Source organism: the organism of the source record quoted next, unplaced genomic scaffold (genome assembly GCF_019419815.1).
Source record: "Pyrus x bretschneideri cultivar Hongxiangsu unplaced genomic scaffold, Pyrus_bretschneideri_v1 Contig19, whole genome shotgun sequence".
NCBI classification, from domain to species: Eukaryota; Viridiplantae; Streptophyta; class Magnoliopsida; order Rosales; family Rosaceae; genus Pyrus; species Pyrus x bretschneideri.
In genome coordinates, this window is record NW_025999490.1 from 1588925 (window position 1) to 1726821 (window position 137897).

Sequence of the window (137897 nt, forward strand, 5' to 3'; positions counted from 1 at the left end):
AAGGCCTGGCATAAGAAGCCTGGGCAGTCCGACGGGCACGGTGAGCAACTTTTTTTCTAAATTCAGGCCTGAAACCAAGTGGTAGAGAATGGAGTCGGCGCTGGCTGAAGCAGCGGCAAAAGAAAGAGAAGCAGTAGGAGGAGGTATTGAGCCCAGAACGGAGCCTTTGGGAGCGGAGAAAGGGATGACGAATAGGAAGGAGAAGAGGAAAGCGATGAAGAAGATGAAGAGAAAGCAGACGAGGAAGGAGATGGCGCTGAAAGAGCGAGAGGAACATGACGCCATTCTCAACGATCCTCTAGAGCTTGCGAAGATTACGATGATCGAGCAAGAGGAGGCCGAGCGGTCGGAAAGAGAAGGGAAGATTTTCGAGGAGCGAGAGACGGCGTGGATCGAAGCCATGGAGGTTAAGAGGAAGAAACAAATCGAAGAAGAAGAGGAGGAAGAACGAACAAGAATCAAGACGAATTGTCTCGGAATCAACAGGTTGTTTTGTTTATCAACCTTTATTCTTTGGACTGCAATTTTCGAATTTCGATTACGGAAATTAGCAGCATAGTTTTGTAGTTCATTGATCTATTTGTTCAGTTGGTGTTTGAGAATGTGCTCGAAATACGATAAACAGAGATACTTGGTTGATTTAGTGATGCAATGTAGCTCAGGAAGAATAGGATTGCTGAATATATAAATTATCCTCTTGCTGAATATATTAGTTGTCATTGGCTTTCTGGATTCTAATTATGCTATTCGTACCGGTGCTTTAACTGCATTCTGTTACATGTACGATTTCCTTTTGTTTTTTTTTTGGTTAAGTTGTTTAGTGAAGGTAGCATCATTTGTACGCCCGTTTTGTGGAGTAGTGATCCTTCTATATGGGTTGCAAGATGCTTCTGTTGTCAGGTGATATGATAGCTTCATGCCTGTGGTAAGAGGCATGGTCTTGATTTGGAAACAAAAATATAGTGTTTGTGAAATGAACGTTGTTAATGTTTGGTCAGCGCTTCAGCTATATTTGACGGGTAAGGCATAAACATTGTCTGCTTGAAGTAGGATAGTTTAAAATGCTATTTATAGGGCATATCAACTCCTTCTTAGCATTATGGTTCTAATTTATTTTGGTTTGGAAATAGTTTGGGAGGAAATATACATTTTGCCTTAAAAATGGGTTTTCATTATTGCTTGCGGTATGTATGGCAGGTCGAAAATGAAAATGACGGTAATGAGGTTGATGAGTGGGACTATGAAGAAGGACCTGCTGAAATTATCTGGCAAGGAAATGAGATAATTCTCAAGAAGAAAGGGTCAAGATTCCTAAGAAAACCACGGACCAAGAAAGTAGAAAGGTGTGCAACATGAATCTGGAACTTTGTTTAGATATATTGTAGGATAGATTATCGTACAGATAAGTTTCATGTTTGGTTTAACCAATGAGTTTAAATTGTGGAGGTTGTCATTTGTTTTGACAGGATTCTGATAGGCCTACGTCAAATCCTCTCCCTCCACAATCTGAAGCTTTTTCTGATTATAAAAGTTCATCAATGTCAGCACAGCAGCTGATTGAGAGTGTTGCTGAACAAGTACCCCATTTTGGAACTGAACAGGTGTTCCTTTGTCATCTCATGATTGCCCTTATTACCCATTTGTGTGTTGGGAACTCTTTAGTCTTTATATCTCTGATAATACTTTTTATATTTCACGAGCTGACTGCCATTTTGATCAGCAGTGAATGATCTATAATCTTTAAGTTGTGTACTTTATATCTGACAGGATAAAGCTCATTGCCCTTTCCATTTGAAAACTGGAGCTTGTCGGTTTGGTCAGCGTTGTAGCAGAGTGCATTTCTGTCCTGATAAATCTTCCACACTGCTTATCAAGAACATGTACAATGGTCCCGGCCTTGCTTGGGAGCAGGATGAGGGGCTCGAGGTCTGTTAATGCTGCCATGCCTTCCCGTGATTCTTGTATCCTAATTCTAACTTTTGGGGTTTTCATATCTTTCCCAAATCTGTGAAACCTTTGGTTTATTGTTTCTAATCCTACTATGTTAAGTAGGCATATGCATCAAATGAACCTTTATTTTTTCTTTGTTGTTTGTGGTTGTTTTCTACCATCATAGACTGTTGTATCATTTTTGTTTTGAGCTGTTATTTGTTGTGTCCTAGTTCAGGGATGTGGCTTAGTTCATTTTATAATCTGTTCATTTGTGAAATGGTACGCTTCTTCTTTGACTTGATTGATCAGAGATTCATTTGTGAGATCCACTTTGGTGGGGGTTCAAGCTTTCCGCGTTGGTTCTTGGAATCAAAGATACCCCAATAGTGTATCCTTCCTTGCTGGCAATAGTAACGTGTTACCACATAATGTATCCCTTGTTTTCTTAATCTTATTACCTTTATGTCATAAGGTTTCTACCCTATTTATTTCTTCTTTACACCTATATTAACCTATTGTGTGTTGACATGTCTCTCAACACTTGTGGTCTCATGCTTTGGAAGTAACCTTTATTTTAATCACAAACATAACATTTTATCAATTAAAAGAAAGCTGAGTTACAAGAAAATATGTATTTTTTAAGGGATGTTATAGTCGTGTTTGGTCATGATGTTTCTTTTATTTTATGCCAGTGAGAGATATCATGCTTCTGTGTCCATATTGAGATTTTTTTTTTTTTTTCTTCTATGTGTTCAATTGTTTCATAAGTTCATGAGTTTACTGTAGTAATCTACAAGTTTTCTTCCTTAACGACTCATAGTTTGTTGGGCAATATATCTGTCGTGGGAGGTGTTAAAGCTGTCTGATATCACATCTTACATCCCACAGTTTGTGATGGTTGGCTACAACTTTTAGAAGTATCTGAATGCAGTTAACTCTACTTTCACTCTAAACATGTCAAAGGAAAATGAAATGAAAAGAACAAAGAATCTATTATGAAGGTGAATTGCTTATTTTTTCCATAATCAGAATCTGAAGAATGTAAATAATTCATTTGGACTTTGTATTATAGGATCTTTATTAGTAAGCATTATAATGAACTGGCAATCATAGTTTTCTATGTGGTTGCCGTACATCTTTGTTAATTCCGTTTTGTTTATGGCTGCCGGTGTGCTTCTTGTTCACTGATTGTACAGTTTTGTTTTATTAAATTTCTTTCTTTTCATTGAGAAAAAAATAGGTAGAAATCATATAGTTAGCTTTTTTATGCAGAATGTTTGGTTAGAAATGGAAAACTTTTCTTGTTTCGATGATAGTGTTACCGATTTTCCGTTTACAGTTTTGCTCTAAGATTCTGTTGTATTGGGTTGATCTTTGAGTGTCACCATGTTGTGTTATGTTTTCCTTCATTTATTTTCAGGTATTTCTTTGCATGTACGATGTTTTTTTTTTTTTTTTTAGTTGACATATGCTATAAGTTAGAACCTGAAAACAAATTAAGGCAACCCTAGTTTTGTCCCTGTAATTCTTTTAAAATAACTATTTAGGGTATCAGATGGATTTTGTTTCTATTATATTTGGTGGAGACATGTGCTTTAGTGAGTGAATCTGAACTCATCTTCGTTGATATTCAAGTCAAGTACACGTTTTTATAATGCAAAGTTGCAATATTGTTCATTTTTTAAAACAGTCATTCTTAGTATCTTTAAACAGTTGCCATTACCTTTCTGAACACACTGGTGTTTCCGTGTTTTGGCGGAGGATGTGTGGCTCACCTGTTTTGTATCTTGACAAAATTTAATATTGGGATAGGCCAGTTGCCTCTTTCTATTTTAGTATATGCTGATGAGTATAATTTTTCTGGTTTCATATTGCTTCCCTCTTTTCAGTATACTGATGAGGAGGTTGAGCGCTGCTATGAAGAATTTTATGAGGATGTGCATACGGAATTCTTGAAGTTTGGAGAAATTATAAATTTTAAGGTTTCTGACAGCTTCTTTGTGATACCAAAATACTTCATCTGTTTTCAAAAGTATAAGGGCAATGGGCTGAAATTCTAGACTTCTTCGTGTTACTTTCCTATTCGCGCCATACAAATTTTCGGTTGGTAATCTGACAGTGACACATGGAGTATCTGTGTCAGGTTTGCAGAAATGGTGCATTCCACTTGCGGGGAAATGTGTATATACACTACAAATCAACGGATTCAGCTGTTGTTGCTTATCAATCTGTCAATGGCCGCTACTTTGCTGGGAAACAGGTATTGCACTTTCTTTGTATTTGAATAAGTGGCTTATGGGGTGTGATGAGAAAAAAATTCCATTTTTCTACCTCTATTATTTGTTTGCATGTTGGGTGGTTTCATGCAAAAGCACCTCTGTCATATCTTTGCCTACCTTGAAGTTTAATTTAATTGATATCTGTACGAGTTTTATATTTGCTTCTAATTGTAGCTGGCTATCAGTTTAACTAACTTCCCTGCTTGCTATTTGACTAAACGTTTTTGGGATATCCCTTTCTTTCTTGAATCTCCTTATTATATTTCGCTTCCCCATAAATGCTAATTCCCTGCATTCTTGACATATTTCAGAACTGCCATCTTGAGGGGTGGTTTGTTGACCTAGTTGTTGTTTCTGGCAGATAAGTTGTGAATTTATTAATGTGACCAGATGGAAGGTTGCCATATGCGGGGAATATATGAAGTCGAGGTACAAGGTATTGGCAGTTCCTTCATTTCCCGTTATCTTTTTGAGCCACTCTTTCTTGGCAGTTCCTTCATTTCCCGTTGTCTTTTTTTGGTTGTACTTTTCAGATTGATAAGATTTTACAGAATTTTGTTTTGGAGTAATAAAATAAGTTTTGGCTTTAATATGTCAATTCTAACCTTGAAGTCTGAGGATTCTCTTATTGATAATCATTCTTGTTTAATGTTGCAGACATGTTCCCGTGGTACAGCTTGCAATTTTATCCACTGTTTCCGCAATCCTGGTGGAGACTATGAATGGGCTGATAGTGATAGACCACCCCCAAAATTTTGGGCGAGAAAAATGGTTGCTTTATTTGGTTATTCTGATGCAGATGATAAACCAATGGTACAAGAAAATTTTGGACAGCGGAGGAACTCTAGCAAGAAGTCATTGGGAGATTCTGAGAGGTATGCTTTACTTTAAGCAGCAGCTGTTGAATGTGTTGTATAAATTACTTGTGAGATGTATGTTAATGTAGCTGTTGGAATATAAAACAATAGTTGGCATGCATCCTACCGGGATAAATTATCATGGTATTAGATTGGGTGATTTTTCATTCAATCCCTACAACTGCAACCTTCCAATTTATGTCAAATTCCATGCAAAGGGGCTAGAAAGAGAGAGAGCAACATGCATGTGAGAGTTTGCATTGTAGTAATTTTGTCTTGTTTTCATGCCCGGGATTATATAGCACATAAAAATACCATAAGATATATATCATGTTCCAATATATGCAATTATACATCTGAGGCAAGTAAATAATTTTGGTAGGAAGCAGCAGGTGATGGTAACGTGACACTACAACTGCCCACATTCAGGAATTAATTTGTTGTGCTAAATTTTTCCAGGTGCTTGAAGTGCCCATCGTTTAATTTGGGATAAGTTTGTATAATCTATCATCTCCTGATTTAATTATTTTATGTATTATGATTTTCTATGAGGGCGTAGTTTACTGTTAGGTGTTAGATTTAGTGCTTATTTTTGTTGGTCTGATGGACAGTACAATAATTTGTAGAACTTCTTGGTCTGTGTCTTCCAACTCTTCTATATTAGCTTGCATTTTTCTTCTGTTTTAGTTTATAGATAGGTTCTCATAGTTTCCAGATTCATGGCAGGTACGGCTTACAAAGATCTAGGTCTAGAGGGAGGGACAGTGATTCTGGTAGAAGATATGACAATGAAAATTATGTTCTAGAGGGAACATGCCGTCAGAAGCGTACAGGTGATGAGGATCTATGTGAAGAGAGCAAGAACTTAAGAGACTACAACCCTAGGAGGAGCAGAAAGTGGGATACTGAATCTGATGGAGAATTGGTGGAGAGGGAAATAGATAGAGATGGACACCGTGGACATACTAGGCGTAGCTCAAGACAGCAAAACAGGGACCATAAGAACAAAACCTATGAAACTGAATCTGATGGGGATTTGTCGCAACGGAACAGAATAGCACATCATGGTACCAGGAAAAGCTCAAGCCAACAGCAGAAAGTAGAATCCCCGGATGAATATAGGGATCAGGAGAACAAAAAATCATGAAGTGAATTGGGACTGGTCAGATAGGGACAGAGACAAAGTTGCTGCACACCATGACAATGGTAGACATTCTGGGCAAAAGAGGAAAGTGAGATGTCGGGGTGATCATAAGGACATCAAGAACAGAGCTCGTGACACTGATGCAGAGCGATCAGACAGCAACATGAAAGGTGATGAACATCACAGTAGGAGGAAAAGCATGGGACCCTCGTCACACTCCAGCAAAGCTTGTAAATTCTCAAATCACAGGGAAAGAACCACCAGGTCCTGTAGTACTGACTTAAGTGATGATCTGTTAGAAAACGATGCAGAAAGGCCCCCTAGTCATGCTGGGAAACGATCAAAACGCTTGGATGAAGTGTCATATATTTCAGATGATGATAAAGTCCCAACACTAGATTTGAAACATAGGCGTGATAATTTGAGCGTAGAGATGAGGGAAGCTGATTCTCTAGTTGAAAATTTGAAATCACGTGGAAGCCATGAGTCCAGCAGTGTGGGTCTAGATGATATAAGATGCAACTCTGATGTACTCACGGAGAAAGAGGATCGCTGGGAACCCGAAAATAGTTCTGTTGAGAATGAGATATGCCATACTTGTAAAAGAAAGGCTGGAAGTTGAGAGAGTGGCGATTCTGGCAGGCCAGGTCCATCTAAAGGAAGAGATGAATCAAGTGATTTTGATTCGGAACTCTACTACTACAGGGTAACTCATTCCGAACATGGAAAATCTAGAAACAAGGATGGCAAGCTTAACAGTGATAACAGACCACAGGCAGGGTAGCAGCCAATCAAGCCACAGGAGACACTCGAGTGGCTTGCATGATGCCACAGATTCATCCGATGGTGACAAAGAATCTGGAAGGAAACACAAGAGGCACTATGCAGGTCATAGATCTCGTGATCACAAACGATGTCATTGGACGAAGTAATCATAAAAGCAATAGGTTAGCCCCTTGAGATTCATCTCTAAAAGTTGTTAGAAGTCTGTTCACAAGGAAGAATGTAACTTATTACAAATTTAGCCTGTTTGCATATATGTAGGCTGTGAAACCGTGTTCTCGTTATCAGTCAGTTGTGAAACCCTCTTCTTATTATATTGTGAGGATATGTGCATTAAAATTAGACAACTTTTTCTTACAAGAAAGAACGAGTTTACTAATATGGTGTTTCGTTCAATAATACATTCTAGGTGGAAGAACTTATCCACTAACGTGGTAGTGCGTTATTAGACAAGGACGTATGCATAGAGCAAGTGAACCTGTCTGTATAAGTTGCTCTAACTTTCGACCTAGTTTATATGAAACAAAGGCACCAAGACTATTACTTGTGATTATTTAGATTTACTTTTCCACGTATAGACGTGTGAACTAATGTGAAGTATAAAGAAGCCACTCCAAGTCTCCAAGGAAGAAAATACGATGGAGCCAAAAAAAAAAAAAAAATTAAGAAAATAAGATCAATAAAAAAAGAAAAATAAAACTACAGGGTGTATTTAATTAGGAATTTGAGAGATTTTAATGGATTTTTATGGAGTTTAATTGATTTGTGGAGATTCTAGGTAAAATTTTGATTCAACTCCTTCGAAATCTCATGGGAAGAGGTGAGATTTGTGAATGCTTAAAATACACTGCGAAATCTCTCAAATTCCCTCTTATTCCTCATCTTTTTCAAATTCTTTAAAATCAAATTCTAATTGAATACAACTAGAATGTTATAAACTTCTTTAAAATTCTTACCTCTTCACCATCATCAAAAACTTTCTTATTTACCGATAAGCTCTTTTATTTTTTATGTTTCCCTTTATATATTGTGTTACTCAAATGAAAATTGTGCGAGTTGACACAACTCTCAACAAGTTTAAGTAAATTTAAAATCTGTTAGACAAGAGACCAGTTGAATTCCTATTGAAACACTTATAGCCTCTGTCACTAGAAGCAAACCAAGTAAACTTCAACCCCTATGGGGTGGTAGCCCTCTCTGGCTAAGGTTGCGTCCGAAACAATGGCTTCACACATTCCCAACAGAACCGACAGCTTTATTGATGTTTTTAGTTATAATGTACATTTATTACTATGGTTGGATTTTATAATCAAATTATTGTGCCAACCGAATTACTAACTATACCATACCGATTTTGTGTCAATTAATAATGGCTCGGTATTGTATCGAACCAAAATTTTATGGTACGATTTTGGTATTCAATATCCTTACCACGGCATTACCGAAATGTACTGTATATATATATTGTAATATTATTTATAATATTTGTTTGGCTTGATCGCCACTTGACCTAACTCATGAATGAAAAAAGGGAGAGAAAAGAAAACTCTTTAGTAACTCAGGTTCTCTCTTTGACACTTTCTTATTCCGCTGTCAACTCCACACTCATCCATCTTTGTTAATTGAGTTTGTAATTGGTTTTGTTTTATAGTTTAATTGGGTTTATGAACCTTCTTGTAATATGGAAGAAGTAGGTGTGATATAGATGTTGTAAGTAAAAACTAATTGGGTTCACCATTGCCATGCGCCATAAACATGTCTTCAAATTAACAAGACGATGTTGTCATTTACCATTCCATAATTATGTTTAACATGCTATAAATATATATGTTTAACAAAATGACAATTACCATTACCATATCATGTCAACTGAACTATTTGGCATACTGAAAGTTTGGCATGGTAATGATAGCGGATTTTACCAAACCAAAAATTTTGTACAGTAATCAATACAAAGTTTGGCACAACAACCATACCAAACCCATCCCTACTTATTACCTTTCGGGAGCTTAATGTTTGGTGGCTTACACTCCATCAAGACAAGATGGGCAGCTTCCACATTACTAATAAGTGCTTAACTAGAATCTCAACTAGGCAGATCCACAAGGCTACCGGACCTTAGCTTTATTGACTCAAATTGAAAATGTGTTTCCTCACACTTGTATGTTTAAGGTCACGGGACCTCCAACAAACCAGTTTAAATTCGGGGAAAAAAAAAAACATGAAAAACATATAGGTTATAAGGTCATTGATTCCACATGTTTAGCAGTTCAATGCCACATACATTTTTGTGTACTGAGTTCGAGCTTTGAAAAATATAAAATAAAGAAACTTGTGATGCAAGAAACATGTTTTTTTAATATTCCTCATTAACTAGAAAAGGAATCCCACCACCTGGTTCAATCCTAACCATCCAAATTCAATTCCAGACACCAAACTAACCCAATGTCTTTCACACAACAAAGAATCCCTTAAATTATACGAGTTATTCAACCCGGTTCAGTCATAACCAACCAAATTCAATCCTAGGAATCAAACTAGCCCAATATCTTTCACACAACAAAGAATCACTTAAATTATATGATTTATTCAAACTCTCACCTTAGCACCGGATCCTTTTCCTAGGGATTCCGTGATCATGTTCATTCATCGTACATTGTGCAATAAAAAATTATTTGAAATTTAAAATTTAAAATTAAATATAAATAATACTTAACGAAAATTGACCGCACAATATACGATGAACGGCCATGATCACGATATACGATAAACGGATCCCCAGAAAAGGAGTCCGGCGATGATCCTTTTCCGGCATTCTAATTCCCTCGAAATGAAAATTAATTTATCTATACCTCTACACATACCTTAAATTACATGATTTATCCAAAATTAGTTGATTATGACCATGCAATGCAACTAACTGTCTACTTTATTGCATAATTGATTTCATAAATTTTCTATGTGATTTTATAACAGTTAACTTTTTTTTTTTTTTTTTTGCTACTTAGTACTACGGTCTAGTGAGAGGTCTTATGTCCGATTCTCGTCAAAGCGAATTTAAACCATATTAGTGCTAGCACATTATGAGGCTAAACTCACCCCCTACCCTTAATGTAGATAATATCAATTGTTCAAAAAAAATATAATAATAATTTTTCAACATGCCATATGTGTGGCATACAGGATTGATCTTGCGAAATTTTAACATGATATTTTAACATGATACATGATTTCATCGATTGATTGTGATAGTAACTTATGTATATGTATATGTATATGTATATATATGTACACTAATTGTTTCTGTAACAATATTGAAAGATCAATATTAATATATAGTAACAAAGAAATGACGGTGGGGGAGTGGAATAAGGAAATCCTACTTGAAAAAGGAATTAGGACCGACCTAAATACTAATACGAAAAGGAAAGAAAAATTTGTTTATTTATTTTTCATGTTTTTTTAATTTTCATAATTCTTTTACGTATTTAAAAAAATAAAAAATTAACGCAAATCGGTGGCCGGAGGCAAAGTTGGAGTTGGAGCTGATGCCACATGAAACGTTGACTGGATTGGCAGCCATTTGTCCCCATCTTCACATTTATCTCCCTCTCCCTTTCGCTCCATCCCAATGGATGCTTTTCCATAGAAGGGGATGAAAATTGGAGGATGGATAACAAAAAAACTTTATATTTATACAGATTTTATTTAGCCGACATAAGCAAAAATATAAATAAGAGTGTGTAAATAAAAAAAATAGATGTGAGGAAATCATTTCTCACACATATATAAGTGGAATTCTTTAAATTTATCGTCAGATTCACACGTAATGCTACTACTTGATATGAGCTCGCTTATTAGGAGCATCCCTTGACATGATGAACTTGGTTGGTCGGTTTGATCATAAATTTCATTAAAAATAAAACATAGATAAACGATTGAGTTGATATATCATTGACTTAAGGTATACAATTCAATAAAATAGGTATGTGCATTATATGCATTTGTAATATCACATAACGGTGACCGTCATGCTAAAATTTACTTCACATTTGAGCCTATTCTCCCCTTCTTTAGGCGTCAACTTCCTCTTCTTTTTTGGTCCTTCTAATGATAAGTTGACATTTATATAACTCAAATGGTTATACTCAAGGTCTAAGTTCAATTTGCACCGTCATAAACCATCATATATCTTTCAAAGGGTTTTGGATTAGAAGCAAGGTATAGGAGCGCATACAAAAAGAAGGGGAGAGAATCCAAGTTTTGTAAACTTTAATAAAACCTAGGGTTAATGCTACAAGGTTTTGGCGACATGCACACGTGGTATTTTTATGAACCGGTGTTAGTAGTAGTTTAGGATTTTACCTGAAGAAGCCATTACACAGATTAAAGCCTCTTACTTTGATCTTGTACTCAATGGAAACCTTATGTTCTCTTCTAGTAATGGATCTAGATTTTAGCTCAGAAAATGGAACCAACTTTCCTTGAGCAGGGACCAAGTATATATAGACATCTACAGACATCTCATCATAACTGCCTCCTCCCATTAAGGATGGCAGTTTGATAACTGCAAGCATTACGCTTGTCTTTCGATCATGGGGTGTTTCTCTACTTCATCACGTAATCCTTATGGTCCTACATTATAGGAGATTCAACCAAGTCATTAACTCCTAACTGAACTCTAGTGTCTGATATGGATAATTAACCTTAATTATAATTAGTAAAATCCAAATAAGTTCCAACAAGTTTGAGTTTTAGAATACTCAATGGTCTAAGAGGGTTCTTACATAATTCATTTTAAAAGAGCCCTTTGAATTGTAGGATTTTTTTTTTCAAAGAGCGAGTCTTGAGTCAGAGCGTTTTTCTAGCTCATGTTTGTGTGAATTAACATTGTATTTGATTGTGACTATGCAACTAAGTGTCTACTTAATTGCATAATTGATTTCATAAATTTTCTATGAGATTTTGTAACAATTAGACCTAATTTTTCAATATTCAATATGTGTGGAGTCAGAGTGTCGAACGCTTACCTTAACTTAATTTTTAAAGTTTTCTAGCTCATGTTTGTGTGCATTAACATTGTATTTGATTGTGACTATGCAACTAACTGTCTACTTAATTGCATATTTGATTTCATAAATTTTCTATGAGATTTTGTAACAATTAGACCTAATTTTTCAACATGCAATATGTGTGGCATGCAGAGTGTTGCCACAAAATAAATAAATAAAAAATAACATGATATATGATTTCATTGATTGGTTGTGATAGTAACATGTGCCCACCAATTGTTTAAACAACAATCTTTAATGATCATACTCAACTCACAAATACACTTAAATACATGAGATATTGGTAGCAATTAAACATATTGGAGGAATGATCGATTTAAAGCTTTCACTTCTCAACATCATCAAAGAGTTTTCTTATTTATCAAAATTAGCCATGGTTTGATCTTTAGCTATCCAAATTATCCAAACCACGTCTAGGCACCATATATCCAAACCAATTCCGGCCTATGCAAATCAACGAAATTTGACATAACTATAGGCTTTATTCAATCTACACGGAAATCTTTCTTAAACCCAATCAAAGACTCCCAGACAACCCCAAACAATCCCATTTTCTCCACCAAACCTCAAATATTTCTAACCACTAACAACAAAATGGACTTGTTTGTGTATGTTATACAATTTAACTGTCTCTCCAGTCCCATATGCAATCTTTAAAACAAATCTTTGATGAACTTGTCATCGAGGAGTGGTCGCACAAAAAAATAGGAAAAAAAAAAAAAATTGGCACCAAGACTTAGGGTTTACGAACAAAGAAAATGGAGGATTGCCAAGCTTATTTTTTTTTCATAACGAAACCAGAGCATGAAATGAAGGGGTCATGAGTTTAGGACACTTTATATATGCATGTAGGTTTTTAGGACTTGAAATCAGTGTGGTCTCCAACCGATCTAGAATCTCTTTTAAAAGATGTGCAAATATTTATGATTAATTTAACTAGATACCACATTGACCACAAGTTTCAACAAGCCCCTATCTTGCCACACATAAGTCGCACTTCAGAAAGAACAAAAGATTTTGAGAAAGAGAACATCGTGTCCTTTTTTTTCTTCTATGAGGTACAAATAGGGGAACATCTTAATAATTAATTGATGGAGTGTCACATCTTCACAATACAATTATTTAATTATTTTTTATAAGAAAATTAATTGATAGTGATCACGGTCGCAACCAGTTCCAACACAATCAATGTGAAAGGCGTTTCTAGCCACAGACAACAGAGATCTATCTCAAACATGAAAATTGTTAAAATTAAATTCTGTATTAGTGATTGCAACTGCCAAGAAGTTCATTTCTCTGTAGACATGACTTCAAACAATAGTATCGAAAACAGATGACAACCAATTGATGTCTTCAATGATGTTTCTCAATCGCTAAGGAGTTGCGCAAAACCCTTTGATTGCATCAATCACGGGTTTTGAATCACTATCCACATAAACTTTCTTACCTTCTTCCTTTGGCCAACTAAAGGGTATTCCTCAAGGCCAAGACTTTCGCAATGAAGATGTTGTTCTCTCCAAGGCTCCGAGCTCCAACAAAATTGGCAAGCCATCCTCATTTCTGATTACAAAGCCAGCCGTTGCTTGGAATTAATGACCCCTCCATCAAAATTGAGAGAATATCCTCGTCCTTTTATGAGGATCCTGGAGATCCAATCACATCTATTCATTGTATATCGTGTAGTAAAAAATCATTGTAAATTTTTTTCTTTAAAATTAAATATAAACAGTACCGGATGAAAACTGACCACACAATATACAATGAACGGATATGATTGGAGGATCTTCAGGAGATCCTCTCTCATCAAAATTGATCTTCAGCTGCCCTCGTCGTGGGGTCCCCACCTAATTTTCCGCTTCTGATTACTAGCCAAACTTATTTTCATTGTTAGCTTGAAAGTACTCATTACCCAAGATTGAAGCTACGCTACTAGGAGAAGGTTTTCCATTCCTAAAAGCCACCATTTCTATACGTGGCAAATGACTCATATAATCAATATCCAACAAAATAAACTTATTAATTAACACGATATGTACACATCACTTGAAACATCAGATCGTAAACCAGGTACAAACATATGATCTTCCTAATATTTTCTTAGTCATATACATCATTTTTTACACCATGTGATATACTAATGTGGTACAAAAATATGGTCTCTAACATTATTCATAAAAATGAATTTGTATCCCGCATGTTTGCACTCTTACTTATTCGTAGGGCAAAACACCATTTTCTCTCATCGATCATAGAGGCATTTATAGCATAGTTCTCTGTACTTTACACAAAATCTCACTTCACCTCTTCCACTTTATTCTTTACATGTGTTCTGACTAAAATTGAAGCTCAAATGAATGGTTGAAATTTTTAACTTTTCACGAATAATCACATGTTTTTAAAATATGCATCTTAACTTTTATTAATAGCCAATCAGTCCCTTTGTAGTCATTCCTCGTTTTATGATATTCACTATACCCATGATATAGTGGACAAAATTATATTAGAATGTCTCACTGGGTCCATATGAGAAAGTGTTCGACACAATTGTGGTTCATTGGAGTCTTGTGATTTGGGGTGACTATTACAAGAATGTGGTCGTTGCATCCTAAGAGGTAAACGTTGATAACCAAGATCACTATAATGGGGCATAAAATTGTCTTAGAAACGCAATGTTGAACATTTTCCTTGAACCAATTTTCAAAAGGGACATTATATTCACACACCCAAAATTACTTATCCCACACTTTTTTAATTGTTTAATATTTTTCTATCAAGTATTAGTGGTGTGTAGAAAATATTAAAAAATTAAAAAAATGTGAGAAAAGTAATTTGATATGTGTGAATATAATCTCTCTTTTCAAAATTTTCTAATATTATGCTCTGTTCATTTAACATTGGTCGTTTAATATTCATGACACAAACCCGACCCATAAACCATAATTTCGACCCACTGGAGCCTTGGACCCTATTTTCTCACTCCTAGAGGGAAGCGGGACATTGGGCGATTAGAACCGAGCTGTCGATGTTACAACAGAACAAAAAAAAAAAAAGGTTGTCCGTTGAAAAGTATCTCTCCGGAATCCCATATATCCAAAATTCCAACCCATTATTTCCACATCGTCAATCAGCGATATCACAAACGCAAAGAATTTCAACATCGAACCAAACCTCTTCCACATTTCCTTTTCACATCCTCCCAAATTCCCAATCCACAAAGCCCGCGTCTTTCTTTCGACCCGATTCCGCGTTTTGCATCTCATTCCAAACAAAAACCCCAAAAGTTTCATTTTTTTGGTCTCAGATTTTACCTTTCCTCGACCCCGGTATTCATTTTATTTGGGTTTTTTTTGTTTTGTTTTTTGAATAAATTATTTCGTTGACTTGGATTGATTGAATATCTTTGTTTGGATTCAGCAATCCGATTACCGTCGAATTACAGCTCCAATTGCTCGAGGGGTCGTGGAATTTGAACTTTGTTAACGAAATCAGGTATCTTTTGATCCAATTTTACTTCTTTTATGGAAATAAATGTTAATTTGAATTTGGTGGTTGGTTTAAGAGGCTGCTTTTTTCTCAATTGCTTGCAAGCGTGTTAGGGATTTGCTGCTTATTTTCGTTTTTCAATGTATTTGTTATGGTTTAGTTCCTCTGTGTTTCGTATTGGGTCTCGGCATTAGGTTTGGGATTTTACCTGCCAGAACTTATTCAGGTTTTGATCTTGTTATATAGAACCCGCTTGTTCGTCAATGTTTGTGTTTATTTGGCTGAAGACTTGATATGCTTCTGCTTCAGTTTACGCGTAGATTGTAGGAGGCGGATTGTGCCTGAAACATATAGGAATATCTCTTTGAGTTCAGATGGGAACCCAATTTACCAGATGGATGATGAAACAGCCCCGCCAACATTTTTTGGCTGTCCGGTATAAAACAACCTCATCTGAGTATGTAGCATCAAGAGCCAGAGATGCCACGTTTGAGAAACTAATGGACAAGTACAAGAACCTTCTCAAAGTCATTGCTGTCCAAGATCTCATCCTTGCAAACCCCCACGACCCTGCAGTGTCCCTTGATTTCCTCTCCAAGCTCTCCCAAAAGCTCCATCTCAACCGTGGTGCAGTCGCCTTCCTCCGCAAATACCCTCACATTTTCCACATTTACCATGTTCCCATGAAGTCCCAGACCTTCTGCAGATTAACTGACAGAGCTGCTCAAATTTCTAAAGACGAAGCAGAGGCTATCAACGCCTCTTTGCCACTTGTTGTTGATCGATTGGTTCGGCTTCTATCAATGTCTACTTCCAAGATGTTGCCACTCCGTGCCATTTTTAAAGTTGGCAGGGAACTTGGGCTTCCCGATGATTTTGAGAACTCGGTAATAGATAAAAACCCCATCTTTTCCAACTTTGTGATGCTCATGAACCCAATACTCATAACTGAAACTGGTTAATGTAACTTCTGACAAGTTCACTGCAGCAGTTGAAAATTGGAGGGTAGAGGAATACTGCAAGGAGGGTAGCAGTGTTGATAGGGCTGAAATTCAGTTTAGTTTTAAACACGGATATCCTCCTGGGATGAAGTTAAGAAAGAATTTTAGAGCCAAGGTTAAGGAGTGGCAGAGGTTGCCATATGTGGGGCCATATGATGAGATGGCAGAGAAGAAGAGGTCGTCTAAGGCCGAAATGATGGCTGTGGAGAAACGGGCAGTTTCAATTGTTCATGAATTCTTGAATTTGACAGTTGAGAAGATAGTTGAAGTGGAGAAAATCAGCCATTTTAGGAAATGTTTTGGCTTTGATTTGAATATCAGAGATTTATTCTTGGATCACCCCGGGATGTTTTATTTGTCAACCAAGGGAAAGAGACACACTGTTTTCCTAAGAGAAGCTTATGAGAGGGGTTGTTTGATTCACCCAAATCTGGTTTATAATGCAAGGAGAAGGCTTCTGGATCTTGTCGTTTTGGGGCGTCATGGCCTGTTTAATGATGACTCTAAGCCAAGGAACCATGCCAGTAGCAAGGAGGCTGAGTCGCTGGAACAGCACAATGAAGAAACCTGTAGCTCTGATTAGTTAATACAGTTTTTCCCTTCCTGTGAACCTGATAAGTTTGAGACTTGAGTGGTCAGAAACTTATTCAATTTTGATCTTATATTGTGACCACGAAAGTTGATGATTCGTTTCATTTGGCTGAGCTTTTGTATAGATTTGATTTATGGTATTTCTTGTCTGTATTTCATGTTTACTCATTTTAACCTTGAGTTCAATTTAACTTAACCGACAGAAAACATATGAAACAAAAAACTATGACTTACTTAGGCAGTTAGCCTATATATCTATAAAGTAGGAGGAAGAGTCGCTGGTTATTCTGAAATCTTCTGAACCTATTGATGTTCCCTTTGTAGTTTAATGCAGTTAACTAGTTATATGCATTTGTCCTTTTATTTTCCTAATCAATCACAAAAGATAACTTGCTTTAAGAAATTTATCTTGCGTTATTGGTTAGGAAATGGTGGAAGCAATGTAACAAACAAGGTAGCAATCTCTTAAGATTTATTCAAAAATTACCAACCAGGAAATAAACTGCCTTTAACACATTAATTTTCGCATGTACAATAATGCTGGGATATTGGAGTCATGAAACACAAAGTAGTTTCTCCTTGATAGATATCCACACCAGTGGGTATGATTGTTTGCCTCAATAATTTTTGTCTTTATGCCATGTCTTGTGTCCATGAATGATGCAATTGCTTACTTCATTGCCTAGGCCCGACTTCTTTAGGTAATTGTCCTGCATCAAGTATGGGGACCTTATTCTGTATATAGGGGTTTCTATCATTTCTACAAGTAGAAGTGTTGGCATGTTTTTGAGTGTTAGGATTGACAATCTCTGTCTTTGAAGAACTGATGTTGTCAAGATTGGTTGGATGTTGGGAAGACCTGAAGGAGCTAGATTTCACAAAGAAAGTTAGTTCAGTCTTGTTGCCATGATGTGTTCTTCTAAAATGTATTATCTGGTTTTGAAAGTGAAGAAAAACTTACTTTGGGTACGCTTTAGGATTTGTCTTCATCATCTCTCTTACCTCTTTACCCATCGTTGCTAAAACAGTAATAGATATATTCAAGTTTACAGTTTCATGTTTCAAAAGTTTATTTAGAATTTGTTATGGCGTAGAACACTGTGTAGCATATTGGCCATATGGTAAAAGATTCAAGTTGTGCAGTGATATTGTCTGCTCTGGTCATACTTGATTCTGTTGGTAAAGCCTCATTGTGTTTGTATGTTTCTAAAAATTGCAGCTATGCAGAGCCAGCTTGTGTGTAGTGGGTGTAGGAGCATTCTTCTATATCCTAGAGGAGCTACAAATGTATGCTGTGCATTATGCAATACAATCACCCCAGTCCCTGCTCCTGGTAATGTCTCTTTACCTTATACTTTTTCTTAATGGTTATCATTATAGGATCAGAGACTGATAGACTTGTCTAACCTAATAAGCATTTCATTGTAGAGTCATAAGGTTAGGTTACAAAACGTTTGTGCAATGACCTCGCAGGGACGGAAATGGCTCAACTTATTTGTGGGGGTTGTAGGACGTTGCTAATGCATACGCGTGGGGCAACAAGTGTGAGGTGCTCCTGTTGTCACACAGTAAATCTTGCTCCAGGTACTATATAAGCTTACTTGAATAAAAAATGAAGTTTTATTTGTTAAGGCTTGTAATCTTCGCTCTTGTAATCTACCACATAGTGGAAGGTGATATGCATCCTAATGTTTCTCAAGGTAAACAATCTTAGGGTATGGACGTAATCCATGATACTGTAGAGGTTTTTCAGTTTATCACCTGTGTCCCATGCATGTGTGGATCTGTTCTGCAACGTATAGGCAACTCCCAAAAACTCATCTTTTTCATATGCTTCTTTTTGGAAGGTTCTAGATTATTTTTGGTTTACTAACTTAAAAGGACTTCACTCTTACAGTCTTACGTAATGGATAAAGAAAAACTCTAAGATTGTTATTTTGAAGGAAGTAGGTTTCACCTACTCTATGAGGATATTAAAAGTAGAGATTTCGAAACTTCATTGGTTTCATTATCATGTCTTTGTATTAATTGAAAGACCATAAGGAATTCTTCCCTGTACATAGTATTGCTGTTAATTTTTGTTCCTTTTAATAGTACACATGGCAGGAATATTTCCAGTAAATATCAGAGTTTGATATTTCTGTTCTTTTGGAAATTACTTACCGAAATGTGTGTCCAGTGGTATTCGGAAATATCTTAAAAATTTGACAGAACCAGCTTATATTGTAATTGCATATGTACAGCTTATTCTATGTTTGATAACTGTTTCACTTCCTCAGCTTCTTATTGACTTCTCCTCTCTTTTGGGTCTTATTTTTTGTGAAAAAAAGCATCCAGTCAGGTCGCCCACATCAACTGTGGAAACTGCCGGACAACGCTTATGTATCCATTTGGAGCTCCTTCGGTCAAATGTGCAGTCTGTCACTTTGTTACTAATGCTGGGGTAAGTATGGATGAAATTTTTGAACCTTGGCATGTCATTGTCACTCAATATTCTATGTTATTATAGCTTATGAATTCTGGGTGCATTAAATGTTCTAAATCATGCTTTAATTTTGGTGTTATAGACTCGCTAAATGTTAAGAATCTTCTTAATGACCGAGTGGTTGGATATAAATTGTTCTTTCATGTTGAAAACCATCCTCTTTGCAAATGAACTCACTAATTGAGTGTTGGTTTGAACATTATACAGATGGCCAATATGAGGGTTCCAATTCCAGCGCACAGACCTAATGGGACGGCCAATTCAGGAATGGTGCCCTCTACTTCAGCGGTAAGTTCTGAGAAGCATGCTATTTATATGTCCCGGATGAGACTGCCCTTGTGGTAGTAATGTATTATGCGTAGTGAATCTGTTGAATTTATTTCTCTTGTATTCTCAGAGCCAGACCGTTGTCGTTGAGAACCCTATGTCTGTTGATGAAAGTGGCAAATTGGTAAGCTTGTTAAATAATGCATCCGTTCATTGCCATTGTTTTCCATATTTTGAGCAATCAAAGACCTAGTGATGATAACACTGTTAATCTCACAGGTGAGCAATGTCGTTGTTGGTGTCACACGGGGAAAAACTAGCACAACGTGATTCTGAAATCTATTGCAGCTAGTTTTACTTCGCACGGAACAAATCAAATCCTTATTACAGATTACTTGGAAGATAGACACGATCGACATTGGTTGTATATTTTTATTGTGAGTCGTTCATAAACATGTGTGCGAGAAACATTTCAAATGTGAGGCGTCGGATAAATGTATTATCTACCAAATTATCTACCAAATAGACTTGACGCGGCGAGCGAGGGTATTGCTGTCATTCTTGTGATTGCTATCTCACCCGTGCCGTGTGTCCCAAGTTTAGTCGAGTCACTGCGCATAGAGTGTACGTTTTTGAACTACAAATCCAGTTATCACAAATTTGTAATGTATGTAAACAATCTATGTTTTTTCGTTTGATGATGATGGCCTGCTTCTGTGCAATTCTGAACGTAGTCGGTTGATCGTCGGTAGAAGTATTATTCCCTAGTGCTTGGCATTTGCCTTTCTGTTCAAGGTTGGCAGATTTTTGCCTCATATTTTCGTAGCTGGCGATTCCTCGTTCTCAGCATCCGGATAATCTGATACACACGACAAACCCACTAAACCCCTCAAAAACCTGAAAGTTGGTTTGTCAAATTTTTACACGACTCGTTAACTTGATATGAAATGATACGAAAATAGTAGGTTTTGGATCACTTTGTTAACGAGTCGGTTTGTTATCGGGTCACACGTTAAGAACCTAATGAGATACCGTTTGCCATATCTAGACATTAGGTATGACTACTTCTTGCATGACTCGTTAATCCGACACAAAATGATACGACTTGTTAACGAATTAGATCATTGTTGGGGGTCACTTGTTAAGAACTCATTCAGATAATGGATTTGACACGACAAATACGACTCGTTTGTCAGGCCTACCTAAAAGCATCAGGCTTTTCCTGATTCCAAATATGCGCGTCTTTTGATTAGATGTGAGTGTGTACGATCTGTTTACGTAGTTGGAAGAGGGGAAACCAGTATTCGAAGAAGTATGGATTTGTACAGTTAGAGCCCCACGTCTTCTTTCTTTTGATAATAATAAAAGCTAACGATGCAGAGAAGAATTGAGAGACAAGATTGTCAAAATTGCTGATGCGGTTGTGCAACGAAGAAAGAAAAAGATTAAAGCAAGGTAGCTCTACGTTTGTTGAGCCAATGTGTCTAGAAATTCTGGGTGACATAAGCAGGGGCAGATTAAACGATGCGTGTGGGGTTAAAAAGTTTATCCAAACTACCTAAACCCAACAAACCCTGAAGTTATTGGATTGTTAGTCTAATCAAAGAAAACTAATTACATGCTTCACTTACTCAGCAACTGGTTCTGCCGCTATAAGAAGCAACAAAGCACTCACTTTTGTATATCGCTCTCTCTCTCTCTCTAATTCAACCATGGCTCTAGAAAATGGACAGAAACCCGAGGATAAGGCGGAGTTAGCGGCGGTGACGAAGCCGACGGACTGGACTATTGTCGTACTGAGGGTGGTTGCGTTTTTTGCCACGGTGACTGCAACCGTTGTAATGGCAAGCAACAAAGAAACCAAGTCCTTGGTGGTTGCCCCACCAATAAGCGTCACTCTCACAGCCAAGTTTCAGCACAATCCTGCAAATGTGTAAGCCTCGGTACTCTCTTTTTCTTTCTACCTCCCATACAAACAGAAATTAGAGGACCCAAGCGACGGTTTTCGCGATTGATGATGATGCAGGTACTTTGTGATAGCTAATGGAATTGCAAGCCTTCATAACGTGTTCATGATAGTTGTGCACTTTTTCGGAGACAAGTTCAAGGACAAGGGCCTTCAACTTGTGATGGTAGCCGTTTTAGACATGGTAAGCAAACGATTATTTCTTTTAGTACAAGCGATATTCGAGGTCGGGAAGAATCGAACGCAGGGTAACTATGTCAACTAAACTGTATATTTTTGGTTGTGGAATGCAGATGATTGTGGCCCTAGTATCTTCGGGCGATGGTGCAGCAACCTTCATGGCAGAGCTAGGGAAGAAGGGAAACTCGCACGCAAGGTGGAACAAAATCTGTGACAAGTTCGAGAAGTACTGCGACCGTGGCGGCGGTGCCATCATCTCTTCCTACATCGGACTCCTCTTTTTGCTGGTTATAACAGTGCTGTCCATCATCAAACTACTCAAAAGAAATTAGAACTGCATTGATAATATAGTCCCTTTTACTGTGTCAAAATGTATTGCTTGTGTGTGCCGTGAAATCATCATGTATTTGAATTTGAATGATTCTTCTGCATCAACTTAATAAGTGATTCGTGTATTGTAAACTCCAATCAACCTAACCTTTATGTATACTGAAGTGAGAAACTTTTGTGTGCGACTGTCACACAGTCACAAAAGCATTTTAGTACTTACCCAATTCATTGACAAATCAATGCAATCATCCCAAATTTACTTTAAGATTGTGTACGTTGATGACGGAATAAGTGGCGAAATTTAAAGGTGAATCGTAATTGGTAATCTTACTAAAATTTTCATAGAAGGGGTACTACAACTTGCTGAGTTAAAGAAATCATGATTGATGCTTTGAATTTGAAAGAGAAATATAATGTATAGGAAGTACCCATAAATAAAAGAAAATTTGCTACTACAACGTCTCACGTTGAACTCTTGTAAATAATGAGTTTGATATTTAATTATGATTGATTCATAAATTGGGGATGTCAGTTGAAGAGATTTTGCAGTATATCCAAAATATCAGTACATGTCATAATACAAATAGAGGGACACTTAAAATCTCCACTAATATCATGACACATGATAAAAGAGCTTGTGTTCTTAGTACTTGGACAACTGAGAAAATTTTCGATGTGCGAGGAACACGACTCGGTATACAATGTGCTATACAAATGCTTGAATACTTTAAAAAAAGAAATTTCTAACTACTTAATTATGGAAAAGGATCCTCTCCGAATCCTTTTCCTAGGGATACCGTGATCTCACCCGTTCATCGTATATCGTGCGATAAGTTTTCGTTAAGTATTATTTATATTTAATTTTAAATTTTGAAATAATTTCTGACAGCACAATATATGATGAACGAGTAAGATCACGGGATCTCTAAAATTTCTAGAAAAAGAATTTTCCCTTAATTATAACACTTGTATATCAAACCATGTGTTCACGCATTGAAAAAGCCTCGGGAACAACAAGAGCGAAAGAGAGTTTTGGGTTGGCCCAAGATAGGAATTAAATCCATCATTGAAAATACATAAAACGTTATAATAATCGGCCCTCTATACCCTTCGTCCTCCACGCTTCTCTCTCAGATCTGCAACTGCAAAATACCAAATCGAAATCTCTCAACAATGGCAGCAGTGGCAGCAGGACCGGACCACCTCTTCAACCTCCGCAACAACTTCTACTTGGGTGCCTACCAGGCCGCCATTAACAACAGCGACCTCCCCAACCTCTCCCCTGACGACGCCGTCGAGCGCGACTGCCTCGTCTTCCGCTCTTACATCGCCCTCGGCAGCTACCAGCTCGTCATCACTGAGATCGACGCATCCGCCGCCACGCCTCTTCAGGCCGTCAAGCTCCTCGCCCTCTACCTCTCCGGCCCCGATTTCAAGGTACTGTCTTCAATTTTGAATTTCGATCCCGATATCACATACTGTTGAATCGAATCGGATTGAATTGGATTGGATGTGTGATGAATTGGAAGGCTTGGAATTGTGCAGGAATCGGCGATCTCGAATTTGAAGGAGTTGTTGGCGGATCCGGCCGTCGGAAACAACCCTACTCTGAGGCTGATTGCTGGGACGGTTTTCATGCATGAGCAGGACTACAATGAAGCTCTCAAATACACCAATTCCGGAGGCACTATGGAAATGTACGTCAATCTTTTCACTTTACCTGATCACTTGAGCATTTTCGTATTCTGATTTTACTTAAGATCATGTTCTGATTAAACGCTATGATCAAACTTGGTAACTTTACTGTTAGTTAGATTTTCTCTGAGGCTCTGCATTGTTGTTATCTTTCGAACGGGACACACCCGAAATGCTTCAGATTTTAGTGTCTTTAGCTTGATTAGTGATTATATCGATGTTCATTGGATTGAGCAAAGAAGTTAATTAGAGGGATCTATTAAGTAATGGAAAACCCATTAAAATGTTAAGAAAATAAATTTATAAATTGAAACAAACTCTAGGGTCGCTAATATGTGAAGTATAGAAACCAATTGCCCTTGCATGCTTGTAAATTCTAGATGGCTTATGCGAGCCTTCTGTTGGGTAGTGTCTTTATTGATGTCAAATTTAATCTTTGATGTAATTTATACCGAGGCTAATGATATTTAAGTGTGAAGCAGAAAGCTGAACCTGATGATGTGTTATTTTCTTAAGCCTGATACATGCTGCTTATGCTTTTGCAGGAATGCATTGAATATCCAGATATTCCTTAAAATGCATAGGTCAGATTACGCGGAGAGACAGCTGCGGCTCATGCAACAGGTTGACGAGGACCACACACTAACTCAACTTGCAATGGCATGGTTAAATCTGGCAGTGGTAATTAAATATTTGTCTTCCTTTCAGTTGCCCTTAAATACTAGATATCATAGTTCATGTATGTAATTTCACATTCTTCGAAATCAGGGTGGTTCCAAGATACAGGAGGCATATCTCATCTTCCAAGATTTCTCTGAGAAGTCTCAGGCTACGAGTTTGATCCTCAATGGAAAGGCTGTTTGCTGTATGCATATGGGAAACTTTGATGAAGCCGAAACACTACTTCTTGAAGCACTGCAAAAGGCAAGTACCAAGTAATATATTGGTGGCTTTTCTAGAGCTTTTAAGGTGTCTACAGTTTGTATCCCGTCAATTAGAAAAACTTCACAAAGTCGAAGGCTTACTAAACAATATTACATGATTACATCATTATGCATGCTCAACTCAAATCTGACTAAATCAAAATGACTATTTTTGCTGGAATTAATAAACAATGAGTTGTATACTTGTACGTTATTTGTTGCATTTTTCTGCTTTTCTTGTTTCCCTATATTTATCTCTCCATGTTCATCTACTTTCCCGTTTACTCAGAAATCTTGTATTGTTGTAATGGTCTATTAATACACATGAGCATTCTCATATTGCCAACCTATATGGAGCGGCATAGGATTACGCATATTTCTTTTAAGACATTTTTAGAGTAATAAAAGTGCCATTTTGTTCTGCCACAGGATGCAAAGGATCCAGAAACTCTAGCCAACCTTGTTGTATGCTGTCTTCACCTAGGAAAACCATCTTCTCGTTTCCTTAGGTAAATCTCAAAGGCTACTTCATACTGCCGTTGTGACACAATGTCTTTTTACGTCACCCATAAATTGTGTTATTTCATAATTTCATAACACTGGAATTATTTATATTTGCCCCATATCGTGTGCAACTGTAGAATATAATGGTCAGTGATTGAATGTTTTACTGTTTTTCAGCCAGTTGAAAATTGGGCACCCAAATCACTTGCTCGTCAAAAGGGCCGCGGAGGCAGAACAGAACATTAACCAGCTCTTCAAGCAGTTGGTTGAAACCTCAGAAGTGGTTTGTACACAAGAGCCGATTAGTGCTATTATATGCTCCTTACATCTTTCGCGACGGCTCATCTTTTGATTTGTAAACTGAGAAGATATAAATTCAACTGAAAAGATGTATTTAATAGACACAGGTCAAATCTTTGGGTTTGGTTGCTTGATATTTCAACGATATGGAGTCCAAGTTTGTGATTAATTGCACTTGCTTTCTGCTTTTTTTCCCAAGAGTGTGATTTTGTACATTACAGTAACCTTTTGGTTAGCATTCAAAAGATAAAACAGTAATCTTGCCATAAAATCCACATTTATGAGTTGATTATTGTTAAATAACAACCAAGTCTTATCTCATTAAGTGGGGTCGGTTATATGAATTCTAGAATGTCACTGTGTTTGGTTTTGTGCCAAGCCTTTCATTAGTGACTTGATTATTGTTTAACTATTAAGTATTAACAATTTCAAATATTTTTTTCATGGTAGAAACAATGTGCTACACATATAAACTATGTAAAAGAATAGTTTTAAAGTACAAATATTATATTTTCATGAGAAATTACGATCATGTTTGATTAGGGCAACTGTCATATTAAGTGAGACCAAAATACAAAGTGTCCTTTTTTTGTGAAAGATGCTCTATGAATGATGGCATCCGTATTTAGGTTTTGTAGAGCTACTTAATTAGAGAAACTATTACGGCGGGTTGGGACCAAACTACATAGCATCTCATCCTTTTATGTAAGGTGCCTATGAATGATGTGGTCGTAGGTTTTTTCACATCTTCACACACATACTTTGGCTATAAAATCCGAGAAAATAAACCAAGAGATCCAAAAAACGAAGGGAACGGGTGTAGTAAACCAAGAGAACCAAAAAACAAAGGGAACGGGTGTGGAAGTACAATTACGGAGAAAAATAAATAAAAACATCAAATCCAAATTAAACCTTTGGTTAATCGCTTGATATCACATATTGGAAAAACAAACATGAAGCACATAATCTTCTCTACTCAATCGTTTCTTTTTTTACGTACAATATTCTAAATTACTCTACTAATCTATAAAAAGGAAAATTTGAGTTTGAGCATTGTTAAACAGTCATGTTATTTGGATCAAGTGGCTTAACTCACGTCTGTTGCGATGCTCAAAACCATAACTAATATCCTCCCAACTACGACCAAGAGCAGGAGGGCCACGATAATCCAGAACGCAGGCACATTCCTCACCATCCAACCAATGAGCCACCCCATAAAATCCAGCCCTAAAAGCGTAGCATTGTAGAGCACAAACCTGATCACGTAAAACGCAGTTTTCAACACTGTTCGGATGATTAACGTTATCGGGTTCGACATTATGCAGCAAAAACGAACGCCAACGGTTGCAGCAACTCCGATATTCTTCTGAGACGGGAGGTGAAAGCCGTCTACTGACCCTCTCACAAGGTTTTCCGGCTCAAAAAGAATACGACAACCACGAACTGTATATTACAAAGACAGGCTTAAATACTCACCCTTAAGTCGCAGAAAAAGTAGGAAAAGAAAGTAGTAGGGATGTTTCTTTGAGAGCAAGGAAGACTAAAAAGGGAAATTAGACTCTTAAGTCGCAGAAAGAGTAGGAAAAGAAAGTAGTAGGGATGTTTCTTTGAGAGCAAGGAAGACTAAAAAGGGAATTAGACGCTCTTTCATCATTTATTGTAATAAAACTTGCTACAAATATAGTTAACTACTGTTCTGATAAAATATAAATAAAAAAAATAGCGATCTTTTTTATCAAATTTAAAAGAACAACTTACATGGCATCTGGTGACTGCTTCAATGAAATAAGGACATGTGAATAAAAATATACTCATGTTAATTATTATTTCATTGGCAAAGAACATTACTGTGACGTTGGACTCGTGTCATATTAGCAGTTCTCCAAATTCACAAACTTGACAAAAAGGTCAAAAATAATCATGAGCCGGACATTGACACAAATTGAAAATTCAAAAAAGGTGGAACATGACCTATAATTTACCGTGTTTTGCTATGGTACATGCTTTGGGTGAAATCTTTTGTGTCATGAGACACTTATATGGAGATATATTCTCGACTTTAAATTATAATTTCTCTTATAAAGTAGGAATTGAAACGGGTGTTGAAGTTTCAAAAATAAAAAACCTATAAGTAATAATTATGTGAAGTTAGCCACTTAGTACTACGATTTAGTGGTATTCTTCTTCATTTGTAAGTGCTAGGTTCGATTCTCGTCAAAGACGAATTTGAACCACAATATTCCTCCCATTATGAGGCTAAGTCAACATCATCCTTAGTGTATATAATATCATTTGTTCAAAAAAAATTACACATATGAAGTTGGATATCCAATAATATTTTATTTATATTTTTGGTCTGATATCCAGAATATCTTTGCTAAATTATATATACTAAAAGCCAGTTGAGCCCGTCACTGTTTAGCAATAGTAAAAGGGTGGAAATGCCCCTAATTTCTTCTCAACTTGCCATGCTGTTTTCACTTTTCTACAGTCAAAAGTCGGTTTTGCCCATTTGATCCGCACATTGATCATCGCTGGGTTCTCTCTTTCGACTAGGTTGCTTGCTTTACCTTCCACTTTCACCTTTCGTGTTCAGCATCTTTCATTTTCCATTTCCTCTTCTTTTCTCCTCTCTCTCCGCGTCTGTATTTGCCTTTTTCCATCTCTCTATCTCACTAAAAGCCAGTTGAGCCCGGCACTGTTCAGCAATAGTAAAAGGGCATAAATGCCCCTAATTTCTTCTCAACTTACCGTGCTGTTTTCACTTTTCTACATTCAAAAGTCGGTTTTGCCCATTTGATTCACGCGTTGATTATCGCTGGGTTCTCTCTTTCGACTGGGTTGCTTGCTTTACCTTCCACTTTCACTTTTCGTGTTCATCATCTTTCATTTTCCCTTTCCTCTTCTTTTCTCCTCTCTCTCCGCGTCTGTATTTGCCTTTTTCCATCTCTCTATCTCACTAAAAGCCAATTGAGCTTGGCACTGTTCAGCAATAGTAAAAGGATGGAGATGCCCCTGATTTCTTCTCTGCTTGTTGTGCTGTTTTCACTTTTCTACAGTCAAAAGTCGGTTTTGCCCATTTGATCCCCGCGTTGATCATCGCTGGGTTCTCTCTTTCGATTGGGTTGCTTGCTTTACCTTCCACTTTCACTTTTCGTGTTCAGTATCTTTCATTTTCCCTTTCCTCTTCTTTTCTCCTCTCTCCGTGTCTGTATTTGCCTTTTGCCATCTCTCTATCTCTTTTGTTTCAATTCCCATGATCAGTATTGGCAGTCGCAAGGATGCGGTGGATCTGCAGGTAAGAGTTCTATTCTGTACAATAGTTATGAACTATAGTTTGTGTTTGGATGGTCGTGATTCATGTTAAACGATCTTGGTGATTGGATTTTTGTGGTTTTGAATTTGTGGGTTTTTTAGGGATTTCTGGGTTTTTTTAGCTTTTGAGTGTTGGGGATTTCTGTCCCTTTCGAACTAGCCCTCCCTCGCTCTCAATTTCCTCCCCTTCACCGATCATTTGAAACCAATGATACTCAGAGTTCCCCATCACCAAACTCCATTCGAAAACCTTCTGGAGCGACTTCTCCTCACCAAGCAGCCACTGTGCTCCAAATCTTTCCAATTGAAATTCCTCTTCTTCACCCTTCCATGTTGAATTTCACATCAACATTGGATTCGAGTTTTCCGACGATAATCCAACGATTCCGGCGACGCCCACCATCAAGGTTAGTCTAAAAGGATTTCTTATCTTATAGTTGTATTGCATGTTTAAATCTGTTTCGAATTTGTGATTTAATAAAATTAGGCTTTAGAAAAAAATTCATGATTTTGTCTAATTGAATTTAAGGATTAAATTTTTTTTTTTCATTAATGTTCTGGGTTTGTTGGGGGGAGGGGGGTTTTGAATGTGATGTACAGAACTTGGTTGCATGGACTACACCCCAGAGATTAGCCACGGGTGCTGGTTGAATTGGCCAAACACGAGAAGACAAAGTCTGTTCATGATACTTTGAGCATCCAGTAGTTTTCTACTTTGATTAATTGGTCAAATTTTATTTAGGTCCTAGAAAGATTGGGAGGTTTATGAGATATGTATTCGTGCAGGATAAAGCTTTGGATGCTTTAGCAATTGAGGACAAGAAAAGGCAATATGCTGCTGTGGAGAACTATCTAGAAGATGTATTGCATTCAGCTCTAGCCACTTCAGAGTAATGTACCACTAGACTTTTGTTATATGATTGTGTCTGTAAAACTATGTAGTTTTGTTTGCATTATTAAAGAACTGGTAGATCAAACTCCAAAAGGGTATTAACAAGGCTTACTTGATTCAGCGAGTGTGAAAGTTTTGAGTTTTGAAGAAGCAGAAGAGGAAAGTTGTTTACCAAACAACATTATCCATGTATTAGGATGTTCATTCCTTTGTACCGAAAAAGAAATTACGAAAGTTGCTACTTCTCTCATAGTGATTGAGTTTGAGTTGGATGCTTAATTTTATGCTATTAGTGTGTTGGTTCTTCTATAATTGTATTTCCCGTGGTTGACTATCATTTATGTTTTATGGTTCTCCATCGGATGTTTTTGTGTCTAGAGTCTAGATTGTAAACACGATGGTGCCTCAATACAGTAAGTTTGGGTATTAAATATGGGGTGTGATATCCACATACCCCATTTTACTTCTCACACACCTTTCTAATTTTCGGCCGTCGAATCAGATGAATTAAAGAAGATCAATAGACATAAATTAACAAGGGATGTGTGAGAAGTAATTTGGGGTGTGTGGATAGCACACCCCTTAAATATAATTGTCAAAAGACGTATTGGAAAGTTCTTTGTCATTATAATGTCTTTCGTTTAATATAAAGTTATAAATCTATAGCCTTCATTATAATTTCTTTCGTTTAATATCAAATTCTGAGATAAGTGGAAAATGAATTTAAGGGTAGCAGTAGAGTATTCAGTGCATTTGATACATATATTATATGCATTGTTTATGTTGTAGGATTCAAGATAACTGCAGAAGTACATAGAACCATACTATGGTCGCATCTTTCTAACTTATGTCATTTTCTGTAGCTTTCTTCCTTGCTTTCAAAATTAGGACTTAACATCTGTGAAGCACATGTCTTCTCGACAACCAATGGCTACTCTTTAGATGTATTTGTGGTGGATGGATGAATGGTTTGTTGAGGTAGTTTTCTTTTACTATGTAACGTGTTTATCATCATTCACTGTGTATTGGGTTTTGTTTTCCAATTACAGGAGTTCTTTTATCTTTGTTATATCTTTTGTCAATAATTTTAGTTGTTTTCATACATTCCATGCTGTAATCATTAGTCAATGGATTTTACCTCTTTAATTTCTCTGATAATGGGGATGGTTTCGATGACATCTTTCGAGGATACCAATAAGCAAAGTCATTTAATTGATCAAATTGGGTGTGAAAAATCAAATTATGGCTGTGGTTGAGGTAAACATGAACAAAGAGTGACAGAACACACACATTCTCTTCTATGGACGTTTCCTGACTCCAAATGCTTTTATGCGTATTTTAGTCCTTGCTAATTAAGATTTGTGGTTTATCTTCCCTGCACTTTATATTTTTGTACTTTATATTTTAAAAAAAATCTAATGAAGCAACCAGAAAACCCAACTGTTCATACTTTCGAAATTCAATAATTAGTATAGAAAATAAGAAACAACTGACCTTTTTCTATATGAAACCTCAATAGCACGTTCATAGCATGTGAACCTCAATTTTTCTTGCAACTATTAGAAGGCTAAGAGTTAAAAGGAATTCAAGTTTCATATAAAACCATTAAGTCTCTCTATCTCTCTCTCTCTCTCTCTCTCTCTCTCTGCGTTGCTCTATTACGTCTGTCTACTTTGCTTATTACTTACCTTTTTCTTTTCCCTCATCAATAAAATTTTACTGATTGCAATTATTAAATGTTACCAGGGTGAGAAAGGGATCACCGATTTGAAATCAGCACTTCAAGTAAACATATGAAAGAGATTTTTTTTGCACAAAGTTGAAAAGGATTTAGCAGCTGCGACGGACTAATTTTTGGAAACGTAGACGAGCATATTCACCTAGGGTGAGTGAACTCTCCTGCTTTTGCTTTTTCTTTTGCTTCTCTTTTCATACCCATGTGATTTCGAATCTCCCTATGCCTATAGTTGGGATATTATGTCCAATGAGCTTATAATTCGAAAGTTCCCAATATTTGGTCTCTGGATAATTGAATCTGGAAGCATTATACATGTTTGTATTTGAATAAAATTGTAGCAATTGTGAGTGATATAATTCATGTCCTTGGAAGAGATCTTGTTATAGTTTTTACAAAGCTTTGGGACAGATTCACTTTTTCATATCATGTGGGGTATTTGGAAAACCTATATCACTTTCTCATATGCTTCTTTACTAATAAGAATCACTAGTGTAGGGTATTTCATAAGCATCACAATGTATTCATTTGACATCTAATCTCTCATCTTTTGTTTCTTATTGAACATAAATATGTAAATAAATTTTTGTATGGATGTAAATAGATTTTAATATATTTCACATGTTTAACACAATTTAAAAACCCGCGGCATCGTGCGGGCATCTATTTCTAGTAAAAGCTAAAATTTACCTTAAACAATATAATTTTTTTGGTTACAAAAATACTTTACACATTATATCATCAGCAGTGCTTGCTAGTACGTACTCCTCCTTTCAACCACGACGACGAGCAGAACCAACATGACTACCAGTCTATCATCGGAAACATCCCAAAAACATGTCTCGCCATCCGATTCCGATCGACGAACGAGTTCGTAATGCATGCCGCAACTGGCGTAACGCGTTCCAGCCCAATCACCACAATCCGGAGCCAACTTTTCCACCATATCCCGGCCTGTAGCATAAAACTTTCGAAGAGAAGCGCCGGAGGCAGCAGCAAGTGATCCGAAATTGTTCCGAGAAGAACAGAACGATCGCGACTGGAGGAAAAGTAGAGATCACTTGCGTAGCAAGAAACGCGATCGGTAAGTGATCCGAACGCTAGAGATAAGATCATGAGACACAGATCGGAAAGCACTCACGGCTCAAAGAGAGGAAGATCGACCGAAAACTAGTACAAAGCCAGGTTTAAATAGTATCCGAGACGTCCTTAGCAAAAATAGGAAGGCTAGAAGAAAATATATTAGTGTTGCTTGGGAATGTTTGGAAATCCAATTAGGATGAGGGATATTAAACTAAACATCTTATGCACTTCTAAATTTTAAAATTAGAATGTAACTACTATAGGGGCTGAAGAGCATCTTCAATGGGAGTCCCTAAATAGGGACTCCTATCACCAACTTTGAAGACTCATTTAGGGACTTTTAAGGAAATATTCAGGTCGGCGAAGAAATATTGTTTGCAATGGGAACTATTTATAGTATAATCCTAAATGTAGGGACTAAAATATTAAAAAATTATTGTTCTATTGGAGTATTGTGAACGTTGATATCCACCAAAAAGTTACCTCTACCGTTGGGAAAAAAGGGAAGTTACAAGAAAGGCTTCTAGCATTCATGTGGGTGAGTTTAAAAAACAAGAAACAAAACAAAAAAGAGAAGCTGTTGTGCAGCATTCACACGTGGATGAGATTTGTTTCCCATTCAAAATCAACAATGGGCCCACTTTTTGAGTCCCTATATCCAGTCCTCATATTTAAAGATTCATTTGAAGTATCCAGCAAGTCCCTATATATTAAGATACTTTGGGGACTCAATCGGAGGAGGAAAGGATTAGCGGAGGAGGTTGGTGTTACATCTGTTGAAGCAGACGGAATATACTAATTATCGATCACTTCATGCTGTTGTTTATATGGCTAGCAACAGATTAAGATAGGTCAAATGTTCAACTCTTCCAGATTAGCACTAGTATTGGACAAAGGACGAAAGAAAGGCACGACAATATGATGATAAAAGGCTATACTGCTGCTGAGCATCATTATTGAACTATATCATCATCCGAATACATCGACTGTAACACATAGCTGCTGCTCCTTTTTCCGGCCACCGGAGGATGGCCTGCTACTACTAAAGAATTATACCATAATAATACATAAAATATGCCCAAAAAAAAAAAATTAATATTGGTTCCCAAACATCTCGACTCTCTTTTTTATCCTTCTTGGTTAATGGGGATTCTGAAGTCCCCCATCTAACTGAGCTAAAGAAGCGTGGCTTGATTCGGCACTGCAATGGATACACTGTCGATCTTCATGCTATGCAATGCCGTGACCATTTCAAGAAGACGTCGCCAAAGGGTTTTGGTTCAAGAAGACATCACCAACGGGGTGGTTCCGTACCCATCGCGATGCGCTTTTTGCCATCTCCACGCAACCTGCAAACTCTCTTGAAGATTGGTGTGTTGAGCGCTCCAGTTCAGTTCACGGAGGATCTTAGATGGGTCACTGAAGACTTCAGCATAGTCACCAGGCCGGCGGGGAAGGAAATCAACCTTAATGTCCACACCAGTTGCCTTCTTACATGCCTCCACGAACTCCTTTACTGAACTACCTGGTAATCGACAGCCACACACAAAGCTTAAGATACAGTTCCTGAGCTATCCACTACAACAAATTTTAGCACAAAAAGAAATGCAATTAGTTGTATTGGTTTCGTTTATTTTACCTTTTCCAGTTCCAACATTGTAGATTCCCACTTTACTGGGCATGTGCATGCTCAAGAGCTTTAACGTGGGCATCAACCAGATCAGTGACATCTATATAATCTCTTATGCAAGTGCCATCAGATGTTTTGTAATCGGTACCTCGAACCTGCAAAGCACTTTCGTTCCTAAATTCCAACCACTCAAAAGAACAGTGGAAAAAGCTGAAACAAGGAGGCTAACTGAAATCGTCAAAATATACAGATATATGTTCTTTAAAACCCCAAACATCTGTTTCCTTATCTCTTATGGCAGGTGAGAATTGTTATGAAAATTTTCAATTGACTCATAAATACACAAGAATAATCATAACTCCAATAGTCAAACCTATACCTTGATCTTTACCACAGACATATCAGTTAATTATGCAACGACTTACCTTTAGCCCAGGAGTGATACCACGAGCTGCATCAAAACAAGCACCTGATATTCGTCCATGTTCACGAAGTTCAGGTCTGGGAGCTTCACCTAATCTACCCTCTGGGTCCGACCCAATCACATTGAAGTATCTGGAAGGTTTCCAAAAATAAAACAAGTTTTGAGACAACAGGACAATTTATTCATTCATCAAATTTGTTAAAAGTAAATTGTTCGGTGATGCCTTATTTCGTTGTACATCCTTTGTGGCCAATGACTCACAGCATAATACAAGTGTAGACATAAGTTATAACACGGACCATATGCAGGTCACAAAAGATGATAGTACTAATATTCAGTTGGACAACAAATGACCTTACAGAAAATATCACGTGGCCTTGTGGTTTTCTTGCGCTCATTAATTTTTAAATAGAAATGAGATGATGAACCCATTACTAATATAGATACCGGCTTATTAGTGAAAAAGGCAAGAAAAAAGCTTTGCGCAGAGAGCCAACTTGGAAAATGGAACAAAGGTTTTAAATTTTTAGAAAATCTCCATCCAAACCCTAACATTCATTGCCACTAAGCCAAAGCCCACATGGTGAGCTAAGGTTCCAAGTCCAAACACCACATAGTTTAGTAGAAAAGCAGAACTTAAGCTATGAAGAGTTGAAGGTGACCCAACAATATTGCCAAATGATTCATGTTTCACTTGCAAATTAACATAACTTAAACACATTAGTGAAAAAGTGGTTACGAAGCAAGGTTACTCATGGTTTATGTCAAAAACATTTCAAAAAACAACAAAGGGTTTAAAAAATTTAATGGGACACGAACCTCAGGATCATGACTGCCATGTCTGAATTCTTATGAAAATCCAAGATGATATCTTCTGCCATCTTCTTTGCTTTTCCATATGGATTAATTGGGAGCTGAAAGTGTTGCCAGAACATCAAAGTCAGCAACTAAACGAGTTTATTTATTGGAAGTAAAACAAAAACACAAGTATAGGACAACCCACCTGCAGAGTTTCTTCAGTAATAGGCATCTTCTCAGGTTCTCCGTATGTTGCACATGTACTAGAATATATCAAAGTCTTCACACCATGTGAAGCCATTGCCTCCAATACCCCTAAGGTATTTGATGTAATGTTGTGGTAATACCTGTGCAAAAGTTCAAAATTTTCATTAGTAAGATTATACGTACATGTTATATCAAAGTCTTCTCAGGCCTTGTCAACATCCAACATCAGCCCTAAGTTCCTAATACTAAGCTGAAATTCATGAATATCCACATCGCATCATTAAGGGAAAATTCTTAAACAAAGAAAGTTCAGGTAAAAATAAAAGCACATAAGCAAGACGAGCATATTTCAGTAATAGTAAATGGTCCAGATCTAGCTCATGGATAGTACTTACTTAAGTGGATCAAGTGTGCTTTCCCCAACATATGCAACAGCTGCAAAATGCATCACAGCATCAAATGCATTCTCCGAAAATATTTTGTTGACCTGGAATATTTAGTTAAGGCTACATTGACGATTAGCACTTTTAATTTGCACAAAATATTTTGAACAACACTCATAAAGAACATCACAAGGATACAGATTTTGGATCTCCCAAGTCAGCATAAATAAACTGAAGCCTCCCAGGTTCAGGAAATAACTCTTGGAGAACCTTGATGGCACCTATGTTCCCCCGTGAGAGGTTATCCTGTCAAAGGAAGAAAATTTTAATCATCTAGAGTAATTACCAAGTTAAGTATAAAAGAAGACGCCACCTTCATCCAAAAGAGACCTACCACAATAGTTACACGATATCGATCCCTTAGGAGTCGTAATGCAGCATGTGAACCAATAAATCCAGCACCTCCAGTTACTAGGACATGAGTTACCCCTGCTTCATGAATGGAGAACTGGACCAATAAAAATTGTACACGGTAAGAAAAGGTCCCAATTTTTTACATTTCATAGAACTTCTGATATTGTATGAAGACATTAAAACAAAATAGAACATTTTACTTCCACCAAACAAAAAAGAAAATACAACTAGCAAAATGTTACAGTACAACGGTGCAAAAACCTTGTATCCAAGTTTTCATATCTAAAGTATCAACAACAATCAAAATGCTGAGAATAGTTGACCAAAACAAAAGTCTATAACTCTGTCAAGCAGTAAGGAGATTGAAGAAGGCAATTATTGATCCAAGCAGGTATCGACAATATACAACAAGAAAATGCACTGGACCAGAGTTGATAACCCCAACCAGATGCAAGATGATATGATCACATAATGATTTTCTCCAATGAAAAGGACCAAATCAACATCAAACTGTGATCCCCGTTATGATTTCCTAGGGTAAGGCTATTAGGACCCCTTAGCCTCCTCTTCTCCCTGGTATCCCGCATTCCCTCACCTTGTCCTCCCTCCCTCAGAACAAAGGTGTATGCCTATTTTTGAGGCACCCATGGAGCTCAGCAGTGGTCAGTGGTCAGTTAATCATGCATCCAAGGGAAACAGCATATACAACTAAGATATTCTCAAATATGTCAAACCTCATTACTAAAATAATTATTGTCGGATAATGATCAAATGGCAAGAGAGGAAAAATGAGCTACTGATAATTATCTAATCAGAAAGGGATCATATTGCATGAAGCAAATTATCATTATTCAGAAAGCCATTCGAATACAATAATTGCATACTGAAGTATACCTTCAACCAAAGAAAATACGCAGGATGAAGGGATTACCGAGCTTGTGGTATTGAAGGATGGGGATTGTTTCAGCATAATAATACATAATGCTGTAAGGGTAGCAGCCAAAAGAATTTTTCCTACAAAGTTGTTCTTCCTCTTGGGATCTGGGTACTCCATGCCTACAAGCACAACAGGGTCCAAGATATAAGCTCAAAACTTCCACATAAGCACAAAATATCCGAATTGAAACAATGCAACATATTGAGCAGACTCTAATTTCACCTCCACCTCCTTCATCGATTCTCATAACGCCGGATGAACATAATAAATTTCACAGAAATAAAAAAAAAGAAAAAACATAATCAAGCGCAATCGAAAACTCACCTCCTAAAGACATGGATCTGTTGGTCCTTGACTGACTTCTGGTCCTGCCAAAATTAAGCATTGGGAGAATGTCTTCAATGCTTATAAATAGGAACCAAATGATATGCCTCAATCAAGTATAACCTATCCCTGAATATGCTTTTGGTGTAATGCACTGCAGTAAAAGCCAAACACAATCAGCCAGATAATTCAAAAAAATCACATCCAAAAATTACTGAGATTCAAAACCGGTGGGTATAACTGGGGCCCTATAACAAAACAGGAATCAAATTGAAAAAGTTAAAATCCCAAAGGGGGGAAATTTTTAGAAACCCTGGAAATTTAACCAGCCATCATAAAATTCCAAAACAGAAAAAGGGTTAGATTTAGAATCACAAGATCCAAAAACTCCCAGAAAAACAAACCCACATAAGTTTTGAAAAAAAAAATTCAAAAAAAAAAAAAAAACAATCCCAATAGTAACATTCCATAACATAAGGGAAGCAGATGGCTGTCATAGCATGTCTGCAAAAGAAAACGACGAACATTGAAGGACCATTGTGCAGAGGGGAGCCATTGTCAGAAATCTGAAATATTTGAGGGGAAAACAAACCCAAAACCCATGAAAGCTCGAAACTTCGATATCCACCGGCAAAACCCACTTCAAATTTTGGGTAAAAATTCAAATAAAATCAATTAAGAAACTGGGATTTTTGTATGATGATCAGAGATATTTATTATTGCAGACATTAGTACCTGAAAGCTGACGAAGCAAAACGGCAACCAAAAGCACTAACACACAGAAAATACAGAAGTGCAAGGACTCGGATGCAAAAACATACCAATGAGCACGAAAAGCTTACAAATTTAAAAGCACAGGTGCGTGAATCCAAACGAAAAAGTAGAGAATTGGTCGCAACTGTAAGAAAACCAGAAGAAATTGAAAAAAAAGGTACGAGAGAGAGAGAAAGGAGAGAGAAACGTATAAATGGGAGGAGGAAAGGGGGAGGGACAGAGAGTCACAACTCAAAACAGGGCAAAATGAGGTGTTGGTGTTGAATGTTGGGGGTGGCTTTTGGCTTTTGGCTTTTGGGGTTTGAAAATAAAGAGAGAGAGAAGAGGCAAGGGCTTATAATAGCCCGATATTTCTCAGCGTGTTCATGCTTGAGGAGTTGTTTTTGTGCACAGTAATAGAAAAAGAGGGGCACAAATAAATGAACAATGATTGGCTTCTACTAAAAAAATTCATGAATTATAGAGTTTTATGTTTATTATCAAACTCGTTTATATTATAAGTCATTTTGTAAATATTATTTTTACAATATATAATTAAAACTAAAGTCGTTTAGTCAATTTGTTGTGGTAAATACAAATTGTAGCAATGATCCCTCAACTTTAATCAAATTGGAGCAATGGTCCATCAACTAAAAATTCATTACCATGGGTCCCTCAAATCATCAAAACGTGTAGATATGATCATTTTCATCAACTTTGTCAAAATTTTGTCAAAATGAGTTATATTGGAATGACTACTGCTGCAATTGAGTTAAAGTTGAGAGACCATTACTCCAATTGGGTTAAAGTTGAGGAACCATTTTTCCAGTTGAATTAAATTTGAGGGACCATTGATACAATTTTTATTATTTGATTTTTCATATTTGCTCCTTGATTTAGCCTCACATGCATGGCACATGACTCATTTTGACGATAAGTTCTAACAAAGTTGACGAAAATGACCATAGCTGCACGTTTTAATGAGTTAAGGGCCAATGGTAATGAATTTTTAGTTGAGAGACCATTGGTACAATTTACTCTTTTACCAATTCAATTCATCTATTCGATGACAAAACGGCTTTAATTTTAAGTGATTTTTTACAGATGTGATTGTTATATAGTGATTTGTAATATAAAGAGTTATGATCATAAGCATAAATTGGTAATTGGTAATGAATACTTTCGAGTAAGAATTCTTACTCATCTGTTGAATAGCGAAACATTATTCCAAAGAAATTCCTACACTTCAAAATTTCTAAAAACACAAAAAAAAAAATTAATAATAATAATAATAATAAAAAAAAATAATTTTGCATAGTTTTTTTTTTTTTTTTGGTGAGTTTTGTTAAAATTAAAACTCATATATTTTTAAAAGACAATATATCATATCTATTAAAACTCAGTCTCCCCAAAACTGTTCATCACCAGTGTTTGGACGGTTTTACCTCGGTTTTTCATGTGCTGAGAGTGTTCTTCAGTTTTTATCCAGTAAAAAAAATATTTTGCCCTTTTTGGTCACGCATCTTTCATCTCCGGTCTCTGTATTTCGTCCGTTTCTTCTTTTCTGCTTTACTTTTGCTTCACCTCTGTTTTTGCCATCTTCCTTTCGCTCTGTGTGTTTCTCGAATTCTCTCTTGCTTTCAAATCTTCAGTCCCTATATTGATTGAAGAAATCCTGATCTTTGTTTTTGGGAGTTTTTTTTAGTGAAGCTGTGTTTGTTTGTGAAGTTAGTTGTAAAACTAGGGTTTGGGAGTTTTTCTAGGAAATGATAAAAGTTGTTTCTAGGTTCTTAAATTTGCAATTGGCAGGCCAAAACCTCATAGTGTTTCTTTATTTTGCCGTTTGGGATTCTGCCGTTGTCCTTCAATTTCTACCCAGTTTGTGGGTCTATGTGGGAACCGCCTGTCTTGTATTTTTACTAAAAGGTGGATGACTAATTAATCATGCTTAAAACGGTTTCAAATTTAAGTGCAAAATGGAGCACATTGCTATTATTAACTTGACTAAACTTATAATTTCAAAAATTTAGAGTCTTTTCAATTAACCAAACTGAAAAAAAAATATTAAAAATCAAACTTTAAAAAAAAAAAAAAAAAAAACACTTTACAGAAATTTTGTTCAGAATCTTCTCTTTGTATCCCCAATCATCTGCTTTCTACCAAGAGCTGTCTTTTCAGCTTTGAATACGGCTCGAGTTCTGTACACCTACGCCAATTACAGGCCTCCACCGAACCACCCTTTCTCCTTCTTTTTCGCTAATTTTGTGGGACCCACCACTGTGTGGGACCCATGTCTTGAGACGGAATTTTAACCTTTTCTTTTCTTTTTTCAGGATATATATATATATATATATATATATTTTAACTTTTATTTTTGATAAACAACATATTATTCTGACTACCATATCAAAATTAGTCAAATATGCTACCAAAAATATAGAAGGAAAAACAATAAAATTAGCGAGATTGAGATATGATGTGCCCACAATTATTAAGTTCCTATTATTTCTTTGTCAAATTATAATTATTGGGTTCGTGGAAATTCGAACTCAAGAAAAGAAATTGGACATGTTGAAAAATTTGTTGCTAAATTTTGTATCTTTATGGAGATTTTTCTTTGTTAAATTACCAAAGGTTTACTAAATGATTTTATCAAATATAATTTATTTATTTATTAGTTTGGTGTGAGAAAATGACTGGGGTTTTGCACTTTTGGACCGTACTTGAAAATTCAATGCAAATGGTCCCCTTTATCCTTTTTGGACGCGTGTAGTCAAATTATAGTCTCCAATGAAGTGATTTTTTAGTGTGGCTGGATCACGGACACATATATCTATAAGTGGAATGACACTTGAAATAAAAATTACCTTACCTTATATATTAACATATGACATATTGTACCGTACTTCAGACATATTGAAAAATCTTCGTCAAATTGAATGTTGTGCAACTAATTAGAACTATGTTTTAGTGATATTTTAAAAAGGAAAACTAATGAAAAATGCTTGAAAACTTTGAGTTTTAATGATAAGGACAAAATAAAGGGTAAAATGAATAGTACTAGGATTGATTTTTAGTGTAAAAATGTGATTTTTCATTAAAGTGAACAGTACCGTGAACTTTTTGTTAAAAACTCCTTTATTTAAAATTACTTGCAAATAAAAAATCTCAAGTCGATTTATATGAATAACAAAATCGTGTTATATATATTTGCGTCGAATTCATTATACACCTCGTTATTGGTTACAGTCAAGAGGTCAAGAGGCGTTTGGTCTGGTTGACGCACACTAATAACTCTGTATCCATTGATATATTACGTGGTCTAGCACAATACCTCACCGTACAAAGTAGAACATCTCTCACTTCTTTAAAGTAAAATATCAACGGTGGCCGACTACAAGTCGTAACGACTTCTTCCTCTCATGACCAAGAAACAGGCTTGGCCAATGCATTCACAGCGAAAGTTGTTTCTCGATTACCTATGGGGAAATATTACTTGTGTTTTGTCAAAGTGTAAGGATGTTGAGTTTTTAAGTCACACTCACATGCGAGCATGTGCAGGTTTACAAGGCACTGCAAACATATCTGACATATATACTTGGGACACTTGTAACTTGTTGTTTCAACTTTGCCTCGTTAGTTTTCTTAATACATTTTTTAAGATTATTTTTATTTATTTTTAAAGCACCCATTTTAGTTAAATGACTCTGGAAATGTTAAGCATATTTATCTCATTTCAAAAATTAATTAAAAAACATTACATATTCTTATAAAGAGTTAGACTACTATCGACGTTACCGTTAAACTCACGGTAAAGTCAACTTTCCATTGCCCTTTCATTTCCAAACACTCACCAAGTATTGACACTTTTTATTTCGGTATACCAAACCTTCCTACCGATCTCTGACATTAGCGGTGGCCCATTTGCTCACGAGTCGGGTCGATACATAATTGTATGTGGCACCCCCCCCCCATCCCCATGCATGAACGGTGATCGAAGTGCCACTTCAAATTTCAAACACACCGAACACAAATTTTAGCCCTTCTATGTTTGCATGCAGTAGGAGGAGAATCTCGCACTTGCCGACATTATATATCATGGATAATTTCCTCTAATTCGTGCATTTTTTGGTATATAAAGAATACGGTCTTTTGACGTTATTATCTTACTTAAATTATAATATTTGTAATTTTATTTTGATAACATATTTAAGTTATGATATATCAGCTTCATTAACTACCCATATTATAAAATTAGGAATAACGCCCATTGCGGCTTTTGTTTTTGGTACCTATAAAAATTTCTCTTCTAATTCTTCCAAGTCCACGAACATTAATTTATTTCTAGTACCATACTATAATTAAGGTCAGTTGTCTTAATCACCCTAGTTTCAAGAGAATCAGGTGCGTGGAGTGGAATATAATAATATGTGATTGGCTAGGTGTCCTATTTTTTAATGCTTAAGTTGTAGTTAATTAACCAATTTGATGTTTACTTCTGGTCTGTATACTTGTCAATCTTTATTAACATTAAACATATTTTAAGTATATATTCAAGAGAAGGCTATAGTTTTCCGGATGTTGTTACAAAAAGGGTGATACTATTCACACACATATTTGGCTTTTGACATAAATTCCTTAACTTTTGACTATCGGATCGAATAAATTAAAAACGATTAAAGGATAAAAATTAACAAAGAGTAAGTAAAAAATAAAAATAATTGTGTGGATAGCACCACTTTTTACAGAAATGTTGCTTCACGATTACTAATCCTTTATTAATCACAATTTGCGATTACTTTATGTAAAGTAATCCATGCGTGTAAATAATTGGATGTACGTGATGACACGCACAATTGCATGTGCCCAGTTCTTTTCTGTTTGCTTTTAAATTATAAACCCTCTGTAAACAGCAAGAACACAACGCAAAGTAATGTAATGCCATATTTATTGGCACGTTCACTTTAATTTAATTACAAATTTGGGGATTTGCCATTTATAAATTTGGAAACTTGAACAACATCAAATAGATTATCTTTATGATCATATGCATGTGTGAGAGTGTGAGTTGATGACTTAATTTATGGTAACGTTCTTTAATTAGTGTTTTTTTTGCTTTCATTTTATATCGTTTTATAACAAGTAGAAAGAATTTGAGATTTTTTTTCTAACGTTGAAAAAAATAAATGAATTAGAAAGTCAATAAATAGTTGGCAATGTCAGCTCCAAATTTAATTTCGAGTGTGGCATAACTGCTGTTTATACACGCTATTCTGTTTATTTGTTTTGAAATTTACTGGGGCTAGCTTAATGGTATAATGATCGGTATAGTGATGAGTAAGAGTATCCTTAATTCAAGATAGTACTTGTGACTTCATATTACGTATAAATAAATTTTTTTTAGAAGTAGGATATAAATATTCATTGACAAATAAATAATAATTTCACTTATTTTTTCAGTTTTTGGCTTAAATATTCTACTAAGAATACATTTGTTACTCAATAAATCATAAAACCACTTCCAAACACCTTAAAAAGTTTTCCTTAATGCTCACGGAAAATATTTACAAAAATAAAAAAAAATTATTTTTGAACCAAAAAATGTGGGTTGACACTCACAATTTTTAGTCGGTTTTACAAATTCGTACATAAATCAGCGTTCAAACTATTTGTACTCACCTTCGCCTCATCGTGAAATTTTGAAAATTAAGGTAAGACTTTTCGTTGAGATTCTTGAGGGTGGAACCTTATTTGACAATGGTTTGGTCCTCACTATTGTATTTTTCACTTATTTTTTCAGTTTTCGGTTTAAATATTCAATTAAGTATGCATTTGTTGCTCAATAAATCATAAAATCGCTTCCAAACACCTTATAAAGTTTTCCTTAATGCCCGCAGAAAATATTTCGTAAAAATAAAATTTTCCATTTTTGACCAAAAAATATGGGTTAACACTCACGACTAGGGCTGGAAAAAAATCCCAAACCAAACCGAAAAAATCCTGAGCCCAAACCAAAAAAATCCCAAACTAAAACTATCCCGAAGTAATCGGTATAGGGTTGGTTTCCAAATCCCATTTGTTCGGTATTCCCGAAATCCATGTTTTGTTTCTTTAGCTTTTGTTTTCGGTTCCCACTTCCCAACTCAAAAGCAGGAGCCTTTTGGCTCCCACTAACAGAAGGCACAGAGAGCAGCATTCTTGGGGCAGTGAACAACACTCTTCGTGTTGAGAAGCAGGGAGACGAAGAGAGAAGAATGAGCTACTGTCGAAAACTCTCTCAGATCTTCGAAGCTCGACCCATCTCTTTCTCTATCCTTTCTGAAGCTTTCTCTGAATTAGGGTTTGAATGAGGATTTATAAATTAGGGATTTACGATTTAGAGCCTTTGATTGTTTGGATTTGGATTTGGATTTCTTGATTAATTTTATGTGGATTTGGTTGATTTAGATTTCTGGATTTCCATGGTCGATTTTTGCTTTGCATGTTCGATTTCTTTTCTGCTTCGCATGCTCGATCTGCAGGTTTAAATTGAATTAACAAGAAGCCAAATTTTTATTGAATTGAAAACTTAAACCGTACTGAAATCTCAAAAATATTTCAGGAATACCGAAATTTTGGTTTAGGATTAGGATTTGGATTTTCATCCCAAAAATGATCGGTTTGGGTTTCGGGATCCCATTTTCAGGACGGGATCCCACACCGATCAAGCCCTACTCACGGCTTTTAGTCGGTTTTGCAAATTCGTATATAAATCATCAGTCAATCTATTTATTTTCACCTTCGCCTCAATGTGAAGTTTTGAAAATTAAGGTGAGACTTTCCATTGAGATTCTTGAGGGTGGAACCCCATTTGACAATGTTTTCATCCTCGCTATTGTATTTTTCACTCATTGTTTTCTTCAATTTTTGGCTTAAATATTCCACTAACTATACATTTGTTGCTCATTAAATCATAAAACCGCTTTCAAACACTTTATAAAGTTTACCTTAATGCTCACAGAAAATATTTTGCAAAAATAAAGATTTGCATTTTTGACCAAAAAAACATGGGTGAACGTTCATTTAGTCGGTTTATAAATTCGTACATAGATCATCATTCAAACTATTTGTTCTCACATTCACCTCATTGTGAAATTTTGAAAATTAAGGTAAGATTTTCCGTTGAGATTCTTGAGGGGGGAACCCCATTTGACAACTTTTTGGACCTCACCATTGTATTTTTCACTTATTTTTTAAGTTTTTTGCTTAAATATTCTACAAAGTATACATTTGTTGCTCAATAAATCATAAAACCGTTTCCAAACACCTTATAAAGTTTTGCTTAAATCTCGTGGAAAATATTTCACAAAAATAAAAAAAATTCATTTATGACAAAAAAATGTGGGTGTTAACACTCGGTTTTGCAAATTCGTACATAAATCACCGTTCAATCTATTCATTTTCACCTTCGCCTCAATGTTTTGAAAATTAAGGTGAGACTTTCTATTGAGATTCTTGAGGGTGGAACCCCATTTGACAATGTTTTGGTCCTCACTATTTTTCACATATTTTTTAAGTTTTCGGGTTAAATATTCTACTAAATATACATTTGTTGCTCAATAAATCATAAAACCGCTTCTAAACACCTTATAAAGTTTTCATTAATGCTCGTGGAATATATTTCGCAAAAATAAAAAATTTCATTTTTGACCAAAAAAACTTGGGTTAACACTCACGATTTTTAGTCGGTTTTTCAAATTCGTACATAAATCATCGTTCAAACTATTTGTTTTCACCTTCGCGTCATCGTGAAATTTTGAAAATTAAGGTAACCGTTGAGATTCTTGAGGGTGGTACCCCATTTGACAATGTTTTGGTCCTCACTATTGTATTTTTCACTTATTTTTTCAGTTTTCGGCTTAAATATTCTACTAATTATACATTTGTTGCTCAATAAATCATAAACTGCTTCCAAACTCCTTATAAAGTTTTCCTTAATGCTCGCAGAAAATATTTCGCAAAAATAAATATTTGCAATTTGACCAAAAAAACGTGGGTCTCACGATTTCTAGTCGGTTTTACAAATTTGTACATAAATCATCGTTCATATTATTTGTTCTCACCTTCGCCTCATCATGAAATTGTGAAAATTAAGGTAAGACTTTCCATTTTGATTCTCGAGGGTAGAACCTCATTTAAAAATGTTTTGGTCCTCACTATTGTATTTTGAAGTTTTTGGCTTAACTATTCTACTAAGTATACATTTGTTGGTTAATAAATCATAAAACCAATTCCAAACACCTTATAAAGTTTTCCTTAATGCTCGCGGAAAATATTTCGTAAAAATAAAAAATTTCATTTTTGACAAAAAAAACATGGGTTAACACTCACTGCTTTTAGTTGGTTTTGCAAATTTGCGCATAAATCACCGGTCAATCTATTTATTTTCACCTTCACCTCACCGTGAAGTTTGAAAATTAGTAATACTTTACATTATATTCTTGTGGGTGGAACGCAATTTTAACAATGTTTTGGGCCTCACTACTATATTTTCCCTTTATTTTTTTGTTTTCGAATTTAAATAGTCTACTAAATATACATTTGTTGCTCAATAAATCGTAAATCCGCTTCCAAATGCCTTATAAAGTTTTCTTAATGCTCGTAGAAAATATTTTTAGTTGGTTTTTGACAAAAAAAGTGGGTTACACACTAACAATTTTTAGTTGGTTTTTACAAATTTGTATATAAATCGCCGTTCGAACTATTTATTTTCATCTTCACCTCACCGTGAAATTTGAAAATTAAATTAATACTTTCCATTAATATTCTTGAGGGTGGAACCGTATTTTAACAATGTTTTCGGCCTCACTACTATAATTTTCACTTATTTTTTTAGTTTTCGATATAAATACTCTACTAAATATACATTTGTTGCTCAATAAATCGTAAATCTGCTTCCAAATGCCTTATAAAATTTTCCTTAATGGTCATTGAAAATATTTTGCGAAAATAAAAATATTGCAATTTTGACAAAAAACTGGTTTTAGTCAGTTTCTACAACTTCGTACATAAATCGTTATTAATTTTTCACCTTCGCCTCACCATGAAGTTTGAAGATTATAGTAATACTTTTTGTTATATTCTTGAGGGTGGAATGTCATTTTAACAATGTTTTGGGCCTCCCTACTATATTTTTCACTTATTTTTTTAGTTTTCGACTTAAATAGTCTACTAAATATATATTTGTTGCTCAATAAATCGTAAACTTGCTTCCAAATAAATAAGGGAAGTGTTATTGCAATCCAAAACTTTCATTCTACACTCCTCACAAGTGTATTTTTCTTTCTAAATATAGAAAGTTTGGAGTGTAGAATGAGAAATTTGGAGTGCCAATAACAATTCCCATAAATAAATGAAATAGAAAAGGATACGATCAGTACTTTTCTACCGATTTTATGTAAGAACTGTCGCTAGAATGTTAGCAACAATTCCCAAAATGAATCGCTAGCTTCATACCAAACCCCTCTTTTCAATTTTTTCTTTTTAGTTTTTTAGTTTTTGTTTTTTGCTTTTGTTCGTTTTAGTTCTCTTATCATAACAACAAACTATCAAACTCATATTCTTCAAAAAAAAATATTTCATGTAAAATCTATTATTGTATATATTTAAACACTTGTAATCAACGATTTAAAACTTAAATTTAAAGATATTTGAATTTAATAGTGGTTACTCAGATAAAATAATGTACGAAGAAAAAACTCAAAGGAATAAACAAAAAAGCAGAAAATAAATAAAGGTAAGACTTTCCGTTCAATCTATTTATTTTCACCTTTGCCTCACCGTGAAGTTTTGAAAATTAAGGTAAGACTTTCCGTTAAAATTCTTGAGGGTAGAACCCTATTTTTGGGTCTCACAACTATATTTTTCACTTATTTTTTTAGTTTTCAGCTTAAATATTCTACTAGATATACATTTGTTGCTGAATACATCGTAAATCCACTTCCACATGCCTTACAAAGTTTTCCATTATGCTCATGGAAAATGTTTCATGAAAATAAAAAATTTATATTTTTGACAGAAAATGTGGTTCACACTCACATTTTTAGTCCGTTTTGCAAATTCGTACATAAATCGTCGTCTAATCTATTCATTTTCACCGTTGCCTCATCGTGAAGTTTTGAAAATTAAGGTTAGACATTCCATTGATATACTTGAGGGTGGAACCCAATTTTAACAATGGTTTAGGCCTCACTACTATATTTTTCACTTATTTTTTTAGTTTTCGCCTTAAATAGTCTACTAAATATCCATTTGTTGATCAATAATCCGTACATCTGCTGCCAGCTAACTTACAAAATTTTCCTTAATGCTCACGGAAAATATTTCACAAAAATAAAATATTTGCATTTTTTTACAAAAAACGTGGGTTAACACTCACAGTTTTTAGTTGATTTTTACAAATTCGTACATAAATCGTCGTTCAAACTATTTATTTTCACCTTCGCTTACTCTTGAAGTTTGAAAATTACAGTAGTACTTCTTGTTATATTCTTCAGGGTGGAACCCCATTTTAACAATGTTTTAGGACTCACTACTATATTTTTCACTTATTTTTTTAGTTTTCGATTTAAATAGTCTACTAAATATCCATTTGTTGCTCAATAAATTGTAAATACGCTTTCAAATGCCTTGTAAAATTTTCCTTAATGCTCTTGGAAAATTTTCGAGAAAATAAAAAATTTGCTTTTTTGACAAAAAAAACGTGTGTTAACATTCGTTGTTTTTGGTCAGTTTTTACAAATTCGTACATAAATCGTCATTCAAACTATTTATTTTTACATTCACCTCACCGTGATGTTTAAAAATTATAGTAATTCTTTTTGTTGTATTCTTGAGGGTGGAACCCAATTTTAATAATGTTGTGGGCCTCACAACTATATTTTTCACTTATTTTTTTAGTTTTTGACATAAATAATTTACTAAATATACATTTGTTGCTCAATAAATTGTAAATCCACTTCCAAATGCCTTATAAATTTTCCTTAATGCTCATGGAAAATGTTTCGCTAAAATAAAAAATTTGCCTTTTTGACAAAAAACATGGGTGTTACACTCACCGTTTTTTGTCATTTTTTACAAATTTGTACATAAATCATTGTTCAAACTATTTATTTTCACCTTCGCCTCACCGTTAAGTTTGAAAATTAAAGTAATACTTTCTGTTAACATTCTTGAGGGTGGATCCTTATTTTAACAACGTTTTGGGCCTCACAACTATATTTTTCACTTATTTTTTAAGTTTTTGACTTAAATACTCGACTAAATATACATTTATTGCTCAATAAATCGTAAATCCGCTTCCAAATGCCTTATAACATTTTCCTTAATGCTCAAAGAAAATATTTAGCGAAAATAAAAAATTTGCATTTTAACAAAAAAACGTGGGTAAATACTGACTGGTTTTAGTTAGTTTTTACAAATTCGTACATAAATTGTCGTACATACTATTTATTTTTACCTTCACTGCACCGTGAAGTTTGAAAATTATAGTAATACTTTACATTATATTCTTGTGGGTGGAATGCAATTTTAACAATGTTTTGGGTCTCACTACTATATTTTTCCTTTATTTTTTTTGTTTTCGATTTAAATAGTCTACTAAACATACATTTGTTGCTCAATAAATCGTAAATCCGCTTCCAAATGCCTTATAAATTTTTCTTAATGCTCGCAGAAAATATTTCGCAAAAATAAAAAAAATTTGCATTTTTGACAAAAAACGTGGGTGTTGACAATTTTTAGTCGTTTTTTACAAATTCGTATATAAATTGATGTTCGAACTATTTATTTTCACCTTCACCTCACCGTGAAATTTAAAAATTAAATTAATACTTTCCGTTAATATTCTTGAGGGTGGAACCGTATTTTAACAATGTTTTCGGCCTCACTACTATAATTTTCACTTATTTTTTTAGTTTTCGACATAAATACTCTACTAAATATACATTTGTTGTTCAATAAATCGTAAATCCACTTCCAAATGCCTTATAAAATTTTCCTTAATGGTCATTGAAAATATTTTGCAAAAATAAAAATGTTGCAATTTTGACAAAAAACGGTTTTTGGTCAATTTCTACAAATTCGTACATAAATCGTTGTTAATTTTTCACAATCGTTGTTAATTTTTCACTTTCGCCTCACCATGAAGTTTGAAGATTATAGTAATACTTTTTGTTATATTCTTAAGGGTGGAACGCCATTTTAACAATGTTTTGGGCCTCCCTACTATATTTTCACTTATTTTTTTAGTTTTCAACTTAAATAGTCTACTAAATATACATTTGTTGCTCAATAAATTGTAAACTTGCTTCCAAATAAATAAATAAAATAAAAAATGATACGATCAGTACTTTGGTACCGATTGTTCACCATAACTGTCGCTAGCGTATTAGCAACAGTTCCACAAACGAATCGCTAGCTTCATACCAAACCCCTCTTTTCAATTTTTTCTTTTTAGTTTTTTAGTTTTGTTTTTTGCTTATGTTTTGTTTTAGTTCTTTTACCATAACAACAAACTATCAAACTCATATTCTTCAAAATATATTTTTTCATGCAAACTCTATTATCGTACATATTTAAACACTTGTAATCAATGATTTAAAACCTAAATTTAAAGATTTTTGAATTTAATAGTGGTTACTCAGATAAAGTAATGTATGAAGAAAAAACTCAAAGGAATAAACAAAAAAGCAGAAAATAAATAAATAAAAAATGGAATTGGGAAAGATCGGTACCACGCTACCGATCATCGCCCAGTCATATTTAAATCATCGTTAAATCTATTTATTTTCACCTTTGCCTCACCGTGAAGTTTTGAAAATTAAGGTAAGACTTTCCGTTAAAATTCTTGAGGGTAGAACCCTATTTTTGGGTCTCACAACTATATTTTTCACTTATTTTTTTAGTTTTCAACTTAAATATTCTACTAGATATACATTTGTTGCTGAATACATCGTAAATCCACTTCCACATGCCTTACAAAGTTTTCCATTATGCTCATGGAAAATGTTTCGCGAAAATAAAAAATTTACATTTTTGACAGAAAATGTGGGGTCACACTCACGTTTTAGGTCCGTTTTGCAAATTCGTACATAAATCATCATCCAATCTATTCATTTTCACCTTCGCCTCGTCGTGAAGTTTTGAAAATTAAGGTTAGACATTCCATTGATATTCTTGAGGGTGGAACCCAATTTTAACAATGTTTTGGGTGACACACCCCAACCCGAAATGTCCACCTGGACTCTGTATCGAGCTGTGCTAGCCGACACTAGTGTTAGAGTAAATGTAGAAATTTAGAGAATAATTCGAATGATGACTTTGAGGTAGGACTTGAATTGTTTCCTTAAAGTATTATTTGCCCTCACTCGAATGAGTTTGCTAAAGGGTTCTTGGCAAATCACTTACGAGATACAGGTCTCGTTTTAGCTCTGTCACAAAAAACCGTCTCCAACTGATGACCAAACATAATTTATTATTTAAATTTTAAAACTACAACAACTTAAATTCAAATCCAACAACAACTTAAATTTAAAAACTACAACGGTAACTGGCCCAAAAACCAAAAAAATTAGAACTTAAATTTAATAATGGTTTAGGTATTTATAGGGGAAAAAATTAGAATTTTTAAGAATTAAAAAAAAAAAAATACAACGGCTAGTCAACTAGCCATTGGATTCAAATTTTTGTTTAAGCATTCCTGTCGGTTATATCCGACATGATTGCTTTGATTTTCTGGCCAGCCCTTTGACCCTTTCAGATTTTGTGGGGCCCATGAGCCCTCTTACCTAGCTTTCGGTTGGAGATAGTTTTAGGGTTATTTTCGGCCCTCTCGCTCTCTGGACACTTCGGTTGGAGATGGCCTAATTTGTTATCATCAATCTCTCGTAATCTCATTCTCTTCAAAGAAATTGTATGCTTATATAGACGTGACTGGCGAATCATTGTACTATATTCTTAAATTTTAAACGATTTACCCATTATTGTTAATTTTTTTTTAACAACCCATTATCGTTATTAAATTCAACAATACATGTTCGTTTTAGATTTACGGATGATCCCACAATAATCTCTAGTTTCATCAAGCCCCTCGTATTCTTGATAGATTCCGTCTTGCCGCCCCACGTGAGTTGCATCTTGGAATGAACAAAGGTCTTTAGAGTCACACCCTTGCACACTAATTATTCTTGAAACAAATTATTCTAAACAAAGGACATGAATTTTTATTTTTTTTTTACTATAAATGTGGGATAAAATTTGCTAAATCATGTGAAAACACGAACGTTTGCCAATACTTAATAAATTAAGTATAAATTTTTAGTGTGATCAAATTGATGGAGTTATATTTCACATTATATGATATAGATGAACGGTATGCCAGATATTCTATTTTTTTTTCGGTGAAATGCTTGTTATTACAATATTTAGTGCTATAAATTAATTAATTAAGAACTTTCTCACTACATATAAATTCAAAAATCTAAGAGACGCTAGACATTAGTGAGGCGGCCGGCTAGAACCTAGCAGCTAGGCACTAGTTTGGCATGGATTATGGAGTTCCTCATGACCATCTATATGGTTTGGGCCTTGAAGTTGGAGACCGTTGTGATCTCAAATCCGCTTACACACTTTGGGCTTTTTCCAATTTTCACATTTTGGGCCCAACGTCATATATTTCACATTAGGGGTTTTATGATGCGTTTGTTGCACCGAACTAACTAGACTAAGCTGGACTAACTTAATAAAGCGTTTGGTGCAGTGTCGGACTAAGAAGCAGGATAATGAAAATAATACTATCACCAGTTTGGTGTTTGCTCGAACTGAGACTAAATTATTATTCTGATTTAATTTCTTTTTATTTAAAGATATTATCAAAATTAATAATATTAAATGAGAGTATGACTCAATAAAAAGTACAAAATCCAAATTTCTTGCCAACGAAAGAAACATACATGATTCAAGAGTAGTATTGCTCCAAACATCAATATAACAAAGGTGTTTTCCTAACAATTGATGGGGTTTATAATGCTTTTCTTAATTATTCACCTTTGGTTTGATTGCATTCAATCCTAAGACCACAATGATGCTTGAGCGCGCATTGGCAAATAGATAGCCGAGCCTTGATCATTGCTACATTTGGATTCAAGCACGTAAATTGCTTGCTCCAACTAGTTTGAAGAAAACCAATAACAATATGCAAAAGGAAGAGATTATGAATATACCTCAAGCAAAGTACACAACGTTTGGAGCAAAGGATTGTCAAAAGTGAAGCAACAAGTTTTAGCTGAGGGAACGTAAATTTAAATGTTGTGATACAGACAAAATTTTGCTATTCTAACTAATTTATTGACTAGACTAAAACACAAGCTTGTGTAGGCTACATGAATACGACAGTCCTCTTGCACTGCTGATCCTCTGAATTGACTCCTTACATGAACATATTGTTACAAACAATCAAAATCGATTGAATCAATACCACGCCTTTTGTTGCTCTAGCAAGCAAGTTGGTGCCTGCACATGTAACAACTTGCTGCATCAAAACTGCTATTTATGACTCTGCTACGATGGCTGAATCTAATCTCACTGAAGCAACTGTTGGAGCTTTATTACTTCTTGTTGCTGTTCCGGAGACAATGAACTCAGTTTTTCTGGTGTAAGGCTCAAAACTTGTTGTAGTAGAGCAGACTCCACCCCAGGTGGAAGCTCAGGTTGAGAAAGATTAACCATGATGTCAGATACTCAGATCAAAGGACTGCATGTTGTAAGCATCGTGTAGTAAATAGAACATAAATTGGTTAAAAATGGATAAAATGCAAATAATCCGCAACTACCTCAACCTTAAAGTCTCAACATTGCTGCAGACTGTAGTTGGTGGATATGTTTCACACACCATAGCTAAGTATATTAATCAGAGAACAAATTTGGCAACATCTCAAATACGGTGCTCTTAGAAATCAAGTGAAACTTTTATATCCATAACAAATTGATATAGATGCACATTTGTTTAGAAATCTCAATAATGTCTCTGTACCATAGTATCTAGAACATGATTATATGTGAAAACCTGAAAACTCAGCACGTTCAAATAAATGGAATCAAGCAATGCATGAACACAACCAAATATGAAAAACCAGAGAAAGAGGAATCCTCAGTCTGAGGAGGAGGAGGTCTATAGTTTACCCTCAATGCCCTGCCATCAAGTTCCTACCAAATGCAATGAAGTCTTTCTTATATACGATATAAGCCTTTCTTAGATACGATATACAAGGTTCTCATGAATGCAATACAACCAAATGACGGCAAGACTCAGCAAAATAAATACGGAACTCAACCAATCACTACACTAAAAAACCAACATCAAGAAATGCAACACAAAGCTACAAAACAAAATAACCTTTTCATAATGAAATAAACATCGACCAAGTTTCAAACGTCAATCAATAAAATTGTTTTCACGATAATGCCATGAAACTCTTGCTAACATAGTTATATACAACAAACAGGGTTTCTCAACTTGACCTGTAACCAATGACTTCAACTCAAAACAATCAACACGGTAATAAGTAATCGCAACCATAAAAAAAATACACACTGCAAAGGCCAGAGACTAAGCTCCATCAAACATTTCTTTAGTAAGACAAATCGAAAGCAAGTTTCGACAAATGAATGTTAATAAATACGATTACAAATAAAGTACCAATTCGCAAATCACAAACTTTCACATATATAAGAAAATATGAACAAATGGTTAGACTTAAATATGAAGACTTACATAGTCGTTTAGCTGGCGAGCAACATATTCAGCTTCTTGAACACTTGACATAGTCAGAAACCCAAATCCTCTGCTTATTTTGATCATCTTATCATATATCACCTGTTAAAAACCTTCCAAATTTAACCCACAAAGCACTAAACCACCAACTACCGATTTCACTTTTCACCCAAATTTCAAGTAAAATTTACAAAATTTTAAGTGAAAACAAGGAATTAACTTGACCAACCGGACATTTCTGGCATTCTCGAAGATACTAGCGAGTTGAGCGCTACCGACGTTGAAGGGAGGGTTACCCACGAAGAGTTTGTGGTCAGGGAATGCCTCTTTGTTGTCACTGAGAACTTCCTTGTCCTGCTCGAACTCAGACGAGACGGTGAAGTCATGAAGGAGATGGGAGATGGCGAATGTGCGAAGGAGAAAAAGATGGATGGATCAGCTGCGATAGAGGACGGGACTAGGAGTCTGCTCGAAATCGAGGGCTCTCGCTAAGAACGGCTAGCCAGGCGTTCAGTCGGAGCGAGTCCCCTTTAGTCTCATTAACTTTTATCCGTGTAAATAACAAACACCAGACTGGACTATCATTTAGTTTAGTCCAGTCCAATGAATGCTAGTGAAGGCAAACAAACATACCCTTCGAGAGTTTGGAACTTTGGAGGCTGTTCGCTTCAACTGCAATACACGTCTATCCTGAGCCTTATAAAAGCAAACACAAATTCTAGGGTTTTTGGGAACACCATTTCGCGCGGCCGCTAGTAGCAGAAAAATCACTCACCGGCGCCATGGGGAGGGTCATCCGAGCTCAGCGTAAGGGTGCGGGTTCCGTGTTCAAGTCTCACACCCACCACCGAAAGGGTCCGGCGCGCTTCCGTAGCCTCGACTTCGGCGAGCGCAACGGCTACCTCAAGGGTGTAGTCACCGAGATCATCCACGATCCCGGTCGCGGTGCCCCGTTGGCCCGCGTCAGCTTCCGCCATCCGTTTAGGTACAAGAAGCAGAACGAGCTCTTCGTCGCCGCCGAGGGAATCTACACCGGTCAGTTCATCTACTGTGGGAAGAAGGCCAATTTGGTGGTCGGAAATGTGTTGCCTCTCAGATCGATCCCGGAGGGAGCCGTCGTCTGTAACGTCGAGCACCATGTTGGGGACCGCGGAACCCTCGCTAGGGCGTCTGGTGATTACGCCGTTGTTATCAGCCACAATCCTGACAACGATACTTCCAGGTCTATATGCATCTCTCTCTGTTCATGTTATTTCCTTTAGATTCATGCTAAATTACTATTATATTTGTTAATTGGATTTCGATAATTGCAGTTCAAATGTACATTGTTATTGAGATACCAATTTCTCATATGATTGCAATTTGCATGTAGATATGTGATTTCTGATTCAAGCACAAAAATTGTATCTTCGTTCATTTGCTGAACTGGTTTGGGTTTAGTTGTAGGGTTTATCACGCGGTATGCTGTTGGGTCAGTATTCGAGAGATGAATGATTCTTTTGGAAGAAATTGGTTGCATTGATCTTATGATTCTGGAACTTATGAAACGAATCTCGGGTTTTATGATTGTTGTGTACAGTACTAATTAATCGAATGTGATTACCACATTCGACTTTTTGCTTTCATTGTGAACAATAGAGAATTTGCTTTTTAACAAGATATGCTTATTTGGTTGTATTGTTGTGAAGAATGTGAAATTAAGAAAGAGTAGTGTGAAATTGTTTCTTTATCTACTGCTTGTCATAAATTTTTTGAATGATTGACCCTTTGTGATTGTGAAATCTCATACGCTGAGTAATGATTACGTTTATCTGCTAGTTTATGGTATTTTTGAGGTGTGTTAACAATTGTGTTTCCACTGGTTCTAACAGGATCAAATTGCCATCTGGTGCCAAGAAGATTGTTCCCAGCGGATGCCGTGCGATGATTGGGCAGGTAGCAGGTGGAGGAAGAACAGAAAAGCCAATGCTCAAGGCTGGCAATGCTTACCACAAGTTCAGAGTGAAGAGGAACTGCTGGCCCAAGGTTCGTGGTGTGGCTATGAACCCGGTCGAGCATCCTCACGGAGGAGGTAATCACCAGCATATTGGACATGCTAGCACAGTCAGGCGTGACGCTCCTCCTGGGCAGAAGGTTGGTCTCATTGCCGCTAGGAGGACTGGTCGTCTCAGAGGACAAGCTGCTGCCAACATATCTAAGGCAGACAAGTGATGAGATTACATTTTGTTGTTTTATTTTATCCAAGACTAGTTTGGTGCATTTTGTGGAGGAAGTTTTGTTTGGTTGGATCATTTAATGTTTGTTGCTTAACATATTATGAGTTCAAAATGTTGGGTAAATGAGTTAATTATGATCCAAGCTCGATACCAAAGTTTGTTGCTGAATATATTGTCGGTTGAACAAGCGTTTGGTGCATTTTGGGATGTTTTGGTTTTTGTGTCTATTGAAGCTAAAACCCCTATTTATTCAATTAGTCATTTTATTCAAGAAAGGAACGGTTATTGGTATTTCAAAAATCTTATTTTGCATTCCTTATAAGTGTATTTTTATATGTGAAATATAGGAAGTTTGGAGTGAAAAATGAGAATTTTGAAGTACTAATAACAATTATCTTCAAGAAATATAGGGTAAACAAGTCAAATATGATCCAAGCTCGATATAAACTCCAATTGTATCTTGTCGATTGGAGGATAGTGTTGTTCACGCATTTTTTTTTTACCTTTCACAAGCCTATATATCTTTTTGGCATTTCTAGACCCTCTAATGTCTTTTGAGCATTGGATTAAGAAATTAAAAATAGTTCTTTATCTTTCGAGTGTCTTCTCAGCTCGATGAAAAAGGAGTTGCATCTTACGAACTCGTTGATAATGATTTTGACCTAGTTCGAGACCTAATGAAAGTAAATAGCCTTTCAACGAGTTACAAAAATAAATTACAGTTATTTTTGTGATGGTCAAATGACATTGTTTTTCCGCCGTTCGCTAATAACGGACATCACCCAGCAGAGCCATGGGAAGAGTCAACAGAGCTCATCATAAGGGTGCTGGCTCGTCTTCAAGTTCCACACTCGCTACCGTAAAAGTTCAACCTTCTTAACGGGTTTGGAGGGTGGTTATGGACAATGTACATAAATGTCTTTTACTTATGTTGTTTTTTCTTGATAAATAATAAGTTCTTTGACATGTCGATCTTTTATATGTTTAATTGCTTCAAGTATCTCACCTATTTATGCGTATTATGAGAATCATCTTTTAAGATTGATGGCGCATATGTTTACTTATATATATATATATATCACAATCAATCAATGAAACCATAAATCATGTTAATTTCATTGCAGAATCTTGCATGCCAGACCTATGGCATCGTGAAAAATTAGGACGTTAAATTCTATAAAATCAGGTAAAAAATCTTGAAATAAATCATGCAATTGTTGAAAAAAAGTCTAATTGCTATATTTAATAAATAAATAAAAGAAAAGAAATAATCGTGCAATAATTAAGTATACAATTTAATGCATGGACATGAACAACTAATTTTAAAAGAAGGATAAATTACATTTTACCTCTTCAGGTTTGGGGTTGATTGCAACCTCATACAACATCTTTTAAACATTTCACTTTCATACATTTACTTATCATTTTATTTCAATTTAATACCTTCTCCCTCTCCTACACTCTCTTCACCGCCCCTCCCTTCTCTCTTCCCAAGTCAACCAGCACCCAACCCTAATCCCCAAAATTTTATTGGCCCCAATTTTATCCCTAACTGATGACACGGTTCATTTAACACATTTGTCTTATGTTCTCAGGGAAGAACATTCAAGAACCAAAGAGTAGTAGTTATTGAAATTTTGAGACATGATGGAGCCTCCGAAAGGCAAAGGATTGGGTCAACAGATCTAACACAGCTGAGGAAAGAGCAGGCAAAGTCAGTGGTTGCATGACCGAAGATGACGAAGATTGAGATGAATGATGAAATTGATGATGTAATGATTAAATGATCATAAAACATTTAATTATCATTCCCCGAAAGAGAATTTTATACTAAAATTGGTGTCCATATGAGTATGACAGGCAACGACGTTAGTGAGAAATGTGGGCACAACTAAGAGGGATAATGTAAGAGTTTTGAATTTGAGAAATAAGAATAAAATATAGAAAAGTTGTTACTATTTATATACACACCAATGCGATAAGGCTTGTTTTTGTCACTATAGAGACTAAGGGTTTGCCACCAACGTTTGTGCTCAATCTTTGTAACAAAAACGAATGTAGTGCAATAATTAGGAGGGATATCACCACATCTTAATTAGGCTGATCTTCTCTTATGCAATTGTCGTATCACATGAGACAACATCAGACTTTTAACTCTCATATCAGACGATACGCTAATTGAAGGTTCCAAACCTTTGCTCGTTATACCAACCTCTTGACTTTGGGCTTTTTCCAATTTCCACATTTTGGGCCAATGTCATATTATTTCACGTTAGGGTTTTAGGGAGCTTGCAGGCTGTTCACTCACTGCCATACCTCTCCCAAGACCTATAAAAGCAAACACAAATCCTAGGGTTTTTGGAACACCATTTCGCGCGGCCGCTAGTAGCAGAAAATCACTCGCCGGAGCCATGGGGAGGGTTATCAGAGCTCAGCGTAAGGGTGCGGGTTCCGTTTTCAAGTCGCACACCCACCACCGCAAGGGTCCTGCCCGCTTCCGGAGCCTCGACTTCGGCGAGCGCAACGGGTACCTCAAGGGTGTCGTCACCGAGATCATCCACGATCCTGGTCGCGGTGCCCCGTTGGCCCGCGTCAGCTTCCGCCATCCGTTTAGGTACAAGAAGCAGAACGAGCTCTTCGTCGCCGCCGAGGGAATCTACACCGGTCAGTTCATCTACTGCGGGAAGAAGGCCAATTTGGTGGTCGGAAATGTGTTGCCTCTCAGATCGATCCCGGAGGGAGCCGTCGTCTGTAACGTCGAGCACCATGTTGGGGACCGCGGAACCCTCGCTAGGGCGTCTGGTGATTACGCTGTTGTTATCAGCCACAACCCTGACAACGATACCTCCAGGTCTATATACATCTCTCTCTGTTCATATTATTTCCTTTTCATTCTTGCTAAATTATTGGGTTATTATATTTGTTAATTGGATTTCGATAATTGGAGTTCAAATATTACATTGTTATTGAGATACCAATTTCTCATATGATTGCAATTTGCATGTAGATATGTGATGTCTGATTCAATCACAAAAAAATGTATCCCTTTAGGTAATAGTATGTTCGTTTGCTGAACTGGGTTGGCTTTAGTTTTAGGTTTTATTATGCGTATGCGGTTGGGTCAGTTTTCCAACACTTTTTCAATGTAGAACGATAGAGATGAATCGCAAAAATTGTATCCCTTTTGCGAGTAGTTTGTTCATTTGCTGAACTGGGTTGGCTTTAGTTTTGGGTTGTATTATGCGGCACGCAGTTGGGTCAGTTCTCGAACATTTTCTCAATTTGGAGCGAGAGAAACTAATGATTCTTCTGAATGAAAATGAATTAATTTTTGGTTGGATTGATGTTATGATTGTGAAACTTAAAAAGCAAATTCCCAGGTTTTAAAACTGTTGTTTAAAGAACTAATTAATCGAATTTCATTACCTCATTTTACTTTTTGCTTTCATTTAGGACAATAGAGAAATTGGTTTTTAACAAGATTTTTCCTATTTGGTTGTATTGTTAAGAAGACTGATGATTTCGGACTGCCCATTTTGTTGCTTCATTTACTGCTTGTCATCAATTTTTTTTTCTTTGGATTATTGACCCTTTTTTATTATAAAATCTTATATGCTGAGTAGATTTATACGCAGAGCATATGGTATTTTTGAGATTGTTTATCCGTGGAACCCTTGCATTTTGGCTGTTATTTTGTGATGGGTTTTCGGGTCATCCTTTGAACGTGTTTTTCAGTTAGTACTATATAGAAATTACTAATTTTCTAATAAAGGCCATTATTTGGTTGAATTATTTATATGATTGTCATTTTACGCAAAAACAAATCGCGTTTTAAGATTAGATTGCTGTTCACATTATTAAGTTATCGATTTGACATCCTTATTCTGTATTTTGCTTTCATTCAGAACCAGTTGGGAATTGGTAATTTTTTGGAGTCCTTACTTGGTTGCATCGTTTAGAAGAGTGTGAATCAACCACAAATCGTCTGATATCATGATTTCTGTTCATAACACTAGCTATTTAAAATATGATTTCTATTTCTATTGTTTTGGTTTATCTTCTGCTTGTCATCGACTCTTGTTGAAATATTTTGTCTTTGTGATTGTAAAAGCTTTATGTCTTGACATACTGTTTATTGTATGGGAGACACGTATAAACAAATTTTCTGTTTCCACTGGTTCTAACAGGATCAAGCTTCCGTCTGGAGCCAAGAAGATTGTTCCCAGCGGATGCCGTGCTATGATTGGGCAAGTTGCAGGTGGAGGAAGAACAGAAAAGCCAATGCTCAAGGCTGGTAATGCTTACCACAAGTTCAGAGTGAAGAGGAACTGCTGGCCCAAGGTTCGTGGTGTGGCTATGAACCCAGTCGAGCATCCTCACGGAGGAGGTAATCACCAGCATATTGGACATGCTAGCACAGTCAGGCGTGATGCTCCTCCTGGGCAGAAGGTTGGTCTCATTGCTGCTAGGAGGACTGGTCGTCTCAGAGGACAAGCTGCTGCGAACATATCTAAGGCAGACAAGTGAAGAGGCTTATGAGGGATTACGTTTTCGTTGTTACCTAAGTTTGCTGTTTTGGGACCGTTTTAATTTATATCGCAGTACTAGATTGGTGCATTTTTGTGCGGTTTGAACCTTTCATGCTTTGATCCATATCATGATATTAACAGCCAAAAGTTTTACTAGTTGTCATCTGGCTCTTGTTTTGTACTTGTTGATTCTTCTTTCAGTTGTACGTGTATGTGAGAGGAGAAATTACAGTGGGTGCCGGAGGTGATGGGGTCATTACATCGGGCCTCATTATCTTGAGCTTAAAGATTAGATAATCTTGACCACTCAAATTGAATCCAACGGTCTTCATCAACTTATTCAGCTGGCCCTTTTTCACAAACTAAGGTCTTTGATTTCTTTTTTACAAAAACAAAGGGCTCAAATTCCCGGGTCCTCGAGAACCGGGGAGGATCTGAATTATACGTTTAGAGTCCGCATAGACACGTGGTTCCGATGTTGGATCTTAAAATTTTCTTGTGAGAGGTTTGAGATTTAATTCTTCCCAAACGAATTTGTACCAAGTTTTCTCTCTGTCCCGGAGACCCTTATGTCATTCAGTTTCCCGTTTAACCCTACAAAATGCCCGATTGTTTTCGGTTCGGGTTGTTTCCATATCATCAATGGTCAGAAATTCAATGAACATTCTGTTTTCTGTTTTATTTTTCTTAGGCCGGAAAATACATCTTTGAATTGATAGCTGGTTCCGTTTGAGTTGTAGATACAGTTTCACGTGTAGAAACTGCAGCTCCCGTTAAACGGATTCTATCAACTTCTCCGCTAGCTGCCATAAGGTTTTGATATACAGGGTTCGACCTATCACTTCTGTTTACAAGAATGCTACCCTCGTCAACCAACCGTACAAAAGTGTCTTTCTGAAACCTTTCCGCGTTTTCCATAAACAACTTCAACCACGCTGCCTTCGAGAATGCCTGTGGCTCACCAAGATTTTGAGTGGTAATACAGGAGAGAGCAGCAGCATAGTCATTTTTCTCTAGCTTTGTGCAGAACCGTTCCTTCACGAGGGGAGGAGGTGGGATCCGTTCTGCCTCAGTCAAGTGCATCCAGGTTATGTCCAGCAGCTCCGCCTGAAAATCATGAATGCAGAAAACATTCAACTTCAGTTCGTAAACATTGGACATTTCCAGACAGGTGACGACTATATTCAAGAGGTGGAACAGAAGTATACAAGAAAGAAATGATACCTTTTCAGCTTTGCAAGCGTCCAATATCATCCGAAGATGGCGTTTAGCATTGAAGTGAAACCCATGGTGTAACATCCTTTTGTATACGTACTCGAAATCATCCCACCTCTTTTCTGCAACGCAGGCGTCTAACAAGGTGTTGAAAGTGTAGCTATCTGGTATTATCCGAACCTTATAATCGGATCTGCTCGTGATATTATTCCCATCATCTAACATCCTCAGGAACAGATCTATCGCTTTTTCAAACATTCCGTGGTCCAAGTAAGCTTTCAGCATTATGTTGCAAGTAACAAGATTCGGGGAGCAAATGTTCTCCATTTGTTTGAAAACATAGGCCGCATTTTCAACACTTCCGGCATCCAAACAAGCTTGAATTAGACCAGTGTAAGTCACTACTAGAGGCTTACTTGCAACCTTACATATCTTCTCAATCTGTGAAGAGAAGGAATAATGGAACAAGTGACCCAACTGTATAATGCATGCTAAAGTGCCAAGCCAAATAATACAAAAATGCAAAACTGGGAATGAATTTTCGCTGATGTAATGAAATAGACAGCTAAATTACCTGCATTAGTGCTTCCTGGCACCTTCCAGCACTACAAAGACATCGAGCAAAGTCATAATAGAGAGCCGCATAACCTACTATTCCTCGTCTTTCCATGTTGTGAATAACCGATACAGCCTCATCTACTTTACCTTCTCTCCAAAGAGTGTTCACAATAACTGCATTCATAAGGAACCATCAATATTACCCATCTACAACAAAACACGAGGTGAGACAATAGTCCAGTAAAATACCTCGGTAAGTTAAAGCATTTGGTATAGAAGATTTCTGCACTTTCTTGAAAAACTCATGAACCAAGTTGTACTTGCCACATGCTAGCATCACCTGATTCAGTGAAAACGGATTCAGGTATGCATAATTTGAAAGAGATATTCAGGGTGATTTAGCATCCTAGTACCAGGCTCATAAATCCTATAAAATCAAACAGATTGGCCCCAAATGTTAAATGATTCATGAATAAGCCTAGATTGGCCCAAAATGTTAAATGATTCATGAATAAGCCTAGATTGGCCCAAAAAGTTGCACGTAAGGAGCTCCAGAGCGAGGACAGGCAGAAAACTATATAAAAAGGAGTGAGGGGCTATACTTAAATTTACTTAATTCAACAAGGTTATACCCTGTTTCATTGAAAGCTGACAATCAAACAGAATATCTACATAAGTACGTAAAACAACCAGCACACACATGAAAAACTAAATTCATTAACACCGACGTCATGACAAAAGAAAATACTTGGGAACAACTAGTAAAGGTTAGGGAGATAGTCAATGGACAGGAAGAAAGAAACCAGGGTGACTTATACCTCCATAACAAGTCCATATGTTGTTGTGGCAGGCTGTAGGCCTTGTTGCTTCAACTGCTGCAAAACCCAAAATGCTCCTTCCCATTGTTTGCGCTGAACACAGGCATTTAATACCTGCACATACAATTCATTACACCCATATATATAGAACTGCACTCATGTTTGCATCAATTATCACCAACTACTACTTACCGCATGAAAGACAACAATATCTGGTTCCAGTCGAGGATCCCACTTCCCAAGTGCCCCGGTTTTGAACTTCTTCTTAGGAGGAGATCGCATAGTATCAATCACATCAAAAAGTTCCCTCATATGTCCTGCTTGTCCAAGAGTTACAGCAATAGAATGATAAGCTACCAAGTCGGGATACGAGGACATTTGTTCCTGGACAGAAAACAAAAAGAAAAGATAACATTGGTTGGTCAAAGTATTCTTCTTCCTTTAACTACAATCGTGTTTTATGAACACAAAGCATACTGCAGAAAATAACAATTTGCACGACTTACCAGCATTGCATGAAATACATTAAGTGCTTCCACAGGCCTCCTTGCCTTTCCAAGTACATCAAGTGCAGTTGTGAATATGTATCTGAATTTCAAAAAGGGGAAATGCTTCATATTGTTCTCAGATACAACGATTAGTGACAACAATCTTACATAGTTGTTCAACAAGATATTTAATAGTCATGTGAAGGCCAAGACAGTAACAAAGAAAGCAGTAACAACTAACAAGAACCATTTGATTTCTACTTTCTTCAAAAACTATTCTTTTGTACCCAGACATTGCAAGTGCAACACGTGAAAATTAGTCACTATGCATGATAGATGATTTGCACCACATATTAGAAATAGTTTTGGTAAGATCTACACTCCTTCAAGTTCCATCCACTAATCGTGACAATTTCTTAAGAGAAACTGTTGCAGCACTACAGATTCAAGCCCATTGAAATGCTGAAATGCTGAAAGGGAGTCTAAAGCCCCATGAGATTTGCCATACTTTCCTAAGCAGGAGTGTATGCCAAGCTTCAAACTTAATGCTCTAATATTTTCTTACGGAAAAATACCTGAGCTTGTGGGATTTGAAACGTTCACGCATTTGAAGCCACTCAATGACTTGTAGCACCCGTCTCCAGTTTCCTAGTTTTCCCAATAGCTGGATAACTCTCAATATTGAATGATCTGTGAATCTGATTTGTGCACTTCGCATCATCCTTGAAAACATCCACTCAGGCATGTCAATGTCTGCACCATTCAGCCTGTTAAAATAATTACTTAACATTAATGAGATCATGAGAATCCATAACTACAATATATTAACACTTCATATGAGATATTTAATTTGGCAAATCAAAAAAGGGAAATAGAGAAAAATACAGGAAATGACAAGCAAAACCTATCAAACTGTCAACGACGATCTTTTTTTTTTTAGGACATGACTGTCCCCTTCCCAATCCCAAGTAGTTCTAACGGGAAAGAAACACTGTATAAACTCACATGATAGTTCTGCAACCCAGATTACAGGCGGAATTAAGTATAGTCACCCCTAGACTATAACTACACAACTACCATGTTGCATAAACTCCTGCTTGGAAACAGCCTTATTAATTAGTTTTACCGAGAGGATTGATGAAGTAACAAACTACAGAAACTTTGCGGAAAACATAATACAATTGCTGTAAAAGGCCAAACTTAGCTTGGCTTGCATGATGCTCTATAAAACACATGATAATATAGCCAGCATACATACTGAACAACTCACTAATAGGCCATACCCCATACATTTAAACCATTTTGTCCGCTGAAGTACGAGAAATAGTAAACGCTGAAAATCAATAATGTCAGTCTTTTTTTTTTTTTCTTCTAAATATAAAAGAGTAACACTAATTTGTCATCAATTGTAAACTCAATTCATCAATCTAAAAGGTAATTCTTCCAATATAAGAAGAGGAAAAAGGCACAGAGCGCATACCACTTTGCTAGCTTCTGGATTCTCTGCTCCATTTCCATTTGTGAAACTCGTGGCTTGTCCATAATATCACCGAATTCATCAAAATTCCGAAATGCTGCTCTTTCCACCTCCAAGCTTTTTTCATTAAATCTTTTAGGGAAATCCCTACCACTCTTAGTTACACTTCTTGGAACAAAACCTCTATCAGTGGCTTTATCAGCATTGCTGTGGTTCCTTTCAACTCCATCTTCATTTCTAACACCAAACTTCCCTCTTTCAACGGCTTCATCCCTTGACTGGTAAACTCTTGGGCCATCTCTCGCATTTCGTGCCATTGAACTTTTACCTTTGAAGTCTACTTCCTGTTCTAGCCGACCAGGTAACTCCCGGGCCATCTTTTGCATTTCGTACTGTTGTACTTTTACCTTTGAAGTCCAATCCTGGTTCTACCCTACCAGTATATTTTGACCATCTTCCATCTCTTGTCTCTCCCCTTATCATCTTCTTATCCTTTTCATCTTGTTGTTCTGTCTGCTATCGTATTCATCCTTAAATCCCTTAACTCGTTGACGTTCATGCGTGCTTCCATTTCTATTTCCAAGCAACTCATACCGATTCTCAACTTTTGACGCCTTCTCTCGATTCAAATTCCCTTCAGGCTCCCCCAGTTTTGCTTCCTCTTCACTACCCTCAGACAACAGTCTCCTGGAAACACCTCTACTCCGCACACTATGCTTCGGATTCTCTTCTTTCGATCTCTGCTGCTTATCTCTATCACTTCTAAGCCTAACAGTCCCCATAACCTTCAAGTACTGATCAAATGACGGCTTAAATTCGAATTCCTTCTCTAAAATTTCAGACCCTTCCTTCGACACAGCACTAATAACAGTTCTGGAATTCACGAACTTAATACCGAAAACCCGATTCCTCTTCACATTCTTCTCATTTAATCCAATACCGAAAATGGGTCTCCGGAAAATCGAAAACCCAGATAAAGGTAGCGACTTTGGGCAACAATTCGTAGCAAAAACCCCATTCCTCTGAAAACTGGAGACACCCGGTTGAGCGTTGGCCATAACCATCACCTCCATTTCTCAATTCATCCAACAAATTTCACATAGCGTCGTTTAAAGTTTGAGACTTTCCTTCTCACGTGCTGAGCTACTGAGTGAAACAATATAGGAAATACAGAGAGAGAGAGAGGAATTAAATTACAGAGACGATGAACTACGAACTTAAAATTCAAGCAGCAGAAGAGCTCGAAGCAGAAATGGCTACCATGAAAGCAGTCCAAGTTTTTGGGGAAGAAGCTCTTCAATTGTTGTTCGAGATATATCCTTGAAAACCCGGGAATATCAACGAATATTGGAAGAAAAGAAGAATATTGGGCCGGGTATTGGCCCAAAAAGTTATACAGGCCCGCATTTGTATTTGTAGAAAGTGAATCACCCCCTAGAAGTGGGGTCTCCCGGCACAGAATACGACCGTTGGCACGTAGCTCTTGAACCCGGAGAGAGCATTCAAATTTCAAAAATTCAAAAGTTGGGACAAATAGAGAAAGAAAGCTGCCACTTTTCTCTCTCGCATAGCTCTCAGCTGGTCTTGGAATAGGAGCTTTCAACTGTTCAAGCTTTTATATCTTCCTTTTGGTCCCAAAGATTTGAATGTAATCATCACCCCATTTCATCACTTCAACTAGATTTAGGTTGTTTTTTTGGAGCATCCCATGTTTCAATTGAGTGCCAATTTTTAGACGTTTTCTGTAAAAATTGTGTTTTTTCACGATGAGAGAAGAGAACCCATCAGAAACCAGAGCAAGATCGATCAAATTTTCCGACCAAAACCAGATTCCGAAATGTTCGAATGTGAAGGGCAGCAGCAATTCTTCGAGATTGAGGTCTGCTTCCTCATGGGGTTCTCACATTGTGAAAGGGCTGGCAGGGGACAAGAAGGCCAAGGCGCAGCCCACAGTCACCAGCAAGAAACCACCACTAACAGGGTACGATTTAGCAAACCAGAAGATCCCTTTTGCGCCAGCTCAGCCACGCGTCAAGCGCTCGCTGATTGGCGATTTGGCGTGCTCTGTGAATGCTAATCAGGTTGGGAGATTTTGAAAAGTAGCTAATTTTAGAGTCATGAATTGAATTTTAGCCAAAGTTTCTAACTTCTTACGATTCTAACCAAAATCCCAGATAAAAAGTCTTAATTACCCTTAGCAATCCATATCCTTTCCGTTCGGAGTTGTAGGCGACAGTATTATTTAGCCTGATTTCTGTGTAGGCCACCCGGAAAACAGTCTTGGCTCCGACTTTGGCCTCTTAGCACTTTATCATCTTCGAAGTTGATAATTGGAGACTACTTAACTAAGCAGGCACATGTATGCCATTGAATAGAAAGAACATGAATGAATGGTACCCAGCACTACCTTTCGTGTTTGGTTTGCAAGAAAATTAAGAAATTTTGAAGGAGATTTCATAAGCCTCCATTATTTGGAATTTTATATGATCATGTCTGTATATGTGTGAGTGTGTTACTTGCAGTTTGGATTCAGGGTTTCCTTTTTTGAGTTTTGTGATGGGTTCTGCATTGTGAAGTGACAGGGAAGAGTGCCTTGTTTAAAATTGGACTTTATGTGTGTTCCTGTGACTTCTTGTTTGGATACAAGGTTTTCCTTTTCTGGGTTTTGTGTTGCTTGACTTGTTTGGATACAAGGTTTCCTTTTATGGGTTTTGTGTTGGGTTGTGTAATGTGAAGTGATAGAACAATGTTTTCTCTAAATTTGGGGAATTTCTATTATTACGGGTAACTAAGACCTTTTGCTTGAGTTTTTTGGTTAAAATTATAAGAAGTTAGTAAGTGTGGTTAAAATTCAATTCATGCCTCTAAAATTGTCTATTTTTCAAAATTTTCCAATCAGGTTCATCCTCAGATGCATCCGACCCACCGGAGGCAGTCGTCACGAGATTTGTTTATTGAGCTTGATCACTTGAGGAACTTGCTTCGGGAGTCTAAGGAAAGGGAGTTTCAGTTGCAAGCTGAGTTGTCGGAGTGTAAGCGAAACCCCAGGGTCTTGGAGCTTGAGAGGGAACTTGAGGTGAAAAGGCGGGAGCTTGATGGTCTGGCTCGGAAAGCTGAGCTGCTGGAAGAAGAGAAAACTAGTCTCTCCGATCAGTTGACATCAATTTTGGAGAGGAGTGAAGTGATTTTGAAAAGAGAAGATCATGAAACCTCAGTGGCATCAGCATCGGGGAGTGCGGAAATGGAGGTTTTAGAGTTGAGGCGCCTGAACAAGGAGTTGCAGCTTCAGAAGAGAAATCTTGCTAGCAAATTTTCTTCTGCAACATCCCAGTTGGCTTCTCTGGCAAAGGCTTCTGAGGTACAATCAACTTCCTTGGTTACTTAAATTTGGCATCGGAAGCTCAAAGCTGACCTTAAATTTGTCTTCTATGTTTGAGAATGCTTCTGGTTTATGTGACTTGGTTGTCCTGGTTTAGCTTTGTTTGCTTACTGAAACTTGTTATATTGGTTATCATCAGAGTGACATTGTTGAGAAGATTAAAGCTGAGGCGTCTGTGCTAAGGCATACAAACGAAGAATTGTGCAAACAAGTTGAAGGTTTACAAACGAGTAGGTTGAATGAGGTTGAGGAGCTAGCATACTTGAGGTGGGTGAATTCATGTTTACGAAACGAGTTGCAGCACTCATCCTCCACCACAAATTCTGATAACACATTAAGTCCCACTTCGATTGAGAGGAGTAGAAAATCTGATGGAGCACTTTCATTTAGAAGCAGCAAGTACTTAGAATACAGTGGTGGAAAGCGATTGAACCTTATGAAGAAACCAAAGAACTGGCCAATTGCTGATGAGGATTTGCCTAACTTAGAAAGCTCAGACGAGGAAGCAGGAAGTCCCAAAAGAAGACACTCAATAAGCGGATCAAGATTCTTTGCAGAAGACTTGGTGCAGACGAATAAGAGAAGGCAGTCTGATGGTTTTACGTGTGTCCAAGAAATGGAGAAGCATACAGAGACTGTAACCTCTCAAGAATATGATTTGGGAATCCTTCACGGATCACAGTTCTTTGGAAATTGTCACGAAATTAATAAACTTCCATCTTGCTTAGATGTTGAGAAAAGGGCCTTGAGAATTCCAAACCCCCCTCCAAGGCCTTCATCTTCCATTTCTAGTGCAACCAAAGTGGATCGTTCAGCACAAGTTCCACCACCGCCTCCACTTCCCCCACCGCCTCCTCCTAAGTTTGCAGCGAAGACTAGTCCCACAGGAGCTGTACAAAGAGCCCCACAAGTAGTTGAGTTTTATCATTCACTGATGAAGAGAGAGTCTAGGAAAGATTCTTCAAATGGAGGAGCTCCTGATGGCCCAGATGTTGCAAATGTTCGTAGTAGCATGATCGGAGAAATTGAGAACCGATCATCACATTTGCTTGCTGTAAGTGATCACTTGCCCCGTTATTTATAATTTGGCTGCTTGAAGTTCATTTCTTCTAAGTTATAGTTTCTTTTGAAGTCATAGGCTTTCTAGCAGACTAGACTACTGCAAATTCTTATTGAATGAAACCGCCATTTGCTTTGCAGATAAAGGCAGATGTGGAGACTCAAGGAGAATTCGTGAATTCGTTGATAAGAGAGGTGAACAATGCAGCTTATCAAAACATTGAAGATGTTGTGGCATTTGTGAAGTGGCTCGATGACGAACTTTCCTTTCTTGTAAGTTTGATCTTTCTAACGACCAGAAAAACCATGTTTATAATTTTGTGTGCAATATTTCAGTCTTCACCTACAGTGATGTAATGGTTGATTTGTTTCAAATGGAACTGGGAAGCCATGCCGATTTCTTACTGTTAAGCTTACTTTCTGTTGAAAGGTGGATGAGAGGGCAGTACTAAAGCACTTTGATTGGCCAGAAAAGAAAGCTGACACACTGCGCGAAGCAGCATTCAGCTACAGAGATCTCAAGAAACTGGAGTTTGAAGTGTCTTCTTACAAGGATGATAACAGACTGGCTTGTGACATTGCACTAAAGAAAATGGTTTCCTTGTCTGAGAAGTAAGAAATTACGTGGCTAATTTCTTAGAATGTTCAATCCTTTGCCTACTAGTTAAACTTACTTACCAAGGGTTTCCTTACCTCTCACAGGATGGAGCGTACAGTTTATAACCTTTTCCGGACAAGGGAGTCATTGATGCGTAATTGCAGGGACTTCAAAATCTCCACAGACTGGATGCTTGACAATGGAATTTTAAGCAAGGTAGACTTTGATATTCTTTATGAACGACTAGTGGTCAGCTTTGTGTATCGCATATCTAATTTGATGCTGATCTTGCAGATAAAGTTTGGCTCAGTCAAGTTGGCAAAGATGTACATGACGAGGGTGGCTATGGAACTTCAGTTGAAGGCAGCAGCGGAGAAAGATCCTGCAATGGATTACATGCTGCTTCAGGGAGTGAGATTTGCTTTCAGAGTTCATCAGGTTAGTAGAACAAAAAAGATGCGAAATTATTTGTGCTTTTTTGTCCATTCAAAATGCAGAAGATTGAGATATATTTCTTGCTTGATATGCAGTTTGCAGGGGGATTCGATGCAGACACAATGCACGCGTTTGAGGAACTTCGCTACCTTGCTCATCTTCTCAACAAAAAGTAACGAGGCAAAGGTGGAAGGCTATATGGAACATTTTTCGCTTACCATCTCAGTAAGCTTCATACAGGAAAATGTATACGTTCTGTAGTAAGCATTTCGGGCAAGACAGCACAATTCGGCTGTAGTTTATGTGAAAAAAAAAAAAATGTATACATTAGGTTCTTCTGCAACGACTTCTTGCAAGTTGTACGATAAGAATTATACAACTTCTTCAGAGTTTCATACTCATCTCTGAACAAAATCTTCCTCATGTGCTGGGAGTCCTTACTGTTATATCGAGATTGTGGGGAAGTTGGCTCAAGTGTGATGGTGGTGGATGTGACAAAACGGCTACATAGCGGTTGTATTGCAGCGGCCTCGGTGATAGAGAGACGTGCAATCTGCTGGATATCATCGGTGTGGTGACAGTGACAGGGTGAAGGTGTAGGTAGCAACTAAGACATTTGAGTAGTAGCAGTAGCAATGAGCTGAGGTCATCGATGAACCCGAGCAGAGCAGTAGAAACAGGGATGACAAAGAAGGAAGAAGCACAAGGTCTCATATCCATTGGAATGAAAGACAATAAAAACAGATGAAACCAATTGCAATTGCACCCTTCAAATCGCGCAAACATTTAATCAAGGACATCAAAACCTTTATGAATCGAGTAAAAAGTAAACTAATTTGCTTCGCCAGTACTCGGAGCTCATTTTCATTATAATTCTTGTAGTTCACATATCGGTTTTGCAGTATATTGTGACAAATTTGTAGATTCTCACACAAAAACAGTTCCTGCAACTGTAAAGTCTCAAGTAAATCAACATTTGAAGGCCTAGCCGTCATCCTATGGGATCCAAGTCCCTAATCGTCACGTCTGACATTCTCCACATTGTAGTTAGTTGTCAAATTGAACCAAAAACGAAGTGTACACTGCAGAAGCGAACAAGTCAAAGTTAAACATCTGTGATGCCACTCCAAATCCGTACTGTTTTCTCACAGCACAACAAGAAAAATCGACTTTCCTAATCAGAGTTTATCGGCAACAAAAGAATCACTGTTTGACCAGTATACATTGCTAACATTAGGAAATAGAACAATCACTGCACACTATTTTATCTGTTTTGACAAATAAAAGCAATGCCTAAAGGTTCGCTGGATGATACAGGCAAATTGGTTGAGTTACATCTTTCGTTACTTACTAACCATTTGAACTATTTAACTTTTGTCCCCCTTGTTCATTTTCTGTGCTACTTATGCATCATCTATGGTCAAAGCCGAAACAAAACAAGCCCAAAATTTCTGGCTTAATATAAGTCTAATGCCTCACAGGACTGCCTGGTATCGATACAAAAGACAGTTAAAGCACTAGGGATGGGGGCTATATGAACTCATAGACGGCCTAGTATCAAGGTTAGTGCAAATCGCATCATACTAGACACACGCATTAGGCATAGAAATCTAATGCCTCAAAGGACTGCCTGGTATCAGAACAAAATTATCCCGACCTTGACTGTTGGAGCACTAGGCACGCTTACGAACTCATAGACGCTCTAGTATCAGGGTAAATGCGATCACATCAAACTAGACACATGCAGTAAGGCAGAGAAGTCTAACGCCTTTGCTCACTCAGTCCTTCACTGATACAAATCGTAGGGATTGCAAACTGATAAGCCTTCAGTCAAGACACAACAACAGCAATGCAGCTCAAAAAGCTGCCCACATCCTCTTGTTTCCGTCAGTCACGACTAAAATTCCCCTGCTTCCCAACTCCCACACCTCACATCTGACCCCAGAAGCTCCTACACACATTTTCGCATCAATAGAAGGAAGGCCGAATACAGAGTGGTGCCAAATGATAGCCAAATTGTGTTCACGGTGAAAACAGTTTTCAAGAAAATTACAAATGAGTTTCCAACCATTATTCGCCACAGATTTTTCTTAGAAGACTACAATATGCTTTATCATTGGTTGAATCGTGTTGATATACTGGCAAGTAATGCTATATATTGACATATATATATATATATATAAAAACATTAGTGTTTGTGTCATTCAACAATTTCTAATCATCTTATCACATTTGTTTGTTAAATTACAAGATGTGGTGGGTCATGTGAAGGGAATGCAACGCTTAGAACCAAAACAGGTCAATGAAAAAGTTGTGCACAGATGTGACATCGTTGTTGAAAATCTGAGGTAATTTTTTTCATTTACTTTTCATTCTACCCACTGCATAAAAAATTAAAATACCATCTAATAATTGTATGTTGTTTGATAATTATATAATCATTTTAACAATGACTCCATATTTTGTTAGCCAAATTAAAAAAAAAAATCTTTAAATTGAGTGCTAAAATTCTTTTTCGAATTGCAGTTAGAAGAGGCAAAATTTACACTTTGGGGAAATGTTGCAAAGAACTTTTCTTCTCTGTCGCTAGAAGCTTTGTTGCTGCGGGTTAGTGCTGTTTTTACAAGTTTGGAAGTGAAGTTGTACCGGGGTATTTAATATCAAAAAATAATAATCAGTTTTACATCATTCTCTAATAAATTTATTATACAGTTTGTCTTAAATGTTGCCATTTAATTTAATTTGAATATTGTTATTCTTTCTATTTGGGTTAGTATTTGAATAGTGGGCTTGAATGAGGAGGAGCTCAAAGATGCCAGAATAAATAAAGATTTGCCCGAAGCCCAGCGTCGAGCCCAGAAACAAGCTGAAGCCTTCTCAGCCAAGACAAAAGCCATGTGTCCATAATGGAAGTGACAAGTGATGGAGACCAACCTACTATCAGCCAAAAGGGACTTTCTAGTGGCATTACAAGTAAAAAACTGATGACTCACTATCTTTCCAGTGCTTTCGGGTAAGAGCAAAAACTACAACAATCAGGCCAAATTGCCTATAAAAGGGAAGATAGGCCCCAGAGACAAGGACACTAAACCAATCAAACAAACAAACATACAAACTTTGCTCTCAAGCCAGTTCGTACCCTTCAAGCTGAAATCAACCAAGATTCAGTCCTTTTAGCAATAGTTCCCTTAGAAAAACTATCTTTTGTCTAGTATAAAAACTCTGCTACCATTCCCAATGTTGTAGTATCGATCCTCTTGTGTAAACTTGTTTACCATCCATCATTTTTAGTCTACAGCCTCTGTAAAATCAAAGAAAAGTGGCTGCAAGAAGTTCAACCTTGTCAGACAAGGTGAAATCTTGCCTGAGGCTCTTAGTTTGTCATCTAAATTAGTAGATCTATTGCTTAATGCATTTTTCAGTATATATTCAAGTCATTTCCACCTGTTTTCTATTTTAAGAGTCCCATTTGCATCTGGATCTGGTTAACTTAATGGATATATTTTCACTAAGAGCAACTTGGAACCAAACAAATGACTTAAAAGGCTCTGGACTCCCTCCATTCGAACATACAAGATTATGAACTAAAAGTCCTTGTTTACAAGGCAAGAAAAAGAACTTAATACAGACTTAGCTCATCCATGACAATCCTTTGATAACAAGAAGTTTGAGTAACTTGGAACGCAAGTAATCAACTTAAAACACGCTTGTTATACATGTGCTATACTGAGATAGCAGTGGCACGCCTAAGCATTTAGTTAGTTTTGATTGCGAGCCTCAAGGCCTACACCTAAGGCCCCACAAAGGCATATTTCAGAACTAACTTCAAGCTCTTATTGCAGCACACAAGACAAGCAAGAGCCCAACTACCAAACATATACATCCAAAGTGCCAATCTCTTGGAAGCTGTGCTAAGGTCCAGACACCTTCTTTAGAAAAATCTTTGCCTGCACACTTTCATTACATAGATACACATGCATTGTTAATTACAACATTTGCTTATACATTCATCTGTTATCATACGAACTAATAAATTATCATTGTGACATCCCACATCGTCCAGGGGAGTGATCCTTAAATGTATATTCCCATCCGTACCTAGCACGAGGCTTTTTGGGAGCTCACTAGCTTCGGGTTTCGTAGGAACTTTGAAGTTAAGCGAGAAGGGGGCTAGAGCAATCCCATGATGGGTGACCCACTGGGAAGTTGCTTGTGAGTTCCCAAAAACAAAACCGTGAGGGAATGGTAAGCTCAAAGCGGACAATATCGTGCTACGGTGGTGGAACGGGCTCGGGAAGTGATCCACCCTGGGCCGAGATGTGACAATATGGTATCAGAGCCAATCCCTGGCCGCGTGTGTGCCGACGAGGACGTTGGGCCCCTAAGGGGGGTGGATTGTGACATCCCACATCGCCCAGGCGAGTGATCCTTAAATGTATATTTCCATCTGTACCTAGCATAAGGCCTTTTTGGAGCTCACTGGCTTCGGGTTCCGTAGGAACTTCGAAGTTAAGCGAGAAGGGGGCTAGAGCAATCCCATGATGGGTGACCCACTGGGAAGTTGCTCGTGAGTTCCCAAAAACAAAACCATGAGGGAATAGTAAGCCCAAAGCGGACAATATCGTGCTACGGTGGAGTAGAGCTCAGGTTGTGGTGGGGCCCGGGATGTGACAATCATTCTCTTTTTGTGCTACTTTTTAAAAATTTGTAAAAACTAACTCAATTTGAAATACATTGAGGTACTTAAATTGTATTGATAAATTTTTATTTTTGTTAATTGTTGGTTTTCACTTTATTCATTGTTTTCTTCATAGGCAGACAATGTTATCTTAAACAACATTGGTTCCTCACTTTTCTTCATTGACCCAGACATTACAGAAATAAACTCATACAAATCAGTGTGAGCATATTTAATAATGTTAAAACAAATTGAATCTTTGTTTAATATTTTTGGAATGCAAAAATTTTTGTTTCTGCAATATCATCGAGATAAAATTGCATATTAAATGTTGCAGGTTTTCCAGTCGGCAGATTCTCTCAGAATATTGCCCTCATCTTCGAACCAAGCAAATGAAGCCGAAATCTTGCAGACCGCGAAAAAAATGACAATTGATCAGTTGGCTTTTTTGGATCCAGATTTACACAGGGTATACAAACTAATTACATGTTATTTTCTTTGGCTAAAATTTTGTCATTGGATTCTCGCATTTTTAACAAAACATATGTATCATGAACATTGCTGATGCAAATCTTGGTTAAAATATTTTCTAGGATGATACATTTTTGTGTGAAGCATCTGTGAAACGTTTTGACACAAGGCATGACTGGTGGTACAGTGCTTGCCCAACCTGTGTCAAGCAAATGCATAAGGATCCAACTGGACAGTTAACTTGTCACAAACACCCAAATCAAATTCCAACTCCTTGGTATTTTCCTTTTTGTCTTAAAATAATTATTTGGTTATTAATAGTTTTGCTAATCCCTCACCTCTGAACTATATGTATAGCAAATTTAGCACTTCACTTACTATGTAGAAAACATATATTTCCATTTAGCTCTATTTGTAATATCTTTTTGATTAAATAAATCTATTATGAATAACTGTTTTTGTTCATCAACTGCATTATCAATTTTTCTTGCCGTTGTAAACTGAATTACAACATCTAACTTTCATTTTTAAACATACGTACAAGGTACCCTTGGTTCTTCAGGATGAAACTAATGAAATCAGTGCTTTAATAACTAATCCCTCACCTGTGAAATATATATATATATATAGCAAATTTACCATTTCACTTACTATGTACAAAACATATATTTCCATTTAGCTCAATCAATGATATCTTTCTGATTAAATAAATCAACTATGAATAATGTTTATGTTCATCAACTGCATTATCAATTTTTCTTGCTGTTATAAATTGAATTACAGCAACTAACTTGCATTTATATACATAGGTACAAGGTAAACTTGGTTCTTCAGGATGAAACTGATGAAACCGGTGCTTTAATAATTGGTAAATGCGGGGAAAAATTATTTAGTGCAAGCCGCAAAAATTTGGTCTTCAATCAGAGATTAGCGGATCAACAGCAATTGTCAAATGAATTTTTAAGACTGATAGGGCAGAAAAAAAAATTTCACCTCCGATTCAGCAGCCTAAAAAATTACATGAACTTCAATGATCTTCTCATCCACAATGTCTCTAAAGATGTGTCCATGCAACCAGCAGCTCCGCAGACTCTTTTCAAACAAGTATCAATGCCTTCCACTACATTATCATCATCTACCTCTACCCCAGATACAAGTGCCCAATCATATAAAAGAAAGAGGGAATCAGTCAGTAGACCGCTTTTTTTCGATGCCAAAAAAGGTAATACATTAGTGAACAACTATCTTTGCCGTGTTTAAATTAATTTTTTATTTTTTATTAGGCATCCCTATTTTTCAACGTTTGCTCTGTTTTTAAAACAGTGATATGGAAGAAATTTCGGAAGCCAGTGGCCAAGATTTTGATGAAATTCCTATCAAGTTATTGAAAAGATCTTCTCCAACTGGTTAAGGAAAAAACACCTCTCCACCAAAAAAATATTGGGTGACCATCCGTCTTATATTATATTTTCCAGATTATAATTTTATTCTTGCATCATTCTATCATTCGTTTTTATGTTTTACTTTTTTTTTTTTCCTTTCCCTGGATTGCTTTCTCAACAGTCAAGAAGGTTGATGCAAATGCTTCATGTTTTGCTGAAGAGAAACAAGACAGTTATTATGGATTTTAATAAATCCACAGACAATGTTTCTTTATATTTTTTTGCCAACTGAACAGTACAACATGGTCTAAATGCCTTAATATTTTTTTGGCATGTAAATAGCACAATGTTGCCAATATATTTTGAATGTAAATAGCACACAACCCTGTAATATTTTATGTGCAACTGTTGCAGGCAGTGCAAAGCTAGAAACCACTGAATTGAAATGTCTACCTGCAATATTTTTTGCATGTAAATAGTAGGATACCAGCAGCTATTAACCCAGAATCCATGTCCTATGTTGCAGTCCTCTTTTCTAAATAGATGACAATGAATTTTAAAAGTTTTTTTTTACGCATTCTATGCGTTGAACAATCTTTCAAACATTTCTAGTATAAACAGTATTAGTTTTCTCTCAAATCATTTTTACGTTGTTTGAACAAAACATTTGACACAATTTTAAAACTCGCAATAACGCGCGGCTAATGCGTTCTAGTATATACAGAAAGAGAAAAGGGGCTACTGTTAATTCTACAGTGGTCTTCCATTTTTTCCCCCTTCAGCTGCTCTCAAGTCAGGTTTTTTTTTTATATTGCACAGTAAGATGACGATTATTTCCCTGGTGTCCACTAGAAATCTCTCAACTTTTCTGCTTTCTGTCGACCAAGCAAATCCCTGCTTCTCGAACGCTATCACTCGCAGCGGAACCACCGCCACCGCCACGCCGCTGCGGCGTCAAATTATGGGCCTCTAATGGCGTCGTTTTCTAAAATCCTCTGTACTCAAGGTAAGTTATTCTAGGTTTTAGTACCATATTCAGATCATCCCCAATTTCGAAATTTTAGGGAATTGATTCGTTTTCGTGTTGCATGTTTAACATTCATCTGGGTGATGGTGGTTTGACGGGTGTACGAACTGGAATTGCTGATGGTAGGCTTGAATTTGGCCAAATTTGGGTTAGAATCGTAAAACTCTAATCCTAATTTTGTCCTCCTTCGAATTTAAGAGCGAAACTTGATGTATGTATACTCTTTTTTTTTTGTTGTGAATAATGCAAATTAAGTGTCTTTGGAGGTATTATGGGTATACTGTCCGAATTGGGATTTTTAAAGTTTATCAAGAAATTTGATCTGGGATTCTGAATTTTTTTTACAACTCAGTAATTTGTGGAGTTATTCTTACGTTTTATCTAGAAATTGATCTAGGTTCATATATTTGTGATTGACATTGTTTTTTTAGTATTTTTTTTCCGTCACTAACACAGCCATGGTTTTAATTTGCATCAAGTTTCAGCATTTTGTTCTAATTTTTGCAAGTTATTTGGTACAACTATTCATATTCTGAACACAAATGCTAAGAGTCTCAAGAGCAATGAAGTTGTTGTTGAAAATAGTAAGTCGATATTACTGAAACAGGCATAAGCACCTCTACTGTTGTCTCGAAGCTGGATGGCGAAGATGGACGGATTGTGTTCAAGGCTCAGGTTCATTATTTCCTTTTGATTTTACTGATCAAAGTTGTTATGTTATTCACTGCTGGACTTTTGTAATAATTATGTGTTCCTAATCCTAAAGTTGCCCCTATTTCTGTCTCATAGTTGTGATTTTGCTGGGAAAGGCTGAAGAAGTTAAGGAGACCGCAGTTCGTGTGGCTGCAGCGTGAAGGCATATATGATTCAGCAGAGTTTGAGTTGAAACTTGGATGATGAGTAGTAGCTGGGTAATTCAATAGCATAATAAGGATGTGTATATGAGAGACAGATTTATCACTTTGCTTCCTAATGCATGTTTTCTTACATGCCCTTTGATATAAATAATAAGGTTTTTTGCAGCTCACATCTTTCTCTCTCTCTCAGCGCACACACTCACACAGAAACTACCACATTATTAGAAAAGCTGAAGAAACACTAGAATTTAGCGAGTCTGAATCGTTGAGGTTGACATTTAGGGTTCTGGGTCTGCTTCAAATTTCAAATTTTATCCCCATATTTTAGTGTCATGTACGGTTTGTGTTGCGCTAAAAGCATGATTGTTTATGTTGGAGTGGTTTAAGGGAATGTCCAACTGAGTTGGGCAGTTTTTGTTCATTCTGTGAAGGTGAGCGTCTTTGGAGGTATTGTGGGTATATTGTCCGAATTGGGGTTTTTAAAGTTGAAATTTAATCTGGATTCTGAATTTTTTTTACAATTTAGTAATTTGTGGAGTTATTCTTAGTTTTTATCAAAAAATTTGATCTAGGTTTCATATATTTTGTGAAATTATATATATATTGTTGTGGTAGTTCAGGTAATTTATGCGTTTGAAAAGCTCGAGAGTTGAATGTGACAAAGTAAGCAGATCAACATGCAAACCTGAAACCAAAAAGCTCAAACCTCGACAATTCGATGGTTAGCCCTGTTTTCAAATTTTGTTTGCTTCAGTTAATTTTGTGTAAATTAATTAATAACATATTAGAGCGAAACCCTATTGGTTATTGTGGTTTTTTTTATTTTTTATTATAGGTAATAACATGTATTTTCTCTTCTTTGCATTTAGCAGTAATCAACCTTAGTTATGCGACTCAAAATCTGGGGCAGCTTCTGGACCTTATTCTCAGGAAGGTAACATTTTTATTTCTTTTCCTTATCATTTGATTGGGTTTTGGATTTACGATTTCAATTTGGTGCCATTAAGCTATCACCCTTGGACCCTAGAATTCAGGTAACCCCATGATTTTAATATTCCTTTTTCTGTTTTATGTAATTATTGTTCTATGAATTGTATTTTTCGGTTAAATAATGATTAATTAGAATGTCTAGGGAAAAAACTCGGGCATTGCAGCGTTTGGAGTGAACACAATGGAACAATGGAATCAATTTTCATTTTCCAAAGACCGGCTCCAACTTTGTTGATGAATTTCGTTCTCAATTTTAATCGGCTATCTACTTGAATCCATTTCCAAGCTTAATTAGTTCATGCAATTAGCGCTCTTTCATGTTTAAATATACTAAATACTTTAGTTTTGAAATTTTGTGTTGAATATCAAGATAGAGACCTTTCTCTAGAACACCATCTGTCTATTTATGCATTTGTTATCTAACTTTATGTTATTCCTTTCATTGTTCTGATCTTTAGCAAGAGCATCCTATAACAAATCCAATTGTCATTTGTTCACATTAACTTCTAAGAAAGGAGGAGGAACAAAGTGAAGGAACAAACCCATTAGATTCAGGAAATTCAACACTACTCATTGTTTCTTATTGTGGATAGGGTTGTAAATAGATTTTCACATGTAAACAAGTAGTATTACTTATCATATATACTTAAAACATTTACATGTTTATGTAGTTTCAAAACCTGCAGCATTGTGCGGGCACACTTGCTAGTATAAACTAAAGAAAATGACAAGAGTACCAAATTAATCCATTACATGTGTAGCATATTGACTTTGAAACGAAAAAATTAACGTGATTAGGAAGATAGACACAACGAGATATACAACTAGTTACAGGGAATATTATCGCCTGCCAAAGATGCTCTCGTTGATACTTTCTACCATTTGTATATTAAAGTCAAATGCGAAAGAGTGCTGCAATCAGACATTTAAGTTTCCTTTGAGCTGAGGGAACTGGATGACCACATATTAATTCGGATATTTTCTACTAGATGAACAATCTTAATTGTCATAGTGAAATATCTGGCTACGACTTTCCCAGTTTCACACTGGAGAACAATTTGTCTTCCCACGCACCCGACTATTCAACAATGACTACTATTCAACAATATTGAAGGAACTCGAAAATGATTGGTTGCTTGCAGGAAAAGGTATCAATGTTTATTTCAATAAGGTGTTCAAATGACAGACAAACATTTAATTGAAAGTACATAGACGGACGATTGAAACCTTCAATATTCAGTGCTTTCCCATGAAGTTTATGAAAAATCCGTCAAAAGCTTCAACTAAGATGTGCTTGCTTCTTTTCTACTCTTCTTTGCTGCTCATCGTCGCAGCAGTATTCTCCACAGCTGATGACGCCATGAGTACATTTCAATCCATTAGAGAAGGTGAGACTGTAGTTTCAAATGGCGGTACGTTTGAGCTAGGATTTTTCAGTCCTGATGCTTCTAATAGACGGTACGTGGGGATATAGTACAAGATATCTGTGACAACCATAGTATGGGTTGCCAACAGAGACACGCCACTCACTGATAAGTCCGGCATTCTGAAGGTCACCAATCCCGGAATTCTTGTCCTCAACCACAAATGAGCACAGTCTGGTCCTCCAATACATCAAGAACCGCACAGAGTCCAGTGGCACGTCTTTTGGATTCGGGTAATCTTGTCGTGGCAGATAGAAGTGATGATGACCCTGGGAACTTTCTGTGGCAAAGTTTTGATTACCCTGTTGATACATTCTTACCAGGTTCGAAGATTGGTAGGAACACAGTTACAGGCTTCAATTGGCAGCTTAGATCGTGGAAAAGTCCTCAGGATCCTTCTCAAGGCAATTGTACATTTCAACTTGGTCCCAAGGATATGCAGAAATATTTGTGAGGGAAGGTTCGGTCATTAAATTTCGGTCTGGACCATGGAATGGACTCCGGTTGAGTGGAACGCCTCAGTTAAATCCAAACCCTATATACACATACGATCTTGTTTTTGAACATGATGAAATGTACTTGAGTTACAAGCTTCACAACAACTCAATCCTTACGAGGGTGGTTATAACCTCAGATGGAGTGCACATCTACACATGGATTGATAGAATCAAAGGCTGGGTTCCTTACCTAACAGCCCAAACTGATACTGTGACAACTATGCATTATGTGGTGTACATGGTGCATGTGACATGGAAAAGTCCCCGGTTTGTAGCTGTTTAAAAGGATTTACACCAAGGTTTCCGAAAGAATGGGATATGTTAGATTGGTATAATGGCTGTGTGAGAAAGACTCCTCTAAATTGCACCGGAGATGTGTTCCAAAAGTACTCGGGGGTGAAGTTGCCTAGCACAGAACAATCCTGGCTTAACAGAAGTATGAACCTCAAGGAATGTGAGATGGTGTGCATGAAGACTTGCTCCTGCACAGCTTATACAAATTTAGATAGTTCGGAATGGAGGAAGCGGGTGCTTGCTGTGGTACGGCGATCTAATTGATATAAGATACTTTGCTGAGAACGGGCAAGATATTTATATAAGAATGGCTGCATCGGAACTAGGTATGCAAAAAACACCTGTTGGTGAATATGCATTTATTTATTCATGACCAAATGCTTGAAACAAAGTCAAGACATAATGAAGTGAAACGTTGTATTGTTTCCAACAGTTTAAACCTTGAATTTTGACACAATTAGCAATATCTTCTTTTAGAATTGTCTCACAAACTAGCAAGTATTAGTTGGATGATAGGCATTATACAGTTTTTATTTTTTTATTTATTACTCTCCGACTCATAGATTTTCTGTTTTCAAAAATATCATTCGTAGATCATGAATACTCTGAATCCAATGTAAAGAAAATGAGAATCATAATAAGCACTACTGTATTGTCTACCGGACTGCTGATCCTAGGCCTTGCCCTGCTGTTTTATGTTTGGAAGAAGCAGCACCAAAAAGGTGGTAAGTTGGCTGTACTATTCTTCCCCTCTACAGTTCAGTTGTATAGGGAATTTTTTTTTTCACCCCTTGTTACTGCGTCTTTGCAGGAAAATTGGGACGTAGCCAAGAGGAGGATATGGAATTACCGTTATTTGACTTGATGACTGTAGTTTCTGCAACCAGTAACTTTTCAATTGAAAACAAACTTGGTGAAGGCGGTTTCGGATCTGTATTTAAGGTAAAACCAGGTAGTCCTTAACTGTTACCATGTTGCATAGATATGTAGTTCTGGTCATAATATGGAATGATGGACATAAGCTGATGGATTTTAGGGTACGATGAAAGACGGACAAGAAATAGCAGTGAAAAAGTTTTCAAAAAGTTCTAGACAAGGACTCAACGAGTTCAAGAATGAAGTTAAACTTATTGCCAAACTTCAGCATAGGAATCTAGTGAAGCTTCTTGGATGTTTCATTCAAGAAGACGAGATGATACTGATCTACGAGTTCATGCCTAACAAGAGCTTAGACTTCTTTATTTTTGGTTTGACCGCTCAAAAACCTTAAACTTTGGTTCCATCAATTCGCTTATGCTAGCATGATGAATTTTTTGACAATTATGAACTACGATATTTTGCAGATCAAAGAAAAAGGATGTTGTTAGACTGGCCGAAGTGCTTTGAAATTATTAATGGGATAGCTCGAGGGCTCCTCTATCTTCATCAAGATTCTAGATTGAGAGTTATTCATAGAGATCTCAAAGCAAGTAACATTTTATTAGGCAGTGAATTTAACCCAAAAATCTCAGATTTCGGCCTGGCTAGAAGCTTTGGAGGAAATGAAACGAAAGCAGAAACGAAGAAAGTGGTCGGAACATAGTAAGTATCCTAAAACACAATTGTATGATTGCTTTTTAAGAATTTTCGAAAACACTAATAGAAAGTCTAGATTCTTTGTGTATAAAAACGTTTTTTGACACATTAGTTTGCAGCGGTTACATGTCCCCAGAATATGCAATTGATGGTTTCTACTCAATAAAGTCCGACGTCTACAGCTTTGGTGTTCTGGTGTTAGAGATAGTGAGTGGGAGCAGAAATAGAGGATTCTCTCATCCAAACCACAAACTTAACCTTCTTGGACATGTGAGTGTGACAACATCAAATGTCAAGTTAAAATTTCTTATCGCTCGATTCCGCTACTTCTACTAAGTAGACTAGTTTTCGTGTTTTAGGCATGGATGCTACACATAGAAGGCAGGCCTCTCGAACTACTTGATACAACAGTAAAGGACTCCGCTCTGCTTGAAGTTGTAAGAACAATTCATATGGGTCTTTTGTGCGTGCAGCAAAATCCAGAAGACAGGCCAAGTATGTCAGCTGCAGTTCTAATGTTGAGTGGTGAAGGTGCATTGCCTCAACCTCTAAAACCTGGTTTTTACAATGAAAGGGATTTGACTGACCTTGAAGCTGGTCGTTCTTCTAAAGTATGCTCGGCTAATGAAGTCACTACTTCACTACTCGAGGCTAGATAAAATATTAGGAAATGATTTCCGCACACCTATCTCTCATTATTGTATCTTTTGATTTTCCTACAACTTCTTCAAGGCAAGAAATAAATTATGTGGCGTAACTTATATTTCGTGTTGGTGCATATATATTCTTAGAATTGAACACAAATATGAGAGATTCCAAGCCTCTTATTTATGTTTTCTTTGGATTTGAGGTGTAGTTCGTAATTTTATATAATTCATGTAAAAAATGGATCCGATTCCACATAAAAATCTAACATGTGGTTCGTGTAGCATTGTTATTTATATTTACTCGATTCTTTGTACTTCTATGTATTCAGTACGATTGTTGGTTGTGATCTTTTAGGCATGAAGTTTACACATGGAAGGCAACTCCATTGAACTGCTTGATACATCAATAGGAGACTTCAGTAATCCACATGTTGTTTTGCGGTCGATCCATGTCTCTTTTATGTGTGCAGCGAAATATTGTCAATTTGATAATATTTCATTACCTGATGTTGAGTGGTGAAAGTGCATTGCCTCAACGTCAAAAACCTGGTTTTTATAGTGAAAGGGATCTAGAGGACCTCAAAGTTGATCCTTGTGCAAACGAGGCTAGGGCATTTTCAGCTAATGAAAGTCACTTTTACAGTACTCGAGTTTGAAGTTTGAATTAGAGAGATTAAATGGTTATCGTTGTACCAACAGCATGAAAGCAACTGAGGCAATTGACAGCAAAGGAAACAAGGTTGCAAAAAAAACCACCACAATCAGCAGCCAAGAACAACCCAAAGCAGAACAAAAAACAAACAGGAAACAGAGAGACTCTAAGAGAGAAAAAATTGGACAAAGAAATTCAGCAGGGAACGGTAGACACAATGGCATATAACTGCTCCTATTTCACAAACTTACTCCCAATCTTCACTGCTATTCCACTCTTGAGATTCATTCCTTTTTCTCTTTGGGTCCTCTGTTACAAATCGAATCAACAAAATAAAAGAATCTATAACGTGATTTTCAACCTAACTATAAAAAAATGAGCTTCATAACAGCTCCATCAGTATCATTTCAACCCAACTCAAAACAAACTGATTGTATGTCATAAGTTTATAAACACGCAGAAAATATATCAACTCTCATCACTAATCAAAAGCTTACAAATGTCAGGTAAGAACATACACAAAATAAGGAACCTGAACGGAGCACCTCAAAAGGAAACCTGAAAAGGAACCTGAACAGAGTTCGGGAGTACTACATTAGGTAGGTAATGAAATATAGAAAACTAATGAAAATGTTTGAAAACTTTGAGTTTTAACGATAAGGACAAAATAAAGGGTAAAGTGAATAGTACCAGTATTGACTTTTTAGTGTAAAAATGTGGTTTTTCGTTAAAGTAAACAATACATGGATCTTTTCGTTAAAGTTCCCATGGAATATTATCAAATTGATAAACTGGCAGAGCACATCATATTAACAAAGAATTTTGGTAAATAACTCAATAGAAACAAACATAGAGGAATATAATTAACGGCAAATAAAATAAAATCAACCTTAAAAGAAAATAAGAAACAGCCAAGTTGGGACCTTTACTTACAGACCAAAACAGGATTTACATGTAATTACAAAGCTGTATTCACAATATAATTAATTGAAGAAGAGTGCAAATATTAGGCTACATTTGACTACCTAACAATGCTGTTTAAGTTTAACCTCTGCTTCTATTCCTAACGTTTTGAACTGAGGATTAATCAACCTGTTCCGTGTCTAAAATCGTCAGAGCATTGTTAGGGGCAGCCCTGCCCATTAGAACCTGAAAAATTCCCGAAGGTAAAATTTCAAAACTTAATGCCAAGGCCCATTACGAAACATAGAGGAACCATAACCATAACAAATACATTGAAATACACAAATATGCAGCAAATCCCTAACACCACTGCAAGCAATTAAGAAAAAAATTTCTTTAAATCAACCACCACATTCAACTTAACAATTGTTTCCATAGAAGAAGTAAAATTGGATAAAAGATACCTGATTTCGTTCAAAACTGTTCAAATTCCTGAACCCCTCCAGCAATTGGGGTTGTAATTTGACGTAATTGGATTGCTGCATCCAAACAAAGAGCTTCAATCAAAATTCTGTGCACTCGGACTCTAATCTTCTTGTTCTGCTGAAAAGATTCCAAATAGTGGATCACAAATATGTCGAATAGATATGGGGTGTTAAGTTATTTATCCTATGAAGATAAGGTGGCCTCCTATTTAAAGGGTTCCATGTGTAAGATTAAGAAGTGAATTAAAAGTTATTCTAAGAAGAAAGTGATTTCTCCTTCCTAAACAAGCATTTGGTTTGGTTGTGTTGAGGAATCCACGATTAACAACGTTGAGCGAATCCGTTGCTCTGGTTGAGTGATTCTCAGTTACTACCCCTGTCTCTTCAAGACCTTTGGTCTTTTCTACGTCAAGTGACATTAGAGCAGGTTTTCCGCCGCGGATTTAAAGGAAAAAATGTAAATTCGTCTTGTTGCTTCTACACTTCTTCACATTTCAGTTCTCTCTGTCCGAGTCACCCAAAAGGTTACATATATCATTGGAAAGGTCTTTGAGTACACTTTCCAACAGAAAAGACAGTGCCTCAATCAAAGTTTTATGAAGGAATTTGCTAGCAAAATAGTAAAGGGTGTGCATTTTGCGCAAAATCTGCAAGGGCGATTTATTTTTTAACGAAGAGATATACCAGCACCTTGTTCCAATGAATAATAATCAGGTATATGACAGTCACTCTAGTATTAACTATTTGATATAGAAAAATAAGTTACTGCATTGCAGAAACAAGCAGTGAATTGAGAATCACCATTGCAGTGGCTCCTGGGCCAGAACTGTCAGCTCCACTGCCAAATTCTCAATGGGAGCAGGAGCAGCCGCATACGTAGCAAAATATTTGACAAAAGGCAAGAACTGCTACCGCCATGTACGCAGCACACCAAATTCCCGCCGCCACCAACAATTTCAGGACATCGGAGTAGGCCATAAAAATCATCAATGGCACCTAAAACCATAAAAATAACACAAATTATACATCAAAAAACAAAACTTTAACGAAATCAGAGGCGGATATCATAAATTCATACCTCAAACTGCGTAGAATCGATTGGCGCTTCTTGTTAGGATTTTATGGGATGCTTGTACCGAGAAAAATCGGAATCGTTGAAGAATCAACAAAAAAGGTATCAATAGAGTTGGTACTTGAGAGACTGAGAGAGGTTTCAAGGGTTTTACTAGTGGCAATTTTGAAATCGGGTAATATGGTTGAGAAAACAGCGGGCTTTGGATTCGGAGCCTCCCAGATTACGAAATGTTTTTACTTTTTTTTATTATTATTATTTTAACAAATGATACGGTGGGATTGAGTTAAGCCTCACAATGACTCAACAATAATGTAGTTTAAATTTATCTTTGGTGAGAATTAAATAAGATCTGACGCTTACAAATGAAGAGAAGTGTCACTAAACCGTAATACTAGATTATGAGATTCCACAATGTTAAAAATGTGGCTTTCAACTGTAGGCCCATATACTTGGAGCCTAGTTTTGAAACCCTGCATTTTTTAATATTGGTCCAACTTTAATTTATTTATTTTTTTCAAATTTATTATTTAATATTCCCCAGGCTATTTTCATGTACTTAGACATTCCACGAAAAATTGAGTTTGATTCTAGTTCTATAGGAACCAAAATTATACAGTGGGCAATTAAGAATAAATTATCTTAATATACCCCCACATACTTCCACATAATACCCTTACACCCCACATTCTTAATATACACCTTACATTTTCTACATGCACCCCATATCTTCTATACACCTCACATTTCTAGACACACCCCGCCTCGTAATATCCACTAGGACTCCTAATCGAGCTGTGCTGGCCGACATCTGGAAGGTGACGAAGCCATAAAGTATAGTGATGTGGAAAATGGAATAAATTTAAACCTAAAAGTGCCAAAAGACAAGAGTGCGCTGTGAGCGGGAATGAACCCATTTCACACGCGACATCAGAGCATAAGTAAAGTACAGTAGTGTGGATAAGGATCATACCCTCAGAGGTAGCCACCTATATTGAGATTTGCCAAGAATCCTCGTCGAAACGAATTTTCAGCACTAAAACCTGGAGGGGCGAAAAACAGAAAACGTGAGTGGGTAAAAACAAAACTTTTGAAACCATTTCTCTTTCCAAAAATAATAATCCCTTATCGTAAAACCCGTATAATTTACCAGAAAATAATACTACATACGTATAAAGAAATCAGGCTTGAGAGCAATGAAAATCAAAGTATGTGCCATGTCAAGTATCTTAGTAAAAAATATGTAAGCAAGGTGTTGTGAATCAATATAAAATGATATGTCAGCCGGAGTCACCTAACGTGACCTATACGGCTAAACCTATAACTCATCAAATATGCCTGCACACGAGTTGGAACCATCTATTATGCTCTGTAAGACAGAGCTAGGTGTAAACAAGTACGCTCAAGTGCTACGATCACGTGAAGGCTGTGCGAATAATCGTGACTCACCTACGAGTCGGAACCACCTAATGTGGTCTGTATGACAGGGCTTTGCACCAAACTTGGATCTAAGGTGAGCGTGTGGTGCAAGAGGTGAACAACACTTGAATGACTGTACCCTAGGCCACGGGTGGGAGCACTAACACTGGAGTGTAGGATAATGAGCTTTACATGTCTTTATGTATAACCATAACCAATGCAACCACCAACATCATACAATACTCACTTGAAACTTACCTGGCCTCCGCAGCGTCATACAATAGTATGCATATACATACTAGTGCATATAATAAAATGAAATGCAAGCATGACATGGCATTTAAAAATATACGCTTATTTAAAACAGTTTCTGGGAAAATGTAAAACATATATACGTATATATAGAAAACCAAAAGCCTACTCACCTGGACTCTGCGCTACAACTTCCTAGCACAAACATCGAGACGTCACGAACAATCGGCGCCTAGAACAATTATCAAACCACATCTCAGAATCCTCATCAATAGAACACGTAACTTACATAAAACAAATCCCCAATGACGTTCTAGAATGATTTGAGACCCATTGACCAAAAGTCAACCGTCGGTCAATGGTTGATGGTAGGGTCCACAACCCTACGTAACTCGATCTGAAGATCCGCTTCTTAGATTTATGATCCATAACATCCAAAGATCCACATTATGCTTCTAGCATAACATATTAAAATTTCATTACGATCCAACAGTTGGATCTCCGTCAATTGCAAATTCAAGTGGCGGTCAACGTTTTATTTTATGAATTCACAAGTCTAATTCGGAAAGATCCATACGTCGGATTCCCGATCCGTAAGTTCCTATGGTACTCAAATATTACGTACTATAACATATTAAAGTTTGGTGATGATCCACACTGGATACTCGGTTACTATTCTAATCAAGTGGCGGACCTTAATGGAACTTCACCTGGATTCTACAGATTTTGCAGCTATCCTGGGCAATCTTTAGAGCTCCATATCTCACTTGTTTCTCAACCAAATTCGACTCATAATATACCAAATTGAAGCTAGAGAAGTATAGAAAAAAATTTTGCCTACTTGGAGTCCAAATGGTCGCCGGAGATGGCCAGAAAATGGCCTGAAATACGGCTGTCCGCGGGAAAACAGGGAAATTCGCCAGAATTTCTGGGCAACCTTTCAACGTCCATAACTTTGTCAATACTCAATGAAATCAAGTGATTGAAAAACGAAAATCATAGTTCTTGATGAGACGAAGAGATTGATACCTTGTAAAATGGATATCTCGCCGTGATTTGACTGGAAAATGACTCGAAAGTGCAGGAGGTTGCTGGAAACTGGGCAAACTTTAAATCGTTATAACTTTCTCATTTCATCACCAAATTAAACGATCCAAACATGAAAATTTATCTAATCAACGAGAGGAATAGATTTATACCTGTTTAGAGTTCAAAATATGGCTGGAAATTATCTGAATCACGCCTAGAAGTAACGGCCCAAAACCTTGTTCTTTGAACTCGTGTTTCGGGTTCGATTTCAATGAAACAAAACTCAAAACTGGGTTTATGGCAGTGAAGACATGTAGATAATGGTGGTTTTGATGTTCAACAAGCCGAAAGATTTGGTGATGATGATGGTTTGTTTCACGGGAGAAAGGAAGACCCCAGAGAGAGAGAGTTAAGAGAGTAGAGAGAAAAGCTACGAAAGAAAGAAGAAAAAGAAAGAGAGTGTTCCAGAAAAGTGGGGGTGGCCCCACGTGGCACTCATCCAACGGTCCGACAAAATACCACATGTTCAATTAATTATCAATTTACCAAAATATCCTTGACGTTTAAAGGTTCATAGAATTTTCGTTATCATTCCAAATTACATTTTGGTTGCATCCACGCGTTCATAGCGACGAGTACTATGAGAATACACCAAGTAAACGAGTCTTACATGACATGACACGACAGTCAACAAGAGTCAACATTTTGCCTCGAAGGGCATTTTCGTAAATTTACATTTAAAAATTATAAAAATCATAATTTTTAGAGACAAGTCGTTACATTTCTCAAATCTTATAAAGCTTTTAATTTGGACAAAAAATGCCAATTGGAATTTTTCCAAAATATGTCGCTTGGGATTTAAAGTATATGTGGGTTGTTTTCAATTCCACCATTAAAACCCATGTTGTCTGGTTTTAATATTTGGTGGTAATTTTAGTGTTTTAATTCTTCATATAATCTCTATGATCCCTAAAAGATGAATACGAACATAGAAACTTTTGAAAAACGCATCAAAGGCAAGATTAAATAATTATTGATGTCGTCAACTAAAACAATAAAAAATATGAAGTCTTACCTCATGTGAAGCTTCCGAAACATCGATTTCGTGTGTCATTCGTCAAAAATAATTTTTCTCAATCAACATGTTTGTAGTTTCCTTGGTTAGGGTTTTGTTCAACAATGGAGGGTCTAAGGGGTTTTGATAGTTGAAGAAGATAAATAATACGTTAAAAGTGATTTGGGGTGTATATAGTTTTTTTTTTTTTTTTTTTTTTTTAACCTAATAAGGTCAAAATTGCCATTACATAGTAGGGTAAATAAGTCATTTAATATTAAATTTTAATGTGGGGTGCATTCAACATTTTGTGAGATGCTAATATAAAAAGCCTTCTAATTTTTGAATTTAATATATTAAACTCATTGAGCTTAATCCATGTACAATAAGGATGCGTTTACTAATCCGTAATTAGATTGAGGAGAATTGAATTGAGGGGAATTGAATTAAGGATGAATTGAATTGAGAGGGAATTGGAATGAGCTGGAATCAGAATTAAATTCCTGTTGAAGTTGTTTACCAAAATGTCTGGAATCAGAGTAGAAATGACATTGATCTATATAAACTGTTTACTAATTCATATGAATCAGAATAAAATCTAATATAATTACTAAAGTACCCTTGCTTAATTAATCTATTTTATTTTCTAATTATTTTTAGTAAAACTTTTACTCTTTCATTTTTGTTTTTTTTTAGAGAGATTTTTTTTTTCAGTACAAATTTAATATGAAATAATATTTTTTATTTGCTTCCACATATTTGAGAAGATTCTTAATCACCCTAATTTATATCCTCTTCTCTCTCTCCGCCTCTCCCCAGTCTTTATCAACAACTGCAGGATACCCACCACTACCACCATCTCTCCTCCCCCATCCTCTTCTCTCTCACCTTCCATTGCCTCAACTCACCCCCTTCACCCACAAGACTCTCCTCATCGCCAACCACGTTCTGCTCCTCTTACTATGCGAAGTAGATCAGTACAACCTGCAATGGCTGCAAACAATATCCCCTGGTTCGTTCTCCCCCCATCCCAATATCACTTTGAAGCTTGAGGGTATTACCGATACAAAACTTGGATTCCTGATTAACATAATTTCCAAGAATCCAAATCCCTCCTCCCACCCAAGAATCCCACTCCAGCCTTTTCAGGAATTGAATTCTTAATTTTACGCGGGTCCCACTAGTTTTTTGATTCCTGAAGTTTTGGTAAACACTTGAATGAATGGGGATGTGTGCAATTCCGTTCCTATCATTTCATTCCCCTTTGGTAAACATGCCAAGTAATCAATTTTTGTAGTGAGACAAAAGAGAATAACCTATAGTAGAGTATAAATTAAATGGGTCCCATAATTATTAGATTCCATGCCAAAGCCACCCACGTCGCTACATTACTGTAGCTTGCCCCACCACGAGAAATTTTTTATTATGACGGGAATACTGGTGATATACAACGTGTTTTTATGTAAGTGGTGAGAGATTTTACTTTTTCAGTTATTAACTTTTTAACAAACATATCACACTATTTATATAGTTACACGTGGTATACTACCTTGTGTGCTGATCGCACTAAAAAATCTTTCCTCCACCACGAGCCCAAAAGGGTTGAAGGATAGTTATCAAGGGCAAAGCCCCGGTAAAGCCCAACCCAACGGGAGAAAACTACGACAGAAGATCTACACACTAACTACTGCGAGCACCCAGGAAAGCCGCTATTGGAAACGCCTCATGTCCAACTCCCTTCATAGTTTAGAAGCAACAAAATTCGTCCATTTTCGTTAGGAACAAAAATGGCCAGACTCAACCAAACTAAAGAGGAGATTAGACATCATAAACTGCAGAAAAAGAGGAGAGGGGGAGGGAAGAGACGCGTGAGGATGGAGGGCTACCGGAAATGTGGGAAAGGAGTGCAGAAACAGAGGGGATAAAGGGGTAGGAGGAGAACATAAGGGAGAAAGAGGGTAGGCTAGGAGGGAGGGAGAAGGGCTGCCATCAGCCCTAAGCCGAAGCATAGTTGGGCTGTAGTTCGTGTGACAAACATACGTATACATCATGTTCTTGTAAGTCGTACGACAAGAATTATACAAGTTCTTCAGAGTTTCTTACTCATCTCTCAACAAACACTTACTTTCCAAGTACTTATCTTCCTCATGTGCTGGGAATCCTTACTGTTATATCGAGATTGTGGGGAAGTTGGCTCAAGTGAGATAGCAGTGGATGCGACAAACGGCTAAATAGTGGTTGTATTGCAGCGGCCTCCGGTGATAGAGAGATATGGAATCTGCTGGATATCATCGGTGTGGTGACAGTGACAATGAGCTGAGATCATCGGTGAACCCAAGCAGTAGAAATAGGGATGACAAAGAAGGGAGAAGCACAAGGTCTCATATCCATTGGAATGAAAGACAATAAAAATAGATGAAATCAATTGCCATTGCACCCTTCAAATCGCGCAAACATTTCATCAATGACAACAAAACCATTACGAATCCAGTAAAAAGTAAACTAACTTGCTTCACCAATACTCGGAGCTCATTTTCATTATAACTCTCGTGATTCACAATTGGTTTTGCAGTATATTGTGACAAATTTGTACATTCTCACACAAACACAGTTCCTGCAACTGTAACGTCTCAAGTAAATCAACATTTGAAGGCCTAGCCGCCATCCTATGGATCCAAGTCCCTAACTGTCATGTATGACATTCTCCACATTGTAGGTAGTTATCAAATTTGAACCAAAAACGAACTGTACACTGCAGAAGTGAACACGTCAAAGTTAATCATCTGTGATAACACCTGCAAATCCATACTATTTTCTCACAGCACAAAATGACTTCAAAAGCAAAACAAGAAAGATCAACTTTCCTAATCAGACTCTTTCGGCAACAAAAGAATCACTGTTTGACCAGTATACATTGCTAACATTAAGAAATAGAACAATCAATGATTCTTCAAAGATTTCTAGAAACTCCGGAGAGCAGACATCTATCACCGTATATAAGAATGAATACAAGTATACAGCTTTCCCCTGAACCTGCACAGTATTTTCTCTGTTTTGAAAAAAAAAAGCAATAACTAAAGGTGGCTGGATGACAAATACAAAATGGTTGATGTACATCTTTTGTTGCTTACTAACCGTTCGACCTATTTAACTCCTATACCGCTTGTTCATTTTCTGCAGTACTTATCCATCATCTACTGTCAAAGGCCCGAAACGAAGAAAACTTAAAATTTCTGGCTTCATATAAGTCTAATGCCTCACAGGGCTGCCTGGTATCAATACAAAATTATCCTGACATGAATGATGGGGGCTATATTAACTCATAGACGGCCTAGTATCAAGGTTAATGCAGTCACATCATACTAGACACACGCATTAGGCTTAGAAGTCTAATGCCTCAAAGGACTGCCTGATATCGAAACAAAATTATCCCGACCTTGACAGTTCACTCACTCAGTCCTTCACTGATACAAATCATAGGGATTGCAAACTGATAAGCCTTCAGTCAAGACACAACGACAGCATAATGTAGTTCAAATAAAGCTCCCCACATCCTCTTGTTTCCGTCAGTCAGTCACGACTAAAAGTCCCCTGCTTCCCAACTCCCACACCTCACATCTGACCCCAGAATCTCCTACACACATTCATCTAACAACCTGAAACTGAAATCACACTATCGTCGACCAAATCATAATGAAAGGTCGAAACACTTATCCGACTAAACTAACACAGAGAATCCCGTGGCATGGAAAACCTATCGAATTAGATCGAAAAGAATACGGACATGAGATTCTTAGCAGCTTAAGGGCTCTCCAGCAACAATTACCAGACTGAAAAACCAGATTTTGGGCAAATATTAACTATTTGATATAGAAAACAAAAAATACTGCACTGTAGAAACAAGCAGTGAATTGAGAATCACCATTGCAGTGGCTCCTGGGCCAGAAATCTCAGTTCCGCCGCTAAATTCTCAAACTGAGCAGCCGCAGACGTAGCAAAAGATTTGACAAAAGGCAAGAACTGCTACCGCCATGTACGCAGCACACCAAATTCCTGCCGCCACCAACAATTTCAGGACATCGGAATAGGCCATAAAAATCACCAATGGCACCTAAAAACATAAAAAATCAAATAAAGTTAACACAAATAATACATCAAAAAACAAAACTTTAACGAAATCAGAGGCGGATCGATCATAAATTCATACATCAAATTGCGTATAATCGATTGGCGCTTCTTGTTGGGATTGTATGGGATGCTTGTACCGAGAAAAATAGGAATCGTTGAAGAATCAACAGATAAGGGGATCGTTAGAGTTGGTACTGGAGAGACTGAGAGAGGTTTCAAGGGTTTTTGTTAGTGGCAATTGTGAAGGGCAATATGGTTGAGAAAAGAGCGGGCTTTGGATTCGGAGCCTCTGAGATTCTGCAATATTATTATTATTTTTTTTTAACAAACGATACCGTAGGCTTAGCTAATCTTCACAATGAGCTAATAATAGTATATTTTAAATTTACCTTCAACGAGAATCAAATAATACCGTACACTTACTAATAAAAAAAAATAGTACTAAATTGCGAGATTTAGCAATGTTAAAAACGTGGCTCTCAACTGTGAGTCCATATACTTGGAGACTTGTTTTGAAACCCTGCATTTTTTAATATTGGTCCAACTTTAATTTAGGTTTTTTTTATTTTTTCAAATTTATTATTTTATTTTCATTTGGCTATTCTCCACATCTTAGTCGTTCCTTATACATTGTGTGGTTAATTTTCATAAGGTACTATTTGTATTTAATTTTAAATAAAAAAAAGTGAAATGATTTCTGACCGCACGATACACAATGAATGACTAAGACATGAGAATCCGTAGGATTCCCACAATTTGAATCCGAATGGGATCCAAATCCATTTTCATGTACTTAGGGCTAATTTGATATTGTTGTGCTTTGAAAAAAAAACTATTTTTATTGTACTGTGAGAATAAGCAGCTGTGAAATAAAGCAGCAGAATGTTTGATAAATTTTTTTGTAAAAGTGCTTTTGAATAATAATAATAAAAAAAAGTAGTATTATAGTGTTTCATAAACTTTTATGTAAAACAAATGTGAAAAAAAGCTGGGTTTTGCAGCTTTGTGTTTTTGGCTTTTTTTTCACAAAAAACTGTGAAAAAAAGCTGAAACTGAATGTTTACCAAATATAAAAAAGCTCTTAGCTTTTTTTTATAGCCACTTTTTTCAAAATCACCTCAGTACCAAATTAGGGTAGAAAATTGAGTTTGATTCTAATTCTATAGGAACCAAAATTATATACTAAGCAGAAAAATTCAAGTTCTATGGGTGTGATTCCAATTTTGAGTTTAATATACTAAACTCATTGAGCTTAATCCATGTACAATAAATAATCAATTTTTTTAGTGAGACAAAAGAGAATGGAGACATATTCTCTCCCTCTCACTTCCCGTGCCTTTCAATGCCCTCTTTTTTGTGTGGTCACGTAATACCTTTTTGTCTTATTATCTCTATAAAAAAATAATATAAAATGTTGACGTGACTTAACCGTGATCATATAAAATAAGAGGACACGGAAGGGCATGAAAAGTGGGAGGGCAAAGAATCTGCCTCCAAAGAGAATAACGTACGTATAAATTAAATGGGTCCCATAATTAGTAGACTCCAGGCCGAAGCCACCCACGTCGCTGCATTGCTGTAGCCTACCTCCACCACGAACCCAAAAAGGTTGAATGATAGTTTTCAAGGGCAAAGTGATAAGTCTGGTTGTTCTCTTTGTTATAGGACTCAACCACTTAGTTTGTTTTGTTTTTGAATAAATTCCTATTATCTAGGAAGACTTTTTCTACATAGACTTTTTCCTCATGCACGTTACCACTTTCCGAGTAGTGTGGATCGTGTGTTGTTTTAAGGTTTCATTACTTCTGTAAAGCTATATAATAGCCAAACTTTCCTTTCAATAAATAAGTCATTCCTCCAGATTGTTTGAGTTATTTGCAGTATTACTTTGAGTTATTTGCAGTATTACTTTGAGTTATTTGCAGTATTACTCTTTGTATATTTGTTTTTGTTCCTAACAAACTGGTATCAGAGCCCCTCACTGGGGCCTGAGAACTGAAAAGCAGCAGCTTTTGAGTGACTTCCAAACACAAGAGAGGAAAATGAGTTTTGAAGGAAACTATGTGCAGGCGTCCATTCCACGTTTCGATGGTCATTATGATCATTGGAGCATGCTCATGGAAAATTTCCTTCGAAGCAAGGAGTATTGGAGTTTGATTGAAACTGGTTATGAAGAACCAGTAAATGGGACACAACCCCTATCAGAAGCACGACAGAAAGAGCTTGATGCAGTGAAACTCAAGGATCTCAAAGCCAAAAACTATCTTTTCCAAGCAATTGATAGGAGTATCCTAGAGACAATGTTGGAAAAGGACACCTCCAAGAAGATTTGGGATTCCATGAAGACGAAATATGAAGGGAATGCACGAGTGAAATGCACAACTCTTCAAGCCCTACGAAGAGACTTTGAGACTCTTGAGATGAAGGTTGGTGAAACAATCACTAATTACTTTGCTAGAGTAATGACCGTAGCAAACAAAATGAGAATCTATGGGGAGACCATGACTGATGTCACGATCTGTGAAAAAATCCTACGATCTCTCACGGACAAATTTAATTATATAGTTTGTTCGATTGAGGAATCTAGGGACTTGGATGCAATTACCATTGATGAACTTCAAAGCTCGCTCACTGTACATGAACAGAAGTTTCACAGAAGCAGCGGTGTGGAGCAAGCTCTGAAGGTAACCACTGATGCCAAAACTGAGGAGGGTATCAGCAGTTATCGAGGACGAGGGCGTGGAAGAAGCAATTATAGAGGACGAGGACGTGGAAGGGGAGGCCAAGCGTTCAACAAGGATACTGTGGAATGCTACAAGTGTCACAATCTTGGGCACTACCAGTATGAATGTCCAAAGTGGGAAAGGGAGACTAATTATGCAGAAGTAACTGAATAAGATGATATGTTGTTGATGTCTTATGTTGAGTTACCTGAACAGACTGATGCGTGGTTTCTTGACTCAGGATGTTCCAACCATATGTGTGGCAGTCAAGGTATGTTCACAAATCTAGATGAAAGTTTTGTTCATTCAGTCAAATTGGGAAACAACAGTAGGTTGAATGTGGTTGGCAAAGGGAGTGTCAAGCTGTTTTTAAATGGAGTTACACATGTTGTCCATGAAGTGTACTATGTTCCAGAGCTTAAAAACAATCTCTTGAGCATAGGACAACTTCAAGAAAGGGGCTTGGCTATATTGATTCGAGAGGGAGTTTGCAAAATATATCATCCGACTAAGGGTCTGATTATTCAGACTGAGATGAGTAAGAACATGATGTTTATACTGCGAGCTCAGACGCTAGTCTCTACAGATGTTCAACCGGCAATGTGTCTTCACACAAGCTCACAGGATCTCCCTTATCTTTGGCATCGAAGATACGGTCACCTAAGCCACAAGGGATTGAGAATTTTACAACATAAGAAGATGGTTCGTGGACTCCCTCAACTCCAAACCTCAAATACCACATGCACAGACTGCATTCAAGGAAAACAGCATCGTAATGACATGCCAACAAAAGGTACGTGGAGAGCAAGTCAACCCTTGAAGCTTATTCATGCAGACATCTGTGGGCCCATTTCTCCTACATCAAATAGTGGGAAAAGGTATACTTTATGCTTTATTGATGATTTTAGTTGTAAATCATGGGTATACTTGTTGACAGCAAAGAGTGAGGCACTGCATTGCTTCCAGTTTTTAAAAAAAATGGTGGAAAAGGAGAAAGGGCTGAGTATCAAGTGCCTACGGACAGATAGAGGGGGCGAATTCACCTCAACTGAATTCGCTAACTTCTGCAAAGAAAATGGAATCAAGAGGCAGTTAACCACTGCCTACACGCCGCAACAAAACGGAGTGGCTGAAAGGAAAAACCGAACTGTCATGAATATGGTTCGTTCTATGCCGTCTGAGAATAAGCTTCCAAAAACATTCTGGCCAGAGGCGGTGAACTGGGCTATCTATGTCCTGAATAGATGTCCCACATTGGCAGTGAAAGATATTACTCCACGAGAGGCGTGGAGCAGCGTAAAACCCTCAGTTGAGCATTTCCGTGTCTTTGGAAGCTTAGCACATGTCCATGTTCCAAATGTCAAGCGAGGTAAACTAGATGACAAAAGCTTTCCTTGCGTTTTATTGGGAGTTAGTGAGGAGTCCAAGGGATATAGATTGTTTGATCCTATAGCTAAGAAAATTATTGTAAGCAGGGATGTTATTTTTTAGGAAGAAAAACAGTGGGATTGGGATGTGAGTTATGAGGGACAGATCATGTTAGATTTGGAATGGGGAGAAAATGAAGAAAATGGTGAGGGAGAAGAAAAGGTGAGAGAAAATGAGAATGTCAGTGAGGCTAGAGAAGAAAGCAGTGTGAGTGAGAGCAGTGAAAAAACACAGGGTTGTAATCCTAATGAACTTGGTGAGGATGAAGGGAGGGTTTATGAAGGAAGAATAAGACGCCCTCCAAAGGAAGAATAAGACGCCCTCCTTCTTACTTAAGTGACTATGTCACTGGAGAAGGGCTAAGTGAGGATGAGGCACACATGGTTCAAGTCGTGCCAATCGAAGATCCTATCCATTTTGAAGAAGCAGTGAAAGAAGAGAAATGGAGGCGAGCTATGGATAGTGAGATCAGCTCAATTGAGAAGAACAAAACATGGTCTTTACGTGAGTTGCCTACTGGAGCTAAAAGGATTGGGGTCAAGTGGGTCTATAAGACCAAGTACAACGAACATGGAGAGATTGACAAGTACAAAGCACGTCTAGTAGCCAAAGGCTACTCCCAGAAGCACGGCATAGACTACACAGAGGTCTTTGCACCAGTGGCAAGGATGGACACAGTGAGGATGATCATTGCATTGACAGCACAAAAGGGTTGGAGGATTTTCCAGTTAGATGTCAAGTCAGCGTTTCTTCATGGAGAGCTGAGTGAAGAGGTTTACGTTGAGCAACCAAAGGGTTACGAGAAGGAAGGAAGTGAGCACTTGGTCTACAAACTGCACAAAGCTTTGTATGGTTTGAAACAGGCTCCACGAGCTTGGTTCAGTCGGATCGAGGCGCACTTTATTGAGGAGGGTTTTCAGAGGTGTGACAGTGAGCAAACCTTGTTCACAAAGAAGAATGGAGCAGGAAAGATCATCATTGTAAGTATTTACGTTGATGATTTAATTTTTACTGGTAATGATAAAGATATGATGTGGGAGTTCAAGGAGTCCATGATGAGAGAATTTGATATGACTGATATGGGAAGCATGAGGTTTTTTCTCGCCATTGAAGTACTTCAAAGAACTGATGGTATTTTCATACATAAAAAAAAAATGCCCTGGAGGTTCTAAAGAGATTTAGAATGTTGGAAAGTAATGAAGTGAGCAGTCCGATTGTCCCAGGTGTTAAGATCGGTAAGGATGAAAATGGGATTACTGTGGATGAGACATACTTCAAGCAAGTGGTGGGAAGCTTGATGTATCTCACTGCCACAAGACCAGACATGATGTTTGTCACCAATCTCTTAAGCAGATTTATGGCAAAACCAACCGAGCTTCACCTGCAAGCTGCAAAGAGAGCGTTTCGATACTTAAAAGGGACGATGAATTATGGTATTCATTATAAGAAAGGTGGAAATAGTGGACTGTTTGCTTTCACAGATAGTGACTATGCAGGAGATGTGGAGGATAGAAAGAGCACAAGTGGTTATGTGTTCTTACTGAGCTTGGGTGTTGTGACATGGAGTTAAAAAAAACAACCTATTGTTACACTGTCTACTACAGAAGCTGAATTTGTAGCAGCTGCAGTGTGCGCGTGTCAAGCAATATGGATGAAGAGAATGCTGAAGGAACTTGAGTACAATAATGACATGTGTACTTTAATTAGATGTGATAACAGTTCAACCATTAAGCTGTCCAAGAATCCCGTGATGCATGGTCGCAGTAAGCATATTGATGTAAGGTATCATTTCTTAAGGAATCTCACAAGAGAGGGTTCGATTGCTTTGATTCATTGTGAGAGCAAAGATCAGGTGGCAGACATAATGACCAAGCCATTGAAAGTGGATGTTTTCCAGAGACTTCGAAGCATGCTGGGAGTTTGTGAAATTGTTGGTATAAACTAACTGTTTGATAACTGTAAGTTTAAGGGAGGGATTGATAAGTCTGGTTGTTCTCTTTGTTATAGGACTCAACCACTTAGTTTGTTTTGTTTTTGAATAAATTCCTATTATCTAGGAAGACTTGTTCTACGTAGACTTTTTCCTCATGCACGTTACCACTTTCCGAGTAGTGTGGATCGTGGGCTGTTTTAGGGTTTCATTACTTCTGTAAAGCTATATAATAGCCAAACTTTCCTTTCAATAAATAAGGCATTCCTCCAGATTGTTTGAGTTATTTGCAGTATTACTTTGAGTTATTTGCAGTATTACTCTTTGTATATTTGTTCTTGTTCCTAACACAAAACCCCCTTAAAGCCCAACCCAACGGGAGAAAACTACGACAGAAGATCTACACACTAATTACTGGCAGCACCTGGAAAAGCTGCCATCGGAAACGCCTGATGTCCAACCTCATTCATAGTTTAGAAGCAACAAAAATGGCCAGACTCAACCAAACTAAAGAGGAGATTAGACATCATAAACTGCAGAACAAGAGGAAAGAGGGAGGGAAGACGAGGCGCGAGGATGAAGGGCTACGAGAAGGGCTGCCATCAGCCCTAAGCCGAAGCAAGGGGCCGACGACTGTGAAATTCTTAGATATAGGTTTTTTTACGAAGAAGGCAGAGAGTTGGGTAGAGACAAAACTTACCACTAGCTTTTTTACGTGTGAATAATAATTTCATACCGTATATAGTTTTTTTTTTTGCTCTTTTTACCGTCTATGGTTAGGTTACAATGGAGTCTTATTGATCATCTCATAGTTGTACTGTGAGCGTCAGATGTTGAGAGTATGAGATGCGTGAATACCTGTTATTGGTGAAATAAGTTTTTTTTTTTTTTTTTAATGATGACCTTTCCTTTTAATTAACTAGTGGCAAAGGGTTGCTATAGATCATTGATATAAGAGTAATGTTAGGAAGACTAAATTTGTAGCTAAATTAGCAAATCAAATGATGTGTCACCAATAAAAAAAAACATGTTTATCAACGATTAAGTAATAATCCAATTACCAACTTTCACGTCATTTAGTGACACGCCCCAGTCTCGATATCCGGGAGACATCAGGATGGCCACGTGCTAGCCGACACCCGAGGGTGACGCAAGCCATTTAATGAATGCATATGCTGAGAACATGGGAAACATGCATGTAAATTTTGCGCGAACTACACAATGTAATATAATAATATTCAACTGTCAACAATGATAATGATAGTGATAATGCATGACATGTTCAAAGCATACATCTAATTCAGAATACAAGCGGAATGTGCTATTACAATGATGTCAAAGAAGAATGGATGGCATGCTGTCACTGGAAGGGGAATGCCTCATAGCTCGGATTATAAGCCTCATTCCTATGACCTGAGAGGGCGCAAAACAAAGATGAGTGAACCAAGTTGATATATAAGTAGTACAAATATAATTATTCAATAACGTACTAACCCCTAAAGTTTATGGAAACTAATAGCATAATATGTAATAGGTTTCCGAAAACCCTAGCATGCCATAAAACTTTTCAATAAACATATATCAAATAGTGTGCTAAATAGTGGTGTCATATATAAATATCTTCCGGCCAAAGCAATCTACCAATGCTCGGCCGAAGCTAATATAAATATCTTTCGACCATAACCATCTACCAACGCCTAGCTGAAGCCAATATAAGTATCTCCTGGTTATAGCCATCTACCAACACCTGGTTGAAGCCAATATAAGTATCTCCCGACCGTAGCCATCTACCAATGCCCGGCCGAAGCCAATATAAGTATCATCGCCCGTAGGCAGAACAGTGACCACTAGATAAGTACAAAAACATTGAATATAATCTTTCCAACATAAGTACATATATCTCAAACATCTTCATAGTACATAGTCATCCATCATATATACTACAAAGAGTGTAAAAACATGTTCATAATAGTATATAGTCATCCATCATATATACTACAAAGAACATAAATTCAATAAAGAATGGTATTCTAAAATATTCTTAATAAAGCATGATAATCATAAAGTGTAAAACTAATTTACTCATAAAACGTTTCGTAAAATGTAACCATTAAATCATGTTTTTCGTGTATGCGTTTCTACTATTAAAACATGCATTTTAGAATGAGTCCACTCACAGATACTCCGTCGTTGAAGAGCCGTGCGAAATAGGAGGGAAAAATCGTCGCTAATAATTGCGCCTAGGCACATAAAGGGTCTATTTAATAAAACTCTATCATAACAATTGAATTTTGAAAAACGAACATCATAAACAGATTTAAGACATCAAAAAACATAAGGGGGGACCTTGGGTACCCTCACACGCCGCCTCACGTGCTCTCATACGCCACCGTAAGGTGGCGGATTCAGAGGCCACGAGCCAAGAAAAGTAGTCGGCGCTGCCGTGGATGGTGGTCCGTGTGCTTCAAGCACTGGCACCGGCAGCTCTTCACGCGGGCCCACGCGCAGGCTCATGCACGGCCTACGCGTGGCCTGGGTTCCTAGGATCCACCTGGATCGGATGTGACCTGTTTTCAGGTAGGTTTTCGACGAGAAAGAGACCGGAGCTTCCATAGCTCCGATCGACGCCAAATTCTAACCCTAAGGTACAATCTAAGTACCAAATTGAAGTGCAAGATGAGAAGGAGGGTTTCATACCTATCTCACGCCGTGAGGTGGCCGAAGTCGGTCGGATTTCACCTCAAAAGCCACGGGCTTGCCGGACCTGGGTTCTCGGGTTGTTTGTGCTTCACAGAGGCAATGGAGAGAGAAAGGGAAAGGTCCAACACGGTGGGTGGTGCTGTCGTTTGTCTCGGTTTGGGTGTGGGTGAGTGTGTGTCGCCGGGAAGAGAAGAGGGATCCAAGAGAGAGAAAGAGTGAGCTGAGAGTGAGAGAGTGTCTCGGGGTGGGGGAAGAAGAGAGAAGAAGAGAAAGGGAGATAGGAAGTTGCCACGTGGCAGGTAGAGAGAGGATGAGAAATTAGAGAAAATCTAAAAATGGGATCCGGATTGGGTAAATGATAAGGGATAAAAATGGTCATTTCAAACTCCGTTAAAACGAAAAAAATACGTAAAAGTACTTTCGTAATTCCGCTAATATAAAAAATGTACATATTTTGAGACAAGGTTTCACATTTAGTTTATAAATTTAATTTTTGTAGCATTACTCTTGATATAAGGTAACAAAATGGCGCGCTGCAAATAAGCATTCCTGTTTGATTGGTGTCCCATGAATCTCCAATAATTGGTGAAACTATATGTCATATCACATTAAATGACAATAAAATCAACATACACAACAAACAAAACATACTATTCTGAAACGAACACATTCACGAGCGGCATTTTTCTCCTCATTTTTGTCGCCTCCATGAAATAATATCAGCACCTTTATTCAAACAGCATTACGTTTGGAATTCAGTATTTCGTAGAAATGTAAGAGGGAAATGTAATATTTAACCAGTTTAATTAAATAATATTGTCCCAACTTTTATGATCACGTTCGTTCTCAACAAATTTTATAATATAATAATCACAATTTTATAATAATATGCGAAGCCTAATTGCATTTTTCTAATCACCTGCATAATTGTAAGCATGAGAAGTGTGTCGGCATAAGGGATGTTGAATTAGACACTGAACTTTGTAACAACGAATTCACAATTTTAATTAACAAAAGTAATAAGCAAAAATGAATTTTCAATTTTATGGTATAGACACTTATGATCTTTCCCTTTACATCATACGGTAAGGATTCTTTTGGCATTACAATATTTACCACAACGACATTGTCCATGAATTAAGTTATTTCGTAGATTGGCTTTCTGACAATCTACGGTTGTATTACATGTGCTTAAGGTAGAATTTTATATAAATGTTTGGTCATGCCAATAAGTTTTTTTTTTTTTTTTCTTTTTTTGTTCATTTTAAAAGTTGACACCATAGTTTGTGCAAAAACACGTGTGGAATTACCCATGCAGGTAATTTGCTTCAACCAGATACGTTTGTTACAGGTTTGGATCGAAAAGCATGGGAGGCCTTATGATACTACTATGGCATGTTTGAGCATTTCAAAGGGGAACAACACAGAACTAGAATAAGGGATTTGCAGCTGGGGTGTTGGTGACCCACGTACACAAATCCAGCTCCAGATCTGGCAAAATTGTAAAAAGAGGACTTTGTGTATGTGCTTGATTGATTCAATCGCAGCCAGAAGAAGTGGACAGAAAAGAAAGGAGAGAGAGAGAGAGAGAATAGTCTCATCGATCGGATTTGACATGTTTGACAAGATGTAACACTATTTTGCCCCCACCTCTTACCCAACTCAGTGCGATACTGCGATACAATAAATAAGATTCAAACAAGCATCACAAAAAGTCTTTGGTTGCACAGTCAGTGTTTCCCTAAACATAATCATGTTGGATTACTATTTACCCTCCATTAATATGCTTCTTTTGAGGATTCTCTTCCTTTTCTTTTACCTTTTCTATTGACTTTTTTTTGTTCCTTACCCATTTTTATGTCACTTTATTTCCAATTTTTTATTTTTCGTATAAATTATTGAATGGTTCAAAAAATTAACTGTTAAATTTTGCATATAGATATTTAATGAATTATTTCAATGGCTAAATATTACATAAAATTGATCCATTAAATGATACGTATTATTAAAGCCGGACTCCTCTATTTGTAAAGAGACGATGGATTGGGACAAGTTTTAAATTTTATTGCTTGATCTCTTTCTTTGCAATTGAACAAAAGAAATACATGAGTTAGAGTTTGTCTATCTAATTCATGGCATACATATAATCTGCAACACATGTATGTCATACAATTAGTTACAAAAGGAAGGTAGTAACTTCTATAAGTGACTGACGGATTATGTAGTATGCGTAGTAACTTTTACAACTCAATAAATGAGATGACATTTACAAATTTTTTCCATTATTTATTTTTTTACATTATGCTACATTAGTTTATTCTTAATTAACTTTGTGAGTCCATATATAAAGCCACAATGTATATATCAAAGATCGAGAGGCAGGAAACCTAGCAGAATTTTTGTTTGGCAATATAAACTCTTAGGATGTGAGCCTCATCTTAAAATTTGCAGAGAAAAATAATCTTGCATGCATGTTACATGTCGTGAACATGTATTCAAACCGTAACACTTGTAAATTGTTGTATAAGGAGAGATATGTATATAAAGTTACGTTCAAGATGCCCTAATTTGGAGGATCAGAACTGCACAGTGAGAGTACGTTCTGTCCTTAGCTAGCCCTAGCAGCCCAGAACAGTAAGCACTGTTACTCTCTTCTGGAAAATAAATGTGCACTACGAGCAAACATAGGCAGTTTAATATTTAAAACTGATAAGCATGTGAGTTGATCCAGTTTGAGGTGGAGAGGGGGCAGTCAGTTGCCGCGCCAGAATTAGGTTACAAAGGTTACACACCAGTCACATCCACTGCCTAATCAAATCACATAATTATCTTCTTCGTAATCAAATTTTCACTGTTTCAAACATGAGAGAGAGAGACGCGTAAATAAAGGTGAGGTTTCGTATATAGATATCATGAGACATGACGTTTATGAAGTGACATCCAAACTGTCGTCGCTTGCTTGCGCGACGTGGTTTTGTCTTTTGAATGGGACCCTCCTTTTGTTTCCTTCCCCCATCTTCTCTCTTCTTCTCATTGAAATTATGTCCCCCACTTCCTCTCCTCTCCTTCTTTCCATCCCCGGCCCCCTACCCACCGTTTATATATTCCTACACGTCTTTCTACCGTCTCTCATACATTTCACACATAGCACTTTGTCCTCATATCATCATACCAATTTAATCCTTTTGAAAGCTATCAAACTTTGTGTACCATGTCAGCAGCAGCCGCAGCGGCGGCGGCGGCGGCACTGAGTAATTCGAGCTCCACTAACAGCAACTCCATCACCGACAACTACCACCACCAACCGTTATTCACACCGTCCCCGCTAGCGGCCGTGACGCCAGTGCTGAGCAGATACGAGTCCCAGAAGCGGCGGGACTGGATCACGTTCGGGCAGTACCTCAAGAACCACCGCCCGCCGCTTAACCTGTCCCGCTGCAGTGGGGCACACGTGCTGGAGTTCCTTAGGTATTTGGATCAATTCGGGAAGACCAAGGTCCACGCGGACGCTTGCCCTTTCTACGGGCACCCTAACCCTCCTGCGCCCTGCCCATGCCCGCTGCGGCAGGCTTGGGGCAGCCTGGACGCGCTCATTGGGCGGCTTCGGGCAGCTTTTGAGGAGAACGGCGGGCACCCCGAGACTAACCCGTTTGGGGCACGGGCAGTGAGGCTGTACCTGAGGGAGGTGAGGGACAGCCAGGCCAGGGCAAGGGGGATTGCTTATGAGAAGAAGAAGAGAAAGAAAGTAGGGCCGTCACAACAGCTGCAGGGGAATGATCAACAACATGATGAGGAGGAGAGGCATGGGCAACATGGTAATTTTGGTTCAGATTATGGGTATAGTGCTGCTGGGGCTTCATCTGCTACTGCCAGGGACTCCATGATGCCCTTATCTGTGCTAATCTGATTAAGTTTAAATTAATTAAGTAATGAGTATATTTATGTAATGAATATGTAAGGGCTTTTGGTGTGGGGTTGTGTTACTAATTAGTTATTAACCTTTCCTTTCTTGATATCAGTTCTTCAAATTGTAGACTGCAGTTTTCTTTTCTCCTTAATTCATAATTTGGTATTATATGAGCAAAATTACTAGAAACAAATTAATCTGTTTATGGCAATTGAAGAACACTAGAAAACAAGATGCATGGTGACCTGAAAAGAAATTAATAATCATATTACGTTTGCCCTAAGAGATTATGATATACTGCTGAAAATACGAAGGCAGAAGGCAGAAGGCAGAGCTACTTTGGATCACTGGAAATGATTTTACCCATGTTCGTAGCAACAAAATAATTTTTTGGTTTGAAAAGCCTTCTTACGTTGCTTTTGATACATTATTTCACAATTGTAATTATAGTTTGAGGCTTTGTATAGTTAACACTATCTTTCGTTTTCTGTACCACCAATTATCTTTGGCTTCGTGTTTTCTTTTGTTTTGAAGGTGGAGTAGAAAAAAAAAGAAAAAAGAAAAAAAAAAGAGATATTGAGAGAGATCCAGGATTCTCACTATTTCTTAGATTCATAGACCAAATTCAATTTAGTGAGATTTTTTATTCACATTTTTTTCTATCAAGAATGCTTTATAAAACTCTTGGACTCCTGAATTTGGAGTATCCTATTTTCACACAATTCATATTTACAAGGTTCAACAAGCAACCGATATTTCACGATCAAGGGTGTAGTACTATTTGTAGCAACGGTCCTTATATATCGTATTAACAATCGAAAGAAGGTCAAAAGAAAAAATCTGTATTTGACAGGGCTTCTTTCCTATACCTATGAATTTCATTGGATCCATAAATGATACATTGGAAGAATCTTTTGGGTCTTCCAATATCAATAGGTTGATTGTTTCACTCCTGTATCTTCCAAAAAGAAAAAAAGATCTCTGAGAGCTGTTTCCTGGATCCAAAAGAGAGTACTTAGGTTCTCCCAATAACTAAAAAGTGTATCATGCCCGAATCTAACTGGGGTTTGCAGTGATGGAGGAACTGCATCAGGAAAAAGAGAGCTTCTAGTTGTAAGATATCTAATGAAACCTTCGTTGGAATTGAGATCTCATTCAAAGAGAAAGATATCAAATATCTGGAGTTTCTTTTTGCATATTATATGGATGATCCGATCTACAAGGACTGTGATTGGGAATGGTTTGATCGTCCTTCGTCAAGGAAGAGGCGAAACATAATCAACTTGAATTAGGGACAGCTGCTATTCGAAATCTTAGTGAAAGACTAGATTTGTTATCTCATGTTTGCTTTTCGTGAAAATTTTCCAATTGAAGCGGAGGGTTTCTTCAAACAACGAGGAGCTGAATCAACTATTCAATCAAATGAAATTGAGCATGTTCATCTTGTAGAAGAAGTCTTCGTTAATAATTTTATGGTGACCATCTTATGGTTCTTCAACGATCATTTTATGCATTATGTTAGATATCAAAGAAAATCAATTCTGTCTTCGAATGATACCCATGTTCTAATGAATAAGCCATAAACATAGCAAAGTGAGAGAATTAAAAGATACTAGAACTGCATCAATTCATTGATTTTCTTTTATTTTTTCATTAATTAACTGAAATGGTAGTGGATTGTGGTTACATTTCTGAACAGCAATAATATTATAGTAATGGTAGTCTTGAGCTCTTTGTTGATATTGCATTATTTCATAGGAATTATGAATAATGGTGCCTTCATGTGAAATATATATGTGTATTGTGAATCACTCGTTCTCGGGGAGTGAATGCAACTTTCATGGATGATTTTGATGACTTGAGAGTGAAAGGGACTATGTGGTTTCTCTGGTTTTGATCCCCTAAACCTTCAGAGGGTGTTGTGCGGATAGGCTAATCCTGTAGGATAATCTATGTGGCATAACTGGAGAAAATGGACACTCCTAGATTGAGAGGAACTAGGTGTGAGGGGCACCGTGCGTTGCTTTAGGTTTTGATCCACTAAACCTTTGGGGCCTATACTGACGAACTTGTACCCATATTCCATAAGGAAGGTACTTGTGATCTGTGTGGTGTAGGAAGCAAATGGACACTCTCGTTACCCTACTTCGAGTTGTTGTGAGAGTGGGAAAGCTGCTGTAATTCTTTGGAAAAGGCTGATTCTCTTTGTCTTTGAGCTTTTATTCCTCAATCCACTATTTCGATTGAAGTAAGGGTACTCGGCCGCAGGACCGGTCATCAAGTTGGATTATTTTGTACTCGGATTTTGAAAAAGAATTGTGGTAACATCTTGTTTAGCCAATGATGATTATGGCTAGAAATTTTGATTATTGGTATTGCCATTGATTATGGTTAGAAATTCTGATTATTGGTATTGCCATTGATTGTGGCTGGAAATTCTAATATCTACGAAGACCAACATTATTTTTATTTATTTATTTATTTTGAACAAGAAATGAACTCGTAGATTGAGGTTTTGATTTGTTCCATATAAATAGAATTGTGGGATTGGCCTAAATCCCTTTCATTATTTAGTGGTCGAAAATCTCGAGGACAAGATTTATTTTAAGGGGGTCGAATGTAATATCCCTGAATTTTTAGATGTATGATTTAGTTATTCAAATTTTTATGATTAAATGGAAGAATTGGAAAGACAAATTAATAGATGGTTATGAAATCCAATAAAGGGAAATAACATAGAAGTTGAGATTGACTTTATTCCCTAAAGTTTGAGCTTATATCACCTATCATTTTCCTTTGGGTGAACTCTTTGGAAAGAAAAAAAAAGTATATTTGTCATCAGATTCCCAAGTTCCAGCTGATCGGCCACCTAACATACATTTGTTCCATTGAGTTACCTGGGAGGACGAGACCTTCAAGGGAAAAAGAACTTTTCCTTTCTATGTGTATGTATATATGTGGGTGTGGTGTGGGTGTGTGTGTGTGTGTGTGTGTGTGTTGGTTGAGTGAATTGAAGGGATTACTGACTAAACTGGTGACTAAAGATGCAATTGAAATCCTTTGAGGTAAGTCCTATTTTCATGTAATTGTTGAAATTTCTAGTCAAGAAGGTATATATATTATTGTCTGATTAGATCAAAGAATTTCGATCAATTCTTTTGAGATCAAATTGTTTCTTGTGTAGTGTTACGCTGTTTAAAGAAGGTGGTGAACTACGATTGGTTTGATCCTTTCACAGGGTATATAGGTAATTTAATTCTGAAGTTAGATCCAGCCGAAATAATTTTTTTTAGGTAAGTGTTAAATAAGGAAATTCATTGTTGTTAATACAGTAAGATTAATCATGGTTTTGTTTTGGCCTACTACTGTGTTTAGCTTCAAAATTTTTGGGGTGTTACAGCTGATATATGCTTGCTTGATCAGATCAATACATACAACATTGTTTTCATAGATTATAGTTGTGACTCAACAATGGATGAGAAAAACTAAAGGTGCTTTGAATATGCTCCCATGCACCCGTGTGGCATCGGGTGTGGCGAAGAGTACAAAGACGTCGCACCTATTGTATGTTTGGTTGACCTTCGAGATATTTTGGTGTTCTAACAGTAAACACATGTGGTGCAGAGAAAAATGCACTTGTGAGAATTGTATAATGAGATTTATGAGTGTTAATAACAACTCCTTAAATTATACTATATATGTGCATATTTATGAGCATACATGCATACAACGATTGAGAACATGGAGAGATTTTTTAGTGTGACCGGAACACGAGGTGGTACACCATGTGTCATTATACAAATGGTGAGATATACATGCTAAAAAGTTAATAACATAAAAACTAAAAATATTCCCCTACCATATTAATAGCCATGTTTTTCCATCAACAAGGTTTGGATTTATGTCCCCTTCATTTGTCTTTTTTTTTTCTTAATAAGATTATGTGGATAATTGGTGAACACTATCACCCCATTTCATAAAAATAAAATAAAAAGGGTTTAACATTCGTAATATTACCTGTTATAATGTGTGCATACAGATAGGGTGAGCAAAATATATAAGGATAACAATTGTCATATATATAAGGAAATAATTGTTGTATTCTTTGAATCTATCATCCGAGTCAAAGGGATAGAAGATCATGTTCTCAATTCAATTGTCATATGCATGAATATTCACACAAATGTAGATATTTAGTATAAATTAGCGAAAGTGTCCCGCGCAAGTTTGCAAGTTTTAGAACTATTTAAAGCATATAAATATATATATATGATAGGCAACATTCTTAGGGAAATTTTATTTGAACTCATTTAACTTCTTTCCACACCTAGCTTACTATCTACATCCATATCATTTTTAATTAAACTATCAATATCTCTTTAAACCCAAATTTACTATCTAAACTACTCTCGCAAACCTAATTCAATATGCAAATTTATCTTTACGCCCATTGTTTTTTCACATTAGAAGTTATCTGGATCAATCTCAAGATCCATGTTAATTAAATCTATTAATCTAATTAAACACAGTGCCATGATTCTATGAGAGTCAAACTAAATTAACTAAACCCTAGCTAGTTTAATAAATGCACGCATATTTTGCAGGTCGGCTTGTAGTACTGGGAATAATAGCTACCAAGGCATGCAGTGAGCTAGAAACTAAAAAATGGAAACTCTTTCAGAATATAAAAAATATACTAATAATAAGATTACATCATCAATTATAAACACTCAACAGTATCCAAACAAAATCTTACAAAAAAATGAAACGAATAATTATCATGCTCTCACATGTTTGCAGTGCATCTACACAATAAGACTACTAATTAGATACTGAACATGTTAATTAAAGAAAAGAACTTTAGTTCCTTAATTAAAAGGGATAATAAAAGTGAAGAAAAACACATTTGATTCAGAAAAATTCAGAACAAGCAAAGTATGTGTGGATTAACTAGGGTTGATGTAGCGAATTATCCTAGACGCTTGATTCCCCTTGAGCCATAGAGTTGGATAACCCTTTTGTCAGAGAAACCCTACGCTTACAATAAGTAGGGTTTTGATCTCATAAATAAGAGTTAGCAGTACTAATGAAAGCATATCCGAGCTCTCTCTCCTACTCCAACACCTTTTCTTGCCGTTGATCTTGATATGTTGCTTATTGTTTTGGCAGCAATAGAAGCAGATGTAGAAGTAGGTTTCCTGCAGGTGATGAGTAATGTTGGAGATATGGTGGTATTTGGACCCAAATTTACACCATCAACCTGTGCAATCAAGGTCGTTGAGTGAGCATAACTTCACAGCATTGGATGAAAGAGTGAAGATAATTTTGTTATTATTAAAGGATATTTTATGATCTTTTAATAACAAATTATCTTGATATTCTCTTATACGGGATAATATGCAAATTATATCTCCAAGCAAGCAGTCCAGTTTAAATGAACTTGAGATTCTTGTTATCACATTGGAGCAGCATAATGGGTTTGATTAGAATTGTCAAGATGCATGGTCTTCGTGTATGTGTGGGATGCCAAGATGGAATCAACAGGGAATGTCGCACACGTGTGTTTAGAGTCGGTCAACCATGCATATAAGTCATTTTGGATAATAGCGGTATCTGATGATCACCAAAAATAATAGAGTGGCACATCCTAGATTGGGATAATTATTAGCACAGAAATATATGCTAATAATTAGCATATTCTTCAGGGATGAGCACGGCATGGGCTAAAGTGTTTAAACTTTGGCGATGCATGCGCTTGGACGCAAATATGGGCACTAACATTGCATGGTTCCTCAAGATCCTATAAAAAGAGTTTCATGTGCATGAAAATTGGTCTGATTCCATCAAATTCAACAGCCAACGGCCAATGAGGATGGGTCATTGTCAAGCGGTCAATTAACGAAAGAGATAGCTATCAAGAGTTTTATTTGTATTAACTGCTTATCTTCAGGAGATTCAAGTTGCGGCCAGCTACGAATGTTCCACGAGAAACACAAGCAAATAATGCTATAAATACATAAGATTGTGCAACATTAAGCCCTCTCCAATTTAACATACAAACTGCCCTACGCAAAGTCTTGCTCTACGTGAAAACTCTCGACAACCTTGAGGTTTTTAATTTCTTTTTCCCGTCGACACATCTTTAGTTTGGATAAACAACACTGTAAAGGCAACCGGGGACATCTTTAGTTTGGATAAACAGCAATGGAGCCGTAGAATCAGCGCACCAAAGAGCACCTTCATTTTGAATAAATAACACTACTTTGAGGCCGACTGGTTACTTATCCAAGTTTCGGTCAACAAGGATTTTCATGTCTTTGTTGGTAGATGTTATCTCATCAGCCTTCTCGGTGAAGTGAAGTGTTACCAGATTACTACATTCGGCACATTGAAAGCTGAATTTGATATTTGAACTTCTCAGCAACCTTGTCTTTAAGCTCTAGAACCCGAAGGCCGAGACGTGTTCCTTCCTCGAGTGTAGTCGCAAGATTAAGAAATCAGCAGCACGCCCAACGCCACATCAACATATTTTACTCCCCGACCGAGCTCGACCGACGAGTTGGCACGCCCTGCACACAACCGAATGACGTAGTTAGCTTATTAATTACTACGCTTGCGCGCCATGTAGGCTTAGTAGTTTTTAGGGTCTACATTTTGGCACAACCAGTGGGACACAATGCTAGAAGCTACGAAGTTCATGACCACTGAGACACGGTCAGTAAAAAAGAAAACAGGGATGGGTAAATCAGCGACTAACCTTCCACCTATGGTCTAAAACCCAGATCATGATGGCTTGTCACAGAATCATCATGTTACCGTCACACCCGAAGCCACAAGTGCTACACGCCGAGAAAAGGAAGTTAGTCACGACAGACAGGCTCGTGATGCGGAGATCACCACCAAAGCGACAAAAGGAATTTTTGTCAAAAGAATAGTAAAAGATTGTGATGAGCACGGCGGTGAAGCATCTGATCCACCAACCAGGTCATTTTTCCAAAGACGACTTGATGAGCAATCTTGTTAGTTTGAGCAAACGTTTAGCCGAGAAATAAAAGAGATACTTGAAGAAGTACGTGGTTATATAGTCGTGCATACTAGATTGCTCGAGGTATTGGTTAGCAATACCCAGAATATTGGGCACGCCGATCGATCCAGACAGCCTATTCCAAAAAAAATATATATAATACCAGCATTACCGGGCGAGACAGGATCTGCTCGGCTAAAAATGATTGATCTGGAGAAAATGGGTGTATTAAGCAGCAAAGTAGACGAATTCGACCGAGGAGCTGAGATGGCATCCGTCGATATGGTTGAGGTCCAAAGAATGATTGATTCGGCCTTTAAAAAAAGGCAGAAGTTCCCAAAATTCATCCATCCATACCCAGTTTAGGTTAAAAAGTTTGAATATTCTAAAGGCTTTAAGATCCCAGATTTCAGCCTTTTTGCTGGAGAATCGTCCCTGTCCTAATTAGAACATGTAGCTCGGTTCACTGCACAATGCAGAGATGCTAACAATGACTTCTATAAACTGTGATTATTCAACTTCTTGTTGATGGGCTTGGCATTCGTGTGGTACATCAACCTCCCACCTAATTCCATCCAAAGTTGGGAGGAACTAGTCGAAAAATTCCATGAGCAATTCTATCGGCCGAGAATAGAAATGTCAGTTTCTTTATTAGCCAAGATGGCTCAAGCATTTGACGAGTCACCAATGGATTATCTTACAAGGTTTAAATCGGCCAAGAACTAGTGCCGAGTACCTTTCCCTGAAGTCGAATTTGTCAGGCTCACCTTGAATGGGCTAGACATGGAATACAAAAGGAAATTCATAAGGGCAAACTTTCGAGATATGTATGAGTTGGCTCAACACGTCAAATAATATGATTATCTGCTTCGAGAAGAAACGACCTCAAAGTCCTCATCCCGAGGAACAATTTACAAAAAACCCCACAGTCAGTTATGCGTTGGCCGAAGCTGGAGAATATGATAGTATAGACGTGTTCAAGATAGTAATCGACAAACCATATATATGCAAGGCGTTGGCTTATGCCAATCCCAAATATGCCAAAACTCGCTCAGCTCCTGAAGAATCTACCGTCAAAACAATAAAAGTTTATACTTTCGATATTACTAAGGTCGACACCATCTTCGATCAACTGCTACTTGCCAAAATTATTAAACTTCGGCTTGGGCATAATATCCCTAAGGTTGAAGAATTGAAAGGAAAAACATATTGCAAGTACCATAACTTGAACAAGCACACGACAAACAACTGCGTCGTGTTTTGAGATGCCATCCAAAGCGGGATTGACAATGGTAAACTCAAGTTTCCAAAAAAGAAAATGGGGCATCGACACCGACACATTTCCTACAGCGATAATAAACATGGTAGATGCTCGTTTGCCAGGGGATAAAAGAAAAGGAAAGGTCGAGTTCCTTCTAATACAACACATCCCAAAGCTGAATTCTCGACCACGGCTCAAGATTGATTATTTTCAAATGAGCCACCTAAAGATTTTACGGGACTAGCTATCATCGAGCCCATGTCATACTCCAACACAGAGAAAGCGGATAGGCCAGTGGTTTTAGGTAGTCGGTGTAAGACAAACGTCATCTTCACTGAGCCAAAGGAGAAACCACTTCAGCACCTCCTACGACTGCAATGACACCCTAAAAGGTGCTCAGTGCAGGCCAACGCTAGGGAGTTTTCGATAGGATCTACCCTCAAACACAAATCAACGGGCCACCTTCGGCCAGACGGCTCCTCAATTTCGACACACCATTTTATAACGAGGACTATTACGCGCATAACTCTAGTAGTTTGAGTTCTTCCGTGAGCCAGAAAACCTTCGAACCATCTGAGTCATGCGACCAACGGTGGTATAGTTATAATTCTCTTACCTGCATGTTACTGCATTCTCTAAATCACAGAAACGCAGACGCCAGAAAATAGACTGCATGGCCCCGTCGACAAGCGGCTCGAGTTACCTCAACTACCAAATGACAGCCGAAAGAAATAATAGGTAACGAAGATGATCGACAACCCTCGGCAATCATGGCCGAATTACTTCAGGGAAAGAAGACGATTAATCACGATTTTGAGACCACAATAGAAAAATCTAAGAAGCGCATCGAACTTCTTCTTTGGCCTGGGAAGATGAAGCCTCGTTTCGAACACTTCAGGAAGGAAGCAGAATGCAAACTTCCTCCGTTGCCTTCACAAGATCCATTAATAAAAGTCCGATGAAATCTACACCCCCAATTTCTTGGCGAAGTCTTGAAGTACATACGGGAGTTCACACGAAATATTTCGTTAATGACCTGCACGGAGTACCAAAAGCGTGTCAAGAGGTTTTTAACCTGGCATTAACTTGCCCTGATGCCAAGCAGATTATTCAAAAAACCACTGATCCATGGATGAAGGCCATGTTCCAGCATATACGTGAAGCCCGAGTTCTCGGCTTCGAGGTCGATCCATATACTGATATAGATACCATCGAGCTTTCTTTCTCCCTTGAGGACTTCCAATATTTACGATACCATTTTAGAGTCTTCTTAGCCGCGTCCATTTTCGGTCTAATAGCCGATGAGAAAGAATGCATGGCACGTCTAGATGCTTACCTAAACACGAGGGATGCCCGAATTGCCTATCAGGAGTGTGTCCGTACGGCGTCACAAGGACAAGACCAGTCTCCAACGTCAGGCGAGCTCATGAATAACAATCAGAATGAAACAGGTCCGGTGGATGCGCCACAGGAACAATTACTTAAAAAGAAAATCGATCAGATCGAGGACACACAAAAACATGATACTTTGCTCGCTAGTTTGGAAGAAGACAACCATGACCCAATAGGCCTTTCGGTTCTCGACAACATAGAAATTAGCATGGTCCACGTTCTACCGACTGAATTTCAGCCAACCATGTCCCAACAAAATTTCTTGGATGGTGACATGGTTGCCAAAGAAGCAACGCAAGTCGACTTTGTCATCATGGAGGAAGACGAGCAAGTAAGCAAAGAAGACAAACTCAAAGCAACTTTTGCCGAGCTATTTCCCTGCTCTACCTTAGCCAACCTCTATCATTTGAAGCTGTTGCATGTAGTTCACAACCGAAGGATATAGTTAGCTTATTAATTACTTGGTCTGAGCGCCACGTAAGCTTGGTAGTTTTTAGGGTCAACAGGTGGTGATGGGGTTGATGGAGGGTGGTGGTAATAGTCATGATGACGATAATAAAAGTTGGATGATCCAAAACTTCAAAATCACTATTCATCCATTAAAAAAAAAAGTCTTTTCTTTTTATTTTTTTTTTCTATGAATGTGTCTTAGGATTTTTACCACGATAGAATGTCGAAGAAAGATTATGTGATGGTTAGTGTTTAATTATTGAGTGTAGGTTTATTGGTAATTTTTATTTTACTATTAATTTCATTTTAGTACTACAGTCTAACAGTATTCATCTTCACTTGTAAGTGAGAGGTCTTAGGTTATATTCTCTCCAAGGACGAATTTGAACCACATTATTGCTAACCCATTATGAGGCTAAGTCACCCCTCCCCTTAGTGTAGATAATATTGTTTGTTCAAAAAAAAAAAAATCATCTTGTACTTGATGGTAATTATGCAATACGATAATAAAGACTTTTCATATTTGAAGTTTAAGTTGGTTGTAGAGAGAGGTTAAATGGATTCAAATAAAATTTTCCATATTATTTACATACATATGAAAATTTACTTACAACCCACTTTATAATAAGGAACAAAATAGAAAAGAATTTTGTCTTATCTACATACAACCCTATTTACTCGTCAAATATATATTTACCCGTCAAATATATATTTACCGTCACTTAGTACTACGGTCTAGTGGTATTCCTCTTTACTTGTAAGTGAGAGATCTTAGATGATAAAAATTGGGTAGTTCACAGGACCGAAGATCGATGTCGCTTAGACTGTTGATCATAATATGGTGTGAAGGATATGAATCAGAGATGGTGAATGGAATTGAATTAACTGACATAAAGGAATTTGGTGAATATATAGAGATGGAATACTCTTTCAAGAGGAGTTGTATTCTTCAGAGGAAGATACAACTTTTCTCGTTGAATACAACTATTCACATCCTTTAGAATTAACTATATTATATTATTGTCTTTATAAGAAAACTAATGAAAATGATTTGAAAATTTTGAGTTTTAACTATAAGGATAAAATAAAGGATAAAGTGAATAGTACAATGATTGACTTTTTAGTGTAAAAATGTGGTTTTTCGTTAAAGTGAACAGTACCAGGAGTTTTTCGTTAAAATTCCCCTTCTTTATTCATTAATTAACTTATTTCACTACAATCATATGTATATTGGTACACAAATGTTATAGTGTACCTTCACACATGATTACACATATTGTGAAAACCATGTTATCATAATCATATTCTAACATTAGATTCGATTATTGCCAAAAGACGAATTTAAATTACATTATTATAATTAGTCCAGTGTAAGGCTTAACTCACTCTCTATCCTTAGTGTAAATACTGTTTGTCCAAAAAATGTACACTAATGGTCTATTAAAAACTTGGTAGTGATGGCCTTGACTACTTATTTCGATGGCAGTGATGGCTTTCATCGACCACCAATTCAATAGCTTTGCCAAGACACAAAAATGAAAAATCCTGGCTCCAGTCCAAAAGAAAAATCTGGAACTTGGGACTTTTCTGCGACTGATGAGTCTGCAGGATGAATTCCCAGGTTCAAATTCGAAGGATTTGGGGCTTCAATTTGCGGGTTCTTTTGAGGAGGAAGAAGGATAAATAATTTGACAAAATTACCCTTCTCATTTTTCTTCGCTGCATAATCAATATTTCTGCTATGACAACACATTTCTTTTCTATTTTTTTTTTTAACGAAATTAACAGAATAGCGGTGAAATGGAGTAAAAATTGAGTTTCAAGGTGTAAAGTTATATTTTTGTTTCAGAGGGAGAGAGATTAAATTCAAATTCCAAAAAGTATTGTGCGTGATTCAAACATTGTTACACTATGTCAAGGCAAAGGAATTCAATGAAATATAATCTTCATATTATTCAATGTGAAAATGGAAATACATAATGGTCATTCCTTATAGACCTCTTTTTATATTCCTTATGCACCAAGTTTTGGGTTCCACGGAGAACAAGCCGTGCCATCCAAACAAGGGCCATCCTCACCTACATACCAATAGCAATGCCGACAGTCATCTCTGTTTTGCTTGTATATATCAAACCAATGAAATTGATTCGAAAATGTGAAGCCGCAAAAAAATAGTGTTTCACGATAAAAATACGTTGTTGTGAACTTAAACTCATAGTTTTCGTTCGGATGAATAATGTGTTCGCCGAGATCATCATCAGCAGATTTACAGTGAACCTTCAAGTCCACCTTTGTCTCTAGGTTGTTCTTGATAGTAACGGTTACGTGCCTGCGAAGGAGGGTCCAAGCATTGGTGGTTTTTGAAGTGATAAGCAGCACCAACACAAGGAGAATCACATTTCTTGGGAAGGGACTCATTTTGTTCTTTTGTTCTTGAAGCAGTAGAGCAAAATTTAGGTCGTGGAGGGAGAACGTCTCTCTATCTCTCGAATTTATAGTGCTCATCCAAATTCATTAAACGATGTTACCATTTTCGTATGGATGCAAATGTGGATGAAATTGTTAATCTTTCAAGGAAATTTTGATACAAATGTAATATATCCATATATAACATTCCTTATCTTACCTATGTCTGCATAGTGCATACATACATATAGGGTGAGCCAAAATAAGGATAACGAGCGTTATACATACAAGGAAAAATTGCCGTATAAATCCGTTTCCATAATTCCACCCAAAAGGATAGAACGTCATGTTCTTAAGAGATTATTCAGTGTGACCGGCTGGGATAAAGAGGTGGTACATGTGACATCCCACATCGCCCAGGGGGTGATCCTTAAATGTATATTCTCATCCCTACCTAGCACGAGGCCTTTTGGGAGCTCACTGGCTTCGGATTCCGTAGGAACTCCGAAGTTAAGCGAGAAGGGGGCTAGAGCAATTCCATGATGGGTGACCCACTGGGAAGTTGCTCATGAGCTCCCAAAAACAAAACCGTGAGGGAATGGTAAGCCCAAAGCGGACAATATCGTGCTACGGTGGTGGAGCGAGCCCGGGAAGTGATCCGTCCCGGGCCGGGATGTGACAGTACATCACGTGTCACTATACAAATAGTGGGATATGTGTGCTAAAAAGTTAATAACACAAAAAAAAATTATTTTCACTACTTACATAAAAATACGTGGTGTACCATTCGTATTCCGGTCACAATGAAAATTTTCTAAAAAAAATTTCATTTTATAAAAACACGTGGTGCTAGTTATTCTTTTTTACTTGTAATTGAGAGATCTTAGATGATAGAAATTGGGTAGTTCACAGGTCCGAAGATCGATGTTGCTTAGACTATTGATCACAATATGGTGTGAATGATATGGATCAAACATGGTGAATGGAATTGAATTGTACTGACATAAAGGAATTTGGTGAATATATAGAGATGGAATACTCTTTCAAGAGGAGTTGTATTCTTCAGAGGAAGCTACAACTTTTCTCGTTGAATACAAATATTCACATCCTTTAGAATTAATTATATTATATTATTGTCTTTATAAGAAAACTAATGAAAATAGCTTGTAAATTTTGAGTTTTAACGATGATTGATTTTTTTAGTGAAAGTGAATAGTAATGAAGGTGAATATTATTTTCTTTATAAGAAAACTAATGAAAGTGAATAGTACCATGATTGATTTTTTAGTGTAAAAATATGGTTTTTCGTTAAAGTGAACAGTACCATGAATTTTTCGTTAAAATTCCCCTTCTTTATTCATTAATTAACTTATTTCACTACAATCATATGTATATTGGTACACTAATGTTATAGTGTACCTTCACTCATGATTACACATATTGTGAAAATCATGTTATTATAATCATATTCTAACATTAGATTCGATTATCGCCAAAAGACTAATTCGAATCACATTATTATGATTAATTCAGTGTAAGGCTTAACCCACTCTCTATCGCTTAATTTAAATATTGTTTATCCAAAAAAAGTACACCATTGGTCTATTAAAAACTTGGTAGTGATGGCATTGACTACTTATTTCGATGGCAGTGATGGCTTTCATCGACTACCAATTCAATAGCTTTGCCAAGACACAAAAATGAAAAATCCCGGCTCCAATCCAAAAGAAAACTCTGGAACTTGGGACTTTTCTGCTACTGATGAGTCTGCAGGGTGAATTCCCAGGTTCAAATTCGAAGGATTTGGGGCTTCAATTTGCGGGTTCTTTTGAGGAGGAAGAAGGATAAATAATTTGACAAAATTACCCTTCTCATTTTTCTTCGCTGCATAATCAATATTTCTGCTATGACACCACATTTCGTGTTTTTATTTATTTATTTATTTTATGAAATTAACAAAATAGCGATAAAATGGAGTAAAAATTGAGTTTCAAGGTGTAAAGGTTATATTTTTGTTTCAGAAGGAGAGAGAGATTAAATTCGAATTTCGAAAAGTATTGTGCGTGATTCAAACACTGTTACACTATGTCAAGGCAAAGGAATTCAATGAAATATAATCTTCATATTATTCAATGTGGAAATGGAAATACATAATGGTCATTCCTTATAGACCTCTTTTTATATTCCTTATGCACCAAGTTTTGGGTTCCACGGAGAACAAGCCGTGCCATCCAAACAAGGGCCATCCTCACCTACATACCAATAGCAATGCCGACACTCATCTCTGTTTTGCTTGTATATATAAAACCAATGAAATTGATTCGAAAATGTGAAGCCGCAAAAAAAAAATGTTTCACGATAAAAATATGTTGTTGAAACTTAAACTCATAGTTTTCGCTCGGACGAATAATGTGCTCGCCGAGATCATCATCAGCGGATTTACAGTGAACCTTCAAATCCACCTTTGTCTCTAGGTTGTTCTTGATAGTAACGGTTATGTGCCTGCGAAGGATGGTCCTAGCATTGGAGAGATTTTTTAGTGTGATCGTCACACGAGGTGGTACATCACGTGTTCCTATAGAAATGATTGGTTATGTGTGTTAAAAGATTAATAACTTAAAAATTAAAATTTTCCACCACTTACATAAAAACACATGGTGTACCATCTATGTTCCCGTCACAACTAAAAATTTCTCCAAGCATTGGTGGTTTTTGAAGTGATAAGTAGCACCAACACAAGGAGAATCACATTTCTTGGGAAAGGACTCATTTTGTTCTTTTGTTCTTGAAGCAGTAGAGCAAAATTTAGGTCGTGGAGGGAGAACGTCTCTATCTCTCGAATTTAGTGCTCATCCAAATTCATTAAACGATGTTACCATTTTCGTATGGATGCAAATGTGGATGGAATTGTTAATCTTTCAAGGAAATTTTGATACAAATGTAATCTATCCATATATAACATTCCTTATCTTACCTTTGTCTGCATAGTGCATATATACATACAGGGTGAGCCAAATTAAGGATAACGAGCGTTATACATACAAGGAAAAATTGCCGTATAAATCCGATTCCATAATTTCATCCAAAAGGATAGAACGTCATGTTCTTGAGAGATTATTCAGTGTGACTGGGACAAGGGGTGATACACTACGTGTCACTATACAAATAGTGAGATATGTGTGCTAAAAAATTAATAACATAAAAAAAAAAAAATTATTTTCACCACTTACATAAAAATACGTGGTGTACCATTCATATTCCGATCATAATGAAAATTTTCTAAAAAAATTGAGTATTTATGATTATAGATTTGACTTTATAACGTATTTATGCGCATACATGCATGTGACAATTAAGAAGATGATGCTGTATCATTTGATTTTATATATAAATTAAACATTTTTGGAATTATGAATAAATCAATATATATATATATATAGATATAAATTAAAATTTGCATCAATATTTCCTTGAAAGATTAACAATTATGTATGTATATATATAGATTAAAATTTGCATCAATATTTCCTTGCAAGATTAACAATTTCATACACATCAGCATCCATACGAAAATGGTATAATCGTTTAATGTTATATGCTGGAAAAGTTATCTGGTTTTCATTGCCAAGAAAATTAACATGCATGAATGAAACCGGTATTTGGCTTCAATTGCTAGGAGAGACTTTGGACAAGCACTATAAATTCGAGAGATAGAGAGACGTTCTCCCTCCACGACCTAAACTTTGCTCTACTGCTTCAAGAACAAAAGAAAAAAATGAGTCCCTTCCCAAGAAATGTGATTCTCTTTGTGTTGGTGCTAGTTATTACTTTAAAAACCACCAGTGCTGCATACAGCGTTGATAACATCTTTGGCACCAGGCACATAAAGGTTACTATCAAGAACACCCTGGAGTCAGCCGTGGACTTGAAGGTTCATTGTAAATCCGGTAACGATGATCTCGGCGAGCATGTGATTCGTCCGAACGAAATCTACGATTTTGAGTTCGGAGTAAAGACTATTTGGATGAAAACACTATTCTTTTGCGGCTTCACATGGTCGAATCAATTTAGGTGGTTTGATATATACAGGCAAGACAGGGATACTTGTCGAAATTGCTTTTGGGAAGTACGTCAAGATGGCCCTTGTTTGTATGGCTCCCGGGCCGGTGTCGTCCATGGAACAAAGATCTGCTGCGTGATTTCATATATAAAACGAGGTCATTAGGAATGGCCATTATATATTTCTGTTTTTGCAGTGATCAATAATACCAATAATAAGTTTCATTTTTATCTTGTGTTAGTTTCATTTCGTTGATGAGTGTCGTATTTTTTGCTATACATCTTGAAATTTGAACTTAATCTCAGCATTTTTACTCACCACCAAACTATGGTGTATACACCATATACTTTATCATTTGTCATGTTCTTTACCAGTTCTAGTTAATTTTCACATTAGATGTTACTTTTTCAATTTTGAAAAAAAATTAACCAAAGTTAAGTGAAATGTGACATTACAAATGATTACCATACACTCTAGTTTAGGGTGGTGAGCAAAGTATTTGCACGTAGAAATTCATTTTTTTGCTTCGGTTTGTCGTGATTCTGTAAAATTTCTTAAAAAAGGAACAAGGTAATTTTGTCAAATCATTTAGCCTTCTCCTCCTCAAAAGAACCCACAAATTGGAGCCCAGATCAGTCGAATTTGAACCTGGGAATTCACCCTGCAGACTCATCAGTCGCAGAACAGCCCCAAGTTCCAGATTTTTCTTTTGGATTGGAGTTGGGATTTTTCATTTTTGTGTTTTGACAAAGCTATTGAATTGTTGGTCGATGACAGCCATGACTGCCATGGAAACAAGAAGTCAAAGTGAAGGATGGAGATTGGGGTGGGGGAGATGAGCATCCATGTAATGCTATAGAAATTAAATTTGGAGACAAAATTGTAAATTCAATGATGTGTCATCATTAGAAAATGAGTACGTTTATCAACGCCTAAGTAATAATTCAAATATTAACTTCTATGTCATTTAGTTTACAAAGTTTGTCTACAAATATAGTCTCTCTACCATTACTCTTGGCATAAACAACTTTTCTTTGCCTTGTTCATGACCCAATAACTTTCCGATGCAAAGAGAGAAAGAGATGACCGGCACGAAAATTAAAGAATAATGCTACACTTACCACATTTTCATACTACATTTGTATCATATGTAGAGATAGTCAACATATGTTGGTCATATCTCTATTTGAACGATAATACAAATATAGTATGAAAAGTGTGACAAGAATAATATTTTTGGGAGAAATAAGTGGAGACGCTGGATTCTTTTGGAGGAGGGAGATGAGGTCGCAGGCGGGTATTCTATTTTAATCATGCAACAAATATGTCATCAAATAGTTACTTAATACTATGGTCTAATAGTATTCTTCTTTGTTTAGAAGTGAGAGGTCTTAGGTTCGATTCTCACCAAATGCGAAGTTGAACTACATTATTATGACAAACCCATTGTAAACCTTACTCATGCTATATTAGCGAAGTAAAAAGTTTTTATGTATTTCAACGCCCGGAACATTCTATTTTTTAGGTTTCCCTTTCAATGACCGTATTTACAAAAAATTATCCAAATCTGAAACTATATAACAGTTGGATTAGGATTTAGGATTTCTTTGTAGAATCGTATTTGTTTTTTTTTTTTTTTGAACAAACGATATTATATATAAGGGATGGGGGAGTGGGGCATGCCTCAAAATGGGTTAGCAATAATGTGGTTCAAATTCACCTTTGGCGATAATTAAACCTAAAACCTCTCACTTATGAAAAAGAATACCACTAGATTGTACTCGTCTATTTTTTACTACAAATAAATGTCTTAATGATTTTGGATTTGTCTAAATTTTGTGTGGATAATATCTGAATGATGTTCTAAATTACTACAATTTAATTTAAGGATGGTTTCAAATTTGAGTGAATTTTGGTACAAAATATTTGAGAAAATATAAAAAAGATAAAGGGTTTGATCGTTGGAATACATTATGAAATGTTGTGTGAAAACAAAAAAGGAGAATTATAAATCTATACTAGAACATTACAAAATATTAGCCTTAATGAGAATATTTGAGGAAATATAAAAAAGATAAACGGTTTGATTGTTGGAATACATTATGAAATGTTGTGTCAAAACAAAAAAGGAAGATTATAAATCTATACTAGAACATTACAAAATATTAGCCTTAATGAGAATATTTGAGGAAATATAAAAAAGATAAGCGGTTTGATTGTTGGAATACATTAATTATGAAATGTTGTGTCAAAACATAAAAAGGAAGATTATAAATCTATACTACGTATCTACTTCTATATGAACATTCATGCATATTACAACCTTAATGAGAATATTTGAGGAAATATAAAAAGATAATGGTTTGATCCTTGGAATACCTTATGGAATGTTGTGTTAAACCCAAACAAAAAAAAAAAGGAAGATTATAAATCTATACCACGTAACTACTTCTATATGAATATGCATATTACAATTAAGAACATGTTCTATCCTTTTGACTCAGACGATAGATTCAAATTAACACGGCAGTTTTTTCCTTGTATATAGAACAATTGGTTTCCTTGTATGTATTTTGATCTCCCTACATGTGTGCAGACATTATAACAGGTAAGATTACGAACGTTATACCCTAATTAATCCTATCATATGGTTTATATCCCTCACAATTAATAATTTGAAGAAGAAATGAAGCATTCTTCCTGCTATAAAAGCAGAAGGCTACAATGCATATACAGGATCAAATAACACACTCAGGTCGAAAGAAAGATGAAGGGAAATACAGTTATGCAGTTGTTCTATTTAACGCTCTTCGTTGCTTTGGCATTTGGCCCGAGTGCCACCGCAGGTTTATGGCCTGGTCGAAAGCGCTTTGTGCGTATTGTTAACAATCTTGGCAACAACCAACAACTCACATACCATTGCTGGTCACAGGACGATGATCTTGGTGTTCGTTATCTTCCACCCAACCAGGAGTGGGAATGGAAATTTCACCTCGACTTCGAGTCAATTTGGGATTGCGATTTCTCATACTCGAATTACCATGCTCATAAGATCAATGTATTCTTTCCGAGTGATAAGTTTATTGGCAGGTGTGGGGGGGCTCATTGCATATGGAAAGCGGAAGATCAAGGACTGTCCTTATTCCACATCAAGGGGAATTTCTGGGAAAAGGTTTATGACTGGCAAACATGATCAAGTCTTGAACATGTTTTAGTTTTTTTCGTCATGTTTATCGCTCTCGCTGTATGTAAATAAAATAATTTGTAAGAACAATTATCTTTCTTAAATCCATAGGAAAAAAGTAACATAAATTGTTGTCGATCGTGATCAAGTGATTAATATCACATAATAAAATCCCTCCACTTTGAGCCAATAAGTGATTTTCCTAAAAACACCTAGAAATTTTCATTAAAAATTCAAAAGATTTGTAAAGAAACATCTATCGAGTAGTTCTTCATAAGCACTTTAACTTTTTGTGCAAAGTGTACATTGTCATAAAGTGTTTTTAACCATCCTAGAAGCAATCTCAACGGGCATAATCTTACAGTATTAGGTGTGTAAGTTCTCTTAGCTCGTCGGATCAATGTGACAACTGAAACTTGCACCCTCTTTGTACGCAATCATAGAAGTACTTTGTTGATTATAATATAGGCAAATGATTCTGGTTAGGACCTAATCAAATGATTCTGGTAAGATAAGGAGATATGGGTCATGTAGTCCCAACTTTAAGCAACAAAAGGTGGTGGGTTTAATTAGAAAGTCTTTAGGTTCCTAATTACCGTAGGGCCATAGGGTCTCGAGGACTAATCACGTTATTGACCCACAGGACGTATATATTGTGCTTGTGTTGCAATGTCTAATCCAAGAATTAACATTGAAAAGAATGCAGCTAACCTTCCTGCCTGACCTAAGTAGTTGAGGCAAATTGCAGTTTATAGTACAAGGAAGTGAATTTTAAAGGCTTACCATTTTGGAAATTGATGCAAAACAAAGAATCTTATCAGAACTTGACATGCCGCAAATCCTTTAAAAATGGAGTTCCTTTGAGAAGGCCGACACAAGTAGTGCATGATTGTCGTCAACTTGTATTGGAGCATTGTGCAGAAAATAATTGTTTACTAGGGACCAATTAAGTAGCTACCTGGTTGCTTCAAGTGAATAACTTATTGAAGAAGAGCAAAAACAAAACCCTAGAGAATGTGAAGCCGTATATTTTGGAGCAGAAGAGATAACGACTAGAGAAAAGGTATGGGATGTCCCCAGCTGGACGAAGGGATGGCGGAGATGCCCCCGAGGGGACAGACTCCTCTGCAATCGAGCTATATACCATGGAGAGACCAAGTTCTATATAAATATAACTTGAAGAGACGAACACTTTAACAATGCATCAGTGGTCTAGTGGTAGAATAGTACCCTGCCACGGTACAGACCCGGGTTCGATTCCCGGCTGATGCAAATTGTTTTTAACTAATTGGTCCTATAATTTGCGCATTCATTTTCTCAACAACTTTCATTCCGATGTAATTTTACTCAACAAGATTTCACCTACCTCATTGAAAAGAAAGAAAATGATTTTTTTTATTTTTTATTTTTATTTAACGAATTTTATTATTTACATTAAGGGATGAGTTTAGTTTTACAATAGACTAGCATTAATGTACTTCAAATTTGCTTCAACGATAATTGAACTTAAGACTTCTCACTGTCAAGAGAAATATCACTAGATAATGTAGTTCAAATCCGCTTTGATGATAATCCAACATAAAATTTCTTACTGTAAAGAGAAATATCACTAAACCGTAATAATAAGTTGTAATAAAGAAAATAATCTTAACCAGGGTTTAATTTCCCACGCGTTTTCAACCGCCAATATAAACCCGGGTTCTGGGACCCCCAAAAAACGCGTCAATCACAAGTTCGCGCGTCTTTATGCCCATCACCTTCGTGCCATTACGTTCGCCGACACGTGTCGGTTCCAAACACCAACTGCCGGTCACTTTCCCCTCCAGTTACCGGCTGCCAGGGCCACCTTACCGCGACGGCAATCCCCCTGTCGACGTCGTTGTGATTTTCACGACTCCTAATTAACATCGCAAAACTCGTACTTCCCCATATTACCCTTCTTTTCACGCATCCATTATTTTCTCTAGTGTTCCAACGAAAGGACTCTTCTGTAATTTCGATCATCCTGTCTTAAATTAATTAATTAATTTCGATTTAAAACGAAATTAATGACTTAATCTTGTTTTTCCGCCCGAGTCTTCTGAGTTTTAAAGTAAGAAAAGGAAGCAGAAGAGAAAGTCGATGCAATCTTCTCTGCATTCGGTTAGTATTTTAATTCGTCATTAATAACGAATTATTACGTTTCCAAATTATTATTTTTTTTTTTGGGGAAATTGAGTTGGATTGGATTACAGGGAGGAGGAGGACTGTAAATTTTCAGCCATGGATTCTGCGCGGAGCTGGCTTCAGAAGTTCCAGCCGAGGGCGAAGAAGAAGGCGGCGGCGGAGGATAAGAAGGCCGAGCAGCAGAATTCTGCTTCTGATGAGGCGCCGTCGAGCGTGACCAAACAGAAGGTGGAGGCGGCCAAACAGTACATTGAGAACCACTACAAGGCGCAAATGAAGTCCTTGCAGGAAAGGAAGGAGAGGTGAGTTGAGTTGACTGGCTTTGATTTGGTCAAATTCTGCAGCATGTTTGGAATTGAAGCTGGATGATTGACTGTGGGATTGCAGGCGGTGGATGCTCGAAAGGCGGCTCGCCGACGCGGATGTTTCGCAGGAGGATCAGATGAATGTGTTGAAGTATTTGGAGCAGAAGGAGACGGAGTACATGCATCTTCAGAGGCATAAAATGGGGGTTGATGACTTTCAGCTGTTGACCATCATCGGAAGGGGTGCATTCGGAGAGGTTACCATTATACTTTGTTGTCAATTGGCTTTTTGTTTATGTCGATTGCATTGGCTTTATGTTGTATGTGTTGCAAAAATGCAGGTCAGAATCTGTAGAGAGAAATCTACTGGGCAGGTCTACGCCATGAAAAAGCTCAAGAAATCGGAGATGCTCCGGAGAGGCCAGGTACCGCTTTACCAGTGATCATGATTCATAACTGTATTTATCATAAAGTTGAATTAAATCTTGCTGAAAAAACTATGAATTGAAACTGAATTGTGTGAAAGAACTTGCCCACCCGAAAAGAAAGGAACTTGGAAGAAATGTGCTTGCTTTTTCTTTACTCTACTATTGTTAGGTTCGTCGTCACTCATGCTTGATTTCATTTTTGGAAGGTGGAACATGTTAAAGCTGAAAGAAATCTTCTTGCTGAGGTTGATAGTGCTTACATCGTTAAGCTCTATTGCTCCTTTCAAGATGAGGAGTTTTTGTATCTTATAATGGAATATCTTCCCGGGGGTGATATGATGACATTACTAATGCGCAAAGATATCTTGACTGAAGATGAAGCCAGGTTTTACGTTGGAGAGACGGTCCTTGCCATTGAGTCTATTCACAAGCACAACTACATCCACAGGTATTGATTTCATTGATCTGTGCACTTACTGAGTTGGAATTTCGATCGCCTGTTGATTAGACTTGGAATACAATTATGTTAGCCCCACAATGCTATCGGCAGAGGCAGAATCTTGTAGGTGGTTTACGGTAGCATTAGTCACTAGCTTGCTAATACCTAAACATAATATCTGCTTTCAAAATGGTTTGCCTTGGAAACTAGAAATATATAGGCTTGAATATAGTTTTGCCAGTAACGTAGATGGTAATGTTTACTTACAACCATTCTATCAGAACCTTAATTATTGTGTAACTGACCGAAGCTTAAGCCATTGGCCATGCAACTTCTCCATGTTTTATCAGAGTTATCCTTGAGGTTTCTATCGTTAGCTTTATTTGTTGCATAACTATGTTTATTTATTTGCTTCTCAGATGTTCCCTTCAAATATCATGTAAGCCTGAATTTTAATATCTTTTGTAGGGATATTAAGCCTGATAATTTACTGCTTGACCGTTACGGCCACATGAAGCTTTCAGATTTTGGGTTGTGTAAACCTTTGGGATCTAATAGCTTTCCAGATCTTACTGAGAATGGCAATGCAGTTGGAGGGAATTCAAAATCCCCTTCAGCGAGTCATAAACATTCTAACCTTCCCACAACACCAAAACGGACCCAACAGGAACAGTTATTGCACTGGCAAAAGAACAGGCGAATGCTGGTATGTTCTGTTTCATTTCTTGGTTTACTCATCTTTTGGACTATTGTTGCTACTGCTAGTGTTTGGGACAGGACCTCCAGTTAGAGTACTTCTACGTTCCTGTGCTAGATTATACTTCCAATCAGAATCTTGTTGAAAGAGGAAGCAAGGAAAAAGAGATATACTATCTAGGAATTATTTAAACAGCAGCCTTGTAGTTATCGATTGGCATATATATTCACGGATATTACATAAAATTGGATGCACAACAGCAATAATGCTATCTTTAAGGAAAAGTATCATTTTTTGATGCTATGCTTTGTTGCTTACAATTTGTGCTTCAGAAAGGAACTTCTTGTTAATTCCGTTTGTCCAGTAATTATGATTCGCTTGTCTCTTCAAGTGTTCTGTAACGAATCTTCAGATATTTAAATAAAATGGTCCTTTCATATGCCATCTAGGCTTATTCAACAGTTGGAACTCCAGATTACATTGCTCCAGAAGTATTGCTGAAGAAAGGATATGGAATGGAATGTGACTGGTTAGTTCATTGATTTCGCACATTTTTCACCATGGGACATGTGACAGTGATTTATAATTGTAACAAAATTTCTCTATCAGGTGGTCTCTTGGTGCAATCATGTATGAGATGCTTGTAGGATTTCCACCTTTCTATTCTGACGAACCAATGTCAACATGCAGAAAGGTAAACTGAATTTTGATTTTTTTGTTTGAATATTTTGTAATATGCAACATTCAGATTTCTGAATAGGTTTAGCAATGCAGATTTGAGAAACGGAGTCCTGCTGTATTCTTATTTTCTGGAACTATGGTTATTTTTTAAGCGGTATTATCGACAAATCTCCTGCTAACATCTTATTTGCATATCCTTATGAATCTTATCAAACCAATGGTTAGTTATGCCATGCAGATTGTTAACTGGAGAACTCATCTGAAATTCCCAGGAGAAGCAAAACTCTCTTCTGAAGCTAAGGATCTCATTTGCAAGCTCCTCTGCAATGTTGAGCAGAGGCTTGGGACGCAAGGAGCTCATGAAATAAAAGTTAGCATGCTTGACAGATTCTCTCTCTCTCTCTCTCTCTCTCTCTCTCTCTCAATCATTAATGGCTGACTGATCTTTTATTTGGTTAAAGAAAAATAGAGTTCAAATGTGTTTCCTTATGTTAGGCACACCCATGGTTTGATGGGTTACAATGGGATAGATTATATCAGATGGAAGCGGCTTTCATACCAGAGGTCAACAATGAGTTAGATACTCAAAACTTTGAGAAGTTCGATGAGGTGAGCAAAATGATGATACCTATCCAAGTGTTGGATGTTTCCTATCTTTTCCTAACAGACCTTATCTGCTTACCATTATCTTGAATTCCTTTTTGTTTTCATGGTGACAGTTGGGGGCTCCGGTAGAGACTTCAACAAAATCTGGTCCTTGGAGAAAGGCAAGTATCAAAGTTTACTTGAGTTTGCATCTATATGGTGTTCCTGCAAATTAGCTTCGGCAGAAGCACTGGAAAACAGGATTTGATAGTCATCTTGAAATAGAAGGAAAGAATAGAGCTTGCACTAAGTTTGGTTGTGTAGGGAGTTAATGTGAAAGTAGTTCTCCTACACTAGGCATTACTCTAATCTTCAATCAATCAATTACTTTTACCCTAAATATATTAGGTATTATGAATATCACAAAAATATGGAAAATCAAATTTTATCATATGTAATCTTAAAGGGAAGTACCTAATTCTTTTGGAAGTGTTATGATTAGTCTCGGGTTTCTTTTGTTTTCAGCCCCTCATAAATTAGTTTCTTCGTGGATTGGTCTTTCTTTGCTGTTTCTGTGCTAGTGTTTGTCTTTCTGTATTCCTGTTATTTATATATGTTGACTGTTGAATCTATAATGATATACTATCACTCATTCCAGATGCTTTCCTCCACGGATACAAATTTCGTCGGCTATACCTACAAAAATTTTGAAATTGTTGATGAGCATCATATGCCTGGCATTGGTAAGTTTGATAGGAATTAATGTGTATAAATAGGCATCAATCGGTAATATATAGAAATTGGTAGAACTTTTATTTGTGATGGGGGTGGGGATGACTGGATGAGGCATTCGGTTGGTGTAATGTTAGAGCTTCACTGACCATCAAATGCTCTCACTCTGATGCAGCTGAGTTGAAGAAAAAGAATACCAGGCCAAAACGACCATCTGTTAAATCATTATTTGGTATGTGCTTGTTGCAATCAGAATTCCTCAGTATCATCTGTTTAGTATTAGATTGTATTTGCAGTCTCCGACCTCCGCTTGTTTGCTTTCTCCAGACACACCTGATCCTCCGGACTCACCAATTAACGGAACCCCTCCCTTACATGTGCCCAACCAGTCGGGTGTCTCAGGAGGCTCTCAGCCTTCACGGCAATCTACTAGACCCCCACTACCTCAACACAAACCTCCACGAAGATAACAAGCAAAGTGTACGAGCTATTATCCAGCATTCGTAAGTATAATTTCTTGTGTGTCCAGTCACCATATAATCATGTAGATTAAGAGGAAGGAGGTCGAGCTTGACAATTAGGCTACGTTTAATGATTGATTTATGAGTCGTCGTTTGTCAAGGTCATGTTGTTGCTTTATAGAATAGGTTGACATGTTATATAGTCAATTATGTCAAAATCGTTGTCTATTACCAAGGTTATAGTGAGCCTCTTTGTGCTCGTATGGAGTTTTAGTGACAGAACATATCGTTGGAGTTAAGCGACACTCATTCTTTCGTACCTACAACATGTAAATTTTTTCATTTATTGTTGTAAACTTCATGTGCATCCATTAACATTTTCATGTTTTGACTTGTTTCTAATTTCTAACCCTTGGAAATCAATAGTAAAGAAACTCAGAGATGAACAACTTTTGTTTAATGTCCGTAATGCCTGGTAGTACCAGCCTCCATATACTTGTTTTGATTAGAAGAATGGGCCCAAAACTACAATGAACTAAGGTTCCGTTTGTGATTGTTTATATACAGTAAAAGCGATTTTATTTGAAGGACATAACATTTTATTAGAAACCTCGAGTGTTTTCTAGAAAGCACTTGAAAATGCTTCTCTAGAAAGCATTTTTTGATCCATAACCATTTTTAATTTTTATTTGTCTAACAATGTTATAAACACTTTCAACGCTTTCAGAAGTAGTCCCAACTAGACTTCAAAACTTTTGTGAGTACACACATGTTGAGATTTGGAGTTCCTCACTCAAAAACAATAGAACAAGTCTCCAAAGTTTCAAGTTATGAGGTTTGGAGCAACTTTACTATATTAAAATTATAACAACTGTGTGTCTAGAATTCCGGACAATTTTGTGATGTGTCAGATGTGGGGTACACTTCCAACTGCTCCCGTTCCTTCATGAGGTTCTATCGGGATAGGTAGGTCCAATCTTTTGAGAGATTTTTCAGTGTGACCGTCACACGAGATGGTACACCACGTGTCTCAATATAAATGGTGGGTCATATGTGTTAAAATGTTAATAACTTAAAAATTAAAATTTTCCACCACTTGCATAAAAACACGTGGTGTACCATCCGTGTTCCCGTCACAACTAAAAATTTCTCCAATCCTTCCCCCACCCTCCATAAGATAAGACCCTATTTCTCTTTCCCCCTCAAGAAAGAGAAAGAAGAGAATCACTTCTTTCTAGATGGTAATTAGGGCACGTTTACATATCAATAGTTAAAAATCAATTTGCGGAATTAGATTCCAATTACGAGATACACCTTTGTTTACATAATCTTGGGGAATCAAAATACATGTGAGGTCCACATGCATTAAGGAATCCAACTCCTTATTTTGGAAGAATTGGACTCCCTACATGAGGAAGGTATTTCAATTCCTGGATACCTGAGGAATTTGGATGGATTTCTTCTACTGATTATGTCCTCACTTGTTTCTAATTTTCCCAACATTGCCCTTCATACTCATCCAGCGCAGCTTATTCTCCATCTCTGTCAACACCACACCCTTCGCTACGTAGGGCCACATCACATATCTTGCCTAATCTCCATTTGTTTCACCGAATCGCTGGACTCTTACCTGAATCCGACCATTGCACTCTTAACCAACGTAGTGGACCGAGATTGAGACGGCAACTAGTCCACTCTGCCCTGGACCATGAATGGCCTAGCTATGGGGTTGTGGCTATGGAGGCATAAGGGGGTGGAAGATAGAGACAGGGCAAGGAAAGGCAGGGGTGGGTGGAAGGCAGTGCAACTGGAACTTCAGGATGAAAGGGAGGC

The 137897-nt window shown here is 36.9% G+C and overlaps 12 protein-coding genes, 4 long non-coding RNA genes, 1 other non-coding gene and 1 pseudogene across 22 annotated transcripts in view; 15 read left to right on the plus strand and 3 right to left on the minus strand.

Moving 5' to 3' along the window:
- Positions 1 to 7425, plus strand: part of LOC103952317 (zinc finger CCCH domain-containing protein 5-like) — a 7997-nt gene extending 572 nt beyond the window's left edge. Inside the window, 12 exon segments of the mRNA XM_048582832.1 lie at positions 1 to 458; positions 461 to 486; positions 1198 to 1294; positions 1297 to 1343; positions 1467 to 1601; positions 1768 to 1926; positions 3822 to 3914; positions 4076 to 4192; positions 4573 to 4647; positions 4869 to 5086; positions 5795 to 6203; positions 6205 to 7425. The exon segment at positions 1 to 458 is cut by the window's left edge and continues 572 nt beyond it. Coding sequence (XP_048438789.1) covers positions 89 to 458; positions 461 to 486; positions 1198 to 1294; positions 1297 to 1343; positions 1467 to 1601; positions 1768 to 1926; positions 3822 to 3914; positions 4076 to 4192; positions 4573 to 4647; positions 4869 to 5086; positions 5795 to 6203; positions 6205 to 6834 — 2376 coding nt within the window. The 5' untranslated portion in view covers positions 1 to 88 and the 3' untranslated portion in view covers positions 6835 to 7425.
- Positions 7426 to 15322: 7897 nt separating this feature from the next.
- On the plus strand, positions 15323 to 17285 carry LOC103952412 (protein ROOT PRIMORDIUM DEFECTIVE 1). The gene is given in 5 exon segments (XM_048582833.1): positions 15323 to 15390; positions 15482 to 15556; positions 15860 to 16447; positions 16450 to 16494; positions 16497 to 17285. Coding segments are annotated over 3 exon segments (1206 nt in total). The 5' UTR covers positions 15323 to 15390; positions 15482 to 15556; positions 15860 to 15924; the 3' UTR covers positions 17135 to 17285.
- On the plus strand, positions 15327 to 20616 carry LOC103952315 (protein LSD1). Its single transcript, XM_009363884.3, has 8 exons — positions 15327 to 15390; positions 15482 to 15556; positions 18362 to 18475; positions 18616 to 18726; positions 19473 to 19585; positions 19835 to 19915; positions 20025 to 20078; positions 20174 to 20616. The coding sequence occupies exons 3-8, from the start codon at positions 18364 to 18366 to the stop codon at positions 20222 to 20224; spliced, it is 522 nt and encodes a 173-aa protein (XP_009362159.1). The 5' UTR covers positions 15327 to 15390; positions 15482 to 15556; positions 18362 to 18363; the 3' UTR covers positions 20225 to 20616.
- A 960-nt stretch (positions 20617 to 21576) lies between these two features.
- Positions 21577 to 22495, plus strand: LOC103952314 (CASP-like protein 1B1). The gene is made up of 3 exons (XM_009363882.3): positions 21577 to 21827; positions 21921 to 22044; positions 22154 to 22495. Exons 1-3 carry the CDS (start codon positions 21607 to 21609, stop codon positions 22370 to 22372), a joined length of 564 nt encoding a protein of 187 aa, XP_009362157.2. The 5' UTR covers positions 21577 to 21606; the 3' UTR covers positions 22373 to 22495.
- A 964-nt stretch (positions 22496 to 23459) lies between these two features.
- LOC103952318 (coatomer subunit epsilon-1-like) lies at positions 23460 to 25961 on the plus strand. Of its 2 annotated transcripts, none has more exons than XM_048582265.1 (6): positions 23460 to 23807; positions 23904 to 24067; positions 24611 to 24746; positions 24834 to 24989; positions 25418 to 25497; positions 25670 to 25961. In XM_048582265.1, the coding sequence occupies exons 1-6, from the start codon at positions 23544 to 23546 to the stop codon at positions 25842 to 25844; spliced, it is 975 nt and encodes a 324-aa protein (XP_048438222.1). In that variant the 5' UTR covers positions 23460 to 23543; the 3' UTR covers positions 25845 to 25961. The 2 variants fall into 2 exon arrangements, with proteins under 2 accessions (XP_048438222.1, XP_009362163.2); XM_009363888.3 differs by having other exon boundaries at positions 23461 to 23807; positions 23916 to 24067.
- Positions 25962 to 28403: 2442 nt separating this feature from the next.
- On the plus strand, positions 28404 to 33186 carry LOC103952319. 3 transcript variants are annotated; one of them, XR_007257725.1, is made up of 6 exons: positions 28404 to 29090; positions 29210 to 29809; positions 29894 to 29997; positions 30863 to 30977; positions 31746 to 31884; positions 32483 to 33186. It is a non-coding gene; the product is annotated as an uncharacterized LOC103952319 (long non-coding RNA). The 3 variants fall into 3 exon arrangements; XR_007257726.1 differs by lacking the exon at positions 32483 to 33186 and having other exon boundaries at positions 28410 to 29090; positions 29210 to 29514; positions 29708 to 29809; positions 31746 to 32144; XR_007257724.1 differs by lacking the exon at positions 32483 to 33186 and having other exon boundaries at positions 28405 to 29090; positions 31746 to 32144.
- Positions 33187 to 33736: 550 nt separating this feature from the next.
- LOC103952320 (UDP-arabinose 4-epimerase 1-like) lies at positions 33737 to 38935 on the minus strand. Its single transcript, XM_048582834.1, is given in 12 exon segments — positions 33737 to 34342; positions 34457 to 34499; positions 34501 to 34602; positions 34873 to 35002; positions 35691 to 35785; positions 35875 to 36016; positions 36272 to 36363; positions 36458 to 36565; positions 36654 to 36767; positions 37605 to 37729; positions 37935 to 37978; positions 38756 to 38935. Coding segments are annotated over 11 exon segments (1209 nt in total). The 5' UTR covers positions 37948 to 37978; positions 38756 to 38935; the 3' UTR covers positions 33737 to 34097.
- Positions 38936 to 56157: 17222 nt separating this feature from the next.
- Positions 56158 to 57900, plus strand: LOC103945085 (60S ribosomal protein L8-3). The gene is made up of 2 exons (XM_048582835.1): positions 56158 to 56719; positions 57369 to 57900. The coding sequence occupies exons 1-2, from the start codon at positions 56280 to 56282 to the stop codon at positions 57706 to 57708; spliced, it is 780 nt and encodes a 259-aa protein (XP_048438792.1). The 5' UTR covers positions 56158 to 56279; the 3' UTR covers positions 57709 to 57900.
- Positions 57901 to 60062: 2162 nt separating this feature from the next.
- Positions 60063 to 62405, plus strand: LOC103952324 (60S ribosomal protein L8-3). The gene is made up of 2 exons (XM_009363893.3): positions 60063 to 60564; positions 61901 to 62405. Exons 1-2 carry the CDS (start codon positions 60125 to 60127, stop codon positions 62238 to 62240), a joined length of 780 nt encoding a protein of 259 aa, XP_009362168.1. The 5' UTR covers positions 60063 to 60124; the 3' UTR covers positions 62241 to 62405.
- Positions 62406 to 62895: 490 nt separating this feature from the next.
- Positions 62896 to 68126, minus strand: LOC103952325 (pentatricopeptide repeat-containing protein At1g30610, chloroplastic). The gene is given in 11 exon segments (XM_009363894.3): positions 62896 to 63349; positions 63467 to 63898; positions 64032 to 64189; positions 64265 to 64355; positions 64834 to 64947; positions 65026 to 65217; positions 65340 to 65421; positions 65897 to 66088; positions 66802 to 67157; positions 67159 to 67301; positions 67304 to 68126. Coding segments are annotated over 11 exon segments (2748 nt in total). The 5' UTR covers positions 67872 to 68126; the 3' UTR covers positions 62896 to 62929.
- Positions 68127 to 68328: 202 nt separating this feature from the next.
- Positions 68329 to 72666, plus strand: LOC103952326 (protein CHUP1, chloroplastic-like). Its single transcript, XM_009363896.3, has 8 exons — positions 68329 to 68879; positions 69698 to 70156; positions 70317 to 71231; positions 71378 to 71509; positions 71667 to 71848; positions 71939 to 72050; positions 72129 to 72272; positions 72365 to 72666. The coding sequence occupies exons 1-8, from the start codon at positions 68565 to 68567 to the stop codon at positions 72443 to 72445; spliced, it is 2340 nt and encodes a 779-aa protein (XP_009362171.2). The 5' UTR covers positions 68329 to 68564; the 3' UTR covers positions 72446 to 72666.
- A 1789-nt stretch (positions 72667 to 74455) lies between these two features.
- LOC125476496 lies at positions 74456 to 74992 on the plus strand. The gene is made up of 2 exons (XR_007257754.1): positions 74456 to 74617; positions 74796 to 74992. It is a non-coding gene; the product is annotated as an uncharacterized LOC125476496 (long non-coding RNA).
- Positions 74993 to 79661: 4669 nt separating this feature from the next.
- On the plus strand, positions 79662 to 81952 carry LOC125476474. Of its 2 annotated transcripts, none has more exons than XR_007257740.1 (4): positions 79662 to 79975; positions 80435 to 80502; positions 80617 to 81405; positions 81554 to 81952. It is a non-coding gene; the product is annotated as an uncharacterized LOC125476474 (long non-coding RNA). The 2 variants fall into 2 exon arrangements; XR_007257739.1 differs by having other exon boundaries at positions 79665 to 79975; positions 81557 to 81952.
- An 822-nt stretch (positions 81953 to 82774) lies between these two features.
- LOC103952327 lies at positions 82775 to 86416 on the plus strand (annotated as a pseudogene).
- Positions 86417 to 95416: 9000 nt separating this feature from the next.
- Positions 95417 to 97417, minus strand: LOC103952328. Its single transcript, XR_667890.3, has 3 exons — positions 97185 to 97417; positions 96900 to 97088; positions 95417 to 95729 (listed from the first exon to the last, which is right to left on the minus strand). It is a non-coding gene; the product is annotated as an uncharacterized LOC103952328 (long non-coding RNA).
- Positions 97418 to 109077: 11660 nt separating this feature from the next.
- Positions 109078 to 109899, plus strand: LOC103952329 (protein G1-like1). Its single transcript, XM_018648710.2, has one exon. The coding sequence runs from the start codon at positions 109098 to 109100 to the stop codon at positions 109791 to 109793; it is 696 nt and encodes a 231-aa protein (XP_018504226.2). The 5' UTR covers positions 109078 to 109097; the 3' UTR covers positions 109794 to 109899.
- A 20872-nt stretch (positions 109900 to 130771) lies between these two features.
- Positions 130772 to 130842, plus strand: TRNAG-GCC. The gene has a single exon. It is a non-coding gene; the product is annotated as a tRNA-Gly (tRNA).
- A 936-nt stretch (positions 130843 to 131778) lies between these two features.
- LOC103952330 (serine/threonine-protein kinase tricornered) lies at positions 131779 to 136431 on the plus strand. 2 transcript variants are annotated; one of them, XR_007257888.1, is made up of 14 exons: positions 131779 to 132038; positions 132124 to 132298; positions 132383 to 132466; positions 132676 to 132917; positions 133377 to 133614; positions 134055 to 134134; positions 134215 to 134299; positions 134525 to 134656; positions 134782 to 134895; positions 135006 to 135053; positions 135530 to 135614; positions 135779 to 135835; positions 135931 to 136173; positions 136252 to 136431. XR_007257888.1 is itself a non-coding variant. In XM_048582837.1 (13 exons), the coding sequence occupies exons 1-13, from the start codon at positions 131833 to 131835 to the stop codon at positions 136071 to 136073; spliced, it is 1689 nt and encodes a 562-aa protein (XP_048438794.1). In that variant the 5' UTR covers positions 131779 to 131832; the 3' UTR covers positions 136074 to 136431. The 2 variants fall into 2 exon arrangements, 1 of the variants encoding a protein (XP_048438794.1); XM_048582837.1 differs by having other exon boundaries at positions 135931 to 136431.
- The last annotated feature ends 1466 nt before the right edge of the window (positions 136432 to 137897 follow it).

Coding starts and splice junctions, on each gene's coding strand:
- LOC103952318 (XM_048582265.1), top strand. CDS start 23,544: ATGGCAGCAGTGGCAGCAGGACCGGACCACCTCTTCAACCTCCGCAAC. Junction 24,747..24,833: donor CATGGTTAAATCTGGCAGTG/GTAATTAAATAT, acceptor CTTCGAAATCAG/GGTGGTTCCAAGATACAGGA. Junction 25,498..25,669: donor CCATCTTCTCGTTTCCTTAG/GTAAATCTCAAA, acceptor ACTGTTTTTCAG/CCAGTTGAAAATTGGGCACC.
- LOC103952314 (XM_009363882.3), top strand. CDS start 21,607: ATGGCTCTAGAAAATGGACAGAAACCCGAGGATAAGGCGGAGTTAGCG. Junction 21,828..21,920: donor CAGCACAATCCTGCAAATGT/GTAAGCCTCGGT, acceptor ATGATGATGCAG/GTACTTTGTGATAGCTAATG. Junction 22,045..22,153: donor TGGTAGCCGTTTTAGACATG/GTAAGCAAACGA, acceptor TGTGGAATGCAG/ATGATTGTGGCCCTAGTATC.
- LOC103952330 (XM_048582837.1), top strand. CDS start 131,833: ATGGATTCTGCGCGGAGCTGGCTTCAGAAGTTCCAGCCGAGGGCGAAG. Junction 132,918..133,376: donor AAGCACAACTACATCCACAG/GTATTGATTTCA, acceptor TATCTTTTGTAG/GGATATTAAGCCTGATAATT. Junction 135,615..135,778: donor GCATCATATGCCTGGCATTG/GTAAGTTTGATA, acceptor ACTCTGATGCAG/CTGAGTTGAAGAAAAAGAAT.
- LOC103952315 (XM_009363884.3), top strand. CDS start 18,364: ATGCAGAGCCAGCTTGTGTGTAGTGGGTGTAGGAGCATTCTTCTATAT. Junction 19,586..19,834: donor ACTTTGTTACTAATGCTGGG/GTAAGTATGGAT, acceptor AACATTATACAG/ATGGCCAATATGAGGGTTCC. Junction 20,079..20,173: donor TTGATGAAAGTGGCAAATTG/GTAAGCTTGTTA, acceptor TTAATCTCACAG/GTGAGCAATGTCGTTGTTGG.
- LOC103952329 (XM_018648710.2), top strand. CDS start 109,098: ATGTCAGCAGCAGCCGCAGCGGCGGCGGCGGCGGCACTGAGTAATTCG.
- LOC103952326 (XM_009363896.3), top strand. CDS start 68,565: ATGAGAGAAGAGAACCCATCAGAAACCAGAGCAAGATCGATCAAATTT. Junction 68,880..69,697: donor GCTCTGTGAATGCTAATCAG/GTTGGGAGATTT, acceptor TTTTCCAATCAG/GTTCATCCTCAGATGCATCC. Junction 72,051..72,128: donor ACAATGGAATTTTAAGCAAG/GTAGACTTTGAT, acceptor CTGATCTTGCAG/ATAAAGTTTGGCTCAGTCAA.
- LOC103952324 (XM_009363893.3), top strand. CDS start 60,125: ATGGGGAGGGTTATCAGAGCTCAGCGTAAGGGTGCGGGTTCCGTTTTC. Junction 60,565..61,900: donor CCTGACAACGATACCTCCAG/GTCTATATACAT, acceptor TGGTTCTAACAG/GATCAAGCTTCCGTCTGGAG.
- LOC103945085 (XM_048582835.1), top strand. CDS start 56,280: ATGGGGAGGGTCATCCGAGCTCAGCGTAAGGGTGCGGGTTCCGTGTTC. Junction 56,720..57,368: donor CCTGACAACGATACTTCCAG/GTCTATATGCAT, acceptor TGGTTCTAACAG/GATCAAATTGCCATCTGGTG.